Below are 144,179 nucleotides of genomic sequence, written 5' to 3' on the forward strand. Positions count from 1 at the left end.
CGTCAGCTCGTTAGATGCCATGACAATGAAGTGACACTTTAGCATTATCAATGCAGCAGGATAATGTCATAATTTACTGACGTTTAAAGAAAAAAAAACTTTGTTTTATTCTGTTCGTGATTAATAATGAGACAGTGTGGACAAAAACGGGGTATCCTGATTTGAACAATTTAGGGCGTGCATTAGAGAAGCACAATTGCTTTTGCTTGTAAATTCGTTCTTTTCGGTAAACAAAACATTGCCACCGTAATAGACCCCTCGGCAACGGCCATACCACGTTGAAAAGCCCCGGTTCTCGCCCGTAATAGTCCCCGCTCGGAAAATGGAAATAGAAAAGTTTAGATAAGAATAGCGTACGGGAAAATCGTGAAATTATCAAGTCTAATTGATATTGCAATTTTTTTGTGCCAGCAAGAGTTGTCGTTTATTTTCCATAATAAACCCAATGCATGATATTCTTTTGTTAATGTTACTGTCATTTTCAAAACGTCCATGTTAGGGAAAAGTGCAACATTTTGAAATTACGTCTCACCTTTGTAATAATAAGCATTATATCCATCACCACCGTTGAACTGGTGCAAGGTCAAAAAAAAAAAAAAAAAACGCGAAAAAACTGACCAAGTGACTGACCAAAAAAATTGCTGGTGCCTACCCGGTTTTGATCTTGACGAGCCGCTACTGATTCGTGAACACTATGTAGCACTTGTAATATGTCGGTAAAGTAGATCTCGTATTGAGAAAATATCGAAAATAATTTTTACTTCATTAAAAGTGTATCCAATCAAAGGTTATTGTTTATTATTATGTATTAACCCACAAATTAAGTCCGGAGTCCGCTAAGTCGTTTCTCAAGGTAATGATTTCTTCAATATATGTAGTAGACCGTAGGCAACCCACAATACTATCTTTATCCCAGTGTACGAATAAAGATCAGGAATTTAAACCCTTTCTGTGCGTGGATCGAAATAACACAACTGAAGCGCCGAGGAGAGTTCTGGAGAGTCTCCAGGAAGAGCTATACTTGGGTCAACCAACAGATATAGTAATAAAACCGCCCCCTAGTGCCCGCGTATTTTAAATAGCAGCTTCCAATTGGCTTATTCAAAACGTGCGCAGATTTTCGAAAGCCTGATGTACATCCACAAAAATTACTTGAGGGCATTTCATTAGTTTTAACCTCGCTTCGGCAGTTTGACCACGTGTTTATGTTTGTTTGTTGTCCTTGGCATTTTTCGATTTGTATTATAAAATAGTTTTTTTTCAAGACTTTTGGTTCTCTATTTGTTAGAAAGAACCTGTTTCATTGTGAAACAGGCTTCGGCGTATATCGTTCTACGCAACTAGGCCACATTCCCTTTTTTTTATTACTATATCTGTTGGTTGGCCCAAGTATAGTTCCTTGTTCCTTGCAGGTGCAGGGACGTCCTGTTGACTCAACAAGACAGTCGTGGAACGTGCTGACACTGTCATTGGCGCGGCCATGTTACTCAAGACTGTAAGGCGTGTCTATCAGCAAATGGGTCAATTTACGAGCGACAGATGGAGGTAGGAGGTGGGTGTAGAAGCGGAGCGGCCGCATGCGGAAGAGGAGCCCCACAAAGAGTAAGAGGTCCACCCCCACCTCGACTAGAAATGAACTGCTGGCTAAACAGAAACAACAACACAATGCACCAGTGAAACGGAGTGAGACAGAACACAAAAAGCACATTCTACATGTGGGAATTTGGGAAAACATAACAGTGTCTTCACCAGTGGCGGCTTGTCAGGGGCGCCAGATATGTCAGAAATTCTATTTTTATAAACAATTTTTGTTATATCTCTCTGGTTTGGGTTAATTATACTCATACGTGTATAAGTCACTTTTCACTGTAGTTTGGTTTATAACGTGCCTTCAAATAAATTTATATTTAGAGCAACCTATGAAAGTTCAATTGTTTGCAACATTTTTACAGCGTAGAAAATGACACAAGAATCGTCTGGTCTGACATTTAACGAAATAAAATTAGGTTAGAAAATATTTTTAATTTTTGTAGCGCATTCATCTCAGATTATTGAAATTCACATTAATAAATAATCCAAACATTATTCCAATCACAAATTATTTGCTAACTAATGGCTTTTCGCCAATATACGGAAGATGATGTTTCAGCTTTCGAAATCTTTGTGAGGCATTGCTGCAAATTTTAGTTAATCTTCAGGAGAAAAATACCCCAAATTCGAATGAAAAGTCGAATAAGATCGCAAAAGTTCAAAAGCACCAAAGTCAAGTAACTGTTAACATAAAGGGAACAAGTAAATGGGATGTTACACGGTTAGTTCATATTCTCCATTCAATTTCAGTATTTATATTGAATGAAAACTCAAACTGAACATGGAACTAAACAGACAGTCTGAAAGTACCCAGCTTAAGCAAAGTGACAAATAGTTAGTCGTATCAATTCATTTATTTCTTTAAACCATAAAAGAAAACATAACATTAACATTGCTGTGAACACTAATAAGAATTGTAAATTAAGTATTGCACATAACCTCACACAATAGGAGATAACAATTTTATACATAATTTAGAGTAAGTGTTGAAAATGTGCACCCTGTTCTTGTAAACACAACCTAGTCCTTCACCTAATTGCATTAGTTACATTTTCTAAAACAATAGGATTATTATTAATTTCATTAATTTTCTGTGTTATCCTATTTCGTAGTTCTGCCAAATCATTTATGGGTGTTGTGTAAATTTAATTTTTGATGTGTGGCAACAAGAAGAAATCACATGATCTAGGGGGCCAGTTGTTTGGTGTATTACGGCTTATAATTCTGTTGTTATAAAAATGGAGTCAAAATTTCATTTCTGTATCTTGCAGCATTGATATTTCCTAAAAAACATTGATTATTATTTAATTACTAAAACACTATTACAATTGTTACCTTCAAGAAAGATTGGACCAATAATTCTGTGTTGGCTAATAGTAGCCCAAATGCCTACTTTCTTGGGGTACTGGGGTGTTTCAATGAAAAAATGTGGATTTTCTGAACTCCACATTCTTGTATTTTGAGAGTTGACATATCCACTAAGATGGAAGTAGGCTTCATCAGTGTAAAAGGTTTTATCAAGGTAAACATCCAAAGTATTCAGAAACCATTGACAATATTCTAATCTTTGGGGGAGATCAACTGGATGTAATTCTTGAACAGATGTGAGACGGTAGGGAAATAGGTGAAGATCTTTTTTCACAATTGAATGACAGGTACCAACAGACACATCAAGTTGTTGTGATAAATGCTCAATTGAAGTGCCTAGGGCTTCTTCCATTGCTTGTCTCACCTCTTCAATCACTTCTGGAGTTCTTTTCTTTGGCCTGCCGCTTCCAGGTTTTCGTCCCACAGATCCATTTTCTTGAAAATTCTTTAAGGAAACGTTTAAAGTTTGTCGAAACTGTGTATATTCCACTGCAATGTCTGCAATGAAGACTTTATGTTGTTCAGTGAAAGCCATTGTTCACAAAAATGTCGGAAAACAGTAAAACACTGACGCAGATTTCGTTTTAGTTCTGACAAGAACTGATTTTTTGTACGCAAGACGAGGAATAAAACGAATAAAAGCACAAACACAACTCAATTTGGAAACGGGAAAGAGAACGAATGTCAAATGTCAAAATTTTAATATGAAATTGGGACAAAGCTTACTATGCAACCTGTGTAACTCCGGAGAATAATTGATTGCCTACGAAATTATCTACACTGTTAACAGAATTAAAACGTATTCAACGCCTACTCTAAATATAATTATTTTTGAAGGCACGTTACAATGTACACCTGACCAGAATCAATTACGTAACCATAAATTAAGAACATTTAGGTAGGTAGATACATTCAAAAAAGGTAACTTTCTTGATGGGTATGATTGGCTTTATAACACTGACTGGTCCTTCATTGAAAACTGTACTGATGTCAATACTGATTGTTCGTTCGCTTTTTTACTGTAAATTAAAAATAAATAAGAAATATTTGATGTTTTAGTGACTAAAAACTTAATCACTTAAAAATGATTCCCTCGCGAAATTATTAAGAATCTCCGGTTAAACTGGAAACTTTGGGTTTAATACAAACCCCATAAAATCAGAAATTTATAAAAAAAAAAAAATATTTATGAAGTTCCTATTCGAGATTAAAAAAAAATTGATATTGACATTGCCATTGACATCGCTTCCTCCATATTTTTCGGACACAAAAATAATTATAACTGATACCTAAGGATTACAGCAGTAGCAGTACACTGCACGTGTTATGATGACTAAACGTAACTGCAACCGTTAGATATAGCCGCTGTATCACTAATTGATTTCATATAAATGTTCATCATGTGAGCTGTGCATTTGTAAAAGCACCTTTAATTTAGTTACATTACAAAAGTCACATTTATGAAGGTCATGTCCAATAAATCTTTACTTGGTAAAAATACAAAGACAAAAACAAATAAGAATTACTTTTGAAATCAGCAATGTTAAAATGGACAAAAAGTAAAAAATTAGTCAAATCGGGTTCGCGCAGAGCAAGCAACTTTGAAAGTCAAAGTCACTAGCTTTAGCTTTAATACCAACAGAAAATCAGATTTTCATTTCATGGCTTGCTTAGATGCACATTTATATGAAATTGAGTATAAATCGATGTGTGTGGAATCAATAAAAAATGCATTCACGTTGGTCTATATTTCCGATATTCAATTCACTACATACAAACATTTCCAACATACTGAATACTAAATAGATTGCATCAAAATTAAGCCACGGAACTACAAAAACCAAGTAATCCCTGGAGATCAAACATTTGAGAAATTTTTGACAATATTGCTCTTTCAGTAATGCGATTAGTAAAATTATTATGTGAGTACATCCTCCTTGCAAGATCAAATTAGGTAACCCAAAAGTTTTGGCATTTTCATTAGACCTAAAGTTCAATTTGTTACTCGATAAATGTGTTGAGGGAATTTGTGAATTTGTGGAAAGTTTGTGGGACAACCAATTTCGTAATTCAAAACAACCTGCTCTCAATATCGCAATCCTTGTTTACCCATTGTAATAGCTTCAACCACTGTATTTGCCTCTAAAACAATCTGGATTTTATAATACCTGTTCAAACGAACAAAATTTAAAAAAATATTTTTCGCTGCCAGATAACGAAATTAAAAGTCTAAGTGAAATAGATAATGATATCAAGAAAGTGGAGAACATTTGAGAATTTTAAAATATTGGTACACGTACATAGGGATACCAATTTTATAAGATTAATTCTACCTATTTAATGCAACAAATGTTGAAAATGAGCAGGATTTCTTTCTTGGCAAATTGCAAATCGATAATAACATTACGTTTTGCAACATTTCCAGTACAGCACCGGAAATGTTACAAAACGTGAGGAATGCATGCTACTACCGATTTGCAATTTGCAATTTGCCAAGAAAGAAACGGTGTCCATTTTGAACATTTGTTGCATTAAATAGTCTTCAATTTATAAAATGGGTTTTTATTTTTTAGCACGTAGGCTTTGAAAATATTCAGGAAACAAATAGTGCGTTGTATTCCTTGCTAAGGAAAGAACCTTTCAAACGAGGTGTCACTTGGCATACCCTTCCATTTGAAAAAAAAAGTTAGGGGTGGTTGCGAACTTCCGGAAGCAGATACACAAAAACCATATACGCCAGTATGTGGGCAAGGGAAAACAAAAATCGACCTGTTTTGAGATTTTTACAAAAATTGCCTATGTCCAAATTATGAATTTTATTCCAGTTAAAGTTTCCACACTGTATGTACCGTATGTTTCAAAAAATGTCTGGTCAAGTAGGTTCTGAAAAACAAAAGCATTAAAAACGTATGGCGTAACTTGAATATTCAGGTGGAAATGTGTTTATTACAATAATTGTTTTGAATGAACTGTCATAAAATGGCAATTTCAAAACAAGCTTGAGAACGGTTCTTTTCTACGAGAATTGGGGTTGGCCGTTGGCGCTGGCGCCAAGATTTCATATTGCAGTACCGCGGAGGCGCAGACGATCGCTTATTTGCTTCGGATTAAAGTTAGGTTATGTACCCGGCACGGCCGCGCAACAACAACATCAACAAAAGCCAATAAACCCGGGCAATATGTGTAAACAAGTAATGTAACAACAATCAGTGGCGTAGATAAGGGGGGGGGGGTCCAGGGGGTCCGGACCCCCCCCAGAGCTCATCCATATTCTTTCACAACTGAATAATACTTTTCTTAAAATGAAAATGACAAAAGTTAACTAACATTTCAGCCTGCTAAAAATGATAGTGGCAAGAAAATACTTTTACTAAAATATTTTTTTCACAACTTTTTCGACAGTTTAGTTTAAAAAATCTTCCAACTTTGTTCCAAAAATGGTTTGAATATTTTTATCTGAACAAAAGTTAAGAGGGGGTATAAGTTTTACCATGCAATTACCTTTGGTAACAATTAAAAAAATGCACTGTACCTATACATAAAGTATTGAAAAAAATCATGATTTAAAAATTGAAAGATTGACTACATAAAATGCATTCACGTTGTTTTGGCCTAATGGGAGGCCATGGAAATTTTGCATTTAATTTTAGTAACGCTGTCTGTTGAATTAGGTTATATTTTTTTAAGTTTGAGGTTATAAATAGCGTCAATGTCTAGTGCATTTTTGTCAGTTTTACTACTTTGCAATAGAAGAATACTCAGACATACGCATGTCAGGCACTTTAGTGACAGAAATCAAACAGTGCATCCAACGTTAAAAAAATTAATCATGGCCTCTCATTATGCCAAAACAACGTGAACATTGCCTAGCTACCGATGTACTATCGCGAGCAATACATTTTGGTCGTCAGTGTCATTTCAAAATTTGGTTAGTTACAAATTAAAAAAAAAATCCCTAGCGGATTATGCCCACGTCAAAAAATTAGAAAAAAATTAAAATTAATGTCATACGACATGATGATAGGTTATGATATTTAGGTACGACCGTTTTACAATGGACCATTTAAATTGCGTCAAAGAATGACATTGACGACCAAAATTTAATGATCGCGACTATACGTACAGTCGCAAGCAATAAATTTTGGTCGTCAATGTCATTCTTTGACGCAATGGAAAATGTTCCATTGTAAATCTGTCGTAAATATCATAACCTATCATCATGTTGTATGACATTAGTTGACACGTTTTTTTCATTTTTTTTGACACTTTGTTGACGTGGGCATAATCAGGCAGCGAAAATTTTTAAATTTGTGACAATCCAACTAAATTTTGAAATGACATTGACGACCAAAATGTATTGCTCCCCACTGTAGGTATTTGTTTAAATCATGATATTTTTGATTAAAACAGCATAATTTTTGCCGATTTTTTTCCGTGCTGGATTATTTATCTAAAATTGTTCTTTGAGGTTTTTTTTGTTTTTTTTTCAACATGAGTATAAATAGTAAACATGTGTTCCTTCAAGCCGTATTGTGATAATTTCATATTCTAGTGTTATAAGTAGGAAACTACATTAAAAACCAAAAACTTAATGCAAAAGTACGTGGACCCCCCCAAAGCAAAAAGCTATCTACGCCACTGACAACAATAAATAAATAAATAAACAACAATTAACAATAATGTGTTTTAAATTACTCTAGAGCAAGTGTTAAAAATGATAGCCTTGAGCTTCGATGCACATTAGAAGACTCCTCTTTATCAAGCATCATAGGTGCAAAAAATTGCCACAAATAACGAAGAGTCGCGCGTGCTGTAGCCTCGTCTTATTGAAAATACCCTTGAGCCAGTTGGAGTTGATTGTGAAAACATCAAGAATGTTGTTCCGGTATCTTTCAGCTGTTACTGAATCTTCAAGATCCTTTCGAACAATCCTTTGACAAATTGATACTGATAACTCAGTCTGCTGCGACAGTTGCCTGAGAGATAATTGGGGTTCGTCTTCCACGTTTGACAGTCTCAATATTTTCCTCAGTACGAACTTTGGGTCGAGCACTTCTGCTGAACACTGCCACTTTCTCGAAATGTGTGAAGTGTGTGACCATTGGAAAAATAAGGTTCAATCATGAATATCTGTTGTTCAGGAGTGAAAATCATTCTCATAGATAACATTTTGCGAACAAAATTATTACGGAAATTAATGACGTTTTTGACAGTTCAGTTATTATTTGACAAGCTGCGCCATACGTTTTAAATGCTTTTGTTTTGCAGGACCTACTGGACCAGAAATTTTTTGAAACATACGGTATATACCTACACGTTGTATTTACTAACAGTAGAGTACCCTGGTATTTCTTTTCCCAAAAAAAATCTGTCTTTAACGTTGCAGTATTTAATATAAGGTGTCAAATAAATATTGTCATTAACTCATAAAAAAAAAAAAAAAAAAAAAAAAAAGGCAGAATATAGCCTAAGGGAGTCCGTTTCGGCTCAGGGACGCGAGGGTCGCGGGTTCGATTCCGACCCAGGGCGAAATTAAAAAATGAAAAAAAAAGAGGCTATATTCTGTCTCGTGATTCGGAAGTCACGTTAAGCCATTGGTCCCGGTCTATTGAGTTGGTCATCATGCCCCTCATAGATTTGTAAACCAGTCCTAGACTGTGTAACAAATTTTTTTTTTGTCATTAACTCATTATTATTATTATTATTATTATTAGACACTAAGCATTTAGTTTATTTACTACAGTTACAGAACATTTTATGTAAATATCTATGTGTATTCATATTCAAGAATTATTTTTTGATCATTATTTTCTTTTTTTATTCGTTTGCTACCGTCTGTTTTGTCTTTTTTTTAATTAAATTTTAGAGAAATACCTACAATAGCATTTCATTAATACCGAAATTTTGCTTCAAGCATCTATTGCATTAATTTAATTAATAACTCCACAAGAAAGGCACAGCTGCAAATGAAGACGACTTCTAAGTAACGGACGAATTTGATGGATTTTCTGAAGCAAAAATAATGGACATTGAAAAATATGTAGTAAATGTGGCAGAACTCGAAAGCTCACCTTTGATGTTTTCTTCTATTTCGTAATGAAATTCTTCATTATTGGAACAAGAAATTTTGCAAGGTTCCACTATTCCATGTTCACACACTAGAAAATAATATTTAAAATTAAACAAAAAATTGTGTTTATTTTTTAATTTAGTTTACCATTCTTTATTTTCCATGATGATTCATCTATTGAAATTTTTGCGGCGATCTTTTGCAGATCATAGTTATCGTGTCTTTCTATAATGTTTCCATTTTTCGTGATGTTATTTGATGAGATACTGTAGAAATTCGATCGTCCTCCTTCATTTAACGTTGAAAACACACGTGGCTGACCATCGTGTACCACAAGGAATATTCTTAATTCACTTGTGATACGTGAAGGAAAAACTCCAATTTACCTTCTGTTGATAATATAACACCGCCGCTGCAATACCGAAAGTCCGACTCTGAAAATATAGTTAAATCTTAAATAAAATTATAATACTTGTAATGGGAAAGTGTCTGAATTTAAAATGAGTTTAAGAATTATAAGACATCTGTATTTTCTTGAGCAACAGTGCGTTGTAACTTGAGTTGTTTAATTTCTGTGTTTTGGACATTTAGACCGTGGTTCCGAAGTATGATTGTGGATAAGTATGGCAACTATGTACGAAAATTTATGTGACAACTGTGTAGGTATAGTTGACATTTGTATGAATCACCCAATATAAATTATATTTTGCCAATCCGAATAGAATTTGGAAAATAAAATACAAATCTCGCAAATACTTCAACCGCTTTTGATAACACTTAATTTGCCGGTTGGAGTAAATGCATGTTATCCGTTTATGGCAAAAAAAGTGAGGTTATTTTTTCTAGTAAATTTTTTTTTAAACAATTACCTGTTAGTTTGGAAGCCGTTAAAATTGGTATAGCCTCAAAGAAAACAAGAAGAAACACACAACAGAATTTTAACAATGAACTCATCGTGCAGAAACTTTTCGTGGCAAAATCACTGACAAGTAGGTATCTATCTAATCTCATTCTGTCAATATAGGTACCGTGCCATCACATAAATTCGGAATTACAGTAGGCTGTGATTTATATATTTTGTCTACTAATAGTTGGTAGACCTTTTAACAGTGAGGTGTAAATGTGATGTCATCTGAATCTGAATCCATGTAATACGATCAAAATAAACTATGTATTACGGGATGATTATTATAACAACATTTGAGAGACAATTTGAAACTGATTTTTCAATGAAATGACATTGCTTCATGAATACCAACCCAATTCCATTAAAATAAAAGTCACTAGATAATTATTTTATATTTAAAAAAAATTAAATTAATGCAGTCGAAATAGAAAAGATAGCATGTTACATTCGTTTCACAAAACATTTTGTTGAATTCGTTCTTTTAGAGCACTCCTTACTACGCTCGTCGTGCACTAAACCCTCTCGTTCGACATTACCTACAACTCATATAACTACGAGTATATACTATTTAGTTATTATGTATTTCCATTATTGTGGTAATTATAGCACAGATTGCTTTTGCTTATAACGCAAAAACCGCTGTAAATTCAATAATGCAGAAAGTAAAAACGAAACTTACAACAAGTAAAAATTAGAATGTGTTACAACTTTTTTTATGGTAAATGTCACTTTTGATAATGTTGTCATTTATTTTGTTCCAGTAATTTTAAAATAAACTTGGAAGATTAAAGAGATCTTCTAAAAAACGTTTTAGTTAACTTATCATTTATGTAAACATGAACAGTACAGGGTGATTTAAGATTTACCGCCCGAGCGAAAACACACACTTCTAATCGATTTAAAATTCTCAAAAAATCCAGGAATGATTGTGTATCGCTGTAGAACACTGTAAAAATTTCAATTTTTTTAATGAAACCAGTAAATATTTTGTTTTAATTCGATAACCGCTACATTAATTTAGGTACATAATTTTTCACTGAGTCTTTTCAAACATTTTTAGGGAAAATTTGATGTCATTGAAATCATGAAAACATCACCGGATTTTGAAATATGTAAATGGAATTCGATATTAAAGTGCAAAATTTAGTTATGATTTATTATTAAATTGGGCGGTCGCTTCCACAAAAGAGGTTGACATGGTACCCTTTAGGGACTAAAGAATTACTAGAAAAGTTCTCAACAGATGTTAACCAACAATGAGGTATTTATCTATGACACTGCAGTTGTAAATCTTGATCATTTTTCGCTGTTAATGTTAAACTTGGAATCATATAAAAACTAATCCCTTTCTTTTGATACGAATTTCATAAATATGTTCTTTGAATTAATTGTGAATTATGAGCGTCCATCGAAAAAATTTTTTTTTGCTCAAAATCATTTTTTTTAATTGTATGGTTCTAAATGAAGTGACACGGAAAAATTGATTGCACACGTTTGAAGCCTTATATGAAGGGAATGTAACCCTACAGTTTCGTAATTTTTACTAATGTTTTAATAAGGTTAATCGTGCCGGGGGTAAAACTTGAATCACCCTGTACAATAAGTTTTACGCCATTGAGTTTTATTTAATAAGGAAATTTGCACTAATCATTTACAACATTAATTTAATTAGGTTTACAAAAAACACATAGCTACAAATACTAAGAATACTACGATGTTCAATGGAAGACGGTTTCTACCAGATGAATTTGGTGAATTTTCTGAAGCAAAATATAATGGACATTAAACAATAAATAGTAGTTGATGTAGAACTTGAAAGCTCACCTTTGATCTTTTCTTCGTGATGACCTTTTTCATAAATGGAACATTTTTTACAAGACCCACCACGTTCACACTCTGAAAAGTTTATCTTTACTGTTTTAATCTTTACTTAAACTATTTATCTAAAAAGACAGAAAGTAAATTTTTGTCACAACAAATGATAAACAGAATATAAAATACTGGTTTAGCAACAATACTTATTGATTTAATTAGTCCACGACCTTCTAAATAGTCGAGACGCTTGACTCTCTCCGGCCTGTTCATTTGCCAGTTTTCGGCGTTCGCCGTTTGGCGCTACTATGCAGGCGCCGAAATTGGCGCGAAACAATAAATGTCAAAAAGATGACATGTAAAATGCTATTTGGAGACGTGTAAGGATTATAAAAAGACAAAAACATTCAATGAATTGGCTTCAGAAAGTTTAAATATTTGCCCAGGTAGGGATTTCAAAAATCTTTTAATCAGTAGTAGACTTGCAATAATTTAAAATGTATTTTAAAAATATTCTTCACTACCATAATGTTGTAGGCAAGCCTTTCCAATAGTGCTGCTAATGTACCGATCCCGACTGAAACATTCTCTGTCACCGCAAACACTCCTTTGCCTGCTTAAATCTTCATATTCTTTTCCTTCATCTACTTCCAATGTTGTGGGTATTATAGCAAGTACTGAATTCCGTGAAATAATTAAATTCATACTCACATCTCCATAAATTTCGTTGTATTTAAGAATATGTATATTAGGAACGTTTAGTCCTGTTCGTTTTAGTTTTCTTCTCAATTAAGTTTTAAACTACAAAATACAATAGCGTATCAATGAATAATGAAATTTGGTCTAGTGACTCTAAACATTTATTAGATATAATTGTTGAGAAAAAGATGCATCCGCGTTTAGTTATTCTGAACTTAATGATCGTTCGTTTATCTAACAACCTTTCTGGGAATTTTTAAACGAGTGCAAACTATTTGCAAAACGAGATGTGTACATTTTAAACGAATTCAAATTGTTTACAAAGCAGTGATTGCTTTGAAATGAATTTATATCCAATGATATGTCAGTGTGAAGCCAAATCAGCTTAAAAGTTACTTAAAAAGTCAACAAAAGCTACCAGAAATGTTACCATATGTTTACTTACTTGAATTGCAAAACGAACTTTCATAAGAAAACACATTTTGGGCTAAAACCCTCCTAGCTTATCTACTCGCATTAATGTAAATAATGAACACACGATTAAAATGAAATGTGAGTCATATTGTTGGATTTTCTAGTTTGAAAGCTTACCGTCATCTTCATACATAGAGCAAGTAATATTGCAAGGTTGTACAGTACCATGTCCACACACTAGAAAATAATATGAAACATTTAACAACAAATTGTGTTTATTTTTTAATTTAGTTCACCATTCCATATTTTCCACGATGAATCATCTGATGAAATTTTTGCGGTGATTTGTTGCAGAACCACGTTATAGTATCTTTTCATAATGTTTCCATTTTTCCTAATGTAGACCGTCTTGTCATTTGATATGATACTGTAGGAATTCCATTGGTCTCCTTCATTTGATGTTGACCACGCACATGAGGTACCATTGTGTACCAGAATTAAAATTAGTTGACTTGTGTTACGTGACGAAAGCAAAAAGTCCAGTTTGTCTTCTGTTGATGATATAACACCGCCGCTGCAGTACCGAAAGTCTGAAAATGTAGTCAAATGGACTTATTTTGTAAAAATCATAATACCTAATGAGATAGTGTCTGAATTTGAATCAGTTCCAGAATTTTCAGAAATCTATGTTTTTTTGTGCAACAGTGCAAATACAAAAGGTTGCAACTTGAGTTGTTTCATTTCTATGTTTTGGACATTCAGACCTTGACCGAAGTATAAATAATATTCTGCAGAACCCGAAAACAATTTGGGAAATAAATGAAGTACAAATCTAGCAATTACTTCGACTGATCTTGATAACACTTGATCTCTTAGTGTGGGATGTGATCTATCAAAGAATTACAACTAAAACAATGATTTGAAAAGAAGAGTAAATTCATTGATATCAATTAATTACAAGGGTAATGATAAAAAAATAAGTAGTTTTTTAAGAAAACTAGATTTGTTTGGTGTGTATAGTGAGGAAATTACAACGGCGCATGATACGTATGTGGTAAAAAAGTGTGGTTATTTTTTTTAGTTTAGAACTTTTTTTTCAAACAATTACCTGGTATATTAGAGTCCTCCGTTAAGATCGGCACAATCGCATAGGTTATAACAAAAAGAAACACACAACCGAAATTTAACAATGAACTCATCATGGAAACGCTTTTCATAACTAAAAAAGTTTCCTTATCTTATTTCGGTGATTATTTGTTGTTCGTTCATCTATCAGTTTCTTTGCAATCTGTGCATACTAGGTCTACTGTGTACAAGTATTTGTACAAGATAATCTCCAAGCTTGCACGGTCACAACAAGAAAGAAATTTAATTCGGTAGTTTTCATCGAACGATCTGCATTTTTGTCCTGCGGAATGTTTAACTTATTTAATTAATTATTATAATAAGAGATAATTAAAAGTAAATAATGAGGAAAAACAAGAGATTGTTATTTTTTACCGCTAGAAATTAGGAGAGGTGATGTAAGATAAAGATAACGACCTTGAGGAGGATGGAAAGGGGCAATCAAATTAGTTAAATAACACAGGAGAACACTGATTCTGCGGTGTGGAGTTTGAAAGTCGATATTGGGTAATTTTAATCTTGTGAATACGAAAAGTCTATCATATCTGCCGAATTGACTCTAGTTTTTGAGATAAAGGCACCCTCTTATGATGAACATAGAATAAAATAAAAATATTGGATATGTTTTAAAACTTTTATTTTCCAACGGCAGCAGCGTTATAAATAATAATTTAAATAGAATTAATCGTATAAAAAAAAATCACGAAAATAAATTAAGAAAAACGTGTTTTATGCGATCGTCTAGGTACTGTGTTTTTGGTTAGCAGTAGTCCACCATCATATTGTAACGGTCCGAATAGGTTCGATAAATTAAGAATTTTAATTTTAAAAAATAATTTCAACGAAATATTTTAAATACCGTTCATTTGTGACGGAAATGCTGGTCAGTTGTAAATTTTATTGTTGCTTTGTTCACAAGAGTGGCACCACACTCCTCTAGTGAAATCTGCCAACCTTTCTTTGAAAATGCAGGTACGCGTCCGGGGCAAAACATAGCCCAAGGGGAACAAGTGTTCAGAGGAAAGGAAGCGTTGCAATAAATTTATTGTAATTACATGTTCGACAATTTGGGTGGTCCAGTTAAAATCAGGGGATAATTGAATTAATGAATTTGATGTTAGCAGGTTTCAAATTGAGAGAACAACAAAATTAATGTTCATTAGGTTAATTTACTTTTTTAGCATTCTCAAATTTGTGGCATATTTGTAATTAAAGGGCGAGAATTGCAAATTAAAAACAGAGCGCTTTATCGTAGAAAAGAACTAGAATCGTTTGCACTTTTAGTTAGAAAAGTAACAAAGCAAAGTAGAAAGGGAGTCGGTAGAAAACACGGAGGACCGGGTAACGGTAAAGCCAGGTAGTCGTAGAAATCAGACGTGTGAGTGAGAGAGAGAGAATGAAATTTACGAAGTAATCATTAATTAGAACGGTTTTGGGGAATCAAACCAATGTAGAACAATTTTTAGAAGTAGCAGAACAACGGAACTTAGTTGCATGAAATGGCACTTGCATAACAGCGTTTCAAGCCCAATTTAGGTTTCAAAATAAGATTAATTTGTTTCATTTTAATTATGTTTGTTTCATTTTAATTGTGGTTGTTTTATTTTAATTATGTTTGTTGCATTTTAATTATGTTTGTTTCATTTCAATTCTGTTTAATTCTTGGTGCTGATTTTTATTATTGTATAGAGTCGGTAATTCAGTGTTCCTGTTAATTAGGTTTGTCCCATTTTAATTGTGTTTGTTTCTTGATGCTGATTTTTATTATTGTATAGAGTCAGTAATTTAGTGTTCTTTTTCAGAGTTCTAATTCAACAACAAATTATGTATATACGGTCTGGTCCTAACAAAAGTCTAAATTTAAACATTTAAAATAATGGTGGAAAAACGGAAACTGTAATTTCAAAAGTTTTAGAGATTTCGAAAAGGCGTCGCGATCGGCGTAAAGTAGAACCGAGCTGATTGGTCACGTTGATCAAGTAGGGGTTGCGAAAGTGGGGTGCGCCAGAAATGATAAAACCGATTGCGGGACGGGAAACAAGGCTTTTTTGATTCACTCGGGGTTTGATCTCCAAAGTAGCCGGAGGTACGTTCAGTACTTCCAGCAGCCACTTTGTGACCACGTTCTTTACATTCACAAGGTAAATTATTTCTCTAATTCTTGTACATTATTTGTAGTGGCGATTTAATTAGTCAAACAGCATTTAGTTCGTTATCGTTCTAAAGTAAAGATTATATTATTTTCTTTGAGCTTTGATGACCACGTGACTCTTTAGAATCTTATATTAATTTCTTTACCGCGAAGTATGTGATCTTCTTGCATTTACCGATTGAGGAAACGTGCTCTTGTCAAGGGGAACTAGTATGCAATTATTATAAAACATTTCCATTCATTATTTATGTCTTGGATTCTCGAGTTCGGGAAGCTACCGCCAGTGTCCGTCGCACTCAATAAGCTGTGGTCCGGCGTAAGAGCACAAAATTAGCCGCGTCACCCCCAAGGGGGCCAGAGACCAAACTAGGCCAGCTGACACGTGAAGAGAGGTACCCTTTGGCCCCGTTAGAACCTTTTTCCCTTTTATTTTCGACCACCGGAGTAGACCGGGGTGATCTATGAGATTCCAGGACATCGCGTCGGGTTAAATTTAATTGGGGAAATAATTGAAATCTAAATCGGATCACATAGTTCGCATCTCAAACTCGTATAATGCTGTTCGCGCCACAAACTCATATATTTGCCCAGCTTAGTCATTTATTCCTGAGTCAGATCTCAATTCGTTGGCCGAGAGTCAAATTTCATTGGGGCAAATTTCCACCAACTTCTGTTATTAAATTCATTTATTTATTTCTATAATTTGTTGGGACCAAACGCCACCACACTCGATTATTTGTTAAATAAAATTTAAGTGAAGTGTGCTCAATCGTTTTAATTCTATTTGGAAAAACCTTCCAAAGGTACGGCCTCTCGTTAGAACCTAATTAAACAAAATGAACAATAAAACACAACGTAGGATCCATAAATATTTCTTTCTCATTATTTTTGTTTCGTATTTTTCCGCAAAAATAACATCCGAGGGAAGGCGGCAACCAACAATACACCAAATGAGGGAGAAAAAAAATCATCGAGGAAAAGTCAAGGAAGTCGAAAAGTTACAATATGGTGGTCCCACTAGCCTTGATATTTCTAATTTCTTCCATAAATTTAAATCTCCAATCAAGTCATTGAGCTCTCCTTGAGAAAAACCCTAAAGTGTAGGATTGCACCCTTCAAATTCACTTTCGCTTCTGTTTTGACTCTCAAGAGTCTAACATTTCAACATCATCATAGGAAACGTTTGATAAGGCAGTAAATATCGGCACTGGCAAACCTTCACTGTGCAACATTGATGGTTTAGCCGATTGTATATTTGGAAAAAATATGCTTCGTAAGCTTGTTTTACAAAATCGGTAATATTTCTTCGTTGTAGTTGTTGTCAGTATTTACCACATATATAGCAAAAATTGTTGAGATCGTTAACACAAAACTTACGGGAAGAACTCATATTTTTTTCTGACATAAAAACACCCAATAAAACAAATGAATAAGCCAACTGATAATTTAGCAATCAAAATAACGAGCAAGACAGGACAGATTATTAAAAATTTTATCATTTTGGATAGTAGGGTTTATTGTGAGAAGTAGAGTCAATTTAAACAAAAAAACTACATCCCGAGTAATTGTTATTTGAGTTACATCCAAATTCACTACAAAAGTTAATGCCGCAGAAAAAAAATGTTTTTGTTCCCCAGTGTAATCAGTTAGAAAACCCACCTAAACATTACATATAATTTGTGTCATGTCGTGTCACAATTTCGCCCTTTGTGAATGCTGAATACTCGCATATGAGAAACAAGAACATCGATGTTCCTCACACAACCCTTAATAAATCGGGTTGATGTTTCAGATCTTTCCTCTTCAAAGTGTGCATGTTTATTTTAGATAAGATATTCTTTTACAATCAGTAAATATATCTACAGTTTTACAAAAATATACATTTTTTCCTTATTTATTCTGTTCACCTTACATATCATATCATATCATTATACATCGAGGTTTTTGTCACTGCAAAATTTCTTTGACCAATATTAGCACATCAATCAACATTAAAAGATATAAACGATATGAACTGCGAAAGATGTACTTTAGTACATAAAGCAGTATCTTTTTCACGAATGGGAAGCACGAATCCCAATTCTATGAGTGAAAAAACACATTTCATGGATGAGTTCCTAACAAAAATTTTTCTACGGCTATTTGAATTTTTTTTACTGCAAACTGGAATATAACTCTACAACATTAGTTCTTTGAGGATATTATCATCCTTCCTGTACATGTCCTGTTATATTCCACCGGCCCTCTGGAGCGGTCCAACTGTTGAATCCATCTTTGGGGCCGGTGTCGTTTTGGGGACCGATGCGTTTTCCACGCCGGAGTGACTCTGGAAAGAGCCGGTTGGGGCCCGTCTCTCGAGATCCTGGTCGTCTCGAAGAAGAGCATCCATCGTCTTTTTGTCCAGCTCGCTTTCACGGAGCCTCAGTCTTTTTTGTAGAGGGAGAGAAAAGAAGTGGACGATACGAACACGTTTAAAGCGTGAACGAAAATGAACGAATTTCAAAGATCAAGATCAAAATACATTTATTTTATTTACGTGTGTTACATGTTAAGGAATATTTGGTAATTTAAGTATCTGTCACAATAGTGTTAATGGTAATGTTAGTGTTAGTCAGAATGTTAATCTTAAGAACATTAGTGAAACGTTCAACCGTTCACAATAATGGTGATGGTGATGTAAATATTAGAAACGATGTTAGGAGATCCGGAAATTTTGTGGTGTCTTAACATCTTTGTTAACATCTACCAATCACATCGAGAATTTCACACACGCGCAAGCACAATGACAGTTCACACCAGCTGGAAAGCTTATAAGACTCCGCATACGGACTGGCGCGAGTTTTAAGAGTAACATTCCGTTAACATTATTGTGAATACTGGATGACTAACATCACCATTACCGTCTCCACTAACATTATAACATTACCACTAACATTAACACTATTGTGACACTATTTATCGGAAAGTTGAGACCAAACGCGGAACGGACGGAACCCGCTCATTGGTCGGCCACTGAGCGGGCTCTGTACCCCGGGACCCAACGCTGCCCCATATCAGAACATGAAACATAATGTTATGAGAAATAATATTTTATGATGCCAAAAGATGTGTTGCGCTTTGGAAGATGTAAAGCGTGCTGGAACAAAATCGGAATTTGTGTTTTAATAAAATTAAATCGCTGACATTAAAAATTGATGATTTTTTTTACTGCTAACTGGAATATAACCTTACAATATTATTTCAAGTGTTATTACTCCAGTTGCAGACCAATTGTTAAATACTATTTTTATTTACCATTGCATCTTCCTGTAGCTTTATCACATCCATCACTCGTACATAATGGACCACATTTATTGCTGCAGGAACAACAACAACCTGCATTCATTCAAATGAATTTGTCTAGTTTACTCTGCTGACATAAGAATCCTTGGTGTCCCCAAGCGCAACCGCACTGGGAACCTTGGCAAATTCTGTGCTTTTCACAATATTCAAATTCATTGCCTAGAACGTTGTTGCAACTCATGTTACAATATTTTTCTAATTTTCCAGGTTCACTGTCAAAGGCTGGATCATAGTTCCATTGTTTTCATTTTCAGATTCTAAATCATCCAAAGTCTGACATGCATATGTTGTCAAATTTGAAGAATCTAATCTGTGAATATTTTCTAGTAGAAACATTTTTCTTCGTCCATTTATTGACAAATTAATTTCTGTTTGAATTTTACGACAATCTCTTTGTCTTGATTTAGAAAATTAAATTTACCAAAAGACAATAACAAACGAACAATGGTAAAAAGATACAGGAAAATAATTACCTGTATTGTGTTTTACCAGAATACCATCTGATGTCAACTTCCCATAGTCCATAATCCTCAAATTCTCTAGTCCTTCTATGGAATTCAATTTTGGTTTCTTGAAAAGAATGAATTTCTATTACATGTTCTCGCCAGGACTTTAAAATAGATGAAGACTCATGTCTAGGATAGATCGATTTTGTGTAATTATTAGTACCAAATACGACTATTTCTAAGAAGCAATCCTTGCACAATGATACGTAGAATACTACGTAGGATAAATTTTCTATACCAGGAACCAATAAAACTGTGGGTTTTTCCTTGGTGATTTCATTCGCCCATATAGAAGAATCTACAAAATATAAGTTTAAATAATTTAATTGCATCAACAATCCCAAATCTTACAATGGTGTATTTTCCAAAATATGTCTTCTTTGCTTTTAATGACAAACTCGTAAGTATGGTTCGTATTATCTGGTCATTTTCCAACACGTACAGGTTATTATTGTGTACGGAGATTGCGTAATGATTCTATTTGTTAATATTTTGTATTTCAATTTGGAAGTCATCAACATTTTTTTGATCGTTTATAAAAATGTCTATCTTCGTAACCGAAAGCAGATACAAAGAGAAGGAGAAGGACATGGTCGAGCTAAACCTTTGGCAATTTGATTTGATTTTAGAAAGATCTGAAAAATAATCGCACATTTGCATAACATTAATATGGGGTGTTTTTTAAATTTCACCTCTTAGTAAACGTTGAAGAATCGATTGTGAACGCACCACTCATGTAAAACGTAAAATTTAAACAGCTGATCCGTGATCCGTAACATGTACATAGTGCGTTCACAATCGACTAGTGCGTTCACAATCGACTCTTCAACGCCTACTATGAGGTGAAATTAAAAAAAACACCCAATATATCTTTATACAGGGTGATTCATTTTTACCGCCGGTGGCAAAATGACCCTTAAGAATTAAGAAAAAATTATGAAATTTACAGTTTTGATTTGTCGAAAAATTTACTTTAAGCCGGTATAATTGATTTCAAAAAATTTTTTTTCTATGAGCAGATATTTATAAAAAAACTGTTTTTTAAAAAATTTTCATGTTTAAATTTTTGCATCAGAATGTGGCTAATGACGTATAAAATCAATATCTGCAACCCGTTTCGAAAAATCTTTGATAGTTTTTGAATTATATCGATTTTAATGGAAAAATTGCTTTTATTGGTAGTTGTTGGCTTTTAGGGTTGTAAATTTTCCTTAACAATGACTACCCTGTAAAACTGACCTGCTTCGGTGAATTTACGATAGGATTTGTAAAGGACCCACTGCTGTGGCAATAAAGACCTAGTTGTTAAGATATTGGGACATTATGTCGTAAATCATGAAGCAAATACAAATTTGAATATCAAAATGCGTTTATTTCGATAATACTATAAGCTAAAAATTGATTGAAATTGGTAAAATTGTGTGAAAATACCTGAGTGTGCATATGCCAGAAGATTGAATAAATTAAACAACTAATAATTGAGAAAATGCCAAAATTTGACCTAATTAACTTATAAATTCCATTTTTTGATATTATGTGCCTTATGGATAATAAATTAGGTCTGCAAAATATGAAAGTGAAATCATAATTTTTAAGGTCAATTTTGCCACCGGCGGTAAAAGATGAATCAGCCTGTATATTTTTATTCTTTGTATTGAATATTGACATACAGTAGAAACTCGCTAATTCGCTACCTGAATTACAACCGATGTAGAAAGAAGACCGATCATAATTTTTTTAGTTGCTGTCAATGTCATCTTTAACTTAATCTCAAAATTACCTGTTCACACTGCTTAAATTTTGCAAAATCGTTGTTACTTCATTTTGAATGTGTACGCGATAGTTTTGAAAGCAAGTGTACATCGCCCAAAGCAATAGATAGATCCAAAAATTACATTGACTTGCTGTTGCAAAGGTCTAAATACGATGTAAGGCTACTGGTACTAGGACTGAGATTATAAATATTACCTACCTTCCCATCTTTTATCTACAATAAGGCTTCCAACAACGTTTTCATTTTGTAAAATCCAGTTATCTGTCGTCCAATTGACTTTTTCTAAAATGCTTGATGTATTTTTATTAACACTAGTAATCGGAGGTATAACAAAAATAGGTGAGCTAATGTTTGCAGATACACAAGTTACGTAACTGTCATTTTGTAACGTAATAATGTTACTCTTCACAACTAAAATTAAGGAAATATAAAGGACATATTTTAAAGCACGATTTATATTTCCGTATACATATAGCATAACATAGTCAAAAATCATAAACATAACTTAACTTTTAAAATTCAATTTATAGTTCATGACAAAACGTGATATGATTGTTGTTTTTTTAAGTGTCAAACAATTGTCCAATACGTTTTATGAAGACGAGGTTTTAGAAGCTGCTGCTTGTGCTGTGGTCTTACACGAGATAGGTCGAAATAAAGAGAAAAGGAAGAAACTACGAAAATCATTTCCTTCTTCACACCGTCCACACAGTCTTTTGAAAACTCATCGTACAGTGCTTTGAACTTTTCAACACACTGTACGATTAGAATTTCCTTCATATTTTCCACCTTTTCAATTATATTTATAAATTGAATTTATTAACAGTGACAGCATACCTACACGTAAGCGTTTCTATGGAAAAATATTAAAACTCCGTAACTTTCATGGTACATATCATAATAACTGAAATTGGCCAATTTATATGTAAACCGATACGGACTTATGTTATGTTAACGGATCTATAAATAAATGCATATTTGATTCAATAGGATTCAATTTTGATATGTTTTGCCATACGTACTATTGCGGGAAAAAAAGTGGGACATCAAATTTCTGTCAGTTTTGAAAAATTCGATGTAGTTCAAGCTTTATTTTTTTTACACTATTCCAGCTTTTCCAAATGCCCTCTCCTTTTGATAAAGGTGGATTTTGATTGGGACTTTGCATTAAATAAATATTCATTACGTGCTTACTTACAATCATTCCCTACAACCTACAATACTTAATGACAACGTCAATCAATTCAAAGTAGGGTCAGAATCAGATAAGGGTTATTTCACATTAAAAGTCAAGACAATGACGTTGATGCCCCACTTTTTTTGCCCGCAATAGTACATGTTACGGAACTATAAATCTCATTACGTTACGCTATTGATTTTATGTTATAAAGATAGGTACGAGGGAAATTTAAAGATAAAGACTATCAATAAATAGGTATACATAGACAAGATAAGCTTCTGTCACAATACAAAGTGTCATTTATTTGGTGTTTATAGTTTGGCTTTGGTTTAGAAATAAAGTGAGGGTCCTATTGTTCGCCTCTAAGCTCTATAATGTTTGAATTATTAAAAAAACAACGCTATACCAGCAAGTTTTGTGTTCGTTTATAGCAACGGAAGCTTTTGAAATGTTTTAACAACGGCATTTCACGTTTTTCGGCACCGAAGGCCGTGAAAGTTGCGAATTGCAAACTGATTCTGTTGCTGCACTTACGAGCATTTGTAATCTCAAGGCATCTCAAGCGAAAAAATAAATAAATGGACGACGTTCCGAGACTGAAATTGACGCTATCAAGGCTTTTGAGGCGATTTTGAAGAGACTCTCTAAGAATGGCTTCCAGCGCGTCTTCGGGCAGTGGCAGTGGCAGTGAGATAATAAATAAAGTGGTTTTTAGGCGCCCTTAATGAAAACGGTAATTTTACGTTCTCAAAAGTGAATGAAAAGTAACTCTTTTTCGGACGCTAAACTGTGGCGCCATCTGTTGGTCTGTTTAGTAAGAACACAACGAAACCGACAAAACCGATAATAATTGTCTTGTCACCATAAGTTATGTAAATAATTGTAATTGTATTGCAAATACATAGTAAATTTCTAATTTTGTTGGCAAGCTGATAACAAACATTATAAAAGAATTGTTAATATGTATTAATTAATTAATTTATCTGAAAAAGGTAGATAAAAATAAATGTGTAATTTTTTTAATGATATCTTTTTTTTGTTATTCGTGTGGTCGCCTAAAAATTTAATGTGCACCTCTCCCAAAAAGTGCCTTTTGTCCTCGCCTGTTTTCAAGCCTCGGCTGCGCCTCGACTAGAAAACTCAGAGTCTGGCGAAAAAGATGCACTTTTTGGTCTTGATACACAAATAACTATTATGTGAGCTTAATCCCAGTTGTAGAATGAATTTTCGTACACAGGCACTTTACGTGTACCTACTTAATAGTAAAAATCCTCGAATACTGGCTCCCCTAATTATATTACAACAAAACCTTAAATACAAAAGTTGTAAAAATTGTACCTAAATTCCTTTCTAATTATTTTCTACCACCTTCTGGTTCTGTTAGACAAAAACAATTAAATATTAAAAATTGTAATAGCCATGACTCCCGACAGCAATAAAGTTCATTTTTTGACAAACGTAACGGATTTGCTGATTCCTCAAAGAATAAACTCTTTTAACAAAGAAGTAAAATGGGATTACTGCGGATTGTCTTTTAGAGACATGCAAGCAACATTTCCTGTATTCTATCCGGAACGACCAGTTCCAAGTTTGACATGTCAAATATCATACATTGTCATCTTTGGTTGTCAGTGTTGTCACCTCGGTTACACTTCACAGCTGTTGCTATTTTGACAAATTCTTCAATTCTTTTTTCCATTACTGTGCACTTCCGGAAGATTAAAATAAAATAGAATTGGCAACCATTTGTCAAAGTGACGTAAATTGAGAAATAGTGAAATACAACTGACAAAAGAGGAAATCCAAAAGAAAAACACTGTAACAATTTAATAAGTAAAGAGCGATCAAATTAATTTGTAATCGAGTTATCCATGGATTTGAATCCGTATGTCTTTTCGATTGATATGCCCAGATCTAACCTGTGTTTTAAGCTGTTTGTTGTTCAAGAAACGACATACGACTTCGGATTCACGGATAATTCGATTACAAATTAATTTGATCGCTCGATATAAAATAAAACTTTCAAAAAGAATTTCAATGTGCACATGGTGATTCACAGGCTTCCTTGTGTTTAATACATTTAAGGTATATTCCGTAAATATCAAATTTTAACCAAAATTCTGGTTCGGCGTTCCGTAAAAGTACATTCCTGTAAATTTAGTATTTAAGGAACAACTGTCTCTGAAAAATTGGTTGTTTATTTGTCACCAAAACGACCGACGTAATACGGCGGTTTTTTCGGTTATTTCTGATATTTTACAAATAGTAAGCAGCTGTCGGAAAGAATAACTATTAAAAATATTGTGAGCGAAGGTTTCACCAACACCAAAAACATGAATGTAAGTATTAAATTAATATATGGGAATAAATAAACACATTTTTGAAAATATGTATATTGTAGGCAGAGGACCACACAGTGGAAGGAAAAAATCGGTGGTCAGAAGAAGCCACATTCTTGCTGATCGAAACCTTTAAGGATTATAAACATAAGTTTGATTCTCCGATGTACAATAAAAAACAGGTATGGGGAATGATTTCAAATAAGTTAAAAGAACACAATATTCTATAGTCGTCAGCAAAGTGTGATGAAAAATGGCGCAATTTAAAGAAAAATTACGACAAAGTGGTAAGCGAAAATAGGAAAACAGGAAACAATAAACATACCTGGAAATTTTTCAAAGAACTTCACGACATATATTTTAAAAACCCAAAATACCATCCACAGTTTACCGTTTCAAGTACACCACCGTATAATCAAACGACTCAAAAAAATAACGCTGAAAGCCCTCACTGTTCAATAAAAAATATCGGAAGTACCGATGATGGCGTTTTCAATGATAAACCGGATAAAGAATCTTGCACGAAGAATCTGTGCCCACGAAAAAGAAAAACTACAACTTTGTCCGAAATAGAACACATAAACAAAAACGCCACGAAGAAAAAATGGAGCAAAAAAAAATTATGTTCGAGTGGTTGCAGTAAAATTTCGGAAAAGGAGAATGAAATGTTTATTGTTTAACTGTTTAGTTCATGTTCAGATGTTCAAAATGTTCTTTGTTCGTACCAAGTCTTCTTTAATAAAAATGTACAATTTGTAAAAACCTTATTGCAATAAATTGTTACAAATATAATTTCTCTTTTGTTGACCCATTCGCAATCTATCTCTTTCCATAATTATATCTTCATTAAACTCTTCACCATTTTCATTTTCGATGTCCTCAGCATTTAAATCCAAAACATCATTTTGCAGAATGCAAATGTTGTGAATAACACAACAGGCCATTATATATTTGCACAACCAATCGATACATCTTACATCTAAGTTATCTTTGAGGCATCTACATCTTTTCTTCAGCAAAGCAAATGCTCGTTCAATGCAACTTCGAACTACAGATAATCTGTAGTCAAAATTTCTTTCATTTGCGTTTAAATGCCCATTGTTTCTAAACTGTGTTATCAATTGTGGCAAGCATGGATAGGCCTTATCACCAACTATATGAGTGTCCTCTGGGAACATAATTTCATTTCGTTGATTAATATAGCTCCATACATCACTTCTTCGCATCATGCGTGGAACCTACTTCGCCAGCATAGCAATGCGTAAATAATAATCGGTGGTCGCAGATACCCTTAAAAGATAGCATATTATCAGCGAATTTGTATTTTTAAGTAATTTACTTGTAATATTACAGCTGCAAAATTTTTTCTACATATGTATGCCATTCCTTCCTCTTTTGGTAGTGGTATTGGTATATATGTTCCATCTATAATACCAATTGTGTTTGGAAAACCCATTGCATTGAAACTATTTTTAACATGCATCATATAATTATTAGTAGGCCATTTGATAAATGTCGGAGCAATCTCAATAAGAGCATTAGCCACTCTTCGTACAGAACGAATACCGGTTGCTCTTCCAATGTTAAATCTGCCACATAATGATCTAAAAATCAAATGATCAAAGATCAAGATCCTAATTATTCAGTTAGGTGTGTACCTATAAGTATCAGGTGTAGCAAAGTACTAAATCGCCATCAAAAGCTGCGTTTTCGAATTGATGGTATGTCTTCCAACATCAGTAATCGCTGTTGATATTTTGTTTGAAACTAGATCCAAAATATGGTTAAAAGTGGTCCTATACATCCTGAAATTTTCACGAAATTCAGCTTCAGAATAATTATCAACAACATCTTCTACAAAATTTCTTATTCTAGGTCTAAGAACTGCAACACGAATATTAACAAGCATGTATTTGCTATTTGGTAGTTTCATTTGGCTACAATTTTCAACTTACTTAGTGGTCCTCGCACGATTACTTCTTCATCGCTTGAACTATCACTGTCGTCGGTTAACAAGAGTTCATTAAAAAACACCATTCCCATTAAACGTCTGTTTTCCATTTTGACAATGGTTATAATTTTTAAATCACAATTGTCAAATTTGTCACTTGTCCCGTAAAAACTTCTATATTACAGTAACCTGATATTCACCACTAGCATGATTCTGGTTATCCGAGAATATTTACGGAATATATCTTTAAAGACTAATGATTTTTATACCATAGCTATAAAATGTTTCCAGTTTATTTCCGTAATATACGAGTATTTTTGGATATATCAATGGAATTCATGTTCGCGCCAAATCTCAAATCGCGCCAAATATTAATCGACCACTCCGACCACCTCCCGAATGTGGACCAGTAGTTTCATCCAACAGCGAACGAGCCCGTTATTTTATTACTAACACAGCTTAACTGATCGAAGTATACATATTCAAATAAGATAGAAACCTACATTATGTGCCTCATAAACTAATGCACTCATATTTGAAGCATCAAAGCTACTCAAAGAATAATGTCTATTTAATTTATGTTCATAAAGGTGTCATAAATATTGTCCCCTCCAATGTTTTGTCTTTAAGAAGGTGACTGGTGATTAACTGATTAAGCTTGAAGATTCTCTTGTAATCCAATCGCAATCTATCCATACCATAGCATTTACTACAGCGTGATCAACAAGGACTGAAGCTGTTGGCAGCAAATGACAGCAAAATATTCCCAAAGTATGAAATTTTTTTGTGCGTCAGTGTTGGCACCCGCTGCAATTTGTGAATGTCAAAAAATTTAGGTTATGTTACGAGTTGGTAGTTTTAAAACACGATACGTACAAAACGACCAAAAACAGTATAAAAAGTAATTAGCCGTACTTAATTAAATGGCCCACTGTTTCGATATTCATAAAAGCGACAGGCCGTGCCCGCATGCCCCTCCTGAGAAACAGAAACATGTTGCAGGGATTGGATCTGGGAAAATTTGTAAGGGTGGAACTTTAATTTCTTCTTTAAAATGGTTAGGCAACTTCCATATGAGATGACAAGTTTCAAGCTTGTACAGTAAGGAAAAGGAATGACGGGATTTTTAATGGTAAGAATTATTAGGCCCTGTATTAAACGTGCCCAACAAAGAACTTTGGATGCGTGTGTTTTAGATAAGAATCACACCTGTTTGGAGTGAAAGCTTTCGCACTGACTTTCGAGGGTTTTGTTCCATTCTACCTCGAACATTCTCGACTGCATCTTCTGTAAGTGTAGATGAGGTTCTACCAGTAGCTTTTGCCTTTTTCCATCACTGGTTTGTAGATAACGTTGCACCAATCTCGTGCAATGCTGCCTAAACGCAACTAAGGTATATAACAACTGGCTCGGGGAACATTTGTTGAAATTGGTGAAATTCATCATCCGTGCTCCGTGGAATACTACCAACCGTTAGCAGCATCAAAATTTCCAGTCCGAAAGTACGCCACACCAATAAAAATGTCTTGTTCTAGTGTAAAAACCATTTTAATAAATAAATTGATACAAAAATGACACTTGATTTTGAAGTTTGAATTTGCCCGTCAAAATTGACAACTGAAAATGTAATGCTACCAATTTCACTGAAATTTTCATCATGTTGTCATTGTTGCCAACAGCTTCAGTCCTTGTTGATCACTCTGTATGTTATTTCATTTATTTTCAGAATCTTGAATTGTTGGAAAAAGATCGCTGGTTAAACTGAAGCTTAAACCAAAACAATACGTATAATTTGTGTCATGTAGTGCTACAATTTCGCCCTTTACAAATGCTATATAGGTACTGTTACGATTTAAATCCTCGCGCGCTTGTAAATCTTCAGGATTTCTCTAGAACGTTCTAAAACCCGGTATCGCGACAAAAGCGCGCCGCAAAAAGAGCGCGCGACAAAAGAGCGTGCGACATAAGAGCGCGGCGACATAAGAGCGCGACGACATAAAAGCGCGGCGACATTAGAGCGCGACGACATAAGAGCGCGGCGACAAAAGAGCGTGACCACAAAAGAAGGTAAATACAGGTTGCCTTTGCCTTTGCCTTTCTTAAGGCAATAATTAATTTCCATATTGAATGAAAATTTTCCTTACCCTGCTGCTTTTTCAAAATCCTGTCTTGTCACAGTGTTTATTTGTCTCACGCTATTTTGTCGCGGCGCTCTTTTGTCGCGGCGCTCTTTTGTCGCGGCGCTCTTTTGTCGTGGCGCTCTTTTGTCGCTGCGCTCTTTTGTCGCTGCGCTCATATTGCGGCTCTCTTTTGTCGCGCGCTCATTTGTCGCGCGCTCAAATGTCGTAGATTCCTAAAACCCATCGCGACACAAAACGTACACGGACTTCCGCCGAAAAATCTGCGCAAGGATGGGGCGAAGGCTATAAATCGGGGGAACCAGAGACAAAAAGGGGAAGTTCACGGCGGTTCGTAGTGTTGTTAGTGCCTGGGGAGAGTCAAAGGGGCAGTGATCCAGTGAATTTGCAGGGCTGGCGAGACGTCGTAGTGAAGTTCACGAGGGTCGTTGGAGAGGATTCGTCCAAGTACCACCGCCCCAAATCGCCAAACGGATCAAGGACTTCACTACGGAAGGTCTCCGGAGTCCGGACCGAACGCCTTCCGGATCAAGATCTCGTCAGGTCCTGCCAGCCCAGGTCGTCCCCGGACTCACCGGAAGGTCCCGGATCTACCCACCAGCTAAGTCCGGGCGGAGCAGTGGTGACCCTTCAATTCTCTAGGCCGTGGCTTCCACAATTATTCGTATTTTACGGATAGATTAACTTTCCACGTTTTCTACCACCTCTCATTTTTTATTGCATTTTATTTCACTTATATTCAATGACCGACTCATTGAAAACATTTTATTACTCATTTCGTCACTGTCTCATTGACAGTTGCATATAATCCATTTTTGAATCAATTTTTAATTTTTCGTCAAGGGCGGACACTTTTCATACACGGCTTTACCGTATCAGCTGAGAGAGACCTCGTCAGCATCGAGCTATCGGCGAGCACCAAAATTTCTTGCGACGTTTCTTCATCGGACTGATAAAGTTCAACGATTCCAGTTGTCGACCGGCAATTTACGGACGTTTGAAGAAAAAATTTATTTTTTCAAATTTTTTTTTCCTCAAAAATTTCCTTATGTAAGGTTACAAAATTTTTATACTGGCATTTAGACAATTAAAAGGCTATCAGAATCAAGAAAAAAAAATAGGGAATTTTCATTAAAAAAAACTATCGATGACGTCATAACTTAAAAACAAATGACTGCTTAGAATTTAATTTTGTATTAAAATATGTATTTTTATAAACTAAAATTGACCTGTCCAAATATTTTTTTGAAAACAATTTTATTTGATTTTTAATTAATTTATTCCATACTTTTGCCGCTCACTGTATATTATTAATATTATTTAGTTGAGCTTGCCAACAGGTAATGACCTAATTACAGGCAAGCTATCATTAGTTAAGGCAGTAAGTGGAATGAGTAGCAGCAGGATACTACTCTACCATTCGGCGCAAATGAGTTCCTCCAAATGCAGGTACCAAAGTGGATGTCAGGTCCGGTGCAAACGAGTTCCTCCAAATGCAGGTACCAGGTTGGATACCAGGTCAGGAAGCGAAATGTAGAGGATTATCAGGGACGGGCTAATTACACGAAAATGACACGGCAAAGCAAGTACTCTTCAAAGTATTTTTATTCTTGCTCAAAATGAAACACAAAATGTTTAAATATGTTTATTGAATATACAAATTAAATTTTATTATAATACGAAACTGCTTTCACATACCTAGCGTGTTTTTCCATCTTTCATCACACTAGCTTTATTTTTTATTTTTTATTTCGATATACCGTTGGATAGCTCTTTCAATGAGCGTTCAAAAGATATAAGGTGTTTGGCATCTAAAATAAATAGTTTATCCACAAAACTTTTTTTTTTGGAAGGTGTACAACCGCCACTGTTCTTTTTTATTTTTTTTTTTTTAAGTTAATGAAAGGTTAAATTTATTCTCTTTTGAATTATTTTGTAAATCTATAGTAATATTAAACTCGATGAAATGTATTTTTTTGGTTCAGTTAAATTAAAGAAAAATCTGAAATATTTGATATTTTTAATGAAATTTGTGGATAAACTATTATAACGTTGAATACAACGTTTTTTTGTTCGACGAGTCCCTTAAAGGCTCCAAATCGCTTAAAATCTTTAAAATTAGCTTGACGTTTCGTTTTGACAAGTTGTGACATTTATCAAAATCCGTTCACACAGGAGAAAATTTTCAAATTCTGACAGTGTCGAACAAAAAAAATATATAATCGTATACCTTCTGGCTAAGGCCAAGTGCTAGATGTTTTCAGGTCGCGCAAGTTCTCTCTGTTTATGTCATTAGAGAAGTCACCAACCCTTATCCTTGGATGAAAGGTTTTCACCTCACTGGTCTCATATGCCGCTGATAGCCTATCATTCGTCAGCTGCTTAATTTTTCCCGCATCCCCACAGCCAAGCATCACACCGCCGGCGCCGTCTCTGAGATTTTTAACTTTGCTGATATTTGCTGCCGACTCAACAGAACTAAGGTTAATCAATACATCAGATTTAGTCTTATTAACAGATTGTCCTTAGGCTTTATAATTATTGTATTTTGAGAATTTTTCACTAGGGTCTCGGCATAAGAGGCTCTAGCATCACTCGTTTGGAGACTAGTATCTTGGATAACACATTTTTGTACAGTTTTGTTTAGATTAACTATTTCATTGGGAAGCTGCTTATTTTCAGTACACAGAGTATCCATTTTTGCCTGCAATTCGGCAACCCTACCCACCAACTCAGCTAACTGATTCTGAATTATTACTTCTATTAATTCCTGAAACCGATCAGAAGACATATGAATAAATTGAGAGTTGTCAGAAATTATGTTATCTAGGGAGCACGCTCCGTCTACCAGTGGGGTTGATTTTTTTACACAAGATCTACATTTCCAAGATGTACATGTTCCCTCTTTCTCCATTAAGTCGAAGGTATCATCATCAATGCCTACGCAAAAGCCAATGCTGAAACTGTATTCATTACCCTCATTATTACTCATGAATCACCTTGTATAGTCCAGTAGTTACGTATGATTCTTGGTAACTTTTTTCTAGTTAGATGAATTTTTGTAAATATTTTCATTGAGTGTTTATAAATAACATATTAAAGATACCCACTAATCCGTCGTACGAAAAAAGAATTATGGCATCTAGGAACTGTCAGAAATTATTTTTTGCGAAATATATCTTTATCTATTGGTTCTGCGCATTATGGTAGTGGTACTATTCAGATAGTACCAATTCAACAATATCCAAGACACGTGGTGCACTGTATGGAGAAAGTATGCATTATAAAATCCATAATAAAAAATAAAAGACAAATAATTATAATAAAACGAAAATTTAATTTAATAATTAAGTATTTCAAGAAGATTCAAAGAATTTTGTACTGGGTTGCACAGGATTACCAGGATAAAGTATGTATTTTCTCTCATTCCAAATGATTTTTGAAAAGAGTCCAAGAATCATCAAGAACAGATAGGTATCGAATGGTCATCACCGAAGGAAAGAAAAGGTCTTTCCTTTTTAAAAAGTTTTGAAGAAGTCCTTCGATTGGTGTTAGGAATATTATAATTTGCAAAAAAAAAGATTGTTTAAAATAGGCTTCAAAAATGGGTTGGTACTATCCAATAGTCTTCCGATCAAGTCAATTTAATTGCCTCTTGTGACTATTTCTTTTTTTCTGGTTATATAAAGAGTCTTGTCAAAAAATGCCATTCTAGTTTGCCAAATCATAACCATTTTTCTAACAATCATGGTTATGAAGATTGTTACATAAACGTGTGACAAATCATCTTGCTAATTTGAAAGATGGACTTCGTTGCAGCAAATTTTCTTATCGTCGGCTTTCTTTAGAAACCGTGTATGTCTAATTAGCAACATTTTTCTGAAAAACTGTTTCAAATTCTTATTTTTTATGTTAGCTTTTTTGAGTAAGGTTCAAAAAATGTGTATTAAATTTCTGTACAGTATTTTATCAAAACAGTCTGTTTTTATTTGCTATTCTAACGCCCGGTGAATGTGTTACATTACCACTAGGCACTAGGTATAGTAATTTACGTTATAAGTCCGGTAGGTTACTTGTAACAGTACGAGTTAGACATTATGGACGAGGCGACGTTAGGAGCCGAGTCTAGAATGTCTAAACGAGTACCTGTTACAAGTATCGGGTGTTCATTTAATATTCTGGTAGCATTACCTATGGAAATATTTTGTTTTTGTTAAGGCATGTCGTCGTTTGAACTTCCGGTTAGTAAAATTAGAGTAGAACTGTCACATTTTGACATTTGCGTTCAGAGACGTTTATTTTTTGCTGGTGTTCACGATAGAGCAGAAAACGTTTTTGATTGAAAGTTATTTTCGCAATGGTTTGAAAGTGAATGATTCATGGATCTACTCCGTACAAAATGTGCTTAGAAGAGTTTATCGCCGAATTTCCCAATGTTATTGTTAACCGTAAAACCTTTGAAGACAAACTGAGCCGGTGTGTAAAGTTGTTTGGTGAAACTGGAGGCGTTTACCGAAGAAAAACCACAGGTCGGCCGCTAATACGCACTGCTGCAGGTATTGAAACTGCAAGGGAAATAATGCAAAATGCGCCCCACACTTCAATACGTCAGTTATCGCAACACACTGAACCTTGTGTAGGAAAGTAGGAACGTGCCACAGATTGTTACGAAAAGATGTACAGTTGTATCCTTACTGTATGACAGTGGTAATTGAAGGTAATTTTCATGATTTCAAAATCAATTTTTTAAAATTAGTTGCTGGTTTTAGGCAATATAAATGCAGCAAAGTATCGACAGAAAATTTTAGAACCATTTTTTGAGGAACTGCATGCTGATGAACTGCAGGAAGGATACTTTCAACAGGAAGGAAAAATTAGAGGAAAAATTGAAGAAATTAATAACGCCCCGAACATGTTAGAAAATGTAATAAATGCATTAAAAATGCGAACATTAAAGTGTGGGGAAGAAGAAGGTAGACATTTCCAGCACCTCATTTAATAAATTGATTAATTTGTGCGTGAATTATGATTGTGTTAATTTTTATCATAATTCGTGTCATGCTGTTATTTTATAGTGAGGTTATGTCGTATTTTAACGCTGCGACATCCGTTTTTCAAAACAAAAGATTTCCATAGGTGATGCTACCAGAATATTAAATGAACACCCGATACTACCGGATGTATATCGTAACGTATTTTATTTCATACTGGAAGTCTCTTGTGCATCATTATTTTATTTCAAAATTTAAAAAATCACATTATATTGTGAAAATAGCATCACCTTTTTTCCTGTGGCAACGGCCGTTGCTATTGTTTTTTTAGATGGAATATTTTTTGACTTTTTCACTTTTCAATGTCAGATTTGATGTATAAAAGGAAAACAGTCCGGTAGGTGTTGCTAAGTGACACTTTCCGGCTCTGATACCGTTATAACTCACCTACCGGACTCAAATTGATGATGCAATCGAGCATCTACCGGACAGTATGATATAAAATAAAATATGTGATTATAAGAGTTGCATAAAGGTCAATTGTTATCTCCACAATAATCTAAGTGATGCATAACCGTAGATTGTGGTGTAAGTTTTCTAACGTATTTAAATAATAAAAAGATAAACAATAACTGACGGCAAATTTATCAGTAAATGAGATGTAAATGGGGTGTTATCTTTGTTTATTTTTAATATTGTTATAGCTTTCGCAAAGACGTATTTCTGTAAGGTTTTTATTTAGAATACCCATTATATGTAGTAATATTTGACTTTGACCTTAGAGTGAAAACGGAAAAACTTTTAATTTCAATTTTAATTGATGGACAATTGATGGACAGATATAATCAAATTGTTTAAAAAATATATAAAGGAAATGTAGTGTTCTTTTCGAATAAATGTCGCCGTTATTGCAATTGTGATAAAAATCGAAATTGCTACTATTAAAATATAAAATATAAAATTTATTCCTTAAAATTACACAATATGAAAATTTCTTTTGTTCGTTACCTTCCTAGAAAGTGGGTCTGTATCCATGGTTACCAGTGAGTGAAGGTTCCACTTTCGCTCACGCACTTTCGCTCACGCACTTTCGCTCACGCACTTTCGCTCACGCACTTTCGCTCACGCACTTTGGCTCACGCATAATTGAAATTCGATTTTATGAAAAAGAATTTGTATATTGAAAATAATTACATACCAATAATAACTAAACGTTATTCACGTGGAGTTGAACATTTCAAGGACAAATAATTTTATTTTTTGGCTCTGTAATTATGTTTTGTAAATAGTGACATGCAGCTAACCAACATAATGCGAATTTAGCAATGCTCAATCCATCGTGAACGGTATTTACCTGCATGTCACTGTTTGCTAAATTATTTGACCTTGAAATGTTCAATTCAACGTGAATAACGTATACAGTACGTTTTTTTAAGACTGGCCAGAGGGTTTTACATGCTAATTTTTCAACCTCCTGTTAACTTTGTATTTGTAATACCTAAATGGTTGTAATAGACAATTTACAAATAAATAGTTATTTACACTACGAGAGAGGAAGGTAAAGCTTTTGTTCACTTGAATTGCATCGACCACTCTGCTGCGCGTCGTGGCCGAACATGCAATTCGCGTGAACAAAAGCTTTACCTTCCTCTCTCGTAGTGTAAATAACTATCACATTATCTGTATTACCTACAGTTTATTTTTAAATTTTATATTTCATAATATTGAATAAAATTGTACAACTAGTACCGTAGCCGCCCAGATACTAGTGACATCACTATTTTTTGTTAACTGGGCCATTCCACGAACACCACGCCGCCACTATGTCGGCGATTTGGGTGGTACCTGGCGGATTGGGCGGCCGACGATGGCAGCCGCGTAATGTGGCGGAGGGAATAAAACAGGAAATCATCTATCTGCAATTGAATTTTTAAAACCTATATCCCATCGTGTTTGAGTTCACTGTTTAGTTATTTTACCTTCGACACAACTATCACACTGTTGACACAACTAAGCAACGCAACAGCTGGAAATTTAGAACATAGACAAAATATTAACGAAATGAAACTGAAATTACCATGAGCTGCTACCGCAATATATTTAACATCGTTTTAACTAATTTACTTTTCAAGAAGTATTTTTCAATATTTACCAGACATCTGGGCTCGTTATCGGATTTTGCAAAGGAAGCACCGCTGGAAATATTAAGAACTGGATGCACTTCAACATGGTGATTTCACGACAGTTAGGAATTAACTGATCTTAGTTTTAACGTAAGAATATTGAATTGCACTTGCACTTCTTCTTATTAGTTATCATATCGTTATCGTCCGTCGATTCCGCCAGGTACCAAGAGGGGGGTATACAAAATTTCGCTTGGGGGAGGGGGGTATCAAAAATCATGAAATAAAAACACAGCCATAAGTTATGACTTATGATGACAGCATGGTGTTCGTGGATTGGCACCGGTTAACAATAGGAAATGATGCCAGCAGGGTTGCAAACAAGGGTGATTTGTCGCCGTTTGGGCTATTTTTTGGCTAAGCTTGCTCTTATCAAAATGTCTTTATTTTGCTATTTAATTGTGTAGTTAACAAAAAATTCCGCAACATAAAGTTTTGACGGTTGGTTCAAACGAAAATTTTAACTTAAACACATACATTCAAAACAAGATTAGTGTTAAGTATGCTTAAAGGTAAAAGACATACAAAATGAGAAGGGGTACCATCACATTAGCAATCAGTACTGTGCTTAATAGACTCTTGGGTACGACGATGAGAAGGTAAAGTTAATTGTATAATAGCAAAGTGTTCAACTTTATCACTATCACCAACTAATAACTACGAGTATTTTGAGACATATGCGAGGTACTAAAGCTAGTAAAACATGTCTAATCTTCTCTAGTAGAATTTATCTACGATAAGCAAGTTTAGCAAATAAAGGGGATACCAGTGGCATTTCGTTACATACTGTCGCGAGCAATAAATTTTGGGCGCACTCGAATTCCCGTCTGACTTATTTCTTGTCATAAAGTAATGCAAGAATTCCCGTCGGGTAATTATCAACTGATATAATCCATAACTCGAGTTCCCGTCAAGGGTAAAAGAGCGCTTCAATCCCTTACTTACCTACCCCTCTAGCCGTTGCAGGTACCATTGTTGTTTACCATTACGTGGACCAAAAAAAAATGTTTAAAATTTTAAAAAGTTACAAATACTCTGTGATCAACAATTATATACTTAGATAAGGGGCGGCTGTGACTTTGACAGTGTCAGATTTTTCGTATCTGTGCTAAGTCAGCTAATAAACGTCAAACAACTGTCACTATTGACCAAATTTTAACGCAAAAATGGTTTTTACTCCAGAACATAGAAGATTCATCATTGAATCTTACTTTCGTAATTCGTAACAGTGGTTTCAATAACCAAGATTTTTTTCTGACGGAAATTCGAGTCTAGAATTTGTGGTGCATTTTTGCCTTGACGAGAATTCGTGTGCAGGATTAAAGGGCCCATGTCAAAGCACAGGTATAAAATATTATGCTGACGGGAACTCGTGTGCACCGTAAATTATGGTCGTCAAGGTCATTCTTTGGCGCAACGGAAAGTGCTCTAATGTGAAACCTCTAATAAATTCTATTTGTCTTGTTTTGTCAAGATCTTATCAACTTTTTGGAAATCCCAACTGGGTTGCCACCCTAGCTTCTGACACATCTGTCTCTATCAGCGAAATCATTTTTACTCTGTTAAAATACGATATTGGGGGCATAATTTTGAATGTTTAGAGTAAGACTTTGACAAATTTTTGTTAATTGACGTTTGACTGACATTGGCTCTAATTAAGCAGGCAAAATGTTTAATTTGTGACAGTAGCGGGACATTTCAAAATGACCTTGACGACCAAGATTTAATACTCGCGACTTCTAACGTACCTACAGTCGGAACGTTATGGATGTGGCTTGGGGACTTGTCGTTAATTTGGCACTACCAGCAAAAGTAACCAGACGCGCCAATAAGGTTACTGGAATTTATGACAGATCTCACTAATGTACAGTTCAATCATAATTTTTAAGCCTCCTGGAATTTGACAATCCATATCCAAAACATTTCGAGTATACGTGATATTAGCGTGGCAATAGTGTGTTAGGAGCGGAGTGCTGAGCCGGCAACCCTGGACCTTGAGATGGGCACGGGGAATAGCGGCAGTGTGGAACAAGCAGTAGCTCGCTGTGGACCACAACTTACCCAATAACCAATAACTGTTGAATTACCTTCGTTATTAATAAAAGACCTTGATAGTACCGATTGTGTTGTTAACCAACGTAAACCCTAACATCAGAAGTGGGATCGAAAGAGAAAAAACTTTTTTCTCGCCCATCCGTTTGGCCACGTTTAGTGAAATGGCAGAAAAAAGTAGGCCATGGACCAGTTCAAGCCGAAGACGGGAATCATCACCAGATTCCAGTCCTTCGAGCATAGAGTCCAAGAAAGCGAATAAGAAAAAGAGGAAGGGTAAACAAGGGCGATCCAAAAAAGAACAGAAACGCAACCACGCAAAAACGAGTGACGAAACTCCGGTCGTAAGTACAGCCATCAGTTCCTTTCGTGAACGGGTAGATTCGAATGTGTTGGCCCACGTAATCCCGAGTTTTGATCCGAAGTGTGATCACGTTGTTGATTGGTTGAGAATGATAGACGAGCACGCTTCTTCGTATAATTGGGACGATCATGTGGTTAAATACCAGGCACTAAATAAATTACGAGGTACTGCTGAAAAATGGTACCAGAATTATACGCGTAAGGAAGCAGGGTGGTCTCAGTTTTCCTGGTCCATGTGGAAGTCGATTTTAGCTACTACCTTTCAATCAACTCGCGATACTTACGGGCTGTTTATGTCAATTGCCAATCATAAACCACTGGAAGGAGAGTCACTGTATTCTTTCTTCTTTGATCATCTCGCGAAAATCGACCAGTTAAAATGTGATTTTACCCATGCGGACAAAGTATCTCTTATTGTTGGAGCAATTAATGACGAGACAATTATGGCGGCAGTAAAAGCGGCAAATATGAACGACATAAACATATTGGGTAGTTATTTGCGGGATCGAACATTTTCTGGTAGACACTTCTCCGGAAATGAAGCTGAAGATACTAGAAATTTTAATTATCAGGCAAAAGCGAGACAGGAACAGCAGTTATTGAACATCAAATGTTTTTGTTGCGGCAAAAGTGGGCATAAAAAATTGGCGTGCAGGTTTAGGAATTCCAAATGCAATAGTTGCGGAACTATTGGACATTTACAATATGCTTGTATGAACGGGGGACTAACGAATAAACAAGAAGCGGCCGAGAGTATCGAGTTACAGTCTCGCAGTCAAGTAAATCTAATCGAAGGGGCCAAGGCAAGGAACAATTCTGGCCTAAAATCAAAGTAAATGGTGAAACGGTATCAGCATTTATAGACTTTGGGAGCGATTGCTCGCTAATTAAAGAAAGGTTAGTCCGCGAATTAAATCTAACCCCTTTTGAGTTGGTAAAATCGATGACATTGACTGGGTTTTTGGGAAACAGTGTCGTTGTCAATCAAGCAGTTGAATGTGTAGTAACGATTGCGGAAGTAGAATTGACCATCTTAATGTACGTAATTGACGAAATACTATATGAAATACCTTGTTTAATTGGGAGAAATTTTACTGAAAACCCGGGTATAAGTTATTTCAGAATAAACGACGAATAAATTTTTCAACTCGCGCAAAGGTCATCGGAAAACGAAGTTGTTGAAAATGATCCCATACGTGCAGACGCTGACGTCACGCGTCTTGTAGTAAAACTAGGGGAACTGCAAGGAGTGACTATGACCATTACGTTGTCAAAGGACAAACCAATTGCCAAAAATCCATATCGAATGTGGGCCGCAGAAAAGGAAATTGTACGAAACAAAGTACAAGAATTAATGGATGCGGGATTTGTTCGTGAAAGCTGTTCAGTGGTATTAGTCAATGAAAAGGGTGGTCAGAAACGATTGTGCGTCGACTTGAGAGCTCTAAATGCGGTGACAGTCAAAGATAAATACCCATTACCCTGGATTGAGCATTTAGATGATAGGTTAGCCGATTACAAATACTTTACATGGCTCGATTTTAAGGCGGAATACAATCAAATTAAAATACATTCGGACTCTGAGGCAAAAACGGCCTTCATAACGGCGGACTGAACTGCGCTGCGCCTATTAAGGGCCCCACATACTGCGTTTTTGTTCGATGGTTTTGTTCGACGAACAAGTCTGTTCGAACAAAAATAACGAACACGAGTTGCACACACACTTCAGCTTTATTTAAAGGTTTTAATAAGTGAATAAATATCAAGTTATATTTGTATGCAGTGGCGGCGGCATTAGCTATAAAGCATTGTAGTGACCCAGTTTAAAAATTAAAATTTTAATTCTCGGCACCGCCACGAGAGCGCGCCAAATGTGAACGTACTAGCGGCTAGACTCGGTACTAAGGGATGGGGTTGGTAATCCTGGGGATTTGGAACAGGGCGAGCGGAAATATAGCGGGGGAAAAGCGGTCTCTCGCGCGGGTAGTTGAAGGGGGGGGTTGGTCACTTTTGTTTAGTTTTTCGAAACGAACACACCTTGCGAAGAGCGATCCAAGTTTCTCAAATTAGTAAGTTAAATCTGAACAATTACACTACCGTTCCGAGTAGATATTTGTGTCCCCGTGAGGAACTCGACGTTTTTTTAATTCACCTGGGTAATTTATTCCACTTTCGTTGCCTTTTTTGTGTTTTGTTTTTGGGACCAGGACCACGTGATAAGGGTATGTTGTAGTTTTCATTTTGTTGCATGCTGTTGCTTTAAGAAGCGCCCATTTGTTAATTTTAAGCGTTATCTTTCTTCTGGGAGGTTAATTTTTTTTAACAATCTGGTAATTTCAAAAATTCGGAGCCGTCGTCCGAACCGCGTGTGTCCATTTTGTTTTTTTTCTTCACTAACATTTTCTAACGGCACTCGGCCCGCCATTTTCTTTTTGTTTAACATTACCAGCGATTATTGTATTCGTGATTTATGTTGTTTACTGATATTTGTGCCATTTAAAGTGGTTCTATTTTATTGTTATTTAACTTAGCGCTTTTGTTCTCTTTTATTTCCTCATTGTTTAATGTTGCGGTTTGTTTTGCTTATGTTATCCTTGTTTAATGTTGCGTTTTGTTTTGTTTATTTGATCATTGTCTAATGTTGCGCTTTGTTTTGTTGAATTTTCGCATCGTTTAATGTTACGCTTTGTTCGATTGAATTAAACTCGGATTTTCTTTATGTTGTTGTTAAGCACCGCTAGATTTCGGAAGAGTTAAAGTAAAATGTTGTAAGTGCGCCACTATGGGAGTTAGGTTTCAATCAGGAAGTCGTGGGGTTGTCCAGTAAATTTCTGGGGAGGCCACGGTTAAGTTACGGCCGTTAGCGGAGGCGGACCTAAGCCCTGCTCGATGCGGCTCTGGGATGCTGACGTGAAACCTCCGTCGCGGTTCTAGAGATCTTAGGTTTTTGTCGGTAAACGGTTGGTTGGGGAAGGTGGAGCAAGCTCTGCTCGAAGCGGCTTGGGATGCTCATCGTACAACCCCGAGGCGCTCTGTCACTCTTTCTTGGTCGGTGAAATAGCCCGACGTTCATTACTAACCCGAGTATCTAGAAACGTCGCTGGTCTCAAACCGATTCAGATTATTCTTCTGAGTCCCCTCGCGGCCGAAAGTTTGTTACCTCCAGTTCTAAGCTCCCGTTGGCGTACCTTGACCGCGTAGTTCCAAATAACCATTGTTTTTGTCATTAATCTAATTGTGAAATATGAGTAATACCTGGGATACGGTTTTTGAAGAGGGTTTTTCATCCGTCCCTGTCTGTAATAACTGCCTTATAATTTGTTTACTTGTTTTGCAAGCTATAACCTGTCATTTTGTCTGTCATGTGCCCGTTTTTCTGTTATTTTAAATATTGTTGCATTTATCTTGTCATTTATCTTTGTAATGTACTCAACTAGTTAATTTCTTGTACCTCGCTAAACTTAATTTCTGTCGTTTGTATTCGTTTCAATTTCTTTTTCATCCAAGTTATTACAGGCATTTTTAATAAAAGGTATTTTGCGTCCCTCACATGTGTGTTTTATTGCGGCACTCTTCCAACTGGAACCCTCATCGTTTGCATTCCGAACCTTTTTCCGCCAAAAGAAAGACACAACGTAGGGCTCCTCCGCTTCGATGACGATCACGACCACATTTGTTACCGTTTTGCGCAGGTTCAAATATTTCGCGGAAAAAGTAATGTATTCAAATCATTACAGCCACGACCTCCTAGATTAATAAGAGACTTTTGTCTCTTAACGGCCGCGTGAGTTTTTAGTACGAGGCCTTATTTCTGTTTTTGTGAGGGCGACACAATACATTGCATATTTGGTTGCCTACTATTCAATTTAAAAATAATCAATTATGTTACAGTGCAATGTAAAACCAAATAAAAAACGCCGTTTTTGCATATTGAAACAATGTATTGTAAAAAAAAACTAATTAATAGGATGATTATTTTAATTTTAATAATTTTCTCTTTTTGGTATTAATATTGATTTTCTTAATTTTTTGTGCTTCTAAATTACAATAATTTTTTAATACTGCAGGCACTAATTTGGCTACTATAATGTTACATACCAACTTAAAATGATACTCGCATTGAAAAATTGGGTTATTACAAAGGTAAGATACAAATACATTCTTTAAAATGAAGTCGACCTTGTTGGTTGGAAGATTAGGCAGAATTTTTACCATAATTTGAATGGCATATATTATTAAAGCTACAAATTTTTCGTTGGGGTAATTTAGTCTTCCACGATCTTGATTGTAAATAAGTTCCAACAAGGCATTTGTTTTTTCAAGAGAGGAGCTTCGTAAGAGGGATAAACATAAATCACAATTCACAGATTCTTGAACCTTCATAATTAAATATCCACATAGAAATGCTGTAGCTGCTGATTCTATATCACGTGAACTGACATCACATCTAAATGTAGTTAAATTTTCTAAATCTTCTACTATTTCGTCATTTAGAATTATGGCAATTTCATGATTATCATTATAGTCGGAATTAACGTCAAGCTTTACATTGCTGGTGTATTCAACTCCATTCATTGCGTTACTATTATTTATAGTTTTTATCAGACCACTTCTTAAAATTTGTCTGAGAGCATATTCAGCTGTTCTGCAATCTGTTAAATCATTACAACCACCACGAAGTCTGACGTTTGCAAATAATGATTCCACCGGATCCGAACTAAAACTTCTTGTCAAAACGTAGAAAAAATCAAGATCGCCAATTAAATATTTAATACATAAACTTGTGCTTCTTGCAGTAAAAATTAATGCTTCAGCTGTTTCTTTGCTTAATCCCTTAATTCCGAGATTTTCTGAACTGGACTGTATATCATTAATATATTGGATAAATTCTCCATTTAACCATGATAGTCGAGCATCGTTAATGTTGTTATAGGGAGCAGTATTAGCATCTCTCTGATGAATATGTTGGGTTTTATTGCTAACGTCGTGCAGCTGGAAAAATTTATAGATAGTTTCCATATATTTCACAGTTGCAGTGCAATCCTTAAAATGAGCCAACTCTTCGCCACCATGGTCAGCAAGGTATACTAATGATGCAGTAACCCGTGGTGAAAATATTTGCACTGCTAAATCTACTTTCATCTTTTCAAAATTGGATGGATAGAGATGTTTTCTGGTTAAATATCTGACAGGCTTTGTTATTAGACCTTCTTGAATATCTGAGAGTTCTTTTAAATAATTTGCGGAAATTTGTCCATCAGACGAAGCCATGTCATGATCTAAAAACAAATTCCGTGCGTTTTTGACTAGGTGGCAATAGTCAAAACTCAAAAAAAACTTAAGTCCGGGATTGTATGGATGCGGGACTACATTTTCCAGTGTGCCATTTCCAAAATGCTTAAACAGTGCAACGTGGGATTTGTGATTATCCCCTACAATTCTAATAACAAAAAACCCGCACTCACTAAGCATCTTCAACACTTCCAACGTTAGTTTACATAAATCCTTCCCAGTCAATTGCCTATGAAAAAAGTAGCTTGCGGGTATTATGTATTTTGTTGACAATCCATATATTACAAAACAAAGAAGCTGATTAGCGATAACTGGCTTAGCTCCAATTTTATCCTGGGACTGATTTATTGTTTCTAAACCGAATATACGGTCCTCTGCTTTCGAATAAGATATGCTTTCTCTGACAGCCATATCGTCAACCACCAAAGAACAAACTTTTTCAGAAGCTCTCAAGGTTTTAATTTCACACATTAGTCTGTGTTTGATTAAGTTATCATTTCCTGTACCAAAGTATTTACTTAATGTTGATTTGCAGGGTAGTTTGAAAAGCAGATTTCTTGGAAACTCGTATCCTTTTGGGGAAGAATATCTCCACGCAATGCACTGGCGAATGGTTAATTCTGACCATCTTGGAACCTTCTTGCTATAATTCTTAATTTGGTCCAAAATAAATATGGCTCGGGGATTCATATTAGCGGCATCAGTTTTAATTGTTTGCATACATTTCCAGTCTGAATTATTTTTGTCTTTTTCCGCTCTTACTCTTACTTGTTCTTTGAGTCTGTTGTAGCGAATCTGCAACCGCTTCAATTTCTGTGCCAAACACAATTTTGTATAAAACAAGTCTTTTATAGTGTTAGACTTGATTGTCGTTTGAGTACCGATTTCACAAGAACATCCAAAGTTTTCCAAAATATTAGTTGCTATGTTCATATCATCATTTGAAGACTAAAATTGTATTAACATAAAATTTGGTTTTCTTATGATGATAAATATACCTTAAATATAGAAGGTACCGCTCCTGTAACTAACATTCGCCGCTTCGTGGTCGAACGAAAATCATTAGGCTTAAAGTGCTCACTACATACGAGTGAATATTCCTTTAAATTGGGAATATCTAAACATATATCAGTGCAACAATGTTAATACCTATACTTGTATATGAAGATAATTACACCTTACCAGTATAATTAATCAATGTTTGTTTCCATTTTAAATTCAAACTCAAATTTGCGGGAAAGCCATGATACGAAATGTTGTTCAAATTATGTGAATTGCAATTATTTACACAACATTTCCTTATTTCAGACATATTTTAGCAGTTTACGAGAAAAATATTTGTCAATGAAACACGCAGAATGAAACAGTGACAATTAAAGTGTTGGTGACATTATTTTGTCATTCGTGTCATCAATGCTTTTTAACACCCGTCTCCTGTGATGTTTAAATTACTACCGCGAATTTTCAAAAATTTACAAAACGGATCAATAGAGGGAGTTAGTATAGAAAAAGCTAGAAAAAACAGACATTTCATGAACTCACGCAGCCGTATAAGAGACAAAAGTCTCTTTCTAATCTAGGAAGCCGTGATTACAGCATATATTTTCCATAAACACGGAAGCCTGCGAAGAGTTCTATAAATTCCAGTAAGAACTTTCTGTTAATCTGGCGAAAATCTGTCATTTTCAGACAATAATTTGTCGCGAAATATGTATAAATCGCCAAAATCTGGTTTTATTATTTGGTACTACACCACTGCAAAAACCGACGTTTTTTAAAACCGTTCAACGCACACACTTCAGATTTGCTCGAATTGACAAGTCTGTCGAACAAGTTCTACATCGTTTTTGTTCGAACAGACTTGTTCGTCGAACAAAAACGCAGTCTGTGGTAGAGATGAGCGATATTTCACTACCGGTGATTTTATCACCGTGACACCGTGACTCGGAAATCACGAGTAACCACCGTGATCAAATATTCGAAGTAACCGTGATTAGTGATTTCACTACATATTTTCTTAAATTCTTAAATCGCTGGTTATTATGCAGTTACTTGCTTGTCGTTACCCGACACACAACAAAATAGAAATTGTAACTTTAACATTTTCCTATTTTTCCTTACAAAATTCTGTAATCTGAAATGTTATTACCATCTGGCACTATTACAAAACAAAAGCTATCTTACTGAAAGGTAACAATTTCTGCCAAGCTAAATCTGGAGTGATAACGTACCTGTTCTGTTCATGATAAGCCGGAGTGTAATAATACATTAATAATTCTCTTTTAAATTATAGTTTATAAACAGCTTAAAATAACTGCAACTAAAGTAACTGCATCAAATATGTGTATTGAGTGATTTAGCGATAACGATTTCCTGTAAAAATTAGTCGTGATCAGTGATCACGGTAATTGAGAAATCACGGTCACCAGGAACGACGTTCTTGAAAAATCACCGAATCGCTCATCTCTAGTCTGTGGCGCCCTTTACGGCCGTAACAAAGCTCGGATTTTCAATGGAGCAATCATGGATTTATTAGTCCTGGATACGGCAATACCCTATAAACGTTTGTCGACTTTGAAAAAACATATCACAGACTTCGGTACCTTCCCCCATTTCATTCTAACCTGTATTAAAATATGTTTCTCTCTGTTATTACAATACGTATTTATTATTTATTATTTATTATTTTACTACATTATTTGTGAACGTGACACAGCCTCATTTTGAATTACAAGATAGTGACATAAAGATTGACACTGCTTTGACTGATTTTTAGATTATTGAGATTACTTTGATTTTAAAGTTTTGACTTTTTAAAATATTTGCGCCCTCTTGTGGTGTGGTGAGGGTGCGTTAAGCGATTTTCCAAAAATTTATTAGGGACTTTTCATTCTATAGTATTTTATTTTCTCTATGGTAGATTAATGTAGTACCGCTGCTAAGACTGCTAAATTTGTTGTTGAGAGAATAAAGCAAAATTTATATAGAAAACAATCAACAAATTGAAAGAAAAATAATACTTCAAGACCAAGAGATTACACCATTATTTGATACACCTCATCTTATTAAAGAAATTAGAAATTATAGGATAACAAAAGATTTGGTTTGGGAAGTAAACGAAGAAATTTTAAGTGTGAAATTGAACCATGGAAGCCGGTCAGTTCGACCACGGATACCTGGATAATCCTCCCATGCTCCCCTGGCAAGTTTAATCCCACCCTTTAGTTCGACCACGAAAGGGATGGGTTCTAATTACGGTAATTAGGACCAGTTAAATAAATCGTCCGTCCATATAAATACCCCTGTAAGATTTTGTATGTTTTAACACAACCATGAAGCTGACATTACATTAAACAGACAAATCGTCAGCAATCACCTCAAAAGAAAGGCCGTGGATGATTTATATGACAGACCAACAAAGCTTCTTCATAAAGAATTAAGGGTAAGTGTTTATAAATATTAATTTTCTACTCATATTTTGATGTGTACTTATTGGATAATAACTACGTTGTAACCAAATGCCGAAAAGTACTTCTTTAGGGCACTCCTCACACTCACAAGTTCATCGTGTTCTAAAACCATGCGTGTGACAAAATGTCTCCTATAGAACTCATATCATGATATTCTATTTTATTATTGACACTTTAATAACCACTAAGGTTTAATTATTATGGTATTATACTTTCTATAACTAATGTGTAATTTTTTGCAGGACAACAATCTATAATTTTCTAAGAATCACTGGTTTAATCTTCTAATCCCTCGGCAGCGAGGTCATGGTCGAACTGAAGGGTCGGATTAACGCTATCTCATTAGCGTGGTCGAACTGACGGACGCCGTGAACCATATAGTGAAGGTTTATCTTTATGATTCAGCGTGGGGCGAATTAAGAGCCCTCCACAAAATTATGGACATGCAGATAAGATCCAAAAGATGTCCTATGCAACTCAAGTTTTGAGTCCTCATAATCACGCTATTAGTTAACTGTGGTAATTTCTAATAACATTGTTGTTAATAATCTAATATACAGTATGAGTCAATTGTGGGGTATTTCTGAAATGGTCTTTGATGCAACCAAAAATACTAATTCCAGCATTCACTAGATCTGTAATTAAAAAAAAATTAAAACATTAATCCATGATTGCATTGCTTTGAGAATTGTCAACTTTGTCTTGACAGTTTTGCTAAAACTTGGTTATGAACTCTTATGACTCAAACAGTGAGCAAGTTGACATGGTTTCTCATGTACGGGGTACCTATCTATGTCGTAAAAATGCCATGGTCGTTGCAGATCTGTATCTACAGAAGTATCCATCCAAGTATTGCAGACACATTTTTATTTATTTAAATTTTTTACAAAATGAGTTAGCCCTTATTGTTGGAACAGTTGGATGTGAATAAATGAACAAGAGAACAACGTAATGAGGCTCTAGCAGCGCCTTTAGATTTTTTTCTTGTGGGAAAGAGTCTACCAAACACCTGTACTTACGATTGATGAACTCAAAGAATTCGTGATGTGTGCATAGCCATAACGCCAGACATTACACAACGTTCAAAGGTCCTTTTTAAACAGGGTTGACGCGTGTTTACTCCAAAATGGAATGCATGTTGAACAATTTTTACGTTAGTTTTCTCTTTACGTTGTCATTTTGACGTTTGTAGCCAAAAACGCAATTTTGATTCAATTTATTATTTATATTAAACACAGTATCAAGCGGTAAGTGAAATTAGTATTTTGGGTTGCATCTAAGAAAATTTCAGAAATACCCCACAATTGATTCATACTGTATATTTTAACTAACAAGTAGAACAAACCTAAATGATGAAGATTTGGGAACTGCAAAAACAATAACTTTTTTGACAAACTTTGTTGCATTTCTGTTACGTCCAACTGTACCCACGAAGGTCTGGACAGGTGCTTACACCCCCACCCTCATTTTTCTAGAAGTAGGTAGTATTTAAGGTAAAATTTTGTAAATATATATTCGCTAAAATTATACACATGAATTTAGCTGTTAAATTCAATTTATTAAAGAATACACAACCACATTATAGTTATACACCAGAAAGTTGTTTGGAAAATGACAGTTACAAGTTATATTTTGATAGAACAATTTTAACTGACATTCATATTAAGCATAACAGACCAGACATTATAATTTTAAATAAACAACAAAAGCAAGCATATCTTTTAGATATAGCTGTTCCAAATTCACATAATATAACACAGACATATAACACAAAAATTAATAAATATTTAGAGCTCTCCGTTGCTATGAGAAATTTTTGGTGTTTAGAAAAAATTTCGATTTTACCACTTGTAATTTCAGCAACGGGAATAGTACCGCAATCTCTTTTTAAAAATTTAAAAATTCTGGATTTAGATAACACATTGGTAGTTGAAATTCAAAAAGGTATATTATTATACTCATGTCACATCGTGAGGAAGTTCCTTAACATTGACACAGAACATAATACACAACAAAGTCAAAATGCGGAGGCGAGACGCCGGTAATTATGTTGATAAGCACTGCACTATTACTTGATAGTAATATCCGTAATAGTGTATGTACTCCGGCAAAATTGCCGTGCCGCCGGGTGGAGGTGGGATAGTGGTAGAGAATAACTAGAAACCAGAGACGAATAAAGTACTCAACAAAAGTGACAGTTATTTTTTCTCGAATAAAGACGTCCATCACAAAGCGTCCAATTCGATTGCAACAACCCAGCAAAAACACAGCAGACAAAAGGGTTACAGTCCTAACACTCTTTGATAATAATCTGGAGGGAGGGATATTTCGTCCACGTTGCAAGAAACCTCTTGCTTGTGGAGTTTACAAAAATCCAGGGCACACAAAATTTTGGCAGGAAGCAGCCCTACACTTACGCAATATGAAACTGCCTTGGAAAAAAATTTGGAATAAGAAAACAGCACTTCCTTCCATAAAAAAAAATTGAATGAAAACATTGGAAGGATTTTTGGATTTATACTAAAATTTAGCAGAAAGTGGCAAGTGTGAGTTTTTTAATTTCAACAGTAATTCAATTCAAACATAAGTACTATTACGACCCAAAAGACCAAGAAGGTCGGGCCGGATACAAAACATAAATCAGGTGTCCAGATTGTGGCGCGGAAGGGAGAGAGATACAAACTTTTGAGGCACAACACAACATTTATTTCTGCCCGGTAATATACAGCGGCGGTTTGCCCGATTCCTGCACCTTGCAGGGTGCGATGTCGCGCAGGACTGGTCACTCCTCGTTTCCGGTACTTGATGATCGATTTCGTGGTTCAATGGGACCTTGAGAGTGTGGCTCGAGGAAGACCGTCCTGGTTTCCGAGAGAAATTTGTGTCGCCGGTGGAGCTCCTCCGGAGCCGGGGCTCGCTTCCTCCCTGGCCGGGCTCTACCGGGTTGGTGCCTCCACGAGGTGGTGTGGCTGGGTGAAGGTAAAGCGATGAACAGGAAAGTCTTGAATTGGATCCTGAAGAGTTGAATTGAGTTGAGTTGAGTTGAATTGAATTCTGGAGAGTTGAAAAATCGAAGAGTCCTGTTGAGTCCTGCTGGTCGCCTTGCTAAACAGTAAAAATTATCTAGCTGCGGGAGCCGCCATTTTGGTTTTGAGGTCGTACTTACTTGCGACGCTAGTACCGCGATTTATCCGTCTTTTGACGATTCCGGTTCCGATCCCTAACTGGATCGCGAGCCTATCCCTTCGCCGGTTAAATTTTATCGGTCCTTTGACCTTCGCCTCCGGGACGTTATTTCCTTCAACGCTCGGACACTAAATTTTTAACACGGCGAAACGGTACTGTGTGCTGTTCGGTGGAGCTTTGCACGGAAAAGAGAACGAGTTCTTCCGTTGCAGGTTTTGCGTCGGCGCTCTTCACTAATTAGTGGGGACGAATTTGCGGGTGGTTTTACCGACCGATAAAATCGTCACAGTACTGTAACGGTCCGAATAGGTTCGATAAATTAAGAATTTTAGTTTTAAAATAATTTCAACGAAATATTTTAAATACCGTTCATTTGCGACGGAAATGCTGGCCAGTTGTAAATTTTATTGAAGCCGTGTCGGCACCACATTCCTCAAGTGAAATCTGCCAACCTTTCTTTGAAAATTCAGGTACACGTCCTGTCCGAACACAACACAAAGATAACAGTTTTTATGGGAAAAGAAACATTGCAAAATTTACTCGTTCGACAATTTGGGGAGTCCAGTTAAAATCAGGGGATAATTGAATTAATGAATTTGATGTTAGCCGGTTTCAAATTGAGAGAACCACAAAATTAATGTTCATTGGGTTAATAATTTACTTTTTTAGCATTCTCAAATTTGTGGCATATTTGTAATTAAAGGGCGAGAATTGCAAATTAGAAACAGAGCGCTTTATCGTAGAAAATAACTAGAATCGTTTGCACTTTTAGTTAGAGAAGTAACAAAGTAAAATAGGAAAGGAGTCGGTAGAAAAAACAGAGACAACAGGTTAACGGTAAAGCCAGGTAGTCGTAGAAATCAGATGTGTGAGTGAGAGAGAGAGAGAATGAAAATTACGAAGTAATTATTAATTAGAACTGTTTTGGGGAATCAAACCAATGTAGAGCAAATTTTAGAAGTAGCAGGTCAATGCATGATATAACACTTGCGTAACAGCGTTTCAAGCCCAATTTAGGTTTCATTTTAATTATGTTTGTTTCATTTTAATTATGTTTGTTTTATTTTAATTATGTTTGTTTCATTTTAATTATGTTTGTTTCATTTTAAATTATGTTTGTTTTATTTTAATTGTGTTTGTTTATTTTAAATTATGTTTGTTTCATTTTAATTATGTTTGTTTCATTTTAATTATGTTTGTTTCATTTTAAATTATGTTTATTTCATTTAATTCTGTCGAATTCTTGTTGCTGATTTTTATTATTGTATAGAGCCAGTAATTCAGTGTTCGTGTTAATTCGGTTTGTCCCAATTTTAGATTGTGTTTGTTTCTTGATGCTGATTTTTATTATTGTATAGAGTCAGTAATTTAGTGTTCTTTTTCAGGCTTCTAATTCAAGAACAAATTTGTACATTTGGTCTGGTCCTAACAAAAGTCTAAATTTAAACATTTAAAATAATGGTGGAAAAACGGAAACTGTAATTTCAAAAGTTCTAGAGATTTCGAAAAGGCGTCGCAATCGGCGTAAAGTAGAACCGAGCTGATTGGTCACTTTGGTCAAGTAGGGGTTGCGAAAGTGGGGTGCGCCAGAAATGATAAAATCAATTGCGGAACGGGAAAGAGGGCTTTTGGTAATTCACTCGGGGTTTGATCTCCAAAGTAGCCGGAGGTACGTTCAGTACTTCCAGCAGCCATTTTGTGACCACGTTCTTTACATTCACCAGGTAAATTATTTCTCTAATTCTGGTACATTATTTGTAGTCGTGATTTAATTAGTCTACCAGCATTTAGTTCTTTATCGTTCTAAAGTAAAGATTATATTATTTTCTTTGAGCTTTGATGACCACGTGACTCTTTAGAATCTTATATTGATTTCTTTATCGCGAAGTATGTGATCTACTTGCATTTACCGATTGGGGAAACGTGCTCTTGTCAAGGGTAACCAGTATGCAATTATTATAAAACATTTCCATTCATTATTTATGTCTTGTATTCTCGAGATCGGGAAGCTACCGCCAGTGTCCGTCGCACTCAATAAGCTGTGGTCCGGCGTAAGAGCACAAAATTAGCCGCGTCACCCCAAGGGGGCCAGCGACCAAACTAGGCCAGCTGACACGTGAAGAGAGGTACCCTTTGGCCCTGTTAGAACCTTTTTTCCCTTTTATTTTCGACCACCGGAGTAGACCGGGGTGATCTATGAGATTCCAGGGCATCGCGTCGGGTTCAATTTAATTGGGGTAATTGAAATCTAAATCGGATCACATAGTTCGCATCTCAAACTTCCATAATGCTGTTCGCGCCAGAAACTTCTGTATTTGCCCAGCGTAGTCATTTATTCATGAGTCAGGTCTTAATTCGAGGGCCGCGAGTCAAATCTCATTAGGTCAAATTTCCACCAACTTCTGTTATCAAATTCATGTATTTATTTCTATAATTTGTTGGGACCAAACGCCATCACACTCGATTGTTTGTTAAATAAAATTTAAGTGAAGTGTGCTCAATCGTTTTAATTCTATTTTTTGAAAAACCTCCGAAGGTACGGCCTCTCGTTAGAACCTAATTAAACAAAAAAAAATAAATAAAACACAACGTAGGATCCATAACTATTTCTTTTCTCATTATTTTTGTTTCGTATTTTTCCGCAAAATTTCATCCGAGGGAATGCGGCAACCAACAATACACCAAATGAGGGAGAAAAAAAATCATCGAGGAAAAGTCAAGGAAGTCGAAAGGTTACAGTACCTAACCTTAATTTTTCGTTCACTTAAAAATAAAATTGAAGATGAAATTATTGGTAAAATAATTCATTTAACCACATTTACATTAAGGGGTAAAATTTAATTTTAAATGTTAAGATACGAGAACGATAGCATTTAGGAATAATATTTATAAAAATTAAGCAGAACTGTATCAAAGACGGTTGAAAATAAAATATCGAAAGTACCTATTGTTGGCGTTTTAATTTGTTGTGAAAATTTCCAATGATATAAAATCAAAGGAAAGGTAAACGCATCCAGTACAAGGAGTATAGAATAATAGGGAGGGGACATACGAGTAAGCTAGCTTATGGGCGCGGTAAGTTGAAGCGGTGAGGGACAAGGAAACGGACGCAATTAAATGCAACCCGTGAGGTACGGCCCAGTTAACACTACTTGAGATGTTGGGAATTAACAATAAAACTGCAGGAAAATAAAACACTATAATTTTTTTTGCATCACAAATCTGTGGCGGTCGTGAAAAAGTAGGTAGGTAAGTCGAAAATGTTAATTTTTCAGGGCAACGATTCAAAATTCCACATCATTCCTAAAATCCTGTAATTAAATATAAACTTCTTTCTACGTGTACTTGCTTTCAATATAAGTAAATTTTAAACTGTGAAAATCTGAATTATTTAACTCCATGATTTATTATTAAGGTATAAACATCGTTAACTCATTTTTGAAATTATTTGACTTACCTACTTTTTCACGACCGCCACAGAAATGTATTCAGAGTATGAGAAACTAGAAAACCACATTAAAAGTTTATTTATATTACTAGGTACATATTACAAAAATACCACTGTATAATGTAAGTAGGTATATCATAGTATATCATATACATATGCGCCGAATGATTTTCAAATCATATTCATCTCAGTTCAGTCAGTAGGAAAGAGTAAAATTAATTAGTATACATACCTACACTTTTGATATAATTTTTTAATGCCAAGATCTATGAAACACTGATTTAAAAGAAATATGTTGGCTCTTTTTAAACATGAGAAGGTATTTTTTAGTTTAAAAGTGTAAGTGGAAATCCTTACAAATAAAAATACAATCAAGATTAAAATAATCTGCCACTTCATATACAGTACGTTTAACTTACAATTAGATTCTTACTCTATTTAACTAACAATAAGCACAACTGACCACTACATTCACAGGATAAAAAAAAGAAGAACGATAGGTAAATACATACCGGGTGTATTATGAAAAACCTTTGGTGCTATAACTTCCTTATTTTTTATCCGATTTTAATAAATGATATGTCAAACAAAATCGTTTTAAATGGGCTAAAATCTAAATTGATCCAATACTTGTTCTTGAGTTCTGTTTTTGACAAATAATAGTCAACAACAAGAAATTAAAAAATGATGTATTTTTTTTTAAATTAAGCAGTCACATTAAACAGTAATAAAAGTGCATTCTAATTTTGCAAAAAATCCATTTTTTCCGTATACGGCATGCCTAATACGGAAAACAATTGAATTTCCTAACTTATTGCACAAATAGCTATTGTTTACATTGTATTACCGTTAATAATAATAATAATTTTTTTTTTGAAAATGACAGTTACAAGTTATATTTTGATAGAACAATTTTCATATTAAACATAACAGACCAGACATTTTAATTTTAAATAAACAACAAAAGCAAGCATATCTTTTAGATATAGCTGTTCCAAATTCACATAATATAACACAGACATATATCACAAAAATTAATAAATATTTAGAGCTCTCCGTTGCTATGAGAAATCTTTGGTGTTTAGAAAAAAATTCGATTTTACCACTTATAATTTCAGCAACGGGAATAGTACCGCAATCTCTTTTTAAAAATTTAAAAATTCTGGATTTAGATAACACATTGGTAGTTGAAATTCAAAAAGGTATATTATTATACTCACGTCACATCGTGAGGAAGTTCCTCAACATTGACACAGAACATAATACACAACAAAGTCAAAATGCGGAGGCGAGACGCCGGTAATTATGTTGATAAGCACTGCACTATTACTTGATAGTAATATCCGTAATAGTGTATGTACTCCGGCAAAACTGCCGTGCCGCCGGGTGGAAGTGGGATAGTATAATTAAATTTTTTTTCGGAAACATTTTTTCCATATTTTTTTCATGTACATTTAAGCATCCGCGATGAAGTAGTAAGTAGTTTGTACGCAAATTTTGGGACACCTGTAGTTTAGGCGAAACTTACATACACTCTATAAAGTGTAGATAACATTTTTTTATGTTTATTTTTCTTGTCCGTTTATTGTTCATTTATTAGTAAGTATTTGTTTTTGTACTTGCCATAAGTATTGCCATGGTTAGCTGAAATTATTAGTAAAGACCTAGCTAGAGAGATGAATGTGGCAATAGTCAACATGACCTTCCAGGAGGAGTGGACGTTAGCAGATGATTTCCTCATATTTTCTGAAAGGAAAAAAAGAGGGTTATTTTGTAAAAATCATCAAGTCATAAATTGTTGAAAAAATCCACAAATCTCGCGAACTCTTAAGCAAAGTTTGTGTACTTTTACATGTGGGTTTTTGTATCGACAAAAGAGATCTGATAACTCTAGAAATAAATCTTACCTTTGGAATATTCCGTGGAGTTTTCATATTTTTTGCAAGCTGGACAATGAATATCACAGGATCTGCTCCCTCCATCATCACACATTAAAGCAAATATTAATTTAATAATAAAATATTATTACTTTTTAGTTATTTATATTACTGTAAGATCGAAAAAAAAATTTAGAGTTGGTTGTGACCAAAAATTTCAATTGGCAATTCGTTAAGATTTCAATTATCAGATGTCAGTCTTAAAAATTAGGTTAATGATTTTGAGAACATCATAGGAGAACATTGAAATCTTGATTTTCATAAAGGAGTGAATTATGTGTGACCTGTCGGTTGTAAAAGAATTTATTTTTTTATTTATTTAATTTATTACATAATGTTACTCTTCGCTTCATGTTTTCAAATTACCTTTGCAAAGTCCGGACATCAATTAAATTGCAGATATCAATAATTGCTTGCATTAATTCGGGAATTGTGCCAGGCCTGTTTTTGAACACGTTGTTTTTCAGATAGATATGGAAAAACAAAATAATCAAGGCAAGTTGTTGGTAAGTGCCTTGAAATTCCGGAAACTTTTGTTGAAATTCCTCGCCGTTCTCAAATCTTTCTCAATTTCTGAAGTAACACTGCACAATGAAAATTTTTTGCTCTAAAGTAAACATATTGTAATAGCAAATTTTAATAGTCAATAATTAATAATGATAGTTACTATTGTACATTTGGATTAAAAAAAAAACGGGACAAACAACAAAAAACTCATTTTTTCTTGCACTGTTAATGAGTACCTATAAGAAATATAATTTGTTAAAGTCTAACCTATTTATTTATAAATTGACATACCCTCAAATAATTCTAACCGATTTCTAATAAACCTTTTTTAAACTATTAAAAAAAAAAAACAAAAAAATTGTATCCATTTTTTTTGGCGTGTTCCGTTTTTTTTAATCCAAGTGTAATGACATCTGATGACATTTGAATAAAATCTTTACGCGTTGCCAACTGAAGCATATTAATCAAGGCCATCTCGATTTTTTTTTATTGTCAATCGCACGGTAGTAGATTACGAGTTCAGAAAAGAGGAAGTTCCCTAGATGAGTGGCAAGTTTAAGTACGAGCGTTAGCGGGTACTTAAATGCCATACGAGTCCAGTAAAATTACTTTTCTGACGAGGAGCGTATACTATTTTTTCGCATTTTAAGAATATTAAAATTTGTTCGTAAAAAAGTTGAATAAGACTCAAAATCGTACAGTAATGGTTGCTATGCTGTAAAGTGACCTATTCCTATTACTTTACAATTTTGAGTACAGTAATATAGGTCATTACTGTATAAAATGCGAAAAATATTTCTTAACGGTTATAAAAAAATCATTGAATCATTCCATTTAACTTTGATCGAGATCGAGAAAGAACTCGAGGTAATTATGAGAACTAGAAATAAAAGTTCTCATCTGGAGAAGTCTGTTAAACTGGTAAGAAATATAACAAATAAGAAATAAAACCAAACAAAATATTTTTCGGTGGAGAATGTTTTTGCAGAGGACAATTTTTTTAAAGCAATTTTACTTTACTTTAACAAAAGATGTAGTGTTTGTTTTTTTAATCAGTACATTGAGATTCATAGAGTTAAAACAAACAATAGAACATATTTAGAATAGGATTACATAGATATTTATGTGCATATGAAACATAATGTTATGAGAAATAATCCACTGCGCCGCAAAACTATCGCATAAAGTAAAAATGAACCGTAGTTTTTTGTATTTTACTTCTTCTGCGATTTCCTTATGCTGAATCTCTTATTTTATCGTATTTCTTTTGTTTAGTAGCAAAAATCGCCATGTTGATAACTTCTAAAGTTGTTTATTATGAAGAGTACGATTGCTGTTTGCCCAAAATCACGTTGATTGGGAATTGGATCAATGGAGGTTAGTAATGCTCTCTGACGAGTCCAGATTTTGCCTGGATCAAAGTGACAGACGTGTCCGGGTGAACCGATGCTCAGGAGAGCGATATGCTCAATGTAACATTATCCCGAAAGTCAGTTTTGGAAGAGGTTCCGTTATGGTTGGAGCAGGTGTCACTTTCGACGCTCGCACAGAGTTGGTGGTGCTAGAAAGAGGAAACCAAAATGCGGCGACGTACATTACCAATATTCTGGAACCTTATATTGTCCCATTCCGAATATTTATTGGGATAACTTTATTTTTATGCATGATAATGGTCGACCGCACGTTGCGGGAATAGTGCAGCATTATTTCCGTGAGGTTGAAATTGGGCAAATGCAATGGCCAGCAAGGAGTTCAGATCTAAACCTCATGGAGTAATTGTGGGATCCTATAGATAAAAGAGTTAGAAGGTTACCAAATCCACCAACAACTCTTCATCAGCTGTCCTTAGTTGCATGGCTATCACAGCGATAATAAAAAAACAAAAAAATTATTATCTTATTTACTTTCGTCGTTACGATTTTTGATTAAAATAAATTTGTCAGTTTGACAAATAAATGAATAATTTTGTATTTCATTCATTATATTGTCTCATCGAATATAACACGTGGTATGATTAATCATCGATGATATTAAATTCGTGAAATTGAAGGACATTTCACTCATAACTCATAATATCATCGATAATACGAGTAATCATACCACTATTTATATTATAGCCGAATATTTCCTTCGAAAAATTGAAGCTAATCAAAAAGCTCGAATATTTGAATTTTAGCCAATAGCGATCGAATTACAGCGATAATACTGCACTAATGCAATTATCGATAATTTGCACTAGTGCAAATGTGATGACCGTCAACGACAACATAAAAATTTAAAGAATAACCAATTTTTAAACACAGAATTACGTTTATTTGTACTTACTTATCATGTAAATTTTTCTCAGGAAATAATCTGACAAAATATCCTCTCGTGCATGTCAAATTGTTGATAATTTGACATGCACTCGAGATATTACTAGTGAATATAACCCTACAACCTTAGTTCCCTGAGGATATTATCATATGTCCATTCAATATTATGGCAACTGTTATCATTCCAGTTTCATACTAACTGTTAAATACTATTTTCATTTACCATTGCATTTTCCTGTAACTTTATCACATCCATCACTCGTACATAATGCATCACATTTGTTGCTGCAGGAAAATCCCCAGCTTCCATTTTCACAACCTGCAACATGATTAATTATTTTATTCCGCCATTCAAATGAATTTGTCTAGTTTACTCTGCTGACATAAGGATCCTTGATATCCCCAAGCGCAACCGCACTGAGAACCTTGACAAATTCTGTGCTTTTCACAATATTCAAATTCATTGCCTAGAACGTTGTTACAACTCATGTTACAATATTTTCCTAATTTTCCAGGTTCACAATCAAAGGCTGTATTCATAGTTTCATTGTTTTCATCTTCAGATTCCAAACCATCCAAAGTGTGACATGCATAATATGTTGTCAAATTTGAAGGATCTAATCTGTGAATATTTTCTAGTAGAAAGAAGTCATTTATCGACAAGTTAATTTCTGTTTGTATTTTACGACAATTTCTTTCTTTAGCTTGAAGACAATAACAAACGAATAGTAAATAATTACCTGTACTGTGTTTTACCAGAATACCATCTGATGTCAACTTCCCATAGTCCATAATCCTCAAATTCTCTAGTTCTTCTATAGAATTTAATTTTGGTTTCTTGAAAAGGTTGAATTTCTAGTACATGTTCTCGCCAGGACTTTAAAATGGACGAAGACTCATGTCTAGAATAAATCGATGTTTTATGATTATTAGTACCATTTACAACTATTTCTAAGAAGCATTCCTTGCACAATGATACGTAGAATACTACGTAGGATAAATTTTCTATACTAGGAACGAATAAAACAGTGGGTTGTTCCTTAGTGGTTCGATTCGCCCATATAGAAGAATCTACAAAATACAAGTTTAAATAATTTAATTACATCAACAATCCAAAATCTTACAATTGTGTATTTTCCAAAATATGTCTTCTTTGCTTTTAATGACAAACTCGTAAGGGTTAAAATCAAGTGTGGTTCGTATTGTCTGGCCATTTTCCAACACGTACACGTTGTTATTGTGTACGGAGATTGCGTAATGATTCCATTTTTTGGTATTTTTTATTTCAAATTGGAAGTACTCCAAATTTTGTTCATCGTTTATAAAAATGTCTATCTTCGTAACCGAATGCACATACAAAGAAAAGGAGATGGACTTGGTCGAGTTAAACATTTGATAATTTGATTTGATTGTAAAAAGATCTGAAAAATAATCGCACATTTACATACTTAATAACATTAATAAAGCGTGGTATATTTTTATTCTTTGTATTAATTATTGAATAACTGAAAACGTGTTTTCAAGAGCTAGTTGAAAGAAGTTTCTTTGAGTCGTTCTTTGTACGTCGCCCAATACAGTAGATAGAAAACTTTAAAAATTACATTGTCTTGCTGTCTAAATAAGAATATTGGTGGTAAGACTGAGATTATAAACATGCCTACCTTCCCATCTTTTATCAACAATAACACTTCCAACAACCCTTTCATTTTTTAAAATCCAGTTATCTGCCGTCAAGTCGATTTTTTCTAACATGCTTGATGTATATCCATTAACGGTAGTATTCAGAGGTATAACAAAAATAGGTGAGCTAATGTTTGCAGATACACAAGTTACGTAACTGTTATTTTGTAACGTAATAATGTTACTGTTCACAGCTGAAATTAAGGAAATAATAAATAAATAGAAGATACATTTTAACAGTTTCATTGTAGGTATTATAAGAATGGAATCATTGACGATAATAGAAAAGTGGGTGTTACGTTATCTATTTTGTTTATCTCAACGTGATTTATTATTATTAGCGTGTTTTGCTTTCCATTCTCAGCTCATTATTAGGTATTAGTATTAGGTCGCATAGGTTCGCTAAATTGAGATTCTTTGATTTTCGCAAATTTCTACGAAACATCCCTAACAACCATGTATTGGGAGTGGAATTTTTGTTAGTTGTAAATTCTATGTTTCTAAAGAACTTTATGTTTAAAAATTTTTTTTTTCATTTTATCTCTGTTTTCTTCATGCATAATTATTATTGTATAGTCAGTTAGAGACATTTTCAGATTTGTAAATCAACCACAAATTATGTAGATTTAGTATGGTCGTTGGGTGCTGTAAATACGTAATTTTAGTTGTTTCATTTTGTTTGGGTTATTTGTTTGGTTTAGTTTTAGTGTGAAATTTAGATTAGTTCAAAATTTAAAAAAAAAAATAGTTGCACCCTCTTGGATTGGTTGTTTCGCTTAAAACATCTCACAATATCATTCAAACTCGGGATTGACAAACCTCCTGCCGATGAGGGACATTTTTGGAAAGAAGAAGAAGCACTTTGACTATCGTTGTATCGTGTGGTGTCGTGAAACCCACTTGCTTGAAGTGGTACTCCTTTCCTTGATCCAACCCATGCCTTCCGGTCCATGGTCTCTTCGCGGTCCTCATTTAAGGTAAGTCAATCTTGACTTACCAATTTGTGGATCACGAAGAAAACCGAACAAAGCTTTTCGTTTAGGTAGGCTTAAATCAACTAAAACCATTCAACACTGTGGTGGAAAAACAGTTGCAGAGAAAATTTTTGAAATGTTGGAAAAGCTATCCTGGTTGAAAAAATAACGAATTAGGAATCGAACAGAACCAATTGGCCATTTTGTTTCAAATTCCTTACCGCGAGGACGTGATCATTTTGCACTTTACGACTGGGAAAACGCGTTTTCGCCAAGGAGGGAGTATTTGATGTCACGCTTCGTTAATACCGTGAAATCATTTAATTAATTTATAATTAAAGTAGGCTATTACTTTTAAATTAGATTGGAAAAACCGTTGAAACCTTGATTTGAATTGTCAAATTAATACTTCAAAATTCAATACAAAAATGTGAAATGGCGAGTTAACAGTTGTAGGTATCTAATGCCGGGAACCCACTTGCTCCACGCCACGCCACACTTCGCTATGCAACGTAGATTGACGTGGGTTCGCATTGCCGAATGAACAGCCACACTATGAACATGCTATGTTACGCCTTGTGACGGCTATCATTTTGCACTTTAATATAAAATTCCATTTATTTCAAAAACCGGTGATGTTTTCATGATTTCAATGACACCAAATTTTTCCTAAATGTTTGAAAGGACTCTCAGTGAAAAATTATGTAAATTAATGTAGTGGTTATTGAATTGAAACGAAATATTTACCAGTTTGATTAAAAAATTTGAATACAGAATGTGCTACAGTCTACTCGTACATAAATCATTCCTGAATTTTTTGACAATTTTAAGTCGAGTATAAGTGGAAGAAGCAAAGAGGCGGGACAATACGCTTCAACACCAACAACTTTTTATAAGGTGAAGAATCAAATGCAACTTACTTCCAATAATCGTGCCATTGTTGGTATTATCTGTACATTCCCCTGTTATATGGTTGCATATTTCACATCCTTCTTGACAAGTACCATTGCACGACAATCCCCAATGTCCCTTTTCACATTCTACAACAATTATTTATTGCAATTAAAATCTCGATGGAAGCAACAAGAAGATAAAGAGATGTCAAAAATGATATTAAAGAGACATTTCAGTAGTACTGTCTACAGTGATAAGAACACTAAGTTAGTACTCACCCGAGTCACATTCTGATCCCTCATAGCCCCAGGCACATTCACATTTTGATTCATGACAAATTTTATGTTTTTGACAGTATCGCTCATCCACGCCTAGAATATCTTTACAACTGATCATGCAATCGTTACCGAATTTTCCAGGTTCACAAGAAAATCCATCATTCCGAGTTTGGTTTTCTTTATTTATATTGTTTTCATCTCGACGTTGAACATTTAATTCCTGGCATAGTGTTGTGGAATTGTTTACATAAATCGAAACATTTTCTCTGTAGACAGCTACGCAAAAAAATAGCAACCAAAGGGACGTTTAGTGAAGTATAGTGCGATTCAATGGAGATGAGCCTGTGGGCGTGGCTAATTTGTGGGTCCAAGGGCGTACGTGACATTGCAGCTCTCCAGACATTTTTAGTTCGAAAATTACCATGGAGAGTTTAATACATAATTTAAAAATACTAAAAAACACATCAACACAACACACGGCTGTCTTTACAGTTGACCACAGACAATTAACAAAACAAAAAACCAAAAGTGAAGACAGCGCCAAGCTACAGTTTGCGACTCTAGTTACTTGTACACTCTACTGATAGATACTATTGGGGACAAATTACTTTGGTCGTCAAAGTCAGTTGACTGACATAAAGTTGTAAAGCAAGCATTAGGACGGTTAACCTTATTTTTTACTACTGTCAACCACTGTCACTGTCAAACTCATCATTGCAAAATGTTAAATACCGGAAAATGGACAACTGAAGGAGATATTCCTAGGAGGAAAAATTGAAAAGGTTTCTACAAGGCAATTTGGCCCATGGACAATCCCCCAGAAACAAGGGAGATGATTCTAAATTTTTGAATGGTAGAAGGTGCCATATTTTTGACAAGAGAAAAGTCAATAATTTGAAATTGTCATCACCACGACCTGCTAGATAGTCAGAGTGTCTATAGCGGCCTGGGCGTAGAGCGAAAAATCCTATTGTTCTCATGATTCTGACATTTGGGGTTGTTTTCGGGGGTTGCTGTTAGCAACTAACTAACTGTCATGCTATCAAGTGTGTGACAACGTCATGTGCATCGTGACAATTTAGACATGCAGTCTACACCAGTCCACACTCCACACTCATGTATCTACATGATGCATGCAGTCATACGTAGTTGTCCCGTGATAAATGATACTTTACTTTAATTGTAATTACATTTTGGATATTCTAAATTGGCAGAAGCAAGATGTTGCGCACTGGTCCACTGGTTTGGTTTTGCGGAAGGGACAAAGTTTCGGCGTCGCGTTTTTTGAGAATATCTTGGTCAGTGGCGAGTGCAAATTCATAGAATAATAATTGTCCAAAATTATATAATTACATTCAAAACTGTAAGTACAAAACTTAAAGTATACTGTAATGATTTGAATACATTACTTTTTCCGCCAAATATTCGAACCTGCGCAAAACGGTAACAAATGTGGTCGTGATCGTCAGCGAATCGGAGGAGCCCTACGTTGTGATTTTCTTTTGGTGGAAAAAGGTTCGGAATGCAAACGATGAGGGTTCCAGTTGGAAGAGTGCCGCAAATAAAACACACATGTGAGGGACGCAAAATACCTTTTATTAAAAATGCCTGTAATAACCTTGATGAAAAAGAAATTGAAACGAATACAAAGGGCAGAAATTAGGTTTAACGAAGTACGAGAAATTAACTAGTTGAGTACATCACAAAGATAAACGACAAGATGAATGCAACAATATTTAAAATAACAGAAAAACGGGCACATGACAGACAAAATGACAGTTAAAGCTTGCAAAACAAGTAAACAAATTATAAGGCAGTTATTACAGACAGGGACGGATGAAAAACCCTCTTCAAAAACCGTATCCCAGGTATTACTCATATTTCACAATTAGATTAATGACAAAAACAATGGTTATTTGAAACTACGCGGTCAAGGTACGCCAACGGGAGCTTAGAGCTGGAGGTAACAAACTTTCGGCCGCGAGGAGACTCAGCAGAATAATCTGAATCATCTTGAAATCAAGCGACGTTTATAGATATTCGGGGTATTAATGAACGTCAGACTATTTCACCGACCAAGCAAGAGTGACAGAGCGTTTCGGGGTCGTACGAGTAGCATCACTAAACAGCATAAGCGAATATTTAGCTCCACCGTCCCCAACCAACCGTTTCCCGACAAGCCCCCGAAATCTCTATAACCTCGACGGAAGCTTCACGAAAGCATCCCGCCGCCGCATAAGCGAAGACCTAGGTCCGCCCCCGCTAACGGTTTTTAAATAACCGTAGCTTCCACAGAAATTTACTAAACTACCCCACGACTTCCTGATTGTCACCTAGCTCCCACAGGGGCGCACTTACAACATTTTACTTTAACTTTTCCGAAATCTAGCAACAACACGAAGGAAAAAAAAACGAGTTTAGCTCTATCGAACAAAGCGTAACATTCAACGATGAGAAAATCCAACAAACAAAGCGCAACATCAAACAATGATAAAATAAGCAAAACAAACGCAACATTAAACAAGGATAACATAAGCAAAACAAAACGCAACATTAAACAATGAGGAAATAAAAGAGAACAAAGCGCGAAGTTAAATAAGGATAAAATAAAAACACTTTAAACAGGAATACAATAGTCGCTGGCAATATCAAACAAAAATACGGCGGGTCGAGTGCCGTTAAACAATGTTAGTGAAAGAAAAACAAAATGAACGCACGCGGTCCGGACGACGGCTACTAATTTCCGAAATTACAAGATTGCAAAAAAAATGAACCTCCCGGGAGAAACTTAGGGATAATGCTTAAAATTAACAAATGGGCGCTTCTTAAAGAAACAGCATGCAACAAAATGAAATCTACAACATACCCTTACCACGTGGTCCTGGTCCCAAAAACAAAAACAACGGACAACGCACGTGAGATAAATAATTACCCGTGTGGATAAAAAAGAAACTGCCGGATTCTTCACGGGGGCACAAAATATCTACCCGGGACGGTAGTGTAATTGTTCGGATTTAACTTACAAATTTGAGAAACTTGGATCGCTCTTCGCAAGGTGTGTTTCTTTCGAAAAACTCAACAAAAGTGACCTACCCCCTTCAACCGCCCGCGCGAGCCCGTTTCATCCCCCCTATATTTCCGCTCGCAGTTCCTAGCCTAGCCGCTAGTACCTTCACATTTGGCGCGCTGTTGTGGCGGTACCGGAAATTTAAATTTAAATTTTAAACTGGGTCACTGCAATACTTTCCACTCATTTCCACCAAGAATGGCACGGATTAATTAAGCAAATATAATTGTTTTGTTATGGACCCATCTTCATCTGAAATGACCCGCTTAGGAAATAATGTACCCACTGCAAATCCAAGATTGAGATTATAATTTTAATATTATTCCAGAAATAGGTTTACAACTAACGGAACTTGTTGTTGCTGCATTTACCGCAATATCAGTTCTAATATGATAAAAAAAAAAGTTCATAAACACTAACAGCAAAATACTAAAAACCAGAAACACCATACAGAAATAGCATCAACTAAATTAATAAAAATTTTGTTATTAAAGTTACTTTTAATCTGTTAGACTCTTGACATTGCACTTTGACAACTTCACTGAATTCATTACATTTGTTTGTGAGGTTATGATTATTTAGTGATATTCCCCCCTAAAGTGGCGCCGTGGAGATCACAGGCACTAAAGCTTCGCCCAGGCAGATGTATAGTGAAATATGTCAATCATCAAGACGGCGGTGGTCATCACTATTGACTTGACGTTAATGCTTGGTTTACATTAATTTGTTTTGAAGTGACAGAAGAATGACGACCAAAGTATTTTGTCCCCAATAGTACGAATTTCCCTTATTCTCAATTTGTACCCTTCCACGTCCACGATGCATCTTTGTGACAGGCTCATCGAACTGTAAAACCTACTAAGAGAAGTAGTTAAAATTTACCTTTATTGTCTATAATCTCTGGACACTCGGCAATATATATTCCCCAATCACCGTGTTCATTACCGTCAGTCTTCGATTTCACCAAGCTGATTTTGGTTTCCTCCTTGGGTGTAATATCAATCCTGTCAGTTTGCCAAGAATTGAAACCGGTTTCGGACCGAAACCTATATGTTAGATTAAATTCTGGTATTGTCAAGCTGCATTTTTCACATAGATATATATACAGCAGTAAACATTTTTTTGTAATGGGTGGAATGGCAAGGGTAGTTGGTGTTTCGTTTGTAACTGTACTCGTATTTGACCATCTAAACTGATCTGAATACCTAAGAGTTGTACGGCATCATGGACAATTATATTTTCAAGATACTTACGTTCGTGAAATTTCCAGTACGATTCCTTGGCTCTTTTAAAGGCTATTGCGTTTGGTTCAAAATCAACCGCTTTGTCAAAAACAACTTTACCATTTTGTAATACGTGCACGTTGTGCTTTACAATGACAAGAGTGAAATGAGTCCAGCCTTGCTCAGTGGTACTTAATTTAAATCTACGCTGGTATGTTGGATTCGTTAGGAGTAATTCAATTTCACTTGACGAATATATTGAGAATGACTGAGAGTTTACAATTTTTTCCACTTTGCTCTTGTCAATCTGAAAACCTGAAATGCGGTGCAATTTTTTGTGTATTAATTTGAGGGTAGTCTAAAGAGTTAGGAATTTTCTTTTTTGTATTGTATGAAAATGTTTTATTTTTTCTAATATTGTCCATTCAAAGCGGGCGTTTTGACTTTGTCAAAAAATTTGACACTGTCGAATTATTATTTGAAAAAAATACGCTTAACTAGCTATATGATGGAGGCCCACAGGCAGAGTTATAAAGAGAAAATGCCTGACTTTAGAGACAAAACAAAGTGTTTAAAAAAATTTTTGGGAAGTAAATGGTCAAAATTTGGGGAAAATGCCAGTTTCCCGAATGGTTGAGGAGATTTTTGCCGTAAGTCCACTTTTAATTTAAATTGATCTATTTAAAATGTTAGCTCCAATCTCTTTAAGATATCTGAAGAGACTGAGCACTATTCATTTTTAATGTTTTATGCTTCTACTCTGTGTCCTGCTCTGAAATTTTTTCGTTAAAATCTGTTTACGTTAATTAAGGTACACCTACTTACTAGTTTCAATGCCGGTATACACGCTGGTCCCGATATAACCTGTCAGAAGAAATCCTGGAATAGGTGACGATGAGTAGAACTCATATACAAAAAATGTTTCTAATAAAAGTCTTCGTTTTCGAGATAAAAATAATTTAAAATTTGGTCAAAATTTGCTGTTCGCTAATAAGTTAATCGGGTTTAAAAAGGTAATTCTGGTTGCTTGGCTGCAATTTCTTTAGCAACGGTACCTGTAACATCTATGACATTTGTCCAGTTTAATTTCTACTTCTGTTCTACTTTTGTGGAGCTACATCTGCATTTATGTGAGACTGATTTTATCCGAATCCGTATGTCTTTGCGATTGATATGTCCAGATCTAACCTGTGTTTCGCGCTGTGATTATTGTAGCATGGAGTTCAAGTAACGACATACGGCTTCGGATTCATGGATAACTCGATTACAAATTAATTTGATCGCTCTTTACTTTCTCTACATAGAATTTAATGATATTCATGTCAACCAATCGTTCTCTGGACAAACTAAGTTTACATATAGGTATTAAGAAAACGTTACCTTCCCATCTCTTGTCTATGACAGGACCAATGATCTCATTTTCATTTTTGATGATCCAGTTGTCCTTATCCCAGCCTGCTAGGTGTAAAAAATTTGTTGAACTGTTGTGTTTTCCAGCAAACGGTGGATCTAAATAAATCGGTGAATCGATGTTACTGAGACAAATTATTTCATTGCCCTTTCGTAAGGTGATGTCTTCCGAAAGCAGCGGAATAGGAATGGATAAAACTAATAACAGGAAGGTTATCATTATAATCTGAAAAAAAGTAGATGTACAGAAATAAGGATAGAGTAGAAAATGCACAAGCAAAATGCATACAGAATGCACCAACAGAAGATAATCTTGAAGTGTGTACAGATACGGATTAGCATTTTTCAGTAAGCTTTCATTGCCTTAGGTATATCGGGTGTCCCAGAACTCGCGCATCAGCCGTAAACCACAAATTCTGTTCCTCCATCTGATATAGGATTTTCAAGTTTTTTTTTCTTAAACCATTTAGTTTTTAAATTACAGCAATTTTAAGACAGCCAATCACAGAAGAATGATTAGTAAAGTGTATCAGGTGAATTATTCCGTGTACTGTTGTTACCAGGTAACAAAATTAATGTTAAAAAGTCATTATTTGTCCTGTCAACTATGCAAACGTTTTATACCAAAGTCAAAGTGACATTAATTAGTACATTTGAAAAGTGTCGATTTTTGGACAGCAGCACAGTAACAAATATTCACTTCCGAAGCATACACCGAAATGATAATAACACTACCCGACATGATAATAATAATCTTCACATATGGTCGGGAGAAAATCCACAATTCGAACATTTACTTTAAAAATGTACTTTTCGTTTAATGTTGTTTCCGTTTTCTGTTAAATGTCAAAGTGACAGAATTTAATAAAAGTTGTCCAAACCATGACCAACTTCATTAAACTATGTTATGGCCATCCCAAATGTCGAAAAAAAGTAAACCAAATGACAAGTCGATGATGGAGATGACGTGGCGATATCTAGTGAAATTTAGAATAACCACACATTTAAAAAGTTAAATATCAGGTTATGTTATATGCCATTTCATTGTCAAAAACTGTCAGTTTATACGTTTTCGTCGTGGAACTTGATCATTTCGGAGTAAAACGATGCAAGAATTACAGAATTCGAGGTTCTAAGACGCTAACTAATTTTTCATGTTCCTGCCATAGTGTCATAAAAGTATAAACTGACAGTTTTTGACAATGAAATGGCATATAACATAACCTGATATTTAACTTTTTAAATGTGTGGTTATTCTAAATTTCACTAGATATCGCCACTTCATCTCCATCACATGACCAACTTCATTAAACTATGTTAACGAATTTCTTTTCTAGTACCACAAATTTCCCGAAGAACCTCAAACCATTTAGCTCTAACTCCACTGTCGCTGGGAAATTGAAATAAAGGTTTTTCAGAATTGCCACAAATAATGCATTTAATGAGCATTTTCAGAGTTTTTTGATTGACAAAATTTCAAATCTGACGGCAATTTTACCTCGATGTCTAACAAACAGATGGCACCACTTCATCACTATCCACAACATACTTCATACGAAGCGCATTTTAATGGAATTGGAATGGCCATAACATAGTTTTTCCACTCTCTACATGGTAAGTACGTTGTTATGACATTGATTTGGTGGATGTAGGTACAACTTTTTTGACCTACCGTTGGTTACTATTAACGACGGGATGTAAGTAACCACTTACCTCCCTCGGGGAAATAAGTGACAAAAATTAAACCAAACAAAACACTAATATGCCTTATGGTAACGTTTATTCGATTTCTGTGGCAGGGGGAAGGAACATGAAGCGTTTGCAGCCTCAGCAACTTCCATTTCTCTTTTAATTTTGTTCAAATTCATTTTACAAACTTTTGACACGACGCTTTTAATATTGACGTTTTGTGTTATGCAAGTCGTAGCAACAGGCAACAGCATACTGATATTTTATTCAAATATTTAAAATAAATTCATCAAAAAGAATCTATGCAGTTCAAAATAACTTCGAGAGTGGAAAAAATATTATAAACAATTCGGGAGGTAACTAATTTAACCAGTCTCGGACTCTATTGCTACCCCTCGCTATCGCTCGGGGGCAAACCTGTCCTCGACAGGTGAATATTAGTTACCTCCCTTAATGTTTAAATAACTATTAATGAAGTTGGTCATGTCCAAACATTTCATCACAGTTTTTTTAGCAGCAACATCTAAAGTCATTTCCTCGGAAACGCATACATTTAGTAGAGTTACCTTCAGGAAGGCGTGTGTGATTGGTTATCTTAAAATCCTTTTCATTTCAAAACTAACATGCTTTTGACGTTTTTTAATAGTGATTAATAGTGCTATTCTCTAAAATTTTACTGCATAATGTAAAAAGTTACAGTATGTAGCTAACAGAGCAATGTGAGAAACGTCCTTACAGAGATACATAAAATTCGTATTCTCTAAATACCTCTGTACGCATTTGCCTAACAGAGCTATTTAATACATTTGAAAATTAGTGGAGTAAGCTTTGCCCGAGTGAACATTGCAAATTTCGTACCTTTCAAAAATGGAAAGTGTCTAAATAAACAATTACAAAACGAAAAAGGTGCCAAAATACAACTTCCGAGCAGCAACTACGACGAATATTTGAAATTATGTAGTGGAAACGGATGATATTTTTCGTTCTGGCGAATTAAATCCAAACATTTCCCCAAATTACCTTTGGAAGTTGTTCAGGCCGTTAGCCCTACCACTGGTGGGGTTAGCTCCCCCCAACTCAAACCCCTAGTTGTTAGTTATAGACTGTACTGTACGGCACTTGTAATCGAGAAATAAATGAGAAAGCATCCTGCAAAGAAGTCTTTACTCATTTTAGAAGCGCAAAACGATATCGCAACAAATCTGGTCCTTCGAGATAATGCGAACAGAAGTCTTGGGATAAGTTGTCCAAGAAATTAAAAGCAATTGGTGCTGGTTCCGTTTTATCGCCAAAAGAATGGGGGTTGTTCATGTTTATTTTTGTGATAGTGAGTCAGTATAATCGGTAGAACTAGGCAGAATTAATAAGAAAGCAAACGTCAAGATTACATGTACTGACATTTATTATGACTTACAGAGGCTTTACAGTGCTTATGGTGACGATTTGTCTCACCATAAATTTACAGCGTCTGTAAGCTATAGAATGTGTGTTACAGAGACAATTTCTCTTGGAGAATACCATTTTGTGTTACAGACTGTAGCTTATAGGGTTTTAGAGTGGGCAACTTTTGCTTAGAGAATAGCACCATTAATATTAAAATTAGCAGTTAACGGCTGACGCGCGTGTTCTTGGACACTCTGTATATGACTCTATTTCGGTATTGGCAACATCTCCTAAATAAAGATCTATTTAAAACAGGTAAAACTAATTTACGTATTACATTTTAATGCTCGTATTGATTGATAAACACTCAAAAAAAAACGCTTCCTTGTGATTAATTTCTACAAATACAGGGTCCCGGAGTTGCGAAAAAGCTCCATATGATATTAAAGATATCAACTTTTACTTTTTTCTAGATGATAGCTACGCTTCTACTGCACATTCGGAAAATATTGCGGTATATGTACAGTGTGTTTCAATATTATAAAAACACTAAAGTTATGTTTTTTTAAACTGAACCTGTCCAGTTTGATTTTATTTTTGAATTCTATGCTAAATTATTAATCAAATTTATACATTTACTTATATGCCATTCACGATGTTTTGGCATAAGGGGAGGCTATGGAAAAAGTGCATTTAAGTTGGCAGTAAAGCTGTCTGTTGAATTAGGTTATTTTTTTCTAAGTTTGAGGTTATAAACTGCGTCATTGTCTAGTGCATTGTTGTCAGTTTTACTAGTTTGCAATATAAAATACTCACACATTTTTAATCCAATTTAACAAAACAGGAAACTGACTTGAACAGACTACAGAATAGTAGGGACCGGGACCGAAAGTTAAAGTGGCTCCTGCACCACTTAGATAACCCACCTATACAGTGTCTTAACCAACCAGTTAGTAACTTCTCAATGAATTTTTTATTTTAACCAAAACGTTCCTAGAACTAGATTGTATAAAATCTGGTACCTACTTATTAAGCCTTACTTTATTCGAATCTTTCTGCAAAATATTTACACACCCATCGTCCATGACAAAAAAAAGAACAAAACTATTCAACTTCCATAATTTCATTAGAAAATTCTGAATCATCATTACCTGCATCAAATTCCGAGTCAGATTCTCCTAATGAAATTATTAAAGGAAGAACGTTTTCAAATGAAAGATTTCCCATTAATTTTGCCCAATCTTCCGAAATAAGTTCTTCACAATATCTACAAAAATGTTGGCAAATTTCAGGAGTACATTTTAAAATAGACTCAAGCCATAAATTCACAACTCTATCGCGAAGTTATAATAGGGCTTACAAAACCCCTGTGCCATTTCAATTGGGTCGTTGTTTCTTCCTTCACTATCCGTTCTACATATTTATCTTGTACTCACCTACGATTCAATTTATACACAAAAAGAACTTGACTTTGTAACTTTCTGAAAACATGTTCTGCAGTCTAATTCAAACACCATCAATACGTTTTAAAGTCGCTTAATTATGATTACGGTAAATTTTCGGCAACATGTTATGTTCATTTTGATAGGTCCTCATGTCAGGCACTTTAGTGACAGCAGAGATGACAGAAATCAAACATGTATCCAACGTTAAAAAATGAAATCATAGCCTCCCCTTATGCCAAAACATCGTGAATGGCATATATACCATTCACGATGTTTTGGCATAAGGGGAGGCTATGATTTCGTTTTTTAACGTTGGATACATGTTTGATTTCTGTCATCTCTGCTGTCACTAAAGTGCCTGACATGCGGACCTATCAAAATGAACGTAACATGTTGCCGAATTTACCGTAATCATAATTAAGCGACATTAAAACGTATTGATGGTGTTTGTATTAGACTGCAGAACATATTTTCAGTAAGTTACAGTGAAGTCAAGTTCTTTTTATGTATAAATTGAATCGTAGGTGAGTACAAGATAAATAGTGTGATGAACCAAGGGGGTAATTTAAAATTCCCACCAAGCGGCCATCTCATTTTTTTTTCTACCAACATACGCAATGAAAATAAAACCCGCGAAATTCAAAAATGGCCAAGAGCGCGTGATCGTACCTAGTTAATTTCCCTACGTTGTGTTTTTTTTTATACAAATTAAACATTACCAGATTCGTTCCAACAGGGTTTGTGAACCACACAGAAGAGTGCAAATAAAACAACACAATAATTAAAACCAGCTATTTTTCGTTAACGCCGGGATTAATGAATAATAAAACGTCTCGGGAGAGGGCACCCAAGTCTCCCCAAATGTGAGAAGACTACTCATTTAGAACTCTAGGAAAATGGTGAGCTCTGGCCATTCCCCTAGACCCCCGAATGAGGCTCCGCTAAAACCTCTCCTGAAAATACGAACAAGCCGAAGTGACAACGTGGACGGGACAGTTAGTGAAATTGAGCAAAACTGATTTCATAAACAACACAATTCAAATTCAGGAAAACAGGAGGGTCATGTACATTACAAACAAAACAGTTACTTCGGACCGTTCGAGCGAGAGCGGGCACTAGACGAGAACTTTAGCATGTTTTTCTTTTTTTTCTTTTCAAGTTAATTTACAATGTGCGGCAGATACGCTATAGAAGGAGCGAGTGGCTTTGTGTGGTCCGATGGTCTGTGGCACCTATCCTTACGACTTTAACATTTCCCGCCTACCCGTGATTTAGTGCTAAGGGAAAAGTCCTAACTGCTTTACGTTACGTCAACAAATTGAGGTACTCTAAGTTCATCGGTTGAAGTGAACATGACTTTTCCAAAGCAAAAGAAAAACAAAACGCGCTTGTCAGGCTACACAGACTCAGGGAAAATAGACCTGATCACATTTCCGGAAGTGTGCCATGGAGCTCGGGTATAACCCAGCATTCAACAAGTCCTGCCAAGCGTTAGGTTTTTGGGTCTCCCTTGGGGTGCAAATTTTATGAGGACCGCGAAGCCGTGTTCAACGCTTGGAGATTAGAGGAAACAAAACCCCTCAAACAGAGAGAGACCCTCGCGGTAAGGTCAAGAATTTACATTTACAGCAAACTGGAAAAAGCAAACAAAAAAAGAAACGCGACAAATATTTGTTGACAGAGCGATCTAAGAACACTTTCAAATTGGGATGGAAAAATGGTAACAACCATTAACACATACATAAAAATAAAAAACATAGTCCGGTCGACCCTAGCATACTAGAGCCGGATCATCGACAAGGGGGGGCGCCCTGAATAATATGGAGGGCGCCCCTGGACTAAATGTAGTAGATCCCTAGCTAAGGAAAACCCACGGAGACACCTGAAATATAAACACATTTGGTTGCTACCGGAATGGAAAGTGGAAAACTTTGAAATTTTGATTAAAGTGTTGCGTCACTCGTAATAATTAAAAAGGATCAAAAAATGAGGGAGTGCGCTCATATAAAAGTGAAAGCCACAGACCCACGCTAAAACTTGGTGCCCTTTTTCTTTTAGGAACGTTAGTGAATTGTTACCCCTGAGTTTACAAAAAAACGTGATCCGGACGATTTTATAAAATTTGCAAAGCTAGAACCAAGCTGCCTTACGCTCCTTCGCAAGCTTATAAATGTTAAAAGCGTAATACATGGGGATGGTCGAGATAATTGTGGATTTTGTAAAGCATGGTGGAGACCCACGTGCGACCCATTTGTGTCTTATTATTGTTAAACTACATTTCGCGTGAAGCAGAATTAATTTTAGTACCCCAAACACATACCTAGTTCAAAAACAGAAGCTGGACAGCAACCTCTAGCACAGTTCAATAAAAAAAAAAAACAACTAAAATTGCACAATTTGAACACAGAAAAATACATCGTACTTCTGCACTACTCTGCAGTCCAGACAAAAGTGTCCCTAAAAAAACATGGCCGTTCATCCCCTGTCGACTCTCACCCCCGCCCCCAAGCGGTCGCCGACGGTACTTCTATAGCTTTTATTGGCGGTTAGTTTGAATTCAAAAGCGGTTATCTCAATATGTAGCACGGATAGTGAAGGAAGAAACAACGACCCAATTGAAATGGCACAGGGGTTTTGTAAGACCTATTATAACTTCGCGATAGAGTTGTGAATTTATGGCTTGAGTCTATTTTGAAATGTACTCCTGAAATTTGCCAACATTTTTATAGATATTGTGAAAAACTTATTTCGGAAGACTGGGCAAAATTAATGGGAAATCTTTCATTTGAAAACGTTCTTCCTTTAATAATTTCATTAGGAGAATCTGACTCGGAATTTGATTGAGAATTTGATGCAGATAATGATGATTCAGAATTTTCTAATGAAATTATGGAAGTTGAATAGTTTTGTTCTTTTTTGTCATAGACGATGGGTGTGTAAATATTTTGCAGAAAGATTCGATTAAAGTAAGGCTTAATAAGTAGGTACAAAATTTTATACAATCTAGTTCTAGGAATGTTTTGGTTAAAATGAAAAATTCATTGAGAAGTTACTAACTGGTTGGTTAAGACACTGTATAGGTGGGTTATCTAAGTCGTGCATAAATTAAGAGGAGCCACTTCGTCTTTCGGTCCCGGTCCCTACTATTCTGTAGTCTGTTCAAGTCAGTTTCCTGTTTTGTTAAATTGGATTAAAAATGTGTGAGTATTGTTCTATTGCAAACTAGTAAAACTGACAACAGTGCACTAGACAATGACGCAGTTTATAACCTCAAACTTAGAAAAACATAACCTAATTCAACAGACAGCTTTACTGCCAACTTAAATGCACTTTTTCCATGGCCTCCCCTTATGCCAAAACATCGTGAATGGCATATATATCTGCCATCGTTTTTGATCAGTGGCGCCTGTTTTACCAGAATTTCGAATTGCAAAGGTCCCTTCGAAAATTCGTACCTTCCAAATCGTTGCACATAAATTAAAATGATTGACGCTGTTTGATTTCTAAATGTATGCCGCATCCGCTGAGTGTTTACTCAACAACCTGCTCAGTCGCATATGCCTATTGTGATTTTTTAAACATAACGAACTAAAAATATCAAGAACTCATTTTTTTCAAATGGCACCCCGTATTTATTATTGCATTGGTCGAAAGCTTTTTTGACAAGCTTTTGAACAATATAAGGTTTCTTTTTTGAAGAGGGTTTTTATTCGTCCCTGTGTGACAACTAAATTATAATTTGTTTACTTGTTTTGCAAACTTTAACTTGTCATTTTGTCTGTCATTTACCCATTTTCTGTTTGTTCTAGTGTTGCCGCCTTAATCTTGTTGTTTGTCTTTGCAATGGCCTCAGCCAGTTAATTTACTTTACATCGTTATACTTAATTTCTGTTATTTTGGAGTCGTTTCATTTTTAATGTTAAGTTAAGTTATTACAGGAATTTTTAATAAAAGGTATTTTGCGTCCCTCACATGTGTGTTTTATTTTGCGGTACTCTTCCAACTGGAACCCTCATCGTTTGCATTCCGAACCTTTTCCGCCAAAAGAAAAACACAACGTAGGACCCCTCCGCTTCGATGACGATCACCACCACAATTGTAGCAGTTTTGCGCAGGTTCGAATATTTGGCGGAAAGAAGTAATTACAATAGGTATGAGAAAGGATACCCAAATGCTTAAATATTGGTCAAAAGTGAATGACAGTGACATCTAGATCGATGTAAAACCAATTTAAAGATAGTTGGACCGCATAGTTAGAATGAATAAACCTTGGGTTCATCATTAGGTATGAGATGACCAAGAGAACAACGAAATGTCAAAAAAATGGAAACATGCTGGTTCTTGACCTAAAAAGATTCACATGTAGATTATGATTATTTCTATTAAAGTGTACTTTATGATATTTTTTCAACAGCTTAGGTAATTTCCTTCCATTCGTGCAATCATGGGTATGATTCTACCAGTTAAATTAATAGTTGTAATATTTCGTTGCTACCGGTTCCTCTACCGTATGTCCCCGGATTGAGTTCACAAGAGGAAAAACATTTTTATTTTTGATTTTACGCTTCAGAGGAATAACATTTTTTGCTTCATTTGAAGCCCCAATTTCTGTTATTAAAAAGTTTTCTTCAACACAGAGGAAGACTTAACATTAAAATAAAAGAAAATGCAGAAAACATATTTTACTTTTTTTTAAATCAAACGATAATTGAATATAAAAGTATTCTATTAATTCTCCGCCGTTTTCTCCACATAATTCAACCCTACATCGAAGTTAAGCTACTGAACACCCATGCGTGATACATAAGTGTTGGGAAACTTTTCAGTTTTGTACCTAATTATGTGACAAAAACCGGTCCAAAACTGGATTAAATAAATTCTATGTTCTAAAGACACCATTTTGAAAAAAATAATAAGATTTAAGGAATATTGTAAATTGTGCAGTGTCGCATCTGAAACCTGAAAAATCGAAAATTAGAGACTGGTGTAACAAGAAGAATGTGAAAACTGTGTCGGAAAACGTTGTATTGGCTTACTTACTGGAATTTATTGATTGTGTAAATGTTATGTTATGATAAGTTGTATCATCTGCCCTCCTCCGCAGCCCCCATTGGTTCCCGCCGACACCACACCATCGAGAGAACGCCAACGGACGCCTAAAAAAGATCAACACCCGACCAGCATTTACAAAAAATGTTGCTTTCGCAGGGACTCAGCTTCTCTAACCTCTCTCCTAGATACACTGCTTACTTTTTGTGACTTGTATTTAGTTAGTTAGTTTGCTAGAAATAAACACCGATTATATTGAACCCCACATATGTATTTACTTTTACGGCCGTTTTCAAGGCAACAGCTGGAAATTAAATTTCGCAACCTGTTCTCGGTACAGGAAGTGCTCATTTCGTACGGTTGCACACAAAAATGTTTTTCCTCTTGTGAAACCAATCCGGGGACATTCGGTATATGGTGCATTAATTTTATTTTGTTCTAATTATTTCATTGTTCAGCTTGTAGTCCAGTCAAATAGGGATTCAACCTCGGAATGAAAGATAATAAGCTGCAAATTTGTATAAACCTTTGTTTTGACATTTTATAAGTTGGCTCAAAAGTCTCATAGAATCTCGTGTACGCGAGACAAGATATTTAAGGTCAAAGGTCGCAAAACTCGTTTTTTTGTAAATATCTCGTTTCCTTTGCTCTAACCGTTGCTTTAACCGTTCTTGAGATGGAGCGCGAAGAGTGGGGAGCGTTTACCCGTATTAGTCCAGTCAATAGAGACATAAAAATGGCTCCACCTTGCCAAAGGTACAGAAAAGTTTATACTTGGCAGGTATTTTCTATTAGGCATATTATTAATATTGCCGAGTTTGCGACCTTGGGGGGTTGCCGCTCGCCCCGCCATGCTGGAGAATAGGGGTGGAAAATCACATTTATCCGATTATTTCGTTATCCGTGCGGGATATGCCTATCTAAGTTATTATAGAAAATGTAGAGCGTACAATTCTCTAAATTTTTTGTAATTAGTTATATACATATACGTATCTCGCACGGATAATGAAATTATCACAGACTTTCGAGAATCTGAAGATCACGACGAACAAATATCTGAAATCAATGAATTTCTATTTTGGCAAACGCCAGATGATCTTGATGATGATGATTTTAACTACGAAACTATTGATCTGACAGAAAAACGTAAAGAACAAAAATTTTGAGAATTGTACGCTCTACATTTTCTATAATAACTTAGATAGAGGTATCTCGCACGGATAATAAAATAATCGCAAAAATGTGATTTTGCACCCCTATTCTCCAATATGGCGGGACGAGCGGCAACCCCCCAAGGTCGCAAAATCAACAATATTAATAATATGCCTGATAGAAGATACCTGCCAAGTATAAACTTTTCTGTACCTTTTGCAAGGTAAAACTCCCTATTGATTGAACTATACCTATGTGTGATAAGACTGATAAGCAGTGTTGGGACGAAATACTGCTGATAAGTGATGATAACGCTAGGCTTCATTACATACTACGATTTGTAAAGCTAATTATTTACTAAAAAATATTATAATTATGAAAAAACCTTAGTTATTTACTAATTAATATATCATATTTCTAGATATTAATTAACTGTGCTGTTAGACAGGTTTATGCTATTTGGGGGGAAATCCCCCGGCCTCTCTGCCCAAAGAGCGTAAGGCCGCACCGGTGTGCCTCCAGCGTATCCACGTTGCCACTAAGAGTCCGTTCCCGTGGGAGGGCATCGGCTAGGCCGATGGGCTTCCCTCCCCCCTTAGTCCCACACATAAATTGCGAACCGCGTCTCCCCGTTGCCCACAGAACGTGGGATTGGGCAGTCTGCCGGAACGCTTTATGGGTAAACAGATTGTGGTCTGCCATTTACCCGTTCCACTCCTGGGGGCTAGACCGCAGTCTCCCCCGTTCTCTTCTTGCCCGAAGGCAAGAAAGATGTTATACCGCGCATCGGTCCCCCGTCCCTAGGGGACCCTTACGGTGTGTCACGCGCATCGGTCCCCCGAAGGGGACCCTCACGTCATCCGCTCGTGTACCATAGGCAAGTCCAGTTCAATCATCCGTCATCTTCGGGGAGCTGTCTGCTCCCCTAATCTCTAGGGCCCGAAGACCCGCACCCCGTCCACCTTCCGGGGACGGCTCACGCCGGCCCGAAGGCCCCGCTCTCGGCCCCTGCCACAGGCCATCGCTATAACCACTTCTTATCCATTCTCGTTTCCTCCGCTTTGCCTGGTCACTACTTCGGGGAGCTGTCTGCTCCCCTAGTTCAAAAGTGGGTGACCTGAGGCCACCCACCCCTGTCCACCTTACGGGGACATCATCCGATGAGCGGAACAGATAAACCTCCTTCTGAACCGCCCGATTTGCCCATAAAGTCTGCTACGACTGACCGTAGACCCGGTGGCACCACGGGGAGGTCTGGGCGGGGTGTACACCATACGATCTCGGCAAACCACCTGCCGCGGCGTGATCTCGGGTGGTAGGTGTACACCTTCTGCCACCTGTGCTGTTAGACAAGGGTTATTTCCCGACGAGCTTAAAAAAGCAGCAGTGACCCCGATTTTTAAAAAAGGTGACGCTGAGGATGTAAATAATTATAGACCTATTTCTGTGTTGCCCATCTTTTCTAAATTTTTTGAAAGTTCTTGGACAATAATAAATTACTTAGACCCGACCAGTTTGGTTTCAGAAAGAACAACTTCAGCAATTCTCCATCTTACTTGCAACATTTTAGACAGTTTCGAACAAAATGAATTGTTTCACACATGTTTTCTTGATTTAACCAAAGCGTTTGATTGTGTATCGCATGAATTATTAATCAAAAAACTTTGATTCAATAATTTCCACACTACAAGTACAAAATTTATTTTATCATTTTTAAGCGATCGCACTCAACTTGTTCGTGGATCTTTCTCAGATGTAAAAAAGATTATCCACGGTGTACGTCAGGGATCTATACTTGGTTCCATTCTGTTTTTAATTTTTAGTAATGACCTCCCCGAATATTTATCTAAAAAAAATGTCACAATGTATGCCGACGATACGCCAAATCTTTAACCGAACTGTTTACTAATCAAAAGAATCTTCCTGCATTACCTGAAAACTGGTTCATAACGAATAAATTACCTCTATATAAAGAAAATACAATCTCTATAATTTTCACCTTAAAAAACTACGCCACTGCATAACCTTTTTCTAATTTTACAAAATTTTTGGGGGTATTTATTGATAAACAGCTAAATTGGAATAAGTATGGTCATGAAGTGGCCACAAAGATATCTAAAAATTTGTATCTCTTATGTAACTTGAGCGATGTCTTGTCTCGACACTATTTAGAAATTGCTTATTACGCCTTAATTCACAGTCATCTACAGTATGCTATTTTGGCATGGGGTCACTCACCTTCGCGGCATATGCTGTTTAGTTTGCAGAGAGAAGCCATTAGAATAATTGCAAAATTAGGGTACAAGGACGACTGCCACGAATATTTTCCGTGTCTACAATACATCTACAAGTGTCTAGATCTAACGAGTGACTATTAAAATTTTCACTTGGAGTTGGCTTTGAACGAGCTTTTATTTTTCCTGTTACTTTAGACACGCACCAGAACGAACGACAAATGTCAGTCAGTACCGTGGAGGGAGAAAAGACTGGAAATGGCATTAATTCAAATACGTGTACCGGCCCGCGAAAACTACAGAGTCATAAAAGGTTTCTGAATATAGAGGTTGTTGCACGTGCTTTTAGAGGGTACGGAATTTTAACATGGGAAGCATAGGAAATGCCATCTCCAGTCTTTTCTCCCTCCACGGTCAGTACAATTGAAACATAACCAAATTAAGAGAAAAAACATTTATTGAAATGTCAAACTTGTCAGTGTCTAAGGTGCAACGGAAAACAAAGAATGATCCATAGCCAACCCTAAGTGAACATTTTAATAGTCACCCGTTAGAATATATTACAAATAATCTTGATTCCTACCCTATTCTTGGTGCATTTCATGACTACCACACCCAAACCGAAGCCATTAGCTTTAAAACAATAAGACTGTCTAAATCCAAGGATGGTATACATTATGTTTGCATAAAATTTTTCAACAAACTTCCGACGAAAATATCAAAAACCTCTAATAAAAAGATGTTGTTAAGTAAAATCAAATCATATCTTATACGGGGTCATTATAAATGTTTATAACAACTAGTGGGCGTAGCGGCGCACTTAAGCATAGCGCACAGCCACCTACGATGGTACAACATTTTATAATGACCCTTTACAAAAATCATTTTATTCGTTTGAAAAGTTTCTAGAGCATAAATTCACTGATATGGGTGCACGAAGTATTGTAATTGATCAATAATTTCTTTTTGCTTTCTTTTCTTCTTACCCCTATTAATTATCTACTTATACAGGGTGTCCCGAAAATGGCGCACTTCCGATACACTACGATGTAGAAGAGACTACCGTAAACGTGAGAAAAATGTTAAAAAATTCTATTGGACTTATTTGCTGATTCGGCGGTCTTTGAAAGTGGCATTTAACAGGTCAATTATTTCGAAATAAATGTATTAAATTGTCAAGAAAACTACCTCTAATCTATGTATTATCACAAAGTACTAGATCACTCACTACTAATATCCGATCCTGCATAATAGAGAATTTATGGCCAGTTGCACCGCATTTTCGTTAATCATGTATTAACTAAAACGAGGTGTTCTGGGATTTGAACCCATTTGGTTCGGCCCCACGATTGTTGTAAGTCGCCTACGAGTGATGTCGCTGTCCTGGCCCATAAGGCAACATGCAAATCAACGCGCGCAGTCCCTCCTCGATGCGAGGTCCGCGACCGCCATTAGTTAGTCAATTACCACCATCCGCTCTAAACGGTTGACTCACACGTGGGTGGCACACACCTTTGTCCACCATTTCTTTACTTCACATTATCTCCATCAAGCAACCTCATCTACCATTTTACATATGTTAATCTCGTAGTACAAGTTTCGTTTAATCTAGAAGTGTAAGTAGTTCAGTTATTTTCATGTGTTTAAAGCGAGTAAACGCCATTAAGTTAAACTGACCGTTGCATCAGTTACCCCACGCCACGCCACTTTCCTACACCGAACATCCATGGAGTCCATGCAGTCAAACGGTCCCTAAAACCGTCCCCAACACGAGGTTTAAACTTAATGGTGTATTAAAATTTGTTTCGTTGCACCGCATATTTTAAAGTCTGTTTAAGTAAACATGATTAATTAATTAATTTAAACAAAAATAATCGAACTGTAAAAAAACCCCTTGACAACGGAAGAAGAATTCCGCTGGAGGCGCTACTATTTGACAGTTTGAAAGTTAACAATTTGAAGAAAAAGTGGAAAAAGAATAAATCGTAAACAATTTGTGAGAAGTTCGAAAAGTAACGATTTCCATTTTGTAAAATGATGAAAAACGAGGCAAAAAAGAAGAGAAAACGCTGTCCGAATTATTCCCCGGAGGAAAAAACGCTTCTTTTGAGTATTGTACATAAGAACATACGTACAAGAGTATCATAGCGAATTAGCGAATCAAAAAACAGACGTGGTTAGTTCGGAGGAAAAAAGTAAGTGTTGGTAGAAAATTGCCAAGGATTTTAATAGTCAAAACCCGGGAAGCGTATTGTGCGATGCAGCTTCGCTACACAGATTTTTGTTTTAAACTGTGTCCAACAAACAAGAAAAACGGCTGCTGAAGAAAAAAAGGAAACACAAGACTGGTTGAGGATCCAAAAAGAACAATAAAGGGAATTCAAGTAGTGAATTGATTTTGAGCATCATTCATTAATAAAAAAACTGCATAAGGACAAATGACTTTGATTGTGATGCTACATTGGAACCAGCGGAATTAGAAGTAAATAAAATTAAAGTAAAATGTGCTTTTGTTGCGAAATATCTTACAACAACTTACGTTGTATCTGCAGGAAATTCTATTTCCTCTTCAATTAATAGTTATTTATGTGACGAGCTTAGTAAATTAATCTTTACAGGCGCGCTGGCACTTGTTGGACGAGTGACGTAAGGAACGAGTCTCCATAAGCCAGTAAGCCCAGTAAAGATTAATTGCTAAGCGAGTTGCATACAAACTTTTATTTCCACCTTCAGCCTTTAAATTTCGTTTTTTAATTTTTATTTAGGTTTATAAAAATTGTGTAATGAAAGGCGGTGGGGCAATTATACCTACGTCGTCATGGTGTTGAGATAAACAACAAAAATACTGTCAGAAGTTTTGTGAAATTTGTTGCAAAAAGAAAGAAAAGAAAGAATGGCTTTAATGCCCGATGAAGACTTTGAAGGCGATTTTCTTGAAATGCAAGAAAATAACCACGGAATTACCAACGCTGCAAGTGCGGATCTCTACTGATTCGATCCCAGGATTGATATGAAAATGACTTTTGAAACGGTGCAAAATGCATTATTAACATATGTAATGGCAACAATTGACAGTTAAATTTGTTTGTGTTTGTAATAAACTTTTAAAAAATCATTTAATTAGTTTTGATTATTTATTTTTTGATGAGCCTTGTAAAGTCTTTACAGGTCACTTCTAGGTGCCTGTTAAATATTACAGGGCTCTGCCTGTAATTACCCATTTACTTAGTTACCACAAATGCCTATAAAGTGTCATTTACTTAGAAGGTGGAAATAAAATCAAAAAATGTAAAACACTTGCTTTTATGAGATTCAACCTCGTAGTCGAGTCAATAAAGCCGAAAAATCGCCGAAACTTCTTAATCCTCAGAAACAGCTTCGATTTTGATGATTTTTTTTTTAAATGTGTTTATGTATTTATATATTATTTGAAATCAGAAACATTTTGTTTGGGGCACGTAAATATTTATATTGTTTAAACAATAATTTGCTATTTATGGAAAAAATTCCGTTTCCCACGATATTTATTTCAAAGATTTTTTTATATGGAAACTGAAGTATAAAGAGTAGTTGTTAAGTTAAAATTTCTAGTAAAAAAAAAACAATTTTTACAACAAAAAACATAATAAAAATGCAACATAAAACCAAATTCAAAGAACATTTTTTACCCATTCGTGTCTTTCTGAACAGCTTAAACAATGACATAGTTGAATCAAACAGTGTAGTTGTTTTTAAAAATAAATTACAAAAATATCCTCTGGAAATTCATAGCTATAATTACAATAAAGTAGTGCTTATAGGCGGCTCGGCCGCGACTCGAACGGAGCAAACAGTGAAATACATCTGTTGGAAATCCTACACTAAAGCTTACTAAGTTAATTTCTGGGAATAAAACAGGCTAATGCCTCTATTCCTCCAATTAATAATAATAATATAGAATATAGCCTAAGGGAGTCCGTTTCGGCTCAGGGACGCGAGGGTCGCGGGTTCGATTCCGACCCAGGGAGCAATTAAAAAAAATAAAAAAAAGGCTATATTCTGTCTCGTGATTCGGAAGTCACGTTAAGCCATTGGTCCCGGTCTATTGAGTTGGTCATCACGCCCCTCATATTTGTAAACCAGTCCTAGACTGTGTAACAACATTTTCAACATTATTATTATTATTATTATTATTACATCTTAACCCTCCACCACCCGGCGGCACGGCAATTTTGCCGGAGTACATACACTACTACGGATAATACTATCAAGTAATAGTGCAGTGCTTATCAACATAATTACCGGTGTCTCGCCTCCACATTTTGACTTTTTTGTGTTTTATGTTCTGTGTCAATGTTAAGGAATTTCCTCACGATATGACATGAGTATAATAATATACCTTTTTGAATTTCAACCACCAATGTGTTCTCTAAGTCCAAAATTTTTACATTTTTAAAAAGAGATTGCGGTACTATTCCCGTTGCTGAAATTACATATTATTAATTGGAGGAATAATAATAATTATTATTTTTATTATTAATTGGAGGAATAGAGGCATTAGCCTGTTTTATTCCTAGAAATTAACTTAGCAAGCTTTAGTGTAGGATTTCCAACAGATGTATTTCACTGTTTGCTCCGTTTGAGTCGCGGCCGGTCTGCCTATAAGCACTACTTAATTTTAATTATGGCTATGAATTTCCAGAGGATATTTTTGTAATTTATTTTTAAAAACAACTACACTGTTTGATTCAACTATGTCATTGTTTAAGCTGTTCAGAAAGACACGAATGGGTAAAAAATGTTCTCTGAATTTGGTTTTATGTTGCATTTTTATTATGTTTTTTGTTGTAAAAATTTTTTTTTACTAGAAATTTTAACTTAACAACTACTCTTTATACTTCAGTTTCCATATAAAAAAAATCTTTGAAATAAATATCGTGGAAAACGGATTTTTTTCCATAAATAGCAAATTATTGTTTAAATAATATAAATATTTACGTGCCCCAAACAAAATGTTTCTGATTTCAAATAATATACAGGGTGACTGACGAAAAACCTTTGACGCTGTATCTTACTTATTCTTTATCCGATTTGAATAAGTGACACATCAAATGAAATAGTTCGAAAAACACTTCATTATTATCCTATTCGATATTTTTTTCGACATCTATTTTTTGACATACGATAGCCAACTTTTTTTTTTCAAATTACACTCTATATATTTTTTTATTCGTTTTTATAAAGAATCTTCTTCTAAATATTCGTACATTAAAAGAAAAAACAAAAAATGTATTTTAATTGAAAAAAATTGAAAATCAAAAGTCAAGTAATTAAATTTGTAAACAATACAAAATCTATTCTAGTTGCTCAAAATTTCCTCAATGCTGTTGCAGACATTGTCGATACCTTCTAGAAATGCCCACCTTTGCATTCAGTAAAAAATTTCGGGGTTTTTCCTGACATACTCGCACTATTCTTTTTCTTAACTCTTTTTGGGTACCTGGTGGGGTCAAATAAACATTGTCTCGAAAGTTTCGAATGAATATAAAGAATTCCAATGGATTTAAATCTGAGGATCTAGCGGGCCATCGATAGCTCCATTAGCACCCATTCATTGTTCACCAAAATGATTTAAATGGTTTAAAAATACAAAATTCATGCGTGCATTATGTGATATAGCGCCGTCCTGATGAAACACTGCAAATGGTATCGCATCCAGAAAGTTGCTTATTTCGTTTGATAGTAAATAATATGATATTTTGTTTGATTGAGATTGCTATCAATAAAAAAGGGACCCACTAGTCCATTCTATCTCCATTATTATTATTAATATTATCAAACTGTTTTGACAAATGAATATTCAGACTTTACTTAGCCATTTTGAGCATTTAGAACAAACTTCTCTCTTGTTTATTTTGGTCACTTGATTTTTAAATTTTGTACATTTACTCTTTAATTTCTTGACTTTTTTTTAATGAATGGGTATAGTTTTTTGCATTTTTATATTCAAAAGACAAATCTCTACAATACTGAATAAAAAAAAATGTACAGTGCTATTTGAAAAAAAGAAGCTGATGTTCATCTGTCAAAAACTGGATGTAAGAATTTTTTTTTATTTAGTTGGTATTGAAGTGTTTTCAAAATTATTTCATTTGATGTGTCATTTATTCAAATCGGATAAAAAATAAGCAAGATACAGCATCAAAGGTTTTTCGTCAGTCACCCTGTATAAAGTTACGTAATACTCATTCAAAAGATATTTATGGTCTTTCTGTACCGATTATAAAATGTGTTAAAAATATTCTAATTCCACCTCTTACTAAATTATGTAATTACTGCATTAAAGAAAATATTTTTCCTAATTGCTTAAAAATGGCCGTTGTCATTCCACTGCATAAAAAAGGAAATCCAGCTGATATGAATAACTATAGACCTATTTCTCTCTTGCCCGCTATATCAAAAATTTTTGAAAAATTATTATTTGAACAAATTTTAAATTTTTTGCATGATAACAATTTATTGTCTCCTCAGCAATTTGGTTTTCGTACAGGATCTTCCACCGTAAAAGCAGTTACTAATTTGGTAGAGAAAATAATAGACTGTTTTGAACGTAAAGATTATTCAACATCTTTCCAGGACTTGAGCAAGGCTTTCGATTGTGTGTCACATGACATCCTATTGAGGAAACTCTATACGTATAATTTTCATCCGTCGAGTACACGATTAATTTTATCATATTTGAGTGACCGCAGTCAGTGTGTTAGAATAAACGAAGCATTATCTGATTTTTCACGCATTGTTTATGGGGTGCCACAAGGTTCTATCCTTGGCCCGATTTTGTTTTTAATTTATATTAACGATCTATCTTCTTATGTTTCGTGTGCTGATATTACATTGTTTGCCGATGACACTACTGTGAGCAATGCGGAAATATCCATGGAGAATCTTTTACTTAAAAAAAATTATAGTATTTCATTAACTGAAGAATGGTTCCTGGCAAATCGACTAAATTTAAACAAAGATAAAACTGTACATATGATGTTTACTTTAAAACAATTTGTTGGAGGAGTATAATACTCAGGACAAACAAAATATTTAGGAATATATGTCGATGTGCAGTTAACCTGGAATGCACACGGTGAACAAATGGCTTCTAAAATATCTAGAAATATATATCTATTACGTAATCTAGCTAACAATCTTCCTCTCCAAAGTCTTAGATTAGCATATTTTGCATTAGTGCATTGCCATATTGAATACGGTATTTTAATCTGGGGTCACTCAGGTACTCTGTACTGTGTTTTCAATTTGGTTGTAGGTCGTAAAATTTTATGGTACTTTAAGTTAAAGATCTTGCGGGGCTTATAAATCCTAGTTTACCACTACCAGGTAATATTTTAAGCAAGGTTGTATTGTACATTTGGTATATTTGCATTGCATTTCAAACCCAACCATTGTGCCCGTTAATCGCTCATAATATGCAATAAAATTTTACGACCTACAACCAAATTGAGAATACAATACAGAATTTTCCGGTTGCAAAGAAGGGCTGTTAGGGTTATTGCCAATCTTGGTTTTAGAGACGATTGTCGGCAACATTTTGCTAAATTGAAAATCTTGACTCTTCCCGCCATATTTATATATAAATGTTTGGAATATGTTATTAAAAATCCGAAACTATACCCCAAACTATCATCTTATCATCAATACAGTACTAGGTCTCAAGACATTGATCATATATCTCTACGTTTAGCTAAATCACAAAATGGAATCCACTATTATTGCATTAAATTTTTCAACGCACTTCCGGACTCTCATAAAAATTTACCTCCAAACCAATTTTTAAAGCATATAAAAACTTATTTATTAAATAAAATAATTTACTCTTTTGATGAATTTTTAAACAATTTATCTAATGATTTGAAATAGTCAAATTTGTTTTATTTGTTCTTTTTTATTTATTTATTTTTCTTCTCTCATTACTATTCTTTATGTAATTAATTTTTCTTTCGTTTTGGGCCATGTGTAAGTACTATTTTGTATATTAACACGAATAAACAATTATTATTATTATTATTATTATAATACACACATTAAAAAAAAATCATCAAAATCGGAGCTGTTTCTGAGGATTAAGAAGTAAAAACCTTCATTGACTCGACTATCGAATAAAATGTTAATTTATCCAGTCCATGAAAACGGTCAGACCTTGTGTACTGAAATCGTGGAAAACCAAAATCTATAATCTCCAAACTGTATAACTTGTCCTTCAAGAAATCATCAAAGTCTTCCATGTTGATTTTAAATTTGAAGTCACATTGACATTAATGACATTACATAAACTCTATTTAAGGGTTAATTCGCCGATTTTGGCTACTTTACTAAACAAAGATTAAAGGTTATTTAAAGTGCGGTGCAAACAAACTTTGCAAATTAAATAATACTTAACGTTAATCACTGGATTAAAAGTGCGGTGCAACCGGCCATTTAGAGGTTTAGGAAATCGTAAAAATTATCTTAAATCCACCAAGGCAACACTGCAAGGTAATGATGTACGAGTATATCTTTGTTTACATTGTACTATCATTTTTGCAATAATTAATTTTTTTGTCTGAAAATTTTTTCCATATTTTTTTCATGTACACTTCTATTAAAAAAAAAAAGCGTACACGTATTAAGGTCTACTGTAAATGGGACAATTAATTTAATCATTTCCAAGAAAACGTATTACTGATATTTTGTATGTCAAATGTGTGAAAATTGCTTTTATAAATTCTATAAATCTTTAAATTGTAGTTGTTAAATTGCTGAGAGTTGCCTTTTTCTACAAATTTATTAATAAAAGTTTCAGTTGTGTTTGTAGTATTTGGTAATTCTTCCCTAATAAATAAGGCAAAAAATTTACACACTTTACAATCTCTGAAAAATATATCGATAAAATCCAGCTATCAGCAGCAGATGTTTAGTTTCAGGTTTCTAAGTAACAGCAATTAAAAGATAGGTTTACAATATGAGAATTTAGCCAAAATTGGGCTCACTACTTGTACGTTTTTTTTCTGAATAGAACTGTACATTTAAACATCCTCGATATAGTAGCAAGTAGTGAGTGCGCCATTTTCGGGACAACCTTTATATTATACAGTCATTATAAATGAATGTTCCATCGCAGTTGGCGTTGAAAACCCACACACATTTTGGATGTGCCGCTAGCTTCGCAACGTTAGACAAACTAGTAGGCAGATTGGTATATATTATATGTATAAACTCCATCCATTTTCAATATACGGGGTGATCAAATAGGACTGTTTAAGTTGGTAACACTGAATTGTATTTTAAATCGTATAACAGGAGTAACTTTCGGTTGTTGATGGCTTGTCGTTGTTAATGCTATACCTACCAGATATTTGTCAAATAAACCAACAAAACATATCCGGTTGCAGTGTTATAAATAACCGAAATATAAAATTTTCCTAATTGTACTGCCAACTTAAACAGTCCTTTTTGATCACCCGGTACATTACTGTTAGGGAATTTTCTTTTTTTGTATTGCAATGAAAGTGTTTTATTTTTTCTAATATTGAACATTCAAAGCAGACGTTTTGAATTTGTCAAGAAATTTGACACTGTCAAATTATAATTATTGAAAAAAATACGATTAAGTTGCGATACCTATTATGTACGCCACAGGCAGGGTTATAAAGAGAAAATGCCTCATTTTGGAGACAAAACAAAGTGTTCACCGGTGTTTTAAAAACATTTGGGAAGTAAATGGTTCAAATTTGGGGAGGATGCCAGTTTACCGAATGGTTAGGGAGATTTTTGCCGTAAGTTGATAAATCCACTTTTAATTTAAATTGATCTAGTTAAAATGTTAGCTTCAATCTCCTACAGATATCTAAAGGAAAAGTACAGAGGGGGCACAAGCACAGAATGGAAACGACGCACGATGGAACAGTGAAGAAATATTTGCGCCGTTGTGCGCTTTTTTTAATTACAAGACCGCCGGGCTCCAGACTTGACTTGACAGGGTTTGTTCCTGAGCACTATTCATTTCTAATGCATGGCTTTCACTTTGTGTCCTGCTCTGAAATATTTTTGTTAAAATTTGTTTACGTTACGTAGGTACACCTACTTGCTGGTTTCAATGCCGGTATTTAATATTAACCTGTAGATACCATATTTTAAGTAAAATATTCAAAACTAGTTTACTTTGCTTGATTACGGGACCCGATTAGAGATTTGTCAAAAATGACAATAATCGTACATTATAACCTCTTCAAAATACACATAACCTGAATTATTATTTGTGACATTGCATTTACAATAGAAAAAAGTTGTATCCTATTACACCACAAAAGTTACTAAAATCACTAGATTTAGTTGTGTATATTGAAAATGGATGGAGTTTAATTGAAATTTTTTAATAAAAAATTGTCAAAACCTTATCATGTTGGTATGAGCCATACAGTGATTTTCATGATAATACGATTAGTCACACTGAGTGTCAACATTTTTTTAATCTAACTGACCCTGACGGGCGAGACTTTATTTCAAATTCGAACAGTATTTCCGCTGATTTCTTATTAAATTTGTTTTGAAAATGAATTCGCGGAAAACAGGTCAGGGAAGTGAAATGAACATAACCTTAACAATGACTTGGTGTAAAATGGTTATACAGCTGGTCCATATGTGCACATTTTGGGGTGGTACAGAATGGTTCTTTATTTAATTTTGACATTGACAATTATTTATTAAAAAAATTTCACTATATATGCCGTTCACGATTATTTTAAACACGCAGTAGGCCAAGATATGTTTTTGTAAGATTGGCATCAGGTCCTGTCAGATGACGTTTCGTTTTCAAATATTCGCCTTGTTGCCAATTCCGTCCTTAAGTTAATTAATAATAATTAATCCCTGGGATTTTATCCTTGAACTTCTAATGTTCCAAAATGCCGAAAGTAATTTCTGCCGATAAGAAAGCGTGTATCAAAAGATCTTTTGGTGAATACAAGAAAGACAGACCAGACTTTACCAATGAACAGATTTTTGAAAGATTATCACGTATTTTTGAGGTAATTTCTTTTTTAATATGAAATTGATGTAGTAATATTTTATTGCAGGTCGGTAGAAATTCAATAATTGATATATTGAAACAAGATTTTGAGCACCTAGAATCCTCCTTTTGTGGTACAAGACCTAAAACTGATAAATTTCTAAATCATGTGTTTCGAAAAGACCTTCAATCTCTCATTTGGCAATTTAATTCACAAAATCAATATTTTACTTTGGATACACTATTAACAGACTCAAGAGAAAAGTTGGAATTTGAAGGAGGCCGAACTACTTTGCATAAAATTTTAAAGTCAATCTGTGCGATTCCATTTACACATTGTTATGATTTAGCGATCGATTTTTTAAAATGATTTTTAAAGAGCTTGCTGATTTCTTAAAGCAAGTTGATGATCTCTACAAGTATATATTTACTAAATTAACTTGATTTTTTTAAATTTTGATTCGGAAGTGATTTTCTAATTCTTAAAAAAATATTTAAAACAACCAATTTTCAATGTAACGATCGATATTATAACTATTTGGAAACAGAATCGCACTGAATGTGTTACAAATATCGTTTAGTTAATGGTCAAAAAATTATATGCGAACAAAAACATGTTGTCGCATCGAAAATCGTTTTTTTTTAAGGAAATTTCTTCAATATCAAAATTCTAGCGAAAACATAATTTTTGTATATCTTGATGAAACATGGGTATACCAAAATGGAAGTAACATTCGTCGATGGGTTCATGAAAAAGGTATAAAAAGCAATCTCTCAAAAATAAAAAGTGAAGGCAAAAGGTTTACAATCTTACATGCTGGGTGTCGGTTTGGCTTTTTAGGAGGATGTGATCTTTTACTGGATGCAGCGAATAATGACAGAGACTACCACAAAACAATGAACGTTATTAGTCAATTAATTCCTGGTTTAGCAAAACTATCATATAAGTGTGTTGTGATAATGGATAATGCACCGTACCATTCAATGCAATTCGAAAAACTGCCCACGTCGTGTTCCACAAAAGCAAAAATGCAAGAATGGTTAATAAATCACCATGTCCAATTTGAAGCAAATTATACCAAAAATCAGTTGTGGGAAGTAATAACACCTTTTAGAAGAAATTTTCAGAAACAATACGTTGTAGACAAAATTTGAAATGATCATAGACATGAAGTTCTTAGATTACCCCCATATCATTGCCAATACAACCCAATTGAATTGGCGTGGGGGTTGTCTAAGAATTATTATAATAAACACATAAATGAGCAACCCTCAAGTAGAAATAAAGTTGCTGATTTATGGTCGGAATCACTTTTGAAATGCACACCCGAAATTTGGCAAAATTATTGTACACATTGCGAAGAATTAATTGCTTCAGATTGGACAAACCACATGGGTAATTTTTCGGTTGCTAATATTCCTCCGTTCATTATTTCGTTGGCAGACTTTGATTCAGAATCAGAATCAGACTTTTATAACAGATTAATAACCATTTAGGAGAATAATTTTTAACTTCTTTTGGTTCAAATATACCTATTAGAAATATTCTCAAACGAGAACTATGCTACAAATATGTGTTTCATTTCAATTAAAAATTTAGATTATTGTATTGTATTTAGATGAAATGTGTTTAATTATTTTTAAAATGTAGCAAACCGGCAGCAATGTTCGGTTCAATTATAACCTAAAATAGATTTATTATGACAAAGCACAATACTGCCAACTAAAATGTCAGATTTTCATAGATAGTCCGAATTTGAAATAATCGTGAATGGTATATGCATCTTATTTGTAAACTTGTTAAAACTAGATAATTACGTAATTTGTTGAATGAAGAAACATCTTCGAAGAAGAACTTTCACCGCCCGCGTTACTGGTTACCGGTAAACTAAATAATTGATAAGATAATATTCATTTTAGTTTACGAGAGGTGAATTTTCCGGGCGACGAGTTGGAGCGATTAGTTGGAGCGTCGGAAAATACCTCCCGTACAACATTTGTATTAAAAATTACTAACATAATTAAATGTTTAATTGTTAAACACTGTTTTTTTTTTTTTAAATTGCATTTCCCCTTTCACCACTACTGGCCTATCAGGTACCTTGCGGTCGGCTTGTTTTTTTTTTCTCTTTTTTCCTTATGTGGTGCGGCGGGGCTCCGGGGTACTTTCCCCGGCCACCCACGCCCACCCTCTCTTCTCCTTTCTCCTTTTCTGGACGACACAACACGAATACAACAAACATAACATCCATCCGGGATTCGAACCCTGCCGCCCTCGTGGTGGCGTCGGAAGAGTGTCGCTCTTCCTTCCACCACCCTACCGTCAGCCCCTGATAGACATACACACACATCCATGGCCCGGCGAAGATTTCTTCCTTGGAAAAAATCCTCCCCCTTCGGTGAGATTCGAACCCACTAGCGCCGGGACCGCGACCTCGGAGCACTGTCTCCGACAGCCATGCGGCCACCCAGCTACCCACTGTTTTGTTAGTTGATTCATCTTTATGGAGTGACCATATTGTGTGATTATTTTTGTTAGGCCTACTAGGAATTTGTATTGTCTTTTTAACGGACAAATTGCACCAAATTTAGCGATTTTAGGATAGCACCCTAGATTTTCAGATTCGACTATACAAACCTTATATTGTTCAAAAGCTTGTCAAAAAAGCTTTCGACCAGTGCAATAATAAATACGGGATGCCATTTGGAAAAAATAAGTTTTTGACATTTTTAGTACGTTATTTTTAAAAAATCGCAGTAGGCATATGCGACTGAGCAGATTCTTGAGTAAACACTCGGCAGATGCGCCAAACATTCAGAAATCAAACAACGTCAATCATTTTAATTTATGTGTAACGATTTGGAAGGTACGAATTTTCGAAGAGACCCCTGCAATTCGAAATTCTGGTAAAAAAAGCGCCATTGATCAAAAACGATGGCAGATAAGTAAAAACGACCTGTAAAATGTGATTCATAATTTAGCATAGAATTCAAAAATAAAATCAAACTGGGTAGGTTACGTTTAAAAAAACATAACTTTACTGTTTTTATAATATTGAGACACACTGTATACTGAAACGTTTCGACTTCCTTGACTTTTCCTCAATTATTTTTTTTCTCCCTCATTTGGTGTATTGTTGGCTGCCGCATTCCCTCGGATGAAATTTTACGGAAAAATACGAAACAAAAATAATGAGAAAAGAAATATTTATGGATCCTACGTTATGTTTTATTTTTCGTTTTGTTTAATTAGGTTCTAACGAGTGGCCGTACCTTCGGAAGGTTTTTCCAAATAGAATTAAAACGATTGAGCACACTTCACTTAAATTTTATTGAACAGATAATCGAGTGTGTTGGTGTTTGGTCCCAACAAATTATAGAAATAAATAAATGAATTTAATAACAGAAGTTGGTGGAAATTTGACCCAATGACATTTGACTCGCGGCCCAGGAATTGAGATCTGACTAATGGGCCAATTTCAAGTCGAGTTACAACCGGGACAAACTACGTTTCCCATGGCAACGTTGCAAATAAATTTACAACCGATTTCAAGTTCGAATTGTCGCGCGATTTGCATCTGCTATTTGCAACTACCTATTGGACGGTTGTAAGCAGTTGCATTCTGTTCTGTCATTTTTACACCGTGAAAATGGCTGCAGCTAGGCAGGTCTTGGCCAAGGAGTACAGAATAATAGGGAGGGAACATAAGCTAGCTTATGGGCGCGGTAAATTGAAGCGGTGAGGGACAAGGAAACGGGCGCAATTTTATGCAACCCGTGAGGTACGCCCCAGTTAACACTACTTGAGATGTTGGGAATTAACAATAAAACTGCAGGAAAATAAAACACTATATTTTTTTTTTGCATCACAAATGTATTCAGAGTATGAGAAACTAGAAAACCACATTAAATATCACAACGCAACTGATTTTATTCACTTTCTTGGGGCGTACTAATAGCAGACATGCGCATTAAGGCGGCTTCACTCGACCGGCCGCATGTCCCCTCCCTATTATTCTATACTCCTTGGTCTTGGCCGCTTTAGTTGTGGATGAATTAGTTAATCGTGGTGATAGCGACAGTGACGAAGAAGAACAAAAGTTAGCAAGAATACCTTTTAGTATTCAGGAGATGTCGGAGAGAAATCTCTTCCAGAAAACACGCCTGGACCGTCGTGTTTTCAATTATGTGCTGGAAGTTCTAACACCAAGTTTGGAACGAAATACAAGGCGAGGACGTTACGAACATCTCACACCTACGCATAAATTATATGTTGCATTGCAGTTTTATGCTTCGGGTGGATTTCAATGGTTAGTTGGAGGCAGTTCAAGAATTTCACAATCAGCTGTTTCAAACGCGATCAGTGAAGTGACTAGCGCTCTAGTAGCCGTCTCGCAGCAGTTTATTCGTTTTCCAACTGCCAGAGAATTCACCGAAGTTAAACAGGCATTTTACCAACTAGGGTTGACCCAGCATGGAGTTGGATTTCCAAATGTACTGGGAGTAATCGATTGTACACATTGTAGAGTGCAAGCACCCAGCAATGCCCCGGAACAATATTTTAACAGGCATCTCTACCATTCGATCAATGTTCAATTACCTAATTGCGGGACCAGATTTGAAAATTTACAATGTTTTTGCCGAGTTCCCAGGTTCAAATCATGATTCATACATCTGGCGAAATTCAGCTGTACGGAATGCATTTGAAGAGGGTGGTACTTTTCCTGAAGGTTGGTTAGTTGCGCACTCCGGGTACCCCCAGGAACCGTGGATTATGACACCAGTGGCAAATGCAACATCACCGGCAGAACATTTGTACAATTCTGTGCACATTTCCACCAGAAACCCAATTGAAAGAACAAATGGTGTTTTAAGGCTGGGATTTCAAGTGACCGTTACGGCTTACTAGAGAATGACCCATGACATGCTGCCACCTACTTAGGGATAGCTAAAGTAATTTCTTGTGCGGTCCGAAGCGGTTCCCTACCGTAAAGTCACTAAAAAGGTATCTTTTTACTGACGTTACCCCACCCCTACTCTAATAGTGCTTATCACAATGGACATAAGCTTGACATAAGGCATAAAAAATTCATGATACATGCAGTGGATATACTATTAATTTTTACGTAACTTATGAGAAGTGACCTCAGTGAACATTATTGTTGTGTACAAAAAGACATGAAGAATCATATTCGAGTTATATGGACACATAAATTATTTTCCAATTGCCCAAATTTACAAATTATTCTTAGGTATCTCTTATGTATTTCTTATGTCTTATGTCCATTGTGAATAAGCACTAAGCATTGCGGCAAAATACAAAAAAGGCGGTTCTTCTTTTATACTGCTTTGTGCTGTGTTTGCTTCGATATTGTGGTTTGTTTGTGTAAACCGAGGTGTAAACCATGGGGCGATTAGTACTTTCAAAGCAAAAAAAACGTTCAAAACACGCGAGATCAGCGAAAATTTCTGCTGCAAGAAAATTAGCTGTAAAAGAAATTTTAGATAAAATAATTTCTTCCAGTAAGTTTATAAATTATTATTATAAATAAATAATAAAAGTAATAAAATAGCTGTATCGGTTATTTACTCCTTTGTCATTTTTTCATTTTTCGTAGTAGTCGGAGATGAGAGCAACGTACTATCGGTGGACATAAAAAACTGGGACAAACATCAAATTTGTATAAAGTCAAAATTCAAAAATATACATTGTGTAAATTTGGCTTTTTACAAATAAGGTTATGAAAATTATGACATATTGTCAAAAACATCAAGTTAAAGTTCAGTTCTTTAATGACAATTTTAATTTTGAGTGACAATTCAAAAGTCTGAGACACAATGAGCAAATTTTGGATGTCCCAACTTTTAATGTCCACCGATAGTACCTACCAAAATTAGCAGAAGTCCAAAATCATCCGTTAATTTCTGTCAATAACGATGATGTTTCAAAGAGTGAAGAATATAATTTTACTTGGGGTTCAGTAGCAGATTATTACACCAACATTTATTTTAGAGTAAATAGTCATCAATTCTCAATCGCTACAGAAAAAGAGATTCCTAAGTTAAATGGCTAGTGAGTACTTACAAATGTAATGTTTGTGACGAATGTGTATCAATACAAACCGAAAAAGTCACAGAGGATTCCGAATCTGTTGTCATTACTTCTGCTGTGTTGGGGACTCTTGCAACCGGGAGTAGTTATGCCTATTTGGTAGAACGTCTAAGTATTTTAGACATTCCACCTTTATCCGGACGACATTTTTTTGACACTCAAAGAAGACTCGGCTTTGTAAGTAGAGGTAATTTGAATAGAGAAGAATCTGTCACGTGATCTTTGCAATTTTGTTGTAATCATTATCAGTCTCAAAATGAATTTTACTTGTCAAGAACTTAATACGGGGTCATTATAAATGATTGTACCATAGTAGGTGGCTGTGCGCTATGCTTTAGGTGCGCCGCTACGCCCACTAGTTGTTACAAACATTTATAATGACCCCGTATATGTACTATATTAATTAGATTTAATTTCCGAGTTCTAGATTTTTAAATTCGACTATAAAAACCCTATACCATTGGAAAGCTTGTCAAAAAAGCTTTCGACTAGTGCAATTATAAATACAGAGTGCCATTTGAAAAAAAAAGTTTTTGACATTTTTAGTTGAGTAAACACTCAACAGATGCAGCAAACATTCAGGAATCAAACAGCGTCAATTATTTTAATTTATGTATAACGATTTGGAAGGTACAAATTTTCGAACGGACCCCTGCAATTCGGCGAGGTAAATCATTGGGCCCCTTTTTCTCGAAAAATATCAACATTTGTATAAGGCATCATTGGTTCAATCGTTACCTTTTGTGGGGTTCTATCATAGGTTAAACTATCTGCACAACCTTCAAAGTCACGCTGTACATATTCATAATAAATAAATTATAGTAGTTTTTGTAATTTGCCTCCATTTTGATTCTCTAATAGACATATTAACGAACGCGACGTCATCATCTGGGATGTTCTTATAGCCATTATTTCACGGAACATTTTACGAAAATTTTTAGGTTGGCATAGCTTGATCCGTCATGCGTGTCAGTTTAAATTACAAAATGTGCCAAGAATTATTTATCAGGATTTATCAGGCAACAAATTCGCGACCGTATTTTTGGCAATTTCACGTATTTCAACGGGCGTACATGAAAGATTATCTTCCATATTCGTGTTTTGTGACAGAATTTGGATAAAACAAAAGGCGACTTTGAAGACTTGATCAAATTTTCACTTTTAAAATTAAGACATTACCAACCGCCACAAAAATCCCTAAATCGAGGAAAGTAAACATTTTTGTTTAAAAACGACTTAAAAAGAGCAAATTACAAAAAATAGTATAAAAAACTCGTTCCATAAGACCTTGAAGCACTCATTCTTTAAAATAACTCGTGGCTATGCCACTCGTTTTTTAATCTTGAATTCGTGATTCAAGACTGGTCTTATGAAACTTGTCTTTTAATATAGTATTATTTAACGAGTTCGTGCGTAAATTGAGCCTTTTTTGGCACGAGTGGGCCATTTTAAAACGCGAGTGAAACGAGTGTTTTAAAGGCCCACGACTGCCAAAAAAGGCCCAATTTACACACGAACGAGTTCAATACAAAGTTTTTTTGTTCGACGACCCCCCTTAAAGGCTCCAAATCGCTTAAAATCATTAAAATTAGCTTGACGTTTCGTTTTGACAAGTTGTGACATTTATCAAAATCCGTTCACACAGGAAAAAATTCTCAAATTCTGACAGTGTCGAACAAAAAAATATTTAATGCCTGTGATTACATTTTTTAAGTCTCTTGTACCCGATGAACTGCTGCGATCAATTCAATACTTTTATTGCTTTAGTAAAAGAAAAGAAAGCTTAACTTGTAATTTTCTACTTCTCACTGAAATGATAATCAAAAACCACCTATTGCAACGGAATTAGTAAAAATAGAAATTACTTTTTTAAATTTTTTAATAGAATGCTAACAGAAGATCAAGTGAAAATCGAGATTATATTATTATTATTGACATAAATCACGGGAGTGAACAGACGCAATTAACGCCAAAGAAGGCCCGTCCTTTCTTGAAAATGCGATATCCGATATCTTTGCGTTGCACGAATTGCACGTGTTAACTCAGTAACTCACTCACTCCAGCTCACTCACTCACTCACTGAACATCTGGACATTTTTCTTCAGTGATCAGTGCCATCTACTTAAAACTTGCCACATTAACAAAGGTCAAGTGTGGGTAAAGTTTCAACACAGAACACTGTAAAATTATTTTGTTCTCGCCGAGTCACCAATATATTGTAAGCAAATTAATCTTTTAATGTTTCTTGTTTTTTAACGAAACCGGAAGACTGAATAAACTACGAGACGCCTTAAATTAAACCTTAATATCCATTATTGGCTGTGAATAATGACTAATTTCTCAATGTTGTCACAATTTTGATATTTTACTTTTTTATTAAGCCATAAAGTTGACAAAGTTTGGCGTTTAAGTATTCAATACTTTTAGTCTTTGGAACCATAACTATTACTTCAGAGCCAATAAAGAAGCTTAAATATTAAACTGTGTTTTAGTTTTTAACTTAAAAATGCATTATTTTTCTTGAAAACGAGAAATAATGTCACCATGTTTCCCTATACCTAATACATATACGGTATCCCAGCCTTAAAGAGTCGTTGGCGTGTTCTAGACCGTCCACTTGCTTATGAACCCAGTAAGGTCTGTCAAATAATTGCTGCTTGTTGTGTGCTGCATAATATTTGCATTCAGTACAATTTAGATGTGGATGATTTCGAAGATCATCCTCTCCCTGACGACTTACAACCTTGTCATGGGGCCATCCCTGGGAATTATATGGACATTCGTAGAGATCTCATTGCTAGACACTTCACTCGATAATTTAGGTTTTTTGATGTGTTTTATGCTTTCAATTATTTTTTTTTTCAGATACATATTCAGTTGCATAAAGTAAAAGCTGTTGTACAAAAAAACACCAAATGATTAATAATTTTCATTTATTAACCATTAAAATAAAACAGCAACAATATATTTTTAATTTATATTTAATTTTTTTCTTTTGAGTTCTATGCCCTCTTGTAATAATTTAAGTTTTAATTTTTTTAAATTTATTAATTGGTCTAAACGACTGTTGAGGTCGGACCGCGTTTGTCGCATTTCAGAAACCAACTCTCCTAAGATTTGGTTGGTTTCTCTTTGCAAGCATGTCGTTTCCTCGGCTTCTTTTAGTACCGCCTCGATCGTCCTTTTTTTGCCTCGTCTGGGAAGTGGGGGTGGTTTTAGGATTGGTGTAGAAGATGGAGGTACTACAGGATTCGCTACAGGATTGGGATCTGGCCGATAAACAAAAAGTTCTAATGTTATGATTTTTAAACAGATTTATAATTATTTTTTTTTGTTCATAATATTTTTGTTAATTCCAAATTGTTTTCGTATGTTTATAAAGAATGTGTTTATGACTGAATGTTATTGGTGATTTAATTTTTTGTGTATCAATAAAACATGTACCGAGTGATCAAGAAGGACTGTTTAAGTTGGCAGGACAATTAAGAAAAATTTTTAATTCGGTTATTTATAACACTGCAACCGGATATGTTTTGTTGGTTTATTTGACAAATATCTGATGTAGGTATAGCATTAACAACGACAAGCCATCAACAACCGAAAGTTACTCCTGTTATACGATTTAAAATACAATTCAGTGTTACCAACTTAAACAGTCCTATTTGATCACCCCGTAGTTCGAAATGTACATACCTTCATTTGTATCGACCGGGTTAAGGGATGAGGACGGAAGATCTACAAGGGGTGGCCTTTCGGGAATGGGTTCTAAATTATATTCAGTACTATTATTTAATTGTTTTACATAAAAAACGAGTGGGAAAAACAGTGAAAAAATATCTGAAACTGAAAATATCAATTATTGCATACATACCAAATATAATCACATCTGGAATGTGAGCTGTGCTCGTCGAAGGACCGGGATTGATTACTGTAAGTAGAATGATAAAAAGTGCAAAAAATATTACTTATGTGACCCTACCTTGACGCCTGAAGGGGTCAACTCCACCAGCAATCCCCTCAATGCTATCGGTACCAATAAATTGGGAAAGTTTGGCATCGATAGCAGAAAGGGGTGTATTGGCTTCATTTTGACCGCCCCCAGTTTTTCGGCCCTCTCGCTTAACCGCGTTGACTCTATGTTTGGCCCTTGTCTTCAGGTCCTTAAATTTACTCCGCAATTCTGCTGCCGTCCGTACTGTGGGAGCAACAGCGTTGACAGCGTCTACCACCTACTGCCATCCTCTGTCCCGGTGGAATTGAGTTAAATTCGGACCCTTGAGAGGACCAAACAATAGAGCCCTTCGCTTCTCGACTTCTTCGACAAGCACAGCCGTTTCTTCCACTTTAAATTTTTTTGACCTTTTCTTAACCCTAAAATGTGTCGTTTTACACATCTGCGATAAATAAATTAAAAACATTTTGTACTTACGCTTTATTTTCCATTATATTTCTTCGTTTGGTTTTGAAATTTTTAAATTTGATTCGCGCACCGCAAAATTAATGACAGTTGTCACGTGATCGAGAGCAAATTTGCAACTGCACTGCCTCCCCGGGCAGTTTGAACTTGAAATTGGGTTGTAAATTCCGTTGCAAGAGAATTGCAAATATTTGCGCTACAACTGCAGTTTGCATCGCTAACTTGAAATTGGCCCATAAGCTGGGCAAATACAGAAGTTTCTAGCGCGAAAAGCATTATAAAAGTTTGAGGTGCGAACTAAAAATGGAACAAACAGAATTAACAGGAACACTGAATTACCGACTCTATACAATAATAAAAATCAGCACCAAGAATTAAACAGAATTAAAATGCAACAAACAGAATTAAAATGAAACAAACAGTATTAAAATGAAACAAACAGAATTTGTAACGCGCCCTCTAGTACCAGAGCGCTCCGTAGTACCGCAGTAGCGCCATAACGCACCACTCCGCACGCTACCCCACTCCCAGGGATCTTCTTCACCACCCACTCGTCTTGCGCCCTCGCCATCGGCCCTTAATAAAAGAATAGATCATGGACGATAAACGCCAGAAGACCTCTACCTTCTCATCTCTTCTCTACTGCCACCCAGAGGAACTGGTATTGCGGTATACACAAGAGCTCCCTTTTCCTAAACCCCAGTATTTACCAATGTAATCACTTTTGTGGTCAATATATTTTACTCACACGTTGTCACTGTTGTCAGTTTTAATAACCGGCTACAAATTAAAATAAAACAAACAGAATTAAAATGAAACAAATTAACATTATTTTGAAACCTAAATTGGGCTTGAAACGCTGTTACGCTAGTGCCATGTCATGCAACTAAGTTCCGTTGTTCTGCTACTTCTAAAAATTGTTCTACATTGGTTTGATTCCCCAAAACTGTTCTAATTAATAATTAATTCGTAATTTCCATTCTCTCTCTCACTCACACCTCTGATTTCTACGACTACCTGGCTTTACCGTTACCCTGTTGTCTCTGTTTTCTACCGACTCCCTTTCTATTTTGCTTTGTTACTTTTCTAACTAAAAGTGCAAACGATTCTAGTTACTTTCTACGATAAGCACTCTGTTTCTAATTTGCAGTTCTCGCCCTTTAATTACAAATATGCCACAAATTTGAGAATGCTAAAAAAAAGTAACTTAACCTAATGAACATTAATTTTGTGGTTCTCTCAATTTGAAACCTGCTAATGTAAGAACAATTAAACGAGATGGAAAATCTTAGTAACGATTTATTAACTTTTAAAATCAATCTGGTAGAATACAATAAACACACGTGACTTCACGTTATGCTTGTACAATGGCGAAGAGAGAATGTCTCCCTTCTTAACATTTTCAGCTTATATACTACCCCCGTCCCCAATGTTTCACCACCGTGGCCACGTACACAGAAATGTTGCCGGGCTAGGGATATGACCATTTATGGTCATATCAACTATCACACCACCGTGTTTTCCACCACTTGGGCCGGAAGGGGTGAGGGTGTTTTCGCATCATCTTCCACGTCAACATCCACGTCGACTTGATGACGACGACAAATTGTATTGCATTACGTCGCAATTTCATGGAGTCGAAGATTTTCTTACACTAACATCAAATTCATTAATTCAATTATCCCCTGATTTTAACTGGACTCCCCAAATTGTCGAACGAGTAAATTTTACAATGTTTCTTTTCTCATAAAAACTGTTATCTTTGTGTTGTGTTCGGACCGGACGCGTACCTGCATTTTCAAAGAAAGGTTGGCAGATTTCATTTGAGGAATGTGGTGCCGACACGGCATCAATAAAATGTACAACTGACCAGCATTTTCCTCGCAAATGAACGGTATTTAAAATATTTCGTTGAAATTATTTTAAAATTTAAATTCTTAATTTATCGAACCTATTCGGATCGTTACAATACCTATACCGGGTGATTCAGATTGGTATTCGCGCCCCTATATCTTTTTTATTTTAAGAAAAAAGTATAGCAAACCATATATATTTGTAAATCGCTTACGAAACTACAGTAGATGACGTTGTCAAATCTTCTCTACGATGACATATGTCAAAGTTAAGACAGTCAACTTTTTTTTTAAATAGTACATTTCTTGGTCTATTCTTGTAAGGCTTTTTTTTCTACATTTGAATGTGTAAAAAAAGTTGACACTTGCAATAGGAAAAAATCGAGAAAAAAATAAAATATGATTTAATTTATTCGAAAGTGTTATTTTCTAAAAAGAGCTAGTAGCCATGGAGACAATTGAATTTTGACATTAATAGCGTCAATTATTAACGTACTTACATTTAAATAAATAGCTATCTTATAACCTACATTTAAATAAACAACTATGATATAACATCTGGCTTCGAAACCTAACTTCTTCCTGACTATACCGTTTTGAATGCATACACGATGAAAATATGTAGTTGAATTTTGATAGTGCATGAATGACATGATGAGTCTTGGGAATCGTATTCGAATTATTCGAATATTTGAATAGCTGACTATGTAAAATTCGAATAAGTGTAAATTCTAATATTCGAATAAAGTAAATTCAGGATGGATCGGGTATTTCACGGTTAAATAATTTTATTTTTTGGCTTTGTAATTCTTAAAATAGTGAGATGTAGGGAACCAACATAACGGGAATTTAACATAGTAAATTCAGTATGGATTTGGTATTTCGTCCGAGTCTCAGTTTTCTGGCCGAGGCGCACCCGAGGCTTGAAACAAACAAGGTCAAGTAATTTTATTTTTTGGCTACGTGGTTATCTTGTAAATAGTGACATGCAGGGAACCAACATAATGCCAATTTACAAATGTTTGGCTAACTAGCTCTTTTTAGAAAATAACGCTTTCGAATAAATTAAATCATATTTTATTATTTTTCTCGATTTTTTTCTGATGTAAGTGTCAACTTTTTTTACACATTCAAATGTAGAAAAAAAGCTTTACAAGAATAAGTTAAGAAATGTATAGTGTACTATTTAAAAAAAAAGTTGACTATCTTAACTTTGACATATGTCATAGTAGAGAAGATTTGACAACATCATCTATTGTAGTTTCACAAGCGATTTACAAATATATATGGTGTGCTATACTTTTTTCTTAAAACAAAAAAGATGTAGGGGCGTGAATACCAATCTGAATCACCCGGTATACCGCAATATTTTCCGAATGTGCAGTAGAAGCGTAGCTATCATCTAGTCTAGAAAAAAGTAAAAGTTGATATCTTTAATAACAAATAAGTTATGGAGCTTTTTCGCAACTCTGTGACACGCTGTATATTGACGTCCAACTCGAAAATAATGGAATTGACAGTCAGTTCGACCACGGATACCTGGATAATCCTCCCATCCTCCCCTGGCAACTTTAATCCCACCCTTCAGTTCGACCACGAACGGGGTGGGTCCTAATTACGGTAATAAGGACAAGTTAAATAAATCGTCCGTCCATATAAATACCCCTCTAAAGGTCGCGTACAGACTACGCGAACCGAGCATGTAATGTAACATGTAATGTAATGCTCGTCGCAAAATTGGTGCCACGAACAGCCGACGAACCGAGCGCGCAACGAACAGCTTCTATACTCCGTTCACTGATAGATCGCACGCCTTTTCACAGACACAGAGACGAGTGTCTATGCTGCAAAAAGTCGAATAGCGCACATAACATTTGTTTATCATTAATACATACTCGAAGAATAAATAATTCAACTTCATTCAGATTCACAGCTGTAATTCTGTTAACAACATCATAGGCGTAGGAAAACTACTGGCGAGAGTGCACGACTGCACGTTTCTCAGGTCCTCTCGGGCTGTTGATGTTGCTATGGAAACTTTAAAAAACGCGCGTTTTTGAAAGTTGGATTTATACACACTGAGGCATGCTTTAATTAAGTAAAATAGGTTACCAATAAAAAAATATATAACCATCACGGGTGCTGTGCCCGTATTTCGGCAATGGTCAGAATAAAATGGATGCCCGTTTTGGGGCCGATTTCTAATTTTACCTGAAAAGGTAGGAGGTGACAAGGAAGGGATTCGTCGCTAAAGTGTTCTTTCAAAATAAAATTTTCATTCTCCGGCGAACGTACAAGTAGTATCTTTTTGCGAGATTTTCGGTCCTATCATTGTCAATAATTTGTCAAAGTCTGTAGGAGTCATTCTTGTAAAATTTTTATAATGTTCATTGACATGTTGAAATTTTAAATCTTGCATAAGTTCATTACCGACGCGTTTTCTATAGGGTTCGGTTCGCCACCAACGTCGCCGCTTCTTCTCTTTTTTAATCATATTGCACCCATCATAAAATTTTAAAAAAAGGCAAAGTCATAACTGCACATCTTCGGAGAAAGTAGGTAGAATGTTGGTTGTTTTTTAGTTTTGGTACCGAAAATAGACTCCGTGTCATCAAAAAAAAAAAACGAATTATAGTTTCAAAAAATTAAATTATAATCGAAGGTAAAATAACAAGACGTAATTTTTTTTATCAGATTTAACAAATTAGGTCGCGTTATTTTTGACAAGATTAATTCCAGAATTCAAACTTTAACGTTAATTATTTATTTTTAATACTTACAGTTATTAAAAACACAATTATTAAAAACAATTTGGGAATCTGACAGGCGTAACATGCAATTTTATTCGTTTTTGACAGAAGAAAGACTAGGAAGACGATTTATCCGCGATAAACATTTTTGATTGGATGAAAGCAAGCGCTGAACACGCACGTTTGATGTTTGTGGGAATTAATCTGTAGTAATATAACAATAATTGACTTAAACATCGGATTGATTTGCGAAGCTGATGGCATGCTCCATCTCGACTTATGCATTTTTACAACAAATTGACACAATTCGCATTATTTTATAAAATGTGAAACTTATTTATTAGTTACTGTAAAGAGTTGCTTTCAAAAATAATAACCTATTTATTTTGTTCAGCATAAATGAAATGCTTAAAAAACTACAGTGTTTCATTTGACAATCAAGACCGTTGTTGGAGATTAGATTTATGAGTTTATGACTGTGGTCAGCTCCCTTTGTCGAGATGCGTTTGTGAATGGCGCTTTGTGTTCGTCAGAAAACCGACAGTGAGCGGAGCACTGCGAACCGTTCGTGGCGCGCATGCGCTCTCGAGGTTCACAGCTTCGCCGTCCAAATCAGACGAACGCTTCCTTGTAATTTATTTAAAGAGTGTAGTAAGTTATGGCATGTATTTAATAAAATGTATGGATCACCATATTTGTAAGACAGCCTAACAAATTAATGAGTAAATGTTATAATCAACAGCAACTTCGCTCCTACCTTTTCAGGTAAAATTAGAAATCGGCCCCAAAATGGGCATTCAGTTATTCTGACGGACAAGCACCCGTGATGCTTAATAATATTTTTGCATCATCGGAACTATTAATAAATAGATAAAATTTTCTTTTTAATTTATTAAATTGTTTGATTTTTCCAAAGAAGGCATTTTTTACATTTTTCATACTAGTTTATGGCCCATTGCTCTGCACGCGATGCCGAATCTAAACAATAATTTCTTCTTTGATTACTTTACCGTCTTTTGATAAGTAAACATGTTCATGAAATCGGTAAACACGTGAAAATGACCGGTGGTGCAAAAACGTTTTCTACTGACAAATTGTCATTACAAAAGTTTACCTGTAAAATGGTAAAGAAAAAAAAATTTCTTCATTTCCTTCATTGTTGTAGCTACGGTGCGATCAATTAAAAAATAAATCGAGTCGGCGTGTTACCTATGGCAACCCATGCTATAGCATAGGCTCCAAAGCAAACTCGATTAATTTTTTAAATGATCGCTCGGTACTTTTAATTCGTTAAACAAACTTCTGAACTAACAATATTTGCGTTAATACTTACCTGCTTTAAATTGAGATTGCACATCGAAAACGCGTATTCTTTTTGGAAATTTTTGGGTCCTATTTTGGTTAGTAAATTCTCACCGTCTGTGGGAGACATTCTATTAAAAATTTTATCCAATTTTGCCTTATAAAGTCATGTTTAAATACTTAGATACAGGGGATAAAAGCACTTGTTTAATGAATAATCGAATAAAATTTTTATTCCTCTAGCGGTTTAAAATTTTTATTTCGCTAGCGGTTTAAAAATGTCAAGTAAATATCAAAGAAAATAAATAAAAATTTATTAAACAATAATTATACATACATTACAGGTACTGGGAAGCAATTGTTCATAATTGTATCGTCCATTTTCTAGATTTTCACCTTCTACACGTGTATACGCCGTAAAGACCAAATTTTATTAGGAGTAATATTGGATAAAATAATTCACTGTCACACCGATTTTTTTTTCTCGTGTCAAGAAAACCATGACAACAAAAAATCACACTCAGCGACTCGACAATCATTTGTGATTAGTGACACAAGTTTCGGACTTGATTTAAAAAAAAATACACTCAAATTGGAGAGGTTTATTAGTGTAAAATTGGATAAACAGTTGTATTAGACTCGCGGGCTAAATGAATGTTTAACTTGCGATGTTAACGGGCTTGCGGCTTCGCCGCTCGCGCTGTTAAACGCATCGCTCGTTAAACATTCATTTAGCCCGCTTGTATAATAAATAACTATTATGCTGTCCGCTAATATGTTGGAACTTTAAATCTTTATAAAGTTCGTCGAGCCTTTTTCTCTTTTTTCATCAGATTCCACATAATTCTTACTGCATCACTACACAGAATTATAAAGCTAACGGTTTTTCTTTATCACTCTTATCACTTACAGGTCGCTAAAAAGTATCGATACAGCTAAATATTTTCAAAACGGTTTAGCAGAGCTCGTTGAAATTTGGCACACAGTTAGAAGTCTTTAAATTCTATAGGCTGATATTTTTTTCAATTTTATAACATCTTTTATTTTGAAGATACAAAGCCAACTTGATTTTTTTTAAATGGCACGAGAGGTCAAATTTAACACCGTTAAAAAGAATATTTTTTTGTGAATCCAGTGATGTAGCACATGCATATCTCAATTTACCCAAAACTTTATAAAAAAATTATCGAATTAATAAAATTTGAAAAAATTCGACCTTTGGAATGTTTTTTTAGCCATTGTTAACTCTTTGCCGCCTGCACTTTGGCCAAAAAATTAATAAAAGTAAATAATAAGTGTAGAAGTAAGACATTTAACTGAAACAGATTCATTTTAATAACAAAGATAAAAAGTTTAAACCCGAAATACATAATATTTAAGCAAAGAAAAATTTTCAAAATGGCGGCGATGTGGGCATGTGTTACATCACTGAATTTACAAAAAATACTCTTTTCAAAAATATTACATTTAAGTCCCCAGTGCCATTTAAAAAAAACCAAGTTAGCCTTGCATCTTTAAAATAAATGACGTTAAAAAATTGAAAAAATGATAAAATTTAAACACTTCTAGCTGTGTGCCAAATTTCAATGAGCTCTGCTAAACCGTTCTGAAAATATTTAGCTGAATCCATACTTTTTAGCGAGCCTGTATAATGTAGCTGTAATGACACGCAACCTCGGAACTATCGAACTGAACTGAGACGATTATAAAAAAAAATCACTTAAAAACATAACGCACTGAGACATACAAAACTCTCCATCCCGCCAGTAGTTATCCTATGCCTATGATGTTCTTTACAGAATTACAGCTGTGACTCTAAATGAAGTTTCAGTAGGTACAGGTATTTTCAATAATTGTTATGGACTGTTGTTGGAATTATTAATTCTTCGAGTATTAATGATATAGCAAATGTTATAAAGTGTAGACACTCGTCTGTGTCTGTAAAAAAGCATGCAATCTATCATCAGTGGACAGAGTTTAACTGTTCGTTGCGTGCTCGGTTCGTCGGCTGTTCGTGGCACCAATTTTGCGACGAGCACTACATTACATGTTACATTACATGCTCGGTTCGCGTAGTCTGTACGCGCCCTTAGACCACAGAGTTACACAATTCTGTGACTACATAGTAGAAAATTACATTGATGATGAATTGATTTTTCCTCCAAGTATGTGGGCTTCTACTACAGATTCCATGCACCGAATAACTAATTCATGTGAATCTTTTCACAATAAATTCAACAGCAACTTTTATTCTTCGCATCCAAATATTTTTGCCCTTTTACATATTTTGCTCAATTTTCAAGCAGAAACCTATGTTAAAATTACTTCTGCTCAACGTAGTGTAAAGAAACTTAGATGTAACACCAAGAAAAAGCAAGAATTTATTAAAACGACAATTGAAATATATAAATCACGAAATTTGAGTAGATTACATTTTGTTAAAAAAATATCTTTCTACTATTTACCCTAGATTGTTTACATTTACATTTAGAATAAGTATCCAATTATTCCTATATTACCAATCATTCTGTACAGTTGTCTTATTCTGTTATTTTCATAAAATGCAATAAAATGTGATATATTTTTGAAATTATTTTGGTGTCTTTTTCAATAATATCCCTAGATCTTGACTAAAGATAATAAGCAAACCTGCCATTTTCTAGCACCTGTTAGTGTAATTATAATTTTCTAAGAATCACTGGTTTAATCTCCTAATCCCTCGGCAGCGAGGTCGTGGTCGAACTGAAGGGTCGGATTAACGCTATCTCATTAGCCTGGTCGAACTGACCGACGCCGTTTTTTTTCATATTATTAAATACTCGTTGAAAGGTATGCTGGTCAATGTTGTTTATTTCTTCCACAATGGCTGCTTGCAACTCTTCTAATGTGTGAATTCTATTTCGAAAAACCTTTGTTTTTAAACTGCCAAACAGATAAAAATCTAACGGAGTCAAGTCGGGTGAACGAGGTGGCCAACGATCTCTACTCACTAATCTGTCATCAATTGATATTTTTTTTTAATCCAACTCACCTAATAAGTAGCAAGACAGGTCAGTAGTAGTTCTGATAAGAACTGTTTTTAATTATAAGAATGTAAACGTATAACGAAAAGGAAACAAAACTAAAACGTAATCACACCGATGCTTTCCAAATCAAAATAATGGGTTGACGGACGCCTATGGATAAATCTTGACAGCCATGTTCTTTTGAAGGAAAATTGCCACACACAAAACATGAAACGCACTATAATTTAAGGCGCCAAATTCAATTTCCAATCACACTGTATATAAACTTGCGCAGAAATCTATGTCGGTCTACGGTGGCGTGGCTTACTTAGACAGTTGCGGCCTTAATTTATATTTTTCTGGAGAATTTTTGAATTTCATTTTAACTGCTGATTTGTCGCCATTTTGACGCAAATCACTGCCAGGTTGTTGTTCTTCACCGTCTTCAAGCGTTTCCTTCTTTAATCCTTGGAGTATTTTTATGCTCATCCTTTTGGAAAATCAAAAATAAACACGTCTCTATTTTCCATGGCAACGAAACATCCGTTTTTGTAATTTGCCTCCATTTTGATTTTCTAATAGACATATTAACGAACGCGACGTCATCATCTGGGATGTCCTTATAGCCATTATTTCACGGAACATTTTACGAAAATTTTTAGGTTGGCAAAGCTTGATCCGTCATGCGACCACGACCGTATTTTTGGGAATTTCACGTATTTCAGCGGGCGTACATGAAAGATTATCTTCCATATTCGTGTTTTGTGACAGAATTTGGATAAAACAAAAGGCGACTTTGAAGACTTGATCAAATTTTCACTTTTAAAATTAAGACATTACCAACCGCCACAAAAATCCTTAAATTGAGGAAAGTAAACATTTTTGTTTAAAAACGGCTTAAAAAGGGCAAATTACAAAAAATAGTATAAAAAAACTCGTTTCATAAGACCTTGAAGCACTCATTCTTTAAAATAACTCGTGGCTACGCCACTCGTTTTTTAATCTTGAATTCGTGCTTCAAGACTGGTCTTATGAAACTCGTCTTTTAATATACTATTCTAGCACTAAACTTATAACTAATCATGATTTTAACTAAAGACAATTTTAATCAGGGGTGCTAAATACGACTTAGTTTCTCCTATTTTCTATACCTGTTAATGAAATAATTTATTCATCTTTTGTGTTTTTTACAATAAACTATTTTCAATAGAGTAAAGTGTCTTTCATTTTTAGTACAGTTATGAAACCTACAAAGCATTGAGGGAAAACTAACAACTGGCTGTTGACAAATTTAAATATTTTTATATTTTCCTGTTTGTACTATTTTTGGGCGGCATGAAACTCCGCACAGGTCCCTAACCAGCGGGGTGTCATAAAATTATGGTTGATAATCCCAAAACGAAACTCCGCACCGGTCGGGCACAGGTAATCTGGACGGGCGGCGCAGCGCCCGGTAGGTAATCCCTAGAAGGGTTTTTGGAAAAATTATAAGATTTTAAGTTTATTAAACGTTTTTCAACTATTTTAAACTTCTTCCTTAGTTTTAAGTGAGCCGTTTGTTTTAAAAGATGTATCCCATACGTGAAACCAGTAGTCAATGAGGTAAAACTCAAATTGTGTGTGAAAATTACATGTTTAGTTTACATCATGTGCTTGGTTCAAGTGAATCGCGCTGGACGTGTATAAATAAAACCTGCAAAGCCTTTATACTTACTGTTGGTGAAGGAAGTGAAAGAATATTCTTTTCGGGAAAATTTTCACATTACCTGTCCGTGCGGAGTTTAGTGCACCCAAAATGGGCAAATTTTTGGAACGTGCGGAGATTCATGCACCTTTAATCCCTTTACCTGCATCCGTGCGGAGTTTCGAATCGCCCCTATTTTTTGCTGACCAAAATGTCTTATAAAAATGAAAAAAAGTATTTTAATTTTTCCATCATAATACAAGCTCCCTAAAAAGCTTTTTCATATTATTATTTCCCTCTCGAGAATAACTCATTATTTCTTTCATGATTTTTACGTCATACAACTCGACTTCTAATCTAATCCCGATTGTGAAAACCTGAAATTTTCTGTGTTGTAAAAGTAAGAACAAAAATAAAACTGGACTAAGCCAATGCACTCGATTTTGGATCGTCCTTCCCTTACATTCTGTACATCTCGTTAGCCACGTCTATGTACCTCTCGTTAAAACGCACTCTAGAGCTCTTAATTCACCAGCTTATTTAGGTACAAAAGCTGATTTTGTAGACTGAGATGAATGAGTAATAAATAAAGTGGTGTTCCTCAATGTGTAAATACGAGTAAATGTAGAGGTAGTGCAAAACCGAATTTAGCATTTCTGGGTTTTTACGAATCTGGTTCGCGGCGTCTGTTACGCGTTTCTGGAGTTGGCCTTTTGTATTTATTTCAACTTCGTATACCAAATCTTTCGTGTGGTCCCAAAAATTAAAATCCAGAGGGGTTAAATGGATAAGGTTCTCGATGATAAATAAGGCAGCGACAACTCATTGTTCGTTTTTGAGACGCCAAATTAAAAGAGAGGACATATCGACAAATGCCGTGAGTGTGACAAAGACAGTGTTATGCACAATTTTACGGGATGTTTGAATCGTGTCACGGGATGTTTGTATCGTGTCGAACAGATTAACTTGCATAGACGCCAAATTAAGTGAGATGGAAATATTGGCGCAACCGTTGTCGTTACCTTTTATAATCGAGAATCTTATAAATGGAGGATCGGGGACGCCATCGTATTGGAATCAGTCAGAACCAACCTCACACATAAATGCAGATGTAGCTCCCCAAAAGTACAACGGGACGGAAGGACTCCTACAGGAAAACGCTCACCGTATGGTCGCCTTGCCGGTCTTGAATTACCACGTGTTTCGCCATAGAGTAAATGCAAATCGGCGTATTCTTGTTTTGTGAATTTCATAACTTTTTGAAGGATTCGCAAATTTAAAATTAAACTTGACAAATGTCATAGGTGTTACAGATACCGTTGCTAAAGAAATTGCAGTCAAGTAACTAGAATTACCTTTTTAGAACCGATTAACTCATTAGCGTACAGCAAATTTTGACCAAATTTTCAATTATTTTTATCTCGAAAACGAAAAGACCTTTATTAGAAACATTTTTTGTGTATGAGTTCTACTCATCGTCACCTATTACTGGATTTCTTCTGGCAGGTTATATCGGGACCAACCCTGTATTTTCCATAAACACGGAAGACTGCGAAGATTTCTATAAATTCCAGTAAGAACTTTCTGTTAATCTGGTCAAAGTTTCAAATGGGCAATTTATAAAATTTGTGACAGTTATCTTTACCAATTCCACCTTTGTTTATATGTAGTAGATAGCATCCAACTCTAGTAAGTACATATAAATATTTGTGCAGGAACATTTAAACAGATATCGGATTTGTACAAATAAACGCACAATTTATTATGTAATTCTAAAGAACACTTAAATGGGGATATTTTGATATTAATCGACGCGTCTTGAAATGACGAATATTTGATATCATTGCGCCATATGTGTAACTCGATTAATAAAGCGACAAAATCAATAAAACTTGAAATATTTTCCAACTGATTTCTGTCAGAACACTTCATAAAACTGTCATTTGTAATTTATGGGGAATTACGGATTCGGCTATTCACGACAATAAATTCTTTGAAAGAGAGGCAGGTATAGCCGATTGTCTTCTCACTTTGGGTTTCTGTTTCCCGGCTAATAACAGCAAGTTTGAATAATTTATTGGTAATTGTTCATTTTAACTACTTCTGGAATTTTCGCGTTTTTTCTGGCTAGACAGCCTCAGAACGTCCTCTTACATCGTTTCCCACCAGTCAAACCTTGTGCAAATGAAAATTTTCCTTACCCTTTAGTTATACTAAGACTTGGCGCAACCTTGATGCGACCTTGAAACACAACAAGAGAGAAAAAAAAAGGCATTTGCACAAGGTTTGAATGGTGGGACACGATCTAAGACGACGCCCTGAGGGTGTCTAGCCAGAAAAAACGCGAAAATTCCAGAAGTAGTTAAAGTGAACAATTACCAATTTATTTTTTATATAATTGATTCAAAAAATTGAAATTCACGCATAGTTATCTTATACTCGTAATTCCAGAGCAAGTGTTACTTCTGTTAGAACAAGTCACAATTTTAGAATATAGCTCGTATATTTAAATTATTTTTATGAATTATTTTTTACAATAATTAGGTTTATCATAATTAGCCCTGCATTTAAATAACATAATTTTAATTGTGTTGCATTTTTAAAAATAAAATAATTCCCTTTTAAAAGCATTTTACTGGTTCGGTATTATCTTTGCAATTATACATCCTACTGTGAACCCTCTTAAGAAGTCAATTGCCCCCGTAAATAACTATCTTTATTTATGGAGTCCCAAAACTAACCCGAGAAGGATATCTACCGCTCTCTTTCACACTCATATAAAGTAAATGAAAGTTTTTGATTTTCAATTATAGATTGGGGCTTTATTTATATGTAGAGTATCAAATATTTGTCATTTCAAGACGCGTCGATTGGTATCAAAATATCCCCATTTGAATGGTCTTTAGAATTACATATAAAGTGTGCGTTCTCCTTTGGTATGTCCATTTGGATAATGATACAATAATGTTTCTAAACAAGGAAAATTATAATGTTATGTGATCTCTAGGTTTTGTTCTTCGTTACAGGAGAAATTGTGATTACTCACCAGTAGATACATAACTAATGCAACGGGATTCAAGAAACGTCTGCTTTCCAATCAGTGGAAATGAAGATTACGGATAACCACTAATATAAACAATTAACATAGTAATGAACTCGCAAAAACATTATTAAAAAATCTACAGAAGGATCAGATAATAAGATAGTTACCAAACATAGATAAGTGATAACTCTGAAATAAATCTGAGTTCCTTCTAAAATGACAATTGCAGTTATTTCAAGTCCAACTACGCATTGTTCAAGATAATTATGTCCCTAGCAAGTACTAGGATGTGTTTGAGATAATTCTAAAATTGATACATAAATCTGAGAAATCTTTGCAACTGTTGAAACAAAATTAGGAAATTAGGTTGTTTAACATATTCGTTTCTCTTAGTATAGTCCTACAGAAACTCTAGAGGAATTCGGCTTTGGTTATAAATTTAAGGGTGACCGATACTGCCGAAGTGTTTCAGTTTTGCCACCTTTATAACGCAGCCACTAAAACACAGTAAAGTATATACAGCATGAGTCAGCTAAAACAGGTCAGTCGTATAAAACAGAAACTAAAGAATAATTTGAAAATTATGGGAGCTTTATGGTTTAATCTGGTTTATCAGACAAACAATAAATACATTTCTTATTTTGCCTAAAAATGTAAGACATAATTTTCTTCTGGAAAATGGTCGAATAATAAAATTATTAATACTATAATAGATTAAAATGGTCCAATAATATGAAATCCCAAAATTCATGCCCATAAATAAATGTCTTTTTCCCATTAGATACATTAGACGTCGTATGCGAAAAAGACATGTTTTTGCAACGATTTACATACAAGATTTTTTATAATTCCATAAAGTATTAGGCAAACAACAAGAAAAAAGAAATACATATTTTAATTTTTTTAATTCACTAATTTATTACTCCCATCATTCTATCATTGCATTGAAATCACAACTGTTACCATGAGAACATGTAAACAAAAAAAATTACTCCAATTCATTTACTACAAAAGTGTTATTTATTGTTACAATTTTGTGGCGATTTTCTTGCCAAATGAGTGATTCTGAAGAAAGTGTTGGATCAGATCAGAAATTCAGACATCTGCGGTATAGCTGCTATATCCAGTTTCTTATCTGATAAGTCGCGACCAGAAAGCGGCAAATTTTCATTGTATCGGTACCGTAAAGTAGGAATCCCTCTATTTATATACAACTGGTACCAATGCAAATCGTTAACGAAACGGCAAATACAATGTTTCAACAATGTCAGTTGTCATGGTTTTGAATTTGCAACGCCTTATCGAGCCTTACCGAGTTTCGTGAATGACCCCTAAATAAATAGTAAAGTAAATTTACACAACCGGTTTAAAATGTACCTGGAAAGGTGATGGCCGGATTGCGGCAGTGATAGCATTCGGGTAAAAAGGGACAGGGCCGGATTCCGGCGATGTCAAATTGCAGCGAGGATCGAAGGTTTTAAAATCCAAAGTACTAAATTGCAGCGCGCGGTTAGTTTGGGTCTTAATAACCTGATGTAAACTGCAGCGCTTATAATCTTAATAAGGGGTCGGCTTATCATTTAGAAATTTTCAGGTAGCACTGCACTTCTCAGTTCATTACGCAGATGTATCAAAGGTGTACATGATGCTCTTGAATCGATTCAAATTAAAACTAATCGAAATCAGGATTTTCTTCAGGTGAATGACAAAAGAAAAACATTATAATTTTTTCTTGCCACAAAAATTTGAAATTTTTGTCAACATCGTCAAAAATTTACGCGGACGGAAAAATGAGGGTTTTTGAGATGTGTCACTTTTCTTGTGTGTATTTCAATTTACGTATAAATAAATATAATTTACCTTCCAAAGATTTCGAAGAAAATTTTGTTTCCCGTTACTATTCTCTTTTCCGAAAATTGCAGACTTTGCAGATAATTAATTAGTTACCTCCTTAAAAATCCGAGGTAAGGGATAGTTATTATTTATAATCGTCTACCTGTCCACTCTGGGGGGTAAAATGATAAGCGCTGCTATTTACTTATTTGGAAATCAGTACCTGCTTCCCCTAAAAGATTAAGACTTGACCGCCGCTGTAATTTGATACTGCCCCCGGATTGCGGCGATGGACTTATAAATCTTCCGTTTAAAATGCACCTGAAAAAGTGATAAAACTTTTCGAATTGCGTTTACATAGATTTTGACATTGCAGCTCTTCAATGTGCAACACCAGTTCACACCTCGTTTGGTAGTACATACCTACTTTTTTCAGAGTATGTATTTAAAAGAATGAACTCTTCACCACGTTTACTAAATATCACTTCCATCTTCACTTCCCTACTTGTGTGGTTAACTAATATCTTTTTTTTTTCACCTCATAGTAGGCGTTGAAGAGTCGATTGTGAACGCACTCTACAGGTTACGGATCACGGATTAACTGTTTAAATCTTACGTTTTAAACGACTGGTGCGTCCACAATCGACTCTTCAACGTCTACTGTGAGGTAAAATTTAAAAAAACACCCGACTAACCATAATTTTGAAAAGCTGGATATTTGTAACAGGGCTTTTATGCTAAGTAATAGACGTTTTAGGATTAAATAAAAAGATGCATAGTAATTTCGTGGACCGGCCGCAATCCGGCCCCTACCTTTTCAGGTACAATTTCAAATCCGCCGCAAAACGGCCATCCATGTACGAGTACAGGGTAAGTATGACCATGGCCGCAATCCGGCCACACCAAAAATTACTACAAGAAACAATTTGCAAATGTAGGTAACTAAACCCTTCCCCGAACTACCTGGGACAAGTTGTTTTATAATAGAATTCCCAGGCAGAAAAATTTTCCTTACCGAAAATCATCGATATGCCTTTTAGCGCGGGCCTGGTCTCTAGGTATTTTTTATAAATTACTAGCGAACCGGGCAATGCTTCGCTATTGCTAAATTTGGTTATGTATTAATGAAATAAATATAAATGCAGTTATAGATAACAAATCATTTATTCAATTGAAATCACATGGATTTAATTGTGTGATGATTTTTTTTTGTTTGTTTTATTGCTGTTTTGTTTTTGATATTGTTTGTTTTCTTGTTGTTAAGTTATTGGAATAAAATAAATAGAAATGGATTAGTCCTCTCGGTTTCTATTCTGTATGTTACATCCCATCGTTTATTTTAAATATTAAAAAAGATTTCGACTATTTGTCTTTTACTAGCAAGTGGCATAATAATTCAGAACGACTGTAATCAGGTTTACAATTATTTTCTTTATTATTTCCAGCATTTTCAAGTAGTAATTTTGTGTTCGTTTTACCTCAAATAACGTATGGCCACATGGCTTTAATTTTTCTCTGTCATAGCCATGGATACAACATAAATGAAATATTTGCAGACTATTGGGATACATAAATTTTTTTTTTTGTTCGACACTGTCAGAATTGGAGAATTATTTTCTCCTGTGTGAACAGATTTTGATAAATGTCACAACTTTTCAATTGTGGACCCACTCATGCCAAAAAAAGCCCAATTTACACACGAACTCATTAAATAAACTACATACTACATATTAAAAAATATTGCCACATTTACTGTAACGAGTCCATTTCTTCTTGGAAAAAGAAGATTGATTTTTTTAAAAACATTTTTACCTGATATTTTAATGACTACTTAACAACGTACTGCTAAGCTGTTCCGTGAATTTTGGGGCACCCGGTATAATGTAAAAATTAAATTTTCGAAAATCCAGATTTTTAGAATACAGAATATAGGTAATTTTAACAAGACAACCATTATTTGTCCCTAACGGAAATCCCCGGTTCAGCCAGGCAAGATTTTAGTTTGCTATTAATATCTATTATGTATTACTATTTATTTTGGTGGTAATCTAATTTAATTTTTATTTTTTTGTACATAGTTTTATTTATAGCAAATTTCTTTATTACTTTTTAAAGTAAAAGTCAAGTTTATTGTCATAGTTTACATCTAGCTGGAGTTTCTTTATTTTAAGATTTCAATAGAAAATTGCACGGCACTCAAAATCAGCCAATGAATGAATTAGAACTTTTAATAATTGCCTAGCAACTCAAAAATTTTCTGATATTTTACATGTTATATACCCAAGCAAAATTAATAAGCGCTAATTTTTGATAATTTTTCTTTTAACAGTTTGGCTGTAGAGTTCCATATTAGTTTTATAACAGCCTCTTCATAATTGTCCCCATTTTTGCGTTTCATGTTTCCAGTCCACCCCTTCAATAGCATAGTAGAATCAAGGAACTATCCAACTTGACGTTGCGCTCTTTTAAGAACTATTGAAACTGGCACCACACATTGGCCTTGCTTCGTTTTGTATTTTTTGTTTTAATTTTATCTATCGGGTGTTCATTTAAATTTACGGTCAAATTTGGGGTAGAAGAGTCGATTGTGAACGCACTACGGATTACGGATCACAAATCAGTTGTTTAAATCTTACCGTTATTTGTGTTTTTACACGAATGGTGCGTTCACAATCGACTCTTCACGCCAACTTTGAGAGGAAATTTAAATGAACACCCGATAATTTTTAAACGCTGTAATCTCCAAAACCTGAATGATACATTTTATAATTTATTGTTTATGCGGTTGACACAACACATTCCAAAGACGACTATATAAAATTTGGGATTTTGATTTAAGGAAAATTATATGGTTTTTGTTTACATTTTTCTTTGTGTCGTGCGATTTTCTTATCGAATCAACCCTTGTGAGTAGATTAATTATTGAAAATTTTTTTCGATAATAAATCTACTCACTGGGAGATTAGGTATAAGTGAAAATCTTTTTAGCATATTCATTTTTGTTTATATGTTATTCGTAATCATACGATTTTTTAACCAATAAACGTCATTGTATAACAATTTAAAAAAAATGCAACCGAATTATATTCGTCATTAAACGTTGAAATGCACAATAAAAACTCTACAGTTTTTCATTTGTCAGTAAACACCGTTTAAATAAAGGACAAAAACTAATGGTACCTAGCGATCATTAAAAAAATAAATCGAGTTTGCTTTGGAGCCTATGCTATAGTATGGGTTGCCATAGGTAACACGCCGACTCGATTTATTTTTTAATTGATCGTACCGTACTAGTTCTCGTATATCGAACTGCCTGAAAATGTTGGGGATTAGATTTGAGTTTATGACAGTGGTCAGGTCCCTTTGTCGAAATATGGATTGGTGATTATTTCCTTGCAGAGGGTCGGCTTGATTCTTTTGGGGGCGGCTGTACCGATGAATGCAATTATAATAAATCAAAGTAGATTAGATGGAGAGATGAGAGATATAACAAAAGTTATTGATAAAAAGAAAATGGAACTATGTATTAAATTCGAATAAATTTTTCGGTGGACACTGCTATACCTATCTGCCGCCCTTGACAACCCGCCACTGGCGGAGACACTTTCCCACAGGTAGATGTACTTTTGGGTACTGTCTCACTCCGTTTCACTAGTGCATTGGGGTGTGTGTGTTCAGCCAGCAATTCATTTCTAGTCGAGGTGAGGGTGGACCTGTTTTTCTGCGTGGGGCTCCTCTTGCGCATGAGAGTGCTCCGCTTCTGTCTCTCGTGAATTGACCATTTGGTGGTAGACACGCCTTACAGCCTTGAGTAAAATGGCTGCGCCAATGACAGGTCAGCACGCTCCACGAGATCACTGTTTTGCTGACCCAACAGGGCGTCCCTGTAAGGACTCCTCCATTCGGAGAGGAACTAGCTCTTTTTGGAGCTTCTCCAGAACTCTCCTCGCCCCATGCCGCTGCAAATGTCTTTAACTTTTTATTTGGATTATTGGATTCACCAGCCGAAAGGATTTAAACGAAGCACTACTTATTCTGAATGTTCTGATCTGTATTCGTATATTATAGAATAATAAAGGTACTGTTACAACCCTTCTTATTGAGAAGCCCAGGGTTGTACGTAACGCTGTGTAACTCCGCAGGGGGGGGGGGGGAATAGTTTTACACTTGTGCTGGATTTAATGGTATATTGTTCGGATAGTATTCATTTGATTCACACTGTGGATCTCTGGGTTTCCGGTGCTGGGTCGCAGGTGGACAGCTCCGTGCTCGCCCGGAGCAGTCTCCGGCTAGGGTTGATGTCGGGGCTGGATGGTGTGGGCGGGTGACCTTGATTGCTGCCGCGTGACGGGTCCAGGTGGACCTGGGGAGGAAACGGCGTCTCTCGTCCCCGGTGGTGATACTGTTGACGGTGAAGCCTGCTCGCCACAAAATGGCGTGGTTGTTACTTTCGGAGAGATAAGGAGTTTCAACTTACTCTTCGGTCGGGTGACCCCCCTTGATCCGCTCAACGGCGATATATTACGAGTGTCCCAGGGTTGATCCGCACGACGGCGATGACGCAAACCTTTTTCCCCGGGTTTTGTCACTAATAGCCTGGGACACTAATTCGCGGCGGGTCTACCGTTGATGTTCTTTTCGCCGACAGTATTCAAGTGACCAAATCTCTCTCTCCCCCACGCTGACCCGTCATTTGCCCTCACCAACCGTCGTACGATGGTCCTAATGTGGTGGTACATTAGACCTCGTAACACTCGCCCTCCCCTCGAAGGGCAAACCCAGAGATGCGATGGGTTTGTCAGGGCCGTTACCGTTTGCTTTCGTGTTCGCGTAGTAGATGTTGTGGATTTCGGTACCGTGGCGTACGGTTTACTCAACATTTCAAGTTTGTTCGCGGTGTTCTGGGCGGCTTCCTGGGTGATCGTCCGCTGGTACCGCTTTCGCATTTCAACTAGGTCGGTTTCGCGTTCACGAGTCTCTGGCCCTTGTCATTTCCGTTTTGTTGTTGGTTTTGGACGGGGTTGCTTCCCCGCCCTACATCGAACCGTCCGAATCCGACTCTGTTTCCGATGCCAAATAGGGTTTTAAGTCTTTAACGTGCCAGCGACCTGCTGAGCGCCCCCCTGGCTCGTCGAGCTCGTACACGTTCAGTCCAACTCTTCGGGCTACCCGGAATGGCCCCTTAAACCGCTTGGCGAGTTTGGCACTGAAGTGTTTCGTGGAGTCCGTCGTGGGGTACTCCCGTTTCCACACTACGTCTCCGGCTTCGTACTGAGCGTCGCGACGCTTTCTATCATACGTGTGTTTGGCGCGTTGCCTGGCTTGTTCCAGTTTCCTCGTAACGTCGTATCGAATTTCCGCCAACCTGTATCGCCGTTGTTGATCGTCCTCTGGTTCGTTCTCGTCGGAACCGCTTTCGGAGAGGGCGTCGCGGTCGCGTAATTGCGCATAACGCCTACCGTCGTCGATTACCTCTCGACCGAAATTTACGAAATTTGGCGTCTTTCTTGTCGTTTCGTGTTTCGCGGATCTTATCGCACACGCCACCTTACTAAGTTGGGCGTCCCAGCGGCGTTGGTCGTCTTCAATGTAGGACATGATAAGTGTCTTCATGGTGCCGTTGACCCGTTCGGTGGGGTTGTTCTGCGGAGTATAGAGTGAGTTAAAGTGAGGTTGAACGCCGTAATTTTCTAGGAATTCGTTAAATTCTCTGCTCCGGCCGAACTGGACACCGTTGTCGACTATCATTATTTCCGGGACACCAAACATGAGGAATACCCGTTCCTCTATCTCTGCGATTACTTTGCGAGCGGTCACCTGGCGCATGGGCACGAATAGCGGAAACTTACTGAAGTAATCCACGATGACAAGGACGTACTCGTGCCCGTTCGTGCTTCGTGGTAATGGTCCAAAGAGGTCCGCGCTGACCAACTGCCAGGGCCTCGTAATGCGCGGTCTGGTGCCCATGAGGCCTGTTGGTAGCCGTCTTTCCACCTTTACCGAGGCACACGTACGACATTTGGAGATATAGCGCGCGACGTCGCTTCGCATCTTCGGCCACGTATACTGCTGGCGTAGTTTATGATAGGTTTTGTACACTCCAAGGTGTCCGCCTGTCCGCGCTTCGTCGTGATATCTTTGAAGCAGCTCGCGGCGCAAATGCGTCGGTACCACGATCTTCCAGCTTTCGGTTCGTTCGCCCAGGTGGTCTTGGGCAGCGATTTTCTTGAAGATTTTATTCCCCTCCAAGCGAAAATTGGGGTATCGCAACGGGTTCGCGCGTATTTTCTGCGAGAGTTGGTCGAACCACGGGTCGCGTCCGATCACATGTTGATCTAGTGGGTCGGGAGCTATAGCGTGCACCTCCGGAATCGCACGACTGAGGCAATCCGGCACCACGTTATCCTTGCCTGGTCGGTGTTCGATTGTAAAGTCAAAATTCTGGAGTCGTAGGACCCAACGGCCCAGACGTCCTAGCGGGTCCTTGAGGGAATGCAACCACTTGAGTGCATAGCAGTCGGTCACCACAGTGAACCGTGTGAACTCGAGATAGCACCGGAGCTTCTCGATCGCCGACACGACTCCTAGGCACTCTTTCTCGGTCGCCGAGAACTTCCTCTCTGCTTTAGAAAACGCTCGCGAAATGTAACATATCGCTCTCTCGCTTCCGTTTATCCGTTGCGTGAGTACGGCGCCCATTCCAACATCGCTCGCGTCGCAGTGCACGATAAACGGTACTTCGAAATCGGGGCATGCCAGAATTGGTGCTTGCACCAGAGCGTTCTGTAGATCGCGGAAGGCCTTGTCGCACTCCGGTGACCACTTGAACCGAACGCCTTTCCGCGTGAGGTTCACCAGAGGGTCGACGATAGTTGCGAAATTCGGCACGAACTTTCGGAACCACGTCAGCGTTCCGACCATTCGCCTTACTCCCCTCACGTCTTTCGGTCGCGGCATGTCTACAATGGCCTTAACCTTCTCCGCGTCGATATTCAGCCCGGCTCGGTTGACGATATACCCCAAGTACTTTAGTTCCGGCTTGCAAAAGTTACATTTTTCCCGCTTTAAGACTAATCCGGCTCCTAGCAACCGCTTTAACACCTTTTCCAGCGTCTCTAGGTGTTTTTCGAAGGTGTCTGTGACGATAATGATATCGTCCAGGTATCCGAATACATAAGGTTGAAGTTCTACATTGATTAGTTTGTCTATCAGGGTTTGAAAAGTGCCTGGCGCGCCATGGAGGCCGAAGGGCATACGGCAAAATTCGAAAATTCCTCTTCCGGGAAGGCTGAAAGCAGTGTACTTCCGTGAGCTTTCCTCCACCGGAATCTGCCAATACGCGCTCCGAATGTCCAAAGTTGTTATAAAACGCGCGTTATCCAGTTTTTCTAATATGTCCGTCATATTTGGAATTGGATACGCGGGTCGCTTAGATATCGCGTTAAGCTTCTGGTAGTTTACGACGAACCGTCGCGTGCCGTCTTTCTTGGGAATCATGAATGCCGGAGAGTTCCACTCACTCTCGCTTCGCCGAATAACACCGAGTCGGAGCATCTCTTTCCATTCCTTGTCCATCTCCCGTTGGACGTAGGGACTAACCCGGTAGTTCCTAGATTGGACAGGTTTGGCACCGTCCTTCAATTCGATCCTGTGCTCGATCAAACTAGTGCGTCCGAGCTCGACTCCCTCGATTGCTTTGAAATAATGCGATATAGCCCGTTGAAGTGCTTGTTGATGGTGTGCGCTCAAGTCGTCCCAAGACTGCACGCTGTTGATGGAGCACGGTTTCGGTCCGCTGCCGTCCGTATCGTCGGCCAAGGAGAACTTCAGGTCCCGAATATTTGGAAGTAAACCGAATTTCCGCCAGAATTCGCGGCCTAACATCAGTTCGTATCGTACCGACGGAATGACAAGGACGTCGATGATACAGCATCTTCCCTTAACGTTGAAAGGGGTCGGTATGATCCCGGCGCAGTTTACGGTGGTGTCATCCGCCAGTGCACAACTCGTGGTAGCGCTCTCTCTTAACTCCAGGCCAAGGGCCTTTAACTTTCGACACCCCTCGTGGTTCACGATCACATGTGAAGCTCCGCTATCCAGCATCCCGTAAAACTTCATCCCGATTACCTCTACAGACATATAAATGGCGTCATCGCCCCTAAAACTACTTAACATTAAGTTTAGCGTGGCGTCGAACACGTCGTCGGTGTCACCGTGGGGAGGTAGGGTCCGACGCTCCGTTACCTCCTCTCGCCGTTTCCCGAAGGTTTCGCAGTGCATTCCTGTTTCCTTGGGCATTCTCTGGACATGTGTCCCTCCTTGCCACACCGATAGCACGTTACCGTGGTGCGCTTCCGTTCGGGTTCGTGGTTCGGGGTTTTCGCCTTTCCCCTCGCGAACTTTTCTACGTTTAGGCGTGTATCGTCAAGACGGTCGCAATAATTGATTAACTGCTGGATTGTATTGATGTCTTTATCCCAGAGTTTTTCCTGGTAATAGGGTCGAATGTTGCGTCGAAGAATTTCAAGTTTGCGTTCATTCGATAGCGCCGTCGGTAAGAAGTGTGCCCTGTGATTGAATCGCGCAATGAAAATGGTGGCCGATTCGCCGGGTGACTGTTTAAACTGTTTCAGGCGTTCGAGGGCTGTTTCTTCGTAATCGCGTGGTAGAAACTCTTTTCTCAGTTTCCTGCAAAAATCGCTCCACGTCCGTACGTCGCCCTCAACGAGACGGTACCATTCGCGCGCTTCGCCCGTGAGAAGATGTTTCATACCGTGCATTACCTCGTGCTCGGTAATGTTCAAAATTTCCATTTGGTCCTCCACCTCCTGGATGAACCCGAACACGGCGGTTTCGTCGCGTGTCGATCCGTCGAAGTGGATCTTCCATTTGAATACCGGCTGACTGTCACCTTCGTAGACGCGCACGACTTCATACGAGGCGTTTTGGCGCTCCTCGCGAGTTTTGACCGGCGCGGGGTTCCGCACGAATTTTGCTTTCGCGGCGAACTTCTTCGAGACGTCCTCGAGCTGTGCTTTCAGCTCTCCGGTTTCCTCGTTATACATCTGAGCAGTATGTGCCATCACATCTACTCGTCTTTGATAATGCCAGAGCTTGACCTGTACCAAAGGGATCGACTGTCGTGTAATCACGGCTTTCACGAGCTTCGCAATCTCCTCAACTCCGTTCGAGCAGTTCGCGAATTCCGCCTCCGGTGTGATCGCCGGTGACTGCAGGGGTGTTACGTCTATCTCGGCCAATGTCAAACCCTGCAGATTTTCAACTAGGTCGTCTGTCGAATTTTCCTCCGACACCGTCGAATCTCGCAGTTCGAGTTCGTAAGTCAATTCGTCCCGTGACAGTAAGCTATAGTCTAATTCGTCCATGTTCTCGCGTTTGATAAGAACCCGAATTTTTTTTTTATTTTTGTCAATCCTTGACCTCGGTACGAAATTTACCGTCTTTCGATTTGGTCGTTCTTTTCGAATCTTCCTTTCTCGTCACGCACGCGGGTAGAGAGAGAGAAGAGAACCCGAGACGATATTGTAAAAACTTGTAAACACTCCTTATCTCCCGATAACTCCTTTTTTTGAATGACGAGGCCTCACCTATCTTCGTCTAAGGTCTCAGATTCCCGTAGCTCGTTTCCTCCCTCAGGAACTCCAAGTCCACGCCAAGTGAATCTACTGCACGCTGTCTCCAGCCTCCGACACCTCTCCTGGTACTCCCAGATGCTAGCACAGGCGGGCCGGCTGACAATCCGCGATCCAGATCGTCCCAGTCGATCTTCGCTGAAATTTCACGTGCTATCAATTTACAGTAAATTCCTCGTTGTCCCTCTTTCAGAGCTACGCAGCGTCCTAAGTGGGCTTAAATAATGATTTCCCGGCCGATGCACCAGATGTTACAACCCTTCTTATTGAGAAGCCCAGGGTTGTACGTAACGCTGTGTAACTCCGCAGGGGGGGGGGGGAATAGTTTTACACTTGTGCTGGATTTAATGGTATATTGTTCGGATAGTATTCATTTGATTCACACTGTGGATCTCTGGGTTTCCGGTGCTGGGTCGCAGGTGGACAGCTCCGTGCTCGCCCGGAGCAGTCTCCGGCTAGGGTTGATGTCGGGGCTGGATGGTGTGGGCGGGTGACCTTGATTGCTGCCGCGTGACGGGTCCAGGTGGACCTGGGGAGGAAACGGCGTCTCTCGTCCCCGGTGGTGATACTGTTGACGGTGAAGCCTGCTCGCCACAAAATGGCGTGGTTGTTACTTTCGGAGAGATAAGGAGTTTCAACTTACTCTTCGGTCGGGTGACCCCCCTTGATCCGCTCAACGGCGATATATTACGAGTGTCCCAGGGTTGATCCGCACGACGGCGATGACGCAAACCTTTTTCCCCGGGTTTTGTCACTAATAGCCTGGGACACTAATTCGCGGCGGGTCTACCGTTGATGTTCTTTTCGCCGACAGTATTCAAGTGACCAAATCTCTCTCTCCCCCACGCTGACCCGTCATTTGCCCTCACCAACCGTCGTACGATGGTCCTAATGTGGTGGTACATTAGACCTCGTAACACTACCTACAGCGTGATCAACAATGACTGAGTCTGTTGGCAATGAAACAATTGAAAAGTATTGGTGTTTTTTGTCTCGTATTGGCACTGACCTAATGTTTTAACTTGACACGACATTAAAAACATTTTTGGTTATGTCGGCTATGTTATGTTATTACAAAAATGAACCTTTGTTAAAATTTCAAATTTCATTGTTCCTAGCAGATTCAGTCATTCTTGATCACACCGTAATATTGTGGGTTGCCTTACTGTCAATTATAGTACGTTGCGTAGAGATAAGATTCGTCGGAACGGTCGAAATTCGCATATAACGAGAGAAAAAAATGTTATAAAAACGAGTCAAAGAGAAGCGACGTCGACATACGAGTCTTGACGTCATTGTGGACGCTTTACACAGAGATGTATTTACCAGTGGCGGCTCGTGAAGTCTGGGTATTTTGGAACATCACCCGGCGTCAAAAAAAAGTAAGTGTATGTGTCTACGATCTCCCGTGTATGTATACTAACATTGCATCCATAACAGCCAAATTGCCTTCGTTACAGCTCTACCTTCAATTAAAGAAACCTATGTGTGTGTTCATTTCGGAAACGTGGTTGTCATCCTCTATAGATGATGCTGTCTTAGGTCTAAACGATTATCTTATATATAGAAACGACAGAAGCAGCAAGGGTGGTGGCGTATGCATATTCTTAGATAAAAAATATTTTTGCAATTTTAGAATTACACGTTTAAATGTGGACCTGCCTCATATTGAATCTATCTTTCTACAAGTCAGCAACTCAAATCTATCTTTTACTCTAGGGTGTATGTACCGACCTCCTAACACAGTCATAACTGATGATGTAATTTTAACACAAGAACTCCAGTCTTTAAGTGAAAATTGCAGCAATTTGATGATTGCTGGTGATTTCAACTTCCCTCAGTTGACCTAGCCAATAAAACAACAACCCGAAAATACATCTAGTAACTCTCTATTTGCAGATTTGATAATGAATTTCAATCTACAGCAACTTATTTTAGAACCTACTAGGTACCGTTGTGGTCAACGTCCATCTCTACTTGACTTACTGTTATGTAACGAAAATAATTTAATTTATGATATCAATCTAACATCTCCCATTGGGAAATCTGATCATGTGGTAATTGAATATAAACTCCAATTGTTAATAGACAACAAACCTAAACAATTTCTGAAACATCTTAACATCATTAACTATACCAATCTTAAGGAACGACTGAATTCTACTGATTGGTCCTTGGTTTTTGATGCGGACGATTCAACATCTTCTTGGAATTACTTCAACGACTTACTATCATCAGCAGTCTCTCAAGAAACTATTACTAAAGTGGTCACGGTCAACCCTTCTCATTCCTGGATATCTCTTGATTTACGTCGTCGTGCTAAAATGAAAAAAAAGTTGTGGATGAAGTTTAAATCTTCTAACTCTCCTGTTGATTATCACAACCATCGTAAATTTTCTAATAAATTATCCTGCGATTTAAAAAAGGCCAAATGTTTGTACGAAAACAGAATACTTAACAGTAATAATAAATCCGTATACAAATATATAAGACAAAAAATGTCTTCCACAGTTTCGACTCCTCGTGTACAAAAATCTGATGGATCACTCAGCGAATCTGACCTAGAGACAGCCAACATCTTGTCCAATTTTTTTGAAAGTGTATTTGTCAAAGAACCGCCATCTCTTCCGCATACTATTCACAGACCTTACGTGCATGATTCTCTAGAAACTGTAATATTAAACGTAAACTTACTACTTGAAGAAATGTACCGCATTAATGTAAACAGTGCTCCTGGCCCTGACAATATAACCGCAAAGTATTAAATACACTTATTCTGGTCTTTTTAAGAAAGCTTTCCCTTACAGGTGACCTTGTAACTTATTTGATTATTTTGTGGTGAATAAACTTAAAATTAATACAACAACTCCGATGTAAAGAAGAAAGAATTTGTTACATGTGTGAAACGAAAAAGAAACGCAGTCTTCTGCTTTTATAAATTCACAACGATAAACTAACCTCGATTCTATGGTTGAAACATGTCTGGCAGTGACGCTGACATTATAGTTTTTTTTAAAAGTCATAAAAAAAAGGCGGTCGGAAGAGTTCCGAAAATTCGACTATTTGACTATGTGAAGATTGCAAACTTTCTGAAAGTAGAAGAACTGCTATAAACTATTGAAATGCAAAATTGAAAACTTGAAATTCGTGAAATCTTACTAAAAATTTGAAATCTTGGAATATGAAATTTTACAAATATGAGAAGGTTTTAAATGATGAGAAGCGGGAAATTTGAGGCGCAAATTCTTGTGATTCCGCAATAAAATTGTTCGACTTATCTTATGCCGGTAACGTGGTGTGTCCTCGATTGCGTCCTTTCGACTTGCGAACGGTACTGTTCCTTTTCGGCGTCACGGCGTGACCTTGACGGTATTCCTTATTTGAACGGTAAATGGTCCTTACGAACGATGACTTGTCTGGCGACGACCAGACGATGTGGCTCTCGACCACCCGCAAGAACGATATGGCGACGAATCGCCCTGAAGAACGACATGGCTCTCGACCACCCTCAAAACGATTGCCCAAAAGACGGCAAGTGGTCCGGCGAAAGCTGACCCTAAAGAACAATGGTTGGTCTGGCGTTGACCACCCTCAAAACGATTGCCCCAAAAGACGGCAAGTGGTCCGGCGAAAGCTGACTCTAAAGAACAACGACTGGTCTGGCTGACCCTAAAGAACAACCCCTAACGAATTGACGTTAGTGTTGCGAAACTCAATCGATTCGGTAATTACCTTTCCGCTGAAAGGGGTTGCTTCACGATAAATCGAAGGAGGACTTTCCGGTTCTCCTTCACGGTACGGTAACGGTAATCTGGCTCGAACTACCCCTAATAGACGAAAGTTAGTGAAGTGAATTCGCTAATGAACGATACTTACCTCTATCTCGCTAGACGACGAGGGGTTTCTCGATCACGGCAAAACGGTAACGGTAGCGGTACGGTAACGGTAAATCTTCGGGCTCATCGACGGCCCCGAAGGCTGGCAGCGCCGGACGATAAGCACCATGGCGTTCGGCAATCCACCCACAGGGATGATTGCGGATCCCGAACGCCACGCACGTGATTCGCAGCTCGCGACTTGCGGCACAGCCGTCCGCTCGGCAGTCGCCGACCGAGTCCTCTAACTTCCGCTCGCGATGGGTTTTTTTGGCTACCCCCGACTCTAGGATATCAACACGAAAGATCTGAACCTTATTCCGTTGGGCGATAAGGCGTCCCGGTAATTGTACTGCATCTCGATGACAACTTCCGGCGATACTACACTTGCGCGCTAAATGACCGAGGGTCGATCATGGCGCCGGTTTGTTTACGTTGGACATCACCGATCGGAAAATTCTGATGTTGAAGCGGTAATGTGTCGGTGAGTCCACGCGTAATTCACGAAAGACGTTGCTTCCAGAATTCGATCCCAAAAACGATGTCCGCAGATGCGCTTAGGACTCGCCGAGATACGACTACGCTTGCGACACCAGGCGCGGCATCACAGCGTGATCCTGACGTGTCCTCACAAAACGGACCATAAGCGAACGACGGTACGAAACTGGAAGAACGACGATATGGCTGGCACCAAGACTCTACAAAGAAAAACGCTAAATGAAAACCGCTAAAGAAACAAAAGAAAACCGAAAGTGAAACGCGAAAGAAACAAACGAAAACCGAAAATGAAACTGAAAGCGAAACCGAAAGTGAAACGATAACAAAAAATGAACCCTGAACCGATAAACTGAAAATGAATTGATTGACGACACAAACAAACTGAATTATCTCGAAATGAGCGTCCCGAAAAAGGTTACGGCAGGGTGGGCGCGTCGCGACATCATGTGCCTTGCGTTGTCTTGCTTGTTCCTGATTGACGAACAGCGATCTTTTAGTCCCGCGAGCATAAGTAGGACCTCTAGGCCTCCTACTCCGGCCAAAACGAATAGTGGCAAATTGACCTGCTACAAAGTCTCGGTGAAGAGCAAGTCTTTAATGACTCCGTCCGTCTTCACGACCGGTACGGGAGTAACGTTGACAAAATGTGAGCCCCTATTTATGTGCGCCCGGCTGAGGGCCGAGGCGCCAAGGACGGCTCCTGATTGGTCCGGCCGGAAACTTTGGTGGCGCAGCCGAGAGAAAACCTGTGCCTATAAAGCCGGCGGAACAGCCGCGCGCGCGTACTATAGGACAGGTCTCCTCGTCGACAACACCTCGCCCCGGCCGGCTCACAACAGAAAAAAGAAACCTAACTATATTTACACACTTAACCTAACTTATCTAACTTAACTAACTTAACTAACTTAACTAACTTAACTAACTTAACCTACGTGTTCTTTATTTACATTTATGTACAATATTTACAAAATCGGGGCTAAATTCGCGAAGCGCGGTTTCATTACCTTACCAAAAATCAAAAATGTGCACTTAACCAAATCAAAATAACCACGGAAAATGACAAAGGTGAGCAGCACAGAACAAATTATTATTCAAACTGTTACTGAATTATATTAGTTGTGCGAAGGCGCCGCGTCGCGACGGCCCACTGGAGTAATAAACTGGCGTGATCTTTACGTCATTTTTGGGGGATGATTTCCTATTGGTTAAAAGGCGCGCGTTAAAAAATATGGTGTAGCTCAATGCATGCAGCCAAAATTGTAGTACGAGAGTCCACGATGCTCACCGAGAGGCCCCGAAAATTTCATACCACCTAGTAGATAAACAATTCAATGGAATTAGACCATAATACGCATGCGCAAAGTGACGTAAGTGATGGTCTGAAAGATCGGCCTCGATTTGTAGTAATTGACGCAGCCACTAGTGGATGCGGCGCGACGATAAATATTTGAATATTTCCCGTTGCACTGGGAGCGCTGGATTTAAAATTTATCGCTCTCCAGTGGAACACAGAAAACAAAATAAATGCTTTGGATACTACTCCTGATATTCTTGCTAGGATTTACTAGTTTGAAAATATATTAAATTATAAAATAATTATAATATAAAAACAAATCTGCAAAATACTAATTCTTAAAAATAATTTTTTATTTAAATTCATGCTTAAATGAGGATGAGGCCCGACCTCAGTTGCCTCACCTGACAAGCCGTTACGGGTATTTATCTACTAATGAAATGAATTATTTAAAATTGTCTTACAATATTTAGATATGTAACTACAATTGTACATAGGTACGCGTCTGTTGTTAAATTTGTTAGTTCAAAGCTCAATTTCGCCAATAACAGTTATAATATTGGGTTAGTTAAACTGTTAATGCCCAGCAAGGACCACGAGGAGGTGGTCCTTGCCAAAAATAAATGTCATTCGAGTTTAAAAATACGCTGTGACTAGCCTCCCGGCTCCGGTATTCATATGAATCCCGGTTTTGTTACGACATCATGCAAGTGACGTCATCGATGACCGGGATTATTTAAATCCCGGCTGGGAACGTAATATTTGCATCCAGACGGGATGGGCAATACTCGCCTATATACGGATCTCGGCCCAGTGAAGTTCAATTATATAACGGCATCCATTCCTTCAGATATCACCTGTTTACCACGTAGTTCGGTATCCGAGCTCCTACGTCACAAGTTTTAAAGAGCTAAACCGTAACCCCCACTTCTCCTCTCCTGGTGCACTCCCGTTCGCCTGGGGTCCCGCTATTCATTCGGTTTCTTGTGCTTCGCTGCGTTACAACGTCACATCGTTCGCACTCTGGTAGGTACAAGTAACGGGCCATCAAGGCCTACGTTATTTACTTACAGCCTTCTAGCAATGGGCGGAAAACGAAAACTCCTCCAGCGTATCGCCGAACTGGAACACCGACTGGACCGTCACGTTCCCCGGAGTCGAAGTAGGGACCGGTCGGGGTCTTGTCACCGTCGCACCCGCAAAAGGGACTCGTACTCCAGGACCTCGGCTTCTCGCACACCGTCCCGGGATCGTAGCCACAGTCCCTCTCGACACCGCCGAACAGCGGCCGGACGCAAGCCCCGCGCTGTTAGTACCGGTCGCCAAAGGCAACACTCTTACAGCGAAATACGAGACCTGCACGGTCCGTCATCTGCTGTTCGTCGTGATGTCTACAGCCCGAGCGGCTTAGCGTCGCCACAACACTATCTGGGGCCCCAGACCTCTGCGTCTAGCCTACAGGGTGTAGAGGCTCCCAGCGAGACCGATGACATCCTAAGCCTTCATGCGGTGGATGATTTGCCCGATAACGTCCTTTTGTTACTACGTCCTTTTGTTACTGGGGGGAACCCCCGCAAATGTAAACGGCCCCGACGTTACGCTCCACGCCCAGTTAGCATCTATTTGACAAAATAGTTTGGTTCAAGGTCTAGCTTCCGATGAGCTTTCCGCTTAACGGAAAAATACAAAAGGCCAATCAATTGCGAACAACTCGAACCTCCGGAAATCAACGAGATGGTCGCACAGGTCATGTCGGGAGGCAATAAAAATCGCGACCAAACATTGTGCAGTTCGCAGAAGCAATTAACGACTGCTTTATCGGCGTTGGGGCAGGCAATTACTCGTATGCTTGACATAACTCACCAGAACTGTTCCACGGAACTGAAGGAGTCAATGTTACAGTTTTTAGGCGATAGCGGCCGGCTTTTAACACACTTATTTTATACGCTCACAACCCTGAGACGGTCTCTTATCTTCCCTTTGGTAAACAAAGAAATCAAGGCCGTACTGGAAAAAACAGTACCTACTGGGTACCTGTTTGGCGCCGACCTTCCCGAAAAAATTAAAGACGCCAAAACTCTTCAAGCCGCCAGTTCCAGCATTAAAGCTACCTATGCACCGCCCATCAAAAATCCGCAGCCAAAAAAGGGAGGGGGGACAACTTTCCAGGGAAGTAGATCGTTAAACAGGCAGCGCCCGGTCCGTCGGGGGGAGACGAGACGCTACAAAGGGCAAACCCCGAAATCGTATGCAACCAAAGAGTCCAAGGAGAGGCGTTACCGTCATCGACATTAACGCAGGTAAAGAATTCTTCCTACGCCGGCAGACTCAAATCGTTTTATCCCAAATGGCGCCAACTCACCTCTAACCCTTGGGTCTTGAGCTGCGTAAAAGGCCATAAACTGCCATTTACAAAAACACCATTACAAGCGCAGGCTCCCCACTTCGGTCCGGCACCAAAAGACTTCGAGTCTATGTCAAAAGCGGTGCAGGAACTTTTAATAATCGGCGCAATCTCCCCATGTTCACCAAGACCAGGCCAATATTTGTCACGGGTATTTTTGGCCGATAAACCAAATGGTCAAAAGCGATTCATTCTAAACCTTAAGCACTTAAACAAATGTATCGCAGCGCCGCATTTCAAAATGGAAGACATTCGCACGGCTCAACGATTAGTAACAAAAAATTGTTTTGCGGCGTCAATAGACCTCAAAGATGCGTATTTTCTGGTACCGGTTAGACCAAAGGATAGAAAATATCTAAGATTCTGCCTCGAGAATCAACTGTTCGAGTTTAATTGCCTCCCATTTGGCCTGTCATCGGCCCCATATACTTTTACCAAAATTATGAAACCCGTTACACATGCTCTCAGGAAAAAGGGGGTGGTTTGCGTTAATTATTTGGACGACTTTTTCATTATAGGTGAAACATTTGAGGAATGCTCCCAAAGCGTAGATCTGACCGTTAGCCTTCTAACTTCACTTGGTTTCATTATTAACTCTAGAAAAAGTGTCTTAACACCTAGCACCCGATGCAAATTTCTAGGATTTCTCCTAGACACAAATAGGTTGACACTCGAGCTTCCAAGAGAAAAAAAGTCTAAAGTTAAACAAAGAGTCGAGCATTTCAAAAATAAAACTTCCTGTCTTATTCAAGAATTTGCAAGGTTTATCGGCACATTGGTTTCGGCATGTCCGGCAATGAAATATGGGTGGTTGTATACCAAACGTTTTGAGAGGTGTAAACAACTCGCTCTGCAAGCGAATAATTTCAACTTTCAATCGCAGATGAGCTTATCGTCTCATCTACAGTCAGATTTCTTATGGTGGGAACGTAACATCGACGTAGGATACAATGATATTAAGCGCGACTCCTTCCATCTAGAAATCTTTACGGACGCTTCCCTTACGGGGTGGCCAATACATATTGATTCGATCGGATAACACCACAGCAGTGTCTTATGTAAATAGAATGGGAAGTGTCAGATTTCCAAAGCTAGCAAATCTAGCAAGAAAAATTTGGCGTTTTTGCGAAGTTAAAAACAATTTCTTGACAGCCTCATATATACCTACGGGGGCAAACCTCCAAGCCGATCGGGAATCACGTACACTTCTACCGGATACTGAATGGTCTCTTTCCGACAACATCTTCAGGCAAATAGTTAGTCACTTCGGGAGGCCGGAAATCGACTTATTTGCCTCCCAACACAATTTTAAGTGTAAGACTTATTTTTCATGGCTCAGAGACCCAGGGGCGACAGGTGTAGACGCGTTTACGGCAGATTGGGGATCATGGTATTTTTATGCCTTCCCGCCGTTTTGCCTCATTCTGCGGACACTTCAAAAAATTATTCACGATAAGGCCCAAGGTATACTCGTCGTGCCGTACTGGCCGTCACAACCGTGGTTTCCGCTTTTGGAAAAATTAACCACGGACCAGATAATCTTCGAGCCTTCTACAGACCTGTTATATTCTCCTTTCAGTTCTCAATTCCGGCATCCGTTAGCGAACACGCTTTCCGTGGTGGCCGCGAATGTATCTGGCAAGCCTTCTATCGACGCGGTACGCCGGAACCTGCAATAAATACGCTAATTGGTTCTCTCTCGAAAAATACGGTAAAACAGTATTCCACGACTTATAAGTTATGGTGGAGTTTTTCCCAGTCGCACAAAATCAATCCCTTCGAGGCGAAACCAGAGGACGTCATCTTGTTCCATCAAGAACTGTTAGACAGTGGTAGTCACAAATACGGGACCTTTGGTTCTCTCAGAGCGGCCCTTTCTCTTCTTCTTCCTGGAAACATCGGAGCGGACCCTATGCTCAGTAGATTTTTAAAAGGGGTGTCGCGAATTCGACCTCCTGCTCCACGCTATACAGTAACTTGGGACCCCTCTCCTGTATTGCGGTTCTTGGAGCAAATGGATACGCCCAATTTAAAGACGTTGTCTAAAAAACTGACCACCTTGCTAGTCCTTGCCACAGGACAACGTCTACAAACGATTTCCTTAATCAGATTATCTGGCCTCCAAGAAAGCAAATCCGGCCTACGCATCTTTATTAAACTCTGCGTGGCGACTACGATTGTACATTACGTAAACATTACCGCATCCATGCGGCAAGAGGAAGATTTTCTCTTCCTTACCACTACCAAACCTCACTCTGCAGCGTCAAAACAAACCATCAGCCGATGGGTAAAAGACACGCTTCAAATGGCTGGTGTCGACGTCGCTCAATTTAAGCCACACTCCACCAGGCATGCTTCCACATCGTCAGCACATCGTCTCGGAATCTCCATAGACCAGATCAAACAGTGTGCCGGATGGAGTCCAAATTCCGAAACATTTGCTCGGTTTTACAATCGCCCAGTGGTCGAGCCGGGACAATATGTTACCAAAATCTTAAGTTCTGCGACTTGAGCCTGGTACTTAATTTTTTCTTATTATGGTTACTATGTAGTTTAAATGGTTACCAACATTAAAGTTTTATTTTGCATCAGAATCTCTAAACATCTACGTGGTAAACAGGTGATATCTGAAGGAATGGATGCCGTTATATAATTAAACGATCAAAAGAACTTACCTGAAGTTCGATCGTAATTATATTAGACATCCATTCCGAAGATATCACCACCCTCCCGTCCCTCCCCATGCAAATAAAACTGTCCAGGTTAAACCGAATGAATAGCGGGACCCCAGGCGAACGGGAGTGCACCAGGAGAGGAGAAGTGGGGGTTACGGTTTAGCTCTTTAAAACTTGTGACGTAGGAGCTCGGATACCGAACTACGTGGTAAACAGGTGATATCTTCGGAATGGATGCCTAATATAATTACGATCGAACTTCAGGTAAGTTCTATTGATCGTTTAAATATGCGAGGTAGAGGTGATAACATTAACAACAGTTGCAGTAGTAGTAGAGGGTGTCCCATCTAAGAATTTCGAGCCTAATATCTCGGTTATTTGCCAATTGATTTTTAGGAAATTTAAAATTTAGATATGTCAGACGGTAAAGATTCAATTAATGATAATAAAATTTAAAAAATGTAATTTTAACTCATGTTTCTTTATTGAAAATTAAGCGGATTATTATTAAATTGTGTCTACACAAACAATTAACTAAATCGCTCGTCTGATCCAACCAAAAGATTAGATTTTGTTAAAAATTTGATCTTAATTTTGAAGGTATTTGAGCAGTCATCTTTTGAAATAATTGATGAGCAACATTTTGTACACTCTTTAAAATCTGTAAAAAGTGGGCGCGCTTTATTAGAAAAGTAAAATTGTATAAATTTATTGAAAATACTTAAAAAAAAAATAATAGCAGAAATTTCAATATCGTCGACAAAGGAAACAAACTTTGCAATAAATAAATAACAATAAAACGTAACAATAAACGTCAAATGTCACTTGCGTTTGTGCGACGAGGGGTGACCAAAATTCGACGATAGTGCGTATTTGTTTCATTAACATTGTAACCTTTCGACTTCCTTGACTTTTCCTCGATGTTTTTTTTTCTCCCTCAGTTGGTGTATTGTTGGTTGCCGCATTCCCTCGGATGAAATTTTGCGGAAAAATACGAAACTAAAATAATGAGAAAAGAAATATTTATGGATCCTACGTTGTGTTTTATTTTTATTTTGTTTAGTTAGGTTCTAACGAGAGGCCGTACCTGTTTCATTTTAATTATGTTTGTTTCATTTTAAATTATGTTTATTTCATTTAATTCTGTCGAATTCTTGTTGCTGATTTTTATTATTGTATAGAGTCAGTAATTTAGTGTTCTTTTTCAGGCTTCTAATTCAAGAACAAATTTGTAAATTTGGTCTGGTCCTAACAAAAGTCTAAATTTAAACATTTAAAATAATGGTGGAAAAATGGAAACTGTAATTTCAAAAGTTCTAGAGATTTCGAAAAGGCGTCGCGATCGGCGTAAAGTAGAACCGAGCTGATTGGTCACTTTGGTCAAGTAGGGGTTGCGAAAGTGGGGTGCGCCAGAAATGATAAAACCAATTGCGGAACGGGAAAGAGGGCTTTTTTGATTGACTCGGGGTTTGATCTCCAAAGTAGCCGGAGGTACGTTCAGTACTTCTAGCAGCCATTTTGTGACCACGTGCTTAACATTTACAAGGTAAATTATTTCTCTAAATCTTGTACATTATTTGTAGTCGCGATTTAATTAGTCAAACAGCATTTAGTTCTTTATCGTTCTAAAGTAAAGATTATATTATTTTCTTTGAGCTTTTGATGACCACGTGACTCTTTAGAATCTTATGTTAATTTCTTTATCGCGAAGTATGTGATCTTCTTGCATTTACCGATTGGGGAAACGTGCTCTTGTCAAGGGGAACCAGTATGCAATTATTATAAAACATTTCCATTCATTATTTATGTCTTGGATTCTCGAGATCGGGAAGCTACCGCCAGTGTCCGTCGCACTCAATAAGCTGTGGTCCGGCGTAAGAGCACAAAATTAGCCGCGTCACCCCCAAGGGGGCCAGCGACCAAACTAGGCCAGCTGACACGTGAAGAGAGGTACCCTTTGGCCCTGTTAGAACCTTTTTTCCCTTTTATTTTCGACCACCGGAGTAGACCGGGGTGATCTATGAGATTCCAGGGCATCGCGTCGGGTTCAATTTAATTGGGGTAATTGAAATCTAAATCGGATCACATAGTTCGCATCTCAAACTTCCATAATGCTGTTCGCGCCAGAAACTTCTGTATTTGCCCAGCGTAGTCATTTATTCATGAGTCAGGTCTCAATTCGAGGGCCGCGAGTCAAATCTCATTAGGTCAAATTTCCACCAACTTCTGTTATCAAATTCATGTATTTATTTCTATAATTTGTTGGGACCAAACACCACCACACTCGATTATTTGTTAAATAAAATTTAAGTAAAGTGTGCTCAATCGTTTTAATTCTATTTTTTGGAAAACCTCCGAAGGTACGGCCTCTCGTTAGAACCTAATTAAACAAAATAAAAATAAAACACAACGTAGGATCCATAAACATTTCTTTTCTCATTATTTTTGTTTCGTATTTTTCCGCAAAATTTCATCCGAGGGAATGCGGCAACCAACCATACACCAAATGAGGGAGAAAAAAAAAATCTTCGAGGAAAAGTCAAGGAAGTCAAAAGGTTACATATGTTTCATTGTGCTTTTAAAAGCCATGGTTTGGAGTGTACCAGTATTTCCACTGCTGCGACGCTCGATGCTCGAACAAGTGACGTCCCCACTCCTACCGTTACCATTGCGCATCCGAATCTCAGCGGCCATCTAACATTTGACGAGCAGTAGGTATGTCTATAAAAGAACGTATATCAAGAGTCCTATTGAACTGTGAGGCTTTATAATTGTATTGAGTCGAACTATGTCGAGCCGTTAAAGTCGACAAATCAGATGGTACCTAACTGTCAAATGTAAAAGTATCTTTATTAAAAACCTGTCATTAATGGACTTACATAATCTCTGTTTTTGTATTTGGTACCACAATATGCTACAGAGCGGCAAAAATCAAATATCGCGCGTTCAAATGAAATCCTTGTCTGAGTAGGCGTTGGAAAAATTAAACCGTTAGAACAGTGTAAAGTTTTAATTTCCCGCCGTTTGACACGAATGACATTTGTTTATGTTTAACCGGTACATAACTGAGCATGTTTGTTTTCAGCAAAGGGTGGCCTTAGATATTTGCTTCGAGAATAGGAATCGTTAGAGTTGCCGTAAAGTGTAAAGGGACGGTCACGTGATCTGCGCGCAAAACCAATTTGTGTGATCGAATCCATTCGCCCGAAAATAGGGTAGATTTGTCAGAGAGTTGTTTACATGTTCATGTACCGCAACTTTATTTACGACTTTACTTTTTACGCTTACCAAGTTCACCCAAGGCTTTAAATCTGTGTTTCTCGAGACAACTGAAGATATCTTTACAGTGTTTTCGTAAGTACAAAAAAATTAAAAGGAAAAATAATTTCATAACCTCGCTTTCAATAACAGTTGACTTGCAAATGAAATGAAATGAAAACTTAACTAACACGACCGGACTTTTGCAGGTTTTTTTAGTAGCTGATTGAGATGGCTTCCAATCTTACTTTTGGCCAGCATGGGAAAATTTTACAGTCAAGCTCGCGAAATTATCGCTAACGTTATCGCATTTATGAGACATGAATCAGTAGAGAGTTTTCGCGTTACGTTTTTCAGATAACCGTGTACGCTAACGACGGTGTTGCTAGGCAATAGCGTAACCGATTCATTATTACAATAATCGATTACGGTAATTTCTCGCGAATAGCCTACCGGTTATATAAAAATATAGATATCGGTAGAAAACAATTTTATTATTACAAGATGACAAAATTATCGTCTTCATCAGAATCGTCTTCGTCATTAAAATGAATTATAATTTCCGAGAATGGTACATTACTTAGGTAACTGTTTTTTATTGTTATGACGTGTTTTACGCAACTTTCCCATAGAGCCGCATCGATTTTATTGGACTTGTCTCTAATTAAATCTACGACCGACGCGCTTAAATTTGGAGTGCGGTTGCCCTTTCTTACCGCGTGTTTCAGTTGACTCCAAATCAATTCGATTGCATTGAAAATACAATAGTAAGGGGGAAGTCTTAAAACTGTATGACCTTTTTCTATTGCTAGGTTGTCAACAACATAAGATTTAGTCTTGTCAATGTTACTGTTTTCAATGGCTTTTAAAAGTTCAACTTTTGTTCTTTTCGCTGGGAAGTTAATATTTTTCGCTTCCATAAATTTAATTATTTCTTCCTTTCGTGAAGACTTTGTTGGGTTTTCCATCAGAAGTCGCGAATGGTAAGCAGCGTTGTCCATAACTATCACAGAATTGGGAGGCAATTTCGGTAAAAGTTGTTCTTGGAACCATTTTTCAAACATATTTGCGTCCATATCTTGATGGTAATCAGCTGATGAATTCACAATATTTCTTGCCGACAAAAGTAAACAATCGGGCACCCATCCATTTTTGCCACCAGCGTTTAAAATTATCACTCTCTTACCACGACTTGGAGGAGTATCTAATATACATTTATTTGTCTTATCAACCCATCCCATTTTGACAATATCGTGTGTGTCGTACCACGTTTCGTCAATGTAAACAATGTTACGGTTTTCACTCCGATATCTTCTAATTTCATTAATATATTGAGTTCTCAGAACTCGAAGGCGCTCGGTTTCCATAATGCTTGAACGCTTATTGATTTTTTTGTAGGTAAATTCCAGTTTTTGCAAAATTATTCGTAAGGATTCTGTGGAATAGTTGAACTGAAATTCCCGTTGAATTAATTTATTTTTGAGACCATCCAGTGTAGGTACTTCTTTGTCTTTGTACATTTGATATATAGTTAATTTAATTTCTTCTAACTGATTCTCTCCCAGTGAATTTATGATCGTTGATTGTTTTTTCCAAACTTTCCGTTTCAGTGTGTCTTCGGGTTGAGTCACAATTTTATGAATTGTACTGTACGGTTTATTAAGCAGTTCGGCCGTTAATTTCACCGGAGCTTTCACACCACGTTCCATTAAAGATGCATACAGTGTTCTAATTAATAATTTTGCTTCTTCCGGTAGATGATTCCTTGTATGAGCATCTAAATGAAAATGAAAAAATCATTAATGTTTTTGTAATATGTGGTATAAGAGTGAACGTATGTAAATTACCAATTTTGAATATGTATTGGCCGGAAAAAAAAGATAAATAAAAATTAAACTT

General features: G+C 36.4%; 1 protein-coding gene, 8 long non-coding RNA genes and 1 pseudogene across 17 annotated transcripts; 3 read left to right on the forward strand and 7 right to left on the reverse strand.

Annotated features, from left to right (window-relative positions):
* Positions 1–2,429: 2,429 nt before the first annotated feature.
* LOC138129953 (uncharacterized) lies at positions 2,430–3,618 on the reverse strand. Its single transcript, XR_011159444.1, has 2 exons — positions 2,926–3,618; positions 2,430–2,873 (listed from the first exon to the last, which is right to left on the reverse strand). It is a non-coding gene; the product is annotated as an uncharacterized lncRNA (long non-coding RNA).
* Positions 3,619–8,732: 5,114 nt separating this feature from the next.
* Positions 8,733–14,210, reverse strand: LOC138128682 (uncharacterized). Its single transcript, XR_011158846.1, has 8 exons — positions 13,969–14,210; positions 13,157–13,450; positions 13,038–13,097; positions 11,760–11,831; positions 9,898–11,695; positions 9,176–9,462; positions 9,030–9,116; positions 8,733–8,966 (listed from the first exon to the last, which is right to left on the reverse strand). It is a non-coding gene; the product is annotated as an uncharacterized lncRNA (long non-coding RNA).
* LOC138128684 (uncharacterized) lies at positions 12,503–13,031 on the reverse strand. The gene is made up of 2 exons (XR_011158847.1): positions 12,892–13,031; positions 12,503–12,548 (listed from the first exon to the last, which is right to left on the reverse strand). It is a non-coding gene; the product is annotated as an uncharacterized lncRNA (long non-coding RNA).
* Positions 14,211–18,643: 4,433 nt separating the features above from the next.
* LOC138128544 (uncharacterized) lies at positions 18,644–94,537 on the reverse strand. 8 transcript variants are annotated; one of them, XR_011158755.1, is made up of 13 exons: positions 94,443–94,537; positions 68,608–68,863; positions 67,258–67,542; positions 66,887–67,201; positions 62,938–63,213; positions 62,686–62,805; positions 60,773–60,985; positions 60,236–60,532; positions 59,852–60,182; positions 59,486–59,733; positions 59,335–59,430; positions 58,410–58,582; positions 57,831–58,357 (listed from the first exon to the last, which is right to left on the reverse strand). XR_011158755.1 is itself a non-coding variant. In XM_069044740.1 (12 exons), exons 1-12 carry the CDS (start codon positions 94,464–94,466, stop codon positions 19,191–19,193), a joined length of 2,544 nt encoding a protein of 847 aa, XP_068900841.1. In that variant the 5' UTR covers positions 94,467–94,537; the 3' UTR covers positions 18,644–19,190. The 8 variants fall into 8 exon arrangements, 6 of the variants coding, with proteins under 6 accessions (XP_068900841.1, XP_068900840.1, XP_068900846.1 ...); XM_069044740.1 differs by lacking the exons at positions 57,831–58,357; positions 58,410–58,582 and adding an exon at positions 18,644–19,273; XM_069044739.1 differs by lacking the exons at positions 57,831–58,357; positions 58,410–58,582 and adding an exon at positions 54,416–56,098.
* On the reverse strand, positions 25,990–27,592 carry LOC138128554 (uncharacterized). 2 transcript variants are annotated; one of them, XR_011158765.1, is made up of 4 exons: positions 27,234–27,592; positions 26,937–27,162; positions 26,618–26,882; positions 25,990–26,568 (listed from the first exon to the last, which is right to left on the reverse strand). It is a non-coding gene; the product is annotated as an uncharacterized lncRNA (long non-coding RNA). The 2 variants fall into 2 exon arrangements; XR_011158764.1 differs by having other exon boundaries at positions 26,937–27,591.
* LOC138128552 (uncharacterized) lies at positions 27,716–28,811 on the forward strand. The gene is made up of 2 exons (XR_011158762.1): positions 27,716–28,361; positions 28,426–28,811. It is a non-coding gene; the product is annotated as an uncharacterized lncRNA (long non-coding RNA).
* Positions 35,361–37,205, reverse strand: LOC138128555 (uncharacterized). The gene is made up of 3 exons (XR_011158766.1): positions 36,511–37,205; positions 36,338–36,384; positions 35,361–36,274 (listed from the first exon to the last, which is right to left on the reverse strand). It is a non-coding gene; the product is annotated as an uncharacterized lncRNA (long non-coding RNA).
* LOC138128553 (uncharacterized) lies at positions 77,822–79,002 on the reverse strand. The gene is made up of 2 exons (XR_011158763.1): positions 78,195–79,002; positions 77,822–78,113 (listed from the first exon to the last, which is right to left on the reverse strand). It is a non-coding gene; the product is annotated as an uncharacterized lncRNA (long non-coding RNA).
* On the forward strand, positions 82,847–84,704 carry LOC138129317 (uncharacterized). The gene is made up of 2 exons (XR_011159186.1): positions 82,847–82,899; positions 83,364–84,704. It is a non-coding gene; the product is annotated as an uncharacterized lncRNA (long non-coding RNA).
* A 1,737-nt stretch (positions 94,538–96,274) lies between the features above and the next one.
* On the forward strand, positions 96,275–97,533 carry LOC138129411 (putative nuclease HARBI1; annotated as a pseudogene).
* The last annotated feature ends 46,646 nt before the right edge of the window (positions 97,534–144,179 follow it).

Source organism: Tenebrio molitor, chromosome 4 (genome assembly GCF_963966145.1).
Source record: "Tenebrio molitor chromosome 4, icTenMoli1.1, whole genome shotgun sequence".
Lineage (NCBI taxonomy): Eukaryota > Metazoa > Arthropoda > Insecta > Coleoptera > Tenebrionidae > Tenebrio > Tenebrio molitor.

Excerpts from the sequence above, each read along its gene's own strand:
- LOC138128544 (XM_069044739.1), bottom strand. The coding sequence starts at position 94,466 with ATGTTTCTTCATTCAACAAATTAC. Across the intron at positions 67,202-67,257 it reads GTACTGGAAATTTCACGAAC|ATCAGTTTAGATGGTCAAAT; the intron begins GTAAGTATCTTG and ends TTAGGTATTCAG. Across the intron at positions 60,533-60,772 it reads TGTTGATAAAAGATGGGAAG|ATCTTTTTACAATCAAATCA; the intron begins GTAGGCATGTTT and ends ATTATTTTTCAG.